The following is a 144,179-nucleotide window of genomic DNA, read 5'->3' on the forward strand; positions in this document are numbered from 1 at the left end:
CTAGTTAAAAAACCAAAACCAAGTTTTACAGGGACCTGAAACCAAAAGATAAGACCAGAAAAAAAAAAACCAAATTTTATAGGGACCTGGAACCTAGAGACTAAACCAACTGGCAAGCAAAAGCCAACAACCAACACACCAGTACCACAACCAACACACTTGTACAGCAGCCAGCACCTCACCGAAAAAGCCAGTGACAACAAGGGAACTTATGATTTTCCTTTTAATTTAGTGTGTTCCTTGCACCGCCATAGGTTCATATCTAAAGGGGGAGCAGAAGGTTTAGTTTTCTTTCTTTTTACCACAATCCAACTGTCCTCCACCTTCGTAGCCTCAACAACCCAAACCCCAAAAGAAATGAAACGATGGAACCCAAGGGAAGCAAAAGCCACAACAATCTCCTTAGAAGAGCTAGAAGACGACTGGCCCCCAAAAAGAGCATCCGATACAGGAGTAGAAGCCAGAGTGGGAATAGGGACCAAATCTAAAGTCCTAACAACTTCCTCTACCACAAGCACCGAATGATCGCCAACAGCAACATCAGGGGGAGAATCACCCACAGGTTCCAGGGGCGCAACCGAAGATTAATTGACCGTATAGTGCTCAAAAGAGGCCCCTGACCACAAAGGTGGTCGCCTTGATTTGGACTTCTTAGCACCACAACGATCTGCAATATGACCTTGTCATGTGACATTTTCTGCAACAAAAAGGGATACCTTCAAAATCTAACATTTGAGTCAAAGAACCCCTCGCAAAATCCAAGCAAATCTCCTCAAGAAGGCCCTTAGAAACATCCAACTCCACAAGAATTCGTGCACACGTTGAATGGAAAATATTCGAAGTGTCAAAATCCACATATAAAAAATCACCAATAGCATTCCCAATAGTTTCAAAAACAGCATCTTGCCATAGATGCATCGAGAGTTTCGAAAGCCAAACCTAGATAGGTAACCTGTTAAAGGATTCAGTAAGTGGATTAAAATCCATATGCCACGGTTTAGCCATAAGTGGATATCTGCCCTACCATGAAAAATTGTTATCACACATAATAGTCTTCCTATCTTTAACAATTTCAAACTTAGCTATAAAGAATCCTTTTGCATTAGGAAAGATGTGGACATTATTGTCTATAATTGGTTCTTAATGCATGAAGATCCAAGCGTGAAGATCAGCAAGAGGGCCAAAAATCCCGAAAGCGAAAAATAGCAGCAAAAGAGGATAGCTCTTCTGTCGTATGGAAGATATCTTCAACTGTTTCTGGGTCTAAAGATACCCTAATATGATTTGAGACACTTACAGGGGACACATCACGACGAGAAGGCCCTAAAGAACCGGCATGAGGGATAGCACCATGCAATCCAACTTCAAAGGCAGCGACGTCTGCAAAAGTACTTCCCCCAAAACTAAGAGACCCTACAGAACCAAGACGAGCACCCAGTGAAGGAGTGAAAGGAGAAGGATGGGTGCCAAAAGCGGACGAGCAAACCCTAGCCCTACCAGAAATGGACGTTGCAAAAGAGGAGTCGACAGCAACAATGGGCAAAGCTCTCCCACCAGCAATACATGCAACCTCATCAGCCGCAAGACGAGAGGCGGGAGCTGCAAATTCAAACGCAAGAGCAGCGGGAGCAAAAGGAGCAGAAGACATCGAGAGAAATATGCAATAAGTTTTTTCCTATGGGTGAAATTGTTATTGTTGGCCCTTGCACAAATATTCAAACCCCAATATATTCCTGCACCAATAGATCTAACAATAACACATACACAAAAAATACACCCCCTGGACGAAACTGTTATGGTTGGCCCTTGCAGGAATATTCAAACCCTGATATGTAGATTAAACAAGGTTGACTGATTATCCAACAAAAGTCTAGAATTTGACGACCACCTCTACCTGTCATATGGAATTTTTTTATGACAAGAGACTTATTTCAAAGCCTTTCATTTTAAGTTTTAAGAAAAAAATTGTCATTTTTTTAGTTTAAAAATATTTTAACAAATCATTTTAAATTTAAACATTTTATAAATAAAATAATAATAAATATAAATTATTAATATATTAAAAATGAATAACTTATCGTTTTCACTCAGTAATATATACAAAAATCTCACTAATAGACGTAAGTTTCTAAATTCATGTATTATTTAGAAGAAGTTTAAATTAATAAAAGTACATAACAAATAAAAAAGAAGCATATATGCTATTATAAATTGTTATTTTAACAAGATTGTAAATTGTTACAAACATTTGATAATTAACATAAAAGCATATATAAATAGAAACCTAGAACTTTTATTATAAGAACATATATAATATTAAATAACATTGTATGATACATATATATTATAAAATCATATATATTCTAACTTACTTCTAAATATTGATGAGTTAATAATAAATTTAATTGTTATATTAGCAACTTTCTAAAAATATAGCCTATCAATTCATACAGTCAAACAATTTTTTAGCATCAAATTCCAAGCTTGATCCAACACTTGTGTTGCCTCGTCCAATAGGGCAGAATTCAACTTTGCTTTTGATAAATCAACATACACGACTTTGTGGACATAGTACCAGCCTAATGAGGTGTAAAAGGCCAATAATAATAAAAAAATGAGCACAAAATATCTTTTCAAAGGTCGCTGGGCAGACTGGGGATCGTTCGATTGTAATAAATAGCTTCTTATGTCCAAATACAAAACGCCTACGGTGTAAATATGCTTGAGAAATGAATTACATCTTCATCTACATAGAAACATGAACGCAACTTCCTAAATTGTCCCAAAAACAAAATAGGAATACAATATGCAATGCAAAATTGTCCCAAAAACAAAATAGGAATACAATATGCAATGCACGATAAAGTATCACGCCACCAAGATATATGTGATGACTAGTGTGATTGATGATGACTGATATGAGCAAGAAAAACAAGTTATCAGATTCGGCTATCGAAAAAAAAGCAACGGTGTTCAAATGTGAACATTATCCTGTCACCAACATCCATGGATGTTTTCGATACAATGTGAGTAAAAGACTATAGGCTAATAGCAATAATCAAGCTACTTTTCATGGCATCAACTTTCAAACTTACAGATAGCAAAACAACTTAAAACGCCAATTAGTTATTAACATTTTCTATCTATTGGTCCAAACAAATATCCACTATGGTTGTGGCGTAGATTTGAACATGTATGTGTCATTTAACGTGGTACTGACTTTATTATTACCACAGCAACTAATAACACCACACATCGTAATATTGTAAACCCCACAATGCAATGCATGTCCAAGATAACTAATTATTGTGTCCAAAAGAACTAATTAATATGTGGCCCATCTTATATTAAAGCAATACTTCAAAAGAAAACATGTTTCATGGTAAAAATCGATAGATACAAACGATCCATCCAAGGAAATTGTTCAACATGTTAAACTTGTTTTTACATCAACTACGAATCAAAAAAGATTCTTAACTACAATGATATAATAAGTTGCAATTCATCTCTCAAATTCGACTCACAAATACATCTTCCCTTATTGCTATATTAAGCATCATTAGATACAAATTACTTTTTCTTAGATTGCATGTGAGAGGTGCAGCATTCTGATTGTTCTTGCATTAGTATCTAATGACATTAAAACAATGTGAACAAACAATGTTGTGTTTGTAGAGAGAAAGAGAGAGTAATGAGCTAAAGAGTAGGACTTGTTAAAATTATAATGAACATTATCAATGATAAATGACAAGCAAAATTTCTAGAATAATTATTAAGATGTATAATTACTCGATTAATAACATCATTATCAGTCTCTTTTGCTAAGGGAGAGGATGTGACTGTCACCTCAACCTGTCTTCAATGTTCAACCATTTCTTGGCTTGCGTTTTTATAACTTGACTCTTCCAAGTGGCACAAAAAATAGTATTTACTATTTAATTATAGTTGTTAGTTTGGAAAAAGAAAATAGAGAGAGTCCAAAGACTGGACAAAGGGGATTTGGTACTCTTTCAGGACAACCAGACAAATAATGAGGTGGTAGCAGGAGTGCCTCTTGGCTCTTCAAAGTGATGCCGACAGTAGTATTTACTATTTAATTTAGTAATTAGTTCTGATAAAAATAGTCAGAGCCTATGGACTGGAAAAGTAAATTTGATACTCTTCCAAGACAACCAAGTGTGAATGAGGTGGTAGCAGAAGTGCCTCTTGTATTAAAAGAGGGCATGGAAAAATTTTAGTGAATAATAAATGAAAAACTGTTCGACCTTCACTTGATAAATTACAACCAAGAATTGACACATTCCTTTTTCACATAAAGCATCATGTGCACTATGTCAAACCTTTTAGAGGAATTCACAATACACAGTTTTCTGTCCACTCATCTCAAGAAACCAAATATTTTCTTTACAATACAAATTCCATCCCAATATTCCTTTGCTTGTCATGTGAGCAAAGATGGCAGCATGTCCACAAGCACTGCTTTTGTAAATTTTCTGCGATTCCATTCTGCCTTCAACAGTAATAAATGCTACATACCTCAGAATCCAAGTCTCCACTGGCTAAAACTTTGTAGCACCAAACTTTCATGTTCAAATGCAACTTAGATGCCTTTACGTTGCTCATCCTTCCCAACATTTGTTTTCTTCTTAGAAACTTTGGATGAGTGCTTTGCTTTACCTTTTCCATTCCCAATATCAGAAGATTTCTGGACAAGAGTAGCACCATAAATCAGTTTAAACAAGATTAGAAATAATTTGCCGGTTGACATAGAGTAGAAGTCAAACCTTTCTTTTACGATTCTTCTGACGCTGTCGTCCTTTATTTCCTTTTCTTGAATTTTTGGCCGACTACAAAATACAAAAGAACAATATACTTAACAGCCAAGCAAAGTGAATCTATGAGGAAAACAAGCTGATACACTAGGATGCATCCAAGTTAAAAAAGAGAAAAACTTACCTCTGCAGAGGCAACCACCCTAGCATGCCTTTCTGCATGAGTTTCAGCATCCTCTTCTATCTCTCCATCACTGTTAAGCATAAGCTTCAGCCTTCCTTCTGCAAATAGCTTTTGGGATCGAGCATGCCTCTACGAGCACCAAGAAAAGAATGAAAAAATGGCAAAAGCTAAAAGAATATATGGCAAAAAACAAATATATTTTTGGCATGGAAAAGGCAAACACATCTATGCATAGACGTAAAACAATCACTAATATGGCAAGAAGTTTACTTGCATCTTTTTTGCTCAGATTAAGTTGTTGCATGGAAAGGTGAAGTTCGTAGAAAATAGCAAAAAAAGCACAACGGAAATTATTATAATCTTTTGTCATTATAATTTTAATAAATATAATCTACAAATGTTTTGACAATACTTTCTTATACAAAAATATGATGGAAAGCAACTAATATATTTCATGTGTTTGTGTGAAGCTATCCTGTTATCAATTCCCAAGATGATCAACTATGAGAGAAACAATACGAACAACACTATATCCCATCACAGTGAAGATTGTGTTGAGCAAAGATGTTGTTTTTCTCTCTGGAACCCTCGCCACTAATCCTCTCTAAATGTAAAGATTCATCAAAACTCACAACCTTGTAACGATGCATCTATTTTTATGGAACAAAATTAATGGTACCATATAATTTAAAAATAAATTTCCAGGGCTTGAAGTGCAGGGAAATTCCAAGAAAATACCAACTACAACATGCAGATGTCTATAAACATCATATCAATTTCAAACATTTTCCAATTTATATACCAAGCAAATTTCCATTTAAGGAAGAAAATGAAACAGCTAATTACTAATTAATCATTATTTGAAATTTTGATTGACAGAAAGGCCGCACTCCTTGTCACTTGTACTTACAAATAACATGTCACTGGACATCCAGAATAATTTCCTCAATTTAACTGTTCAACTGAATCAAACTTCTCTCAGCAGTGTTTCTAACTATTGTTATCAATGATCATATCTAAGGGGTGAGACAGTTACATTTGAAGTGCATCAACTTACTCAAGATGAATCAGAAATCCAGTCTGAACATATGTTCCACAGCATTTTGAGGACAGGGAGACAGCCGGCTATGCGTTTCAGAGATGGCAGTCCAAGGGCCATTTTTAGAGGCCAATAGGAGGTAGTGATATATAAATTTTAATACTATAAATATATGAATTCAGAATACATAGATACATATATACATACACACGCACATACACACACATATAGATAGATAGATAGATAGTAACTGATACAACAATATCAACGTGTGAATAAATCATGGGAGAAGTGGCATTACAGCATAATAAACTTCAATAAAGTAGTATAACAGCACTCTAAAACATCAATTACCATGGTATATATTATGTATCCAAATGTCTCAAACATATACACAAAAGTCCCAAACATCAAATACAATAGTCTAAGAAACTAAGCCTTATTTAGGTTGTGATATTACCTATCGGGATTCAACTGTGTGGATTTTTGGGTCAATGGGGGTTTGGTAGCACATGGTTTATGTAATACCACTTGGTAGTTTTGTGGGAGCTTGTTACTATAAAAGCAACCACAGGGGTAGTTGTTGATAAGTAAGAGACAAAGCGAGACAAGTTGTACCATGTGTGGAGGTTCGAAGCATGGCATGAGATGTATGGATTCATGCTTGTTCACATAGATTGTTTGGTTGTGACTATGGCTTTAAAAGCTTCCATGGTTGTATTGCAATGGTGTTTTACTAAATAATACATGGTGATGGATGTTTTTGGAAGATGGTTTTTCCCCTCAATGAGGATTTCCCAGGGTATATCTTGTGTCACATTTTTGTGGGTATGTTGTCTATTCTCTTGCATGTGGATTTCAAGTGCTTATTTATTTCAAATTTATGGTATGGGTTATGTGGAAATGATAAGTTTTTGGTTGCAAGTTTCCTTACAAAGAAAGGGGAGAAATGCAAGTCTAGCATGAATCTCACTAAATAAGTGTTAAATCATCATTAAATTGAAGTGCTTCCAATTCAAGACACTACACATACATATATACAAGTCCATATAATTGTTCTTTATCCCAAATAAGAATTAAGAAATAATATTTTGTGAATCGATATTAAGCTTAATATTATAGCATGATTACTATCGCACAATGCTTGTCAGCATTATAAATAGTTTACTTCATCACTCTTCCTTGAAGCATGTCAAATATATTTATAGTCTCTTATCTTCCCCCCGATTCAAATTCATTTGACATATAACCAATATGATGAAAATTTTGTCATTGATGTCAAAGCGATCACGGAGATTGATTGTCATTGATGTCAAGTATGAGAGAAAACATATCAAAGAAATGTTATATACATATACTTCAATATAAAGACAGCTAGAGAAGTAATGAATATAAGAAGCAAAAGAAAGGAATTGAAAGATGTTGAACATCAAGGAAACTATTGGCTAAACAAACCATTGTTATGAATGTATTGATTGATTGTTTTTTAAAAGTTAAAGAAAAGAATGCCGTGAACAAGTTGCAGGATATGATATGAGCGTCTAATTCGTATTACATCAGTCAAAGATTTCCAAAAAGACATGGTCTGGTTAATGCTTAGAACAGTAATATTGCTATTAATTTTTCAATCAAAAAGAGATCAAATTAAGTTCCTTGCTGGAGTGACAAGACATATTACAGACTGAACATAGAGTTGAGACAGCAATGAAAAGACAACAGAGCATAAATACTACAATCATATGTCAGCTACCAAATGTGATTCCATGAAAATTCCAAGTCAGCAAATAAAGGAAATCCTTAAAAGGGGTTTGTGTCGAGGGAGCCAGAGCAAGTGAACAACATCTAGATGATTAACGGAAGCAATGATGATCACCTGGACATAGAAGTTAATATTCAGTAACTGATATAACAATGTACAGGGGAAAAATGTTGATGTGGATGTCTGTGTGTGTGTCAAGTAATGAGGATTGAATGTCAGTGAACAAATTATAACAAGTATGCTAAATAGTGTGTATGTGTACAAGGTACAAATACAAATGAAATACTTGTCTTGCGGCAGAGTACTCAACAATAAATGAAAATATTTGAACAACATAATAAAGAGATAAGCTGTGATCAAGCCCGATGAAAGATTATACAAATGAAGGAAGGGACAATGTTAAAGTCAACAGCATTTGAAATTAGAATCACCCAGTCAGTATTTGAGTCGCATAAGACAAAGGATGCGCTACACATATTAAGTAAAATATATGCAAGAGAAAACTGCGAACACATATAACGTCTATGGAAGGATGCAAACTATGTATGATGCATATACAAATTAAATCATTATTATGGCACACAAAGTTGCCATTGAGAATGAACAGAACAATGCTATAATCAGAAATTACCTTAAGTAATAAACTGGAAGAGTCACCATTCGAACCAGAAGTTAACACACAAGTCATGAATACCAGAGTTAATGAAAATTATTTTACAAAGATTAAATTTACGGCAATCATGAACACTGACTGAATAAAGAATTGAGTCAACAGAGTTCAACGGTAATTACAAAATATCAATGAAGATATCGAAACCCAGCCAGCATATTTGATGAAGAATATATTAAGGAGGTGACAGAGCGATATTCAGGGAAGTAATACAAAAATCAGAAAATGGAATAAGACAGCAAATATAAATATTGATAAGAAAAGAAAAAGCTAAATAAAGTTTCTGAAGTGGAAGTCATAGAAGACACAATTTGTCCTACTCCTATTTTGTCTTATTCCAAGAAAATACAGCGATGACAAAAGAAGACGCATTTTAGACGAAACAATTGTATTGATGGTGAAAAGGCATTTTACAGAAAATAATGAAAATCGGAAAAAGGCAAACAGTGTTCCCTATGATTAAAATATCAGTTATCGGCAAGAATCAATATTGTATGCACTAATAATAAACAGAAATAACTAAGAGGTTAAATCGGCCACGTCATCAGAAGAGACAAAAATGATATTGAGGACAGAACAGGGGAAAGGAATCTTCAGCAATAATTAAATAAGTCTGTATGAAGGGATCGATATTAGTCATCTTGTCTTGACTCCAACTCATCGGGAGTTTCTATTGATGAGTTAGCAATGATAATTATTGTCAGCTGAATGAAGTCACACAAGCAGATTAGTGAGATGCAATATATGTATTGTGTTCGATTTATTACAAATAAGCGGTCAATATATAGAATGGTACAATGACAAACATAGAATTAAAGTGTTATTAGAAAATGAAGATCCCTAGTATTGATTAAATTTTGTTAAGAAAGGACGGGACTTTTGATTGTCTAAGGTTATATTTTCTTATATTACCAAGTATATTTATAAGGAATGTTCCAATTGTAAAAGAAGGGAGTAATAAAAAGGGAGTGTAAGAGCAGAGCCGTAGAGAAGATTGTATAAAGAGAACTTCAGTGGTATGTGGATGAGTTAAAAGAATATATATGTGTATATATATTTAGATTTGTCAAAATCTGATATATGTACATATGTATGTTAGAGTTATAAAAGAAAACTTATGTGTAGAATGTATCTTAAAGAATATCTACACCAAGGAACATCAATGAAAAGGATTGCAGACTGGTTGAAGAAAAATATAGAAGAGAAGCATATATATATATTGCAGAAGAGCAGTTGTGCTAAAAGGTATCCATCATTAGTTGAATAAGGAACATTGACAAGGTAGAAGAGAAGTTAGTGTGCAGTGGGTTGGTGCTCACAATTACAGCAGTAGGGGTTGGTGCTTCCAGTAGATTGGAGCCTACGAAATGTGGGAGTTGGAGCTTCCAGTGAGTTGGTGATCATAAACATAGAGGTTGGAGACTCTAGTAGGTCAAAGCCTACAATACATTGTAAAAGAACAAAGTATATATAAAATCATTTATTGTCATGGTTTTCTCCCGCATTGGGTTTCCACGTAAAACTTTGTGTCATTGTGTTCATGTGCATAATTGTTTATTTCAGCATTTGGAAGTTAACTGTTTGGATAAAAGTTTTAAATTGGCAAATTTGTTATTATACTGATTCAACACCCCGCGCCCCCCCCCACCCCCGCTCAGTTTAATCGTATGCTCTTCACAATATATATTTTATAATCTATATTTTTTTCCTTATTGATCCTTCCATGATTGAATGTGCTTAATGGAGTGCCTTCTTATACCTATCAATTAGAAGCGGCGCATCTGTTCATGAATGACAGATGCCACTCTTTGTAAATAGCTGATTAGTCCTCTATCATAATTGCTATCTATCTTAATAGAAAATTGATTTATTTTTCATGTATTCACTGCCAATGATCCTCTTTGATATTTAAATATTATATTTTGTTAATTAAAATTGTCCCTGTTTACATGTTGAGTTGTAAACATCTTCATTAGTTTGTAATGCTGATGGTGCACAACATAACTAATTATGTTGTTCAAATCCTACTCTCAATATCAAGAAACTCTTTTGTGTGCTTCTTTTGTCACGATTCACAACATGCTAGAAAGGTAAATGTCCGAACCTTTATGTGAAGTAGTGTCAATTGAACTAGAAGAAAACAAGGTACAACAAATGCATCTTCTATTCTAGTGATAGATGAAGCATGTTAACTCAGCATTACTGGTATCCAACTCGAAGGAGTAAGCATTCCAATACATTGAGGATACGTGCAGGTTGGCATGAGTATGATTTGTACTAGTTATAAAACCAAACTAATTGCAGCTATGTAATGTGAATATTCCAGGGAGTAACATGGTTGCTCCTGGTTGATTCGCTTAGGACTCGTTTGTTTCCTAGAATTGAGCTAGAATTGCAATTTTCCAAACCAGAATTTCCGAATTCCATGTATATTTTTAAAAATTGAAAATGGAATAGGAATTTTGAAATTCTAATTTTAACCCAAAATGAGCATAAGGATCCTCAACCTATTAAATTTGAAATTGGAATTGGATCTAGAATTGAAATTAGAATTGGAAAACCAATTCATGTCGAATCCTTCTGAAAAAAGGGGTAAAGATCTCATTCGGCACCCTTTCATTACTTGAATATGCAGAGCCGACTTACAGAGCTAAAGTCTATATGGGTAACGAGTGCTTCCTCTTCAATGGACATTTTCTTTGGTGGGTAGTCGTTTATACGAAATACTGACATGCATTTTCAAAGTGAGAATGGTAGAAAGCATCGACATCCAACCCCAAGTTTGCAACAATCATTTTTGTGATTTTCTTTCAAAGATTTGATACAGACAAAGTGTAAGTTGACACTGTTTTGCTGCCAAACAATTTTATTAGAGGGAAATGTACAATAGCTTTGAAGAAAAGGTGAAGTTGAATAACATACCAAAAATTTGAATTCCCATTTCGGAATATCTTTGCATATATATTTGTGCAGTGGAAGCTGGATTTGTTAAGTCTGGAATGTGAAGAACCTCATGATTTTGAGTTCAGTAATAAGTGTTCAAACAATAAGGAGTTCAGATTTTGAGTTCAGTAATAAGTTTTCAATGGACTATGTAGCAAATTCTAGGGTCAGCGGTTAATAATGCTCTCGTAACTTCCAAATGGTCCTAGTGTTTGCATACCATGATTATCTGCTAGGATGACATTGACAAGGGTTTTTGTTAATTTTGGCCTGCACAATTTCTCCTAGGTTGTTGGTATGATTTTGATGTCTACACCAAGACCTACTGACCTACAATGATTTATGCGTGCAATCTTTGCACCCTGCAAATCTTGGTTGGTTGTTTATTTATTCCGATATTTTCCAAATTGTTCCAACTATACCAAAAGATTCATTTGTTGTATCAATGAAGACAACTTCTTTAATACGAGCACTTCTTCTGAAAAATGACCTGTTTCTACATTTTGCTGCTGCTTTATTGCTCTCGTTGTATTCTCAACTATGTTACCATGTTGTTGCTTTGTAGGATGAAAGAAGTTTAATTTGTCGTCTTCATCTGATTCCTTAATTGTTTCCTCATTTATATTCTTTTTGTTTTCGGCAGAAACAATCTGTTGGCAAGTGAGTACCGCAGTTTTGTTTTTCTTGTTTCTTGATTTTCTATTTGCATTTTCTTGACATGTTATATCCTCCTAATATTCTTCTTTAGAAGTATCTTCACTAATCGATGTGTCTAAGGCCACTTATCCAATCTTTGACACCTCACTCCTTGCAAAGATACTTTTCTTATAACTTTGGTCCCTCTACTCAGCCCCTGATGTTCATTGCTGTTAGATTTGGGTAGGGCATTCTGAAAAATGTTGTTGTCCCTCTTGCAATTGTAAATTACAATCTTCATTACTGTGAAATACGCAATTTTTTCTTCTATTTGACCAACATTCTATGGCATAGTGTCTAGGCTTCCTGCATTTGTAGCAACATGTAGCCCCTTTATAATTTAATGACCTATTATCCTCCTAGTATAAGTTAACAGGATCGTGGCCTCTATAGGGGGATAAGAATCCAATTTGTATTGATACAGATCTGAATTTAGTTCAATACGCAGTTCACCAGTTCACTATGCACAGATGCTCAACACAAACACCAAGTCAATAGTAGTGTACCCCAATGATGCACCCCACCCCCCACCAAAATCCCTAGCATCCCTGGAATGCGGATGCACCTAGATCTGGGGGACAACGTCCCAACAACACCACCAAATCATCGTCGTTCCGCCGGAAATGTGGGGACGTTGTGGTGTCCACGAAGGAAACAGGGGAATGCCTAAGGTTCCCTTATCACGACAAATAGATAAAGTGCATTTTAAAAAAAATATTTGCCACGTGGATTCTACCCTTGCCCTAGGGGTATATGGGACCCATCTCTTGTAGTTTGTACTAGTTTTGGTATCATGCTACTCAATGGAGTCATCTTTAAGATTAGATACTCATACTTTTGATATATAATATATAATACTAAATATAACTCTTCCATTTTCTTATTCGACTATGTAAAAATTTATTGTTCAATGTTCAATGTTCAAGTATTTGGTAATTCTAATTTACTATTTTAATGTTTACATCTTTATGTCTTATATTGTTATACATCTTTTCATAAGTAGCATTTAAGTACCGCATGTATAGTATGTAGTATGTACTACATACAGACATTGAGGCCACTCTATCCCCCTATTCTATCATCCCCTCATCCCTCAGGGCAGTGTAACTATGGTCAATAATTGATATTGGTTGTTGATAACTTCATAAATATTATTCGCTATCGACGGAGTCAGCACAAACAAGGTCTTCAAACACATCTTTTGAGACAAATTCCATGATAAAATAAATATTCATGTTGAATTAAATCTTTAAAAACAAGGCATTATCAAAGAACACAGATAAAAAGGGTATATATATATATATCTAGATTTATACATATAGATATACATATCTATATGTATACATATCTATATGTATACATATCTATATGTGTATATACATATGTATATACATATATATAAGGCATTATCAAAGAACATAGATAAAAAGGGTATATATATATATAAGGCATTATCAAAGAACACAAATAAAAAGGGTTTATATATATAAGGCATTATCAAAGAACACAGAGAAAAAGGAAATATTTATATATATAATAAGCTATATTATATTGTGTCAATATTTGCATCATGAGTTTGTGCCGACTCCATTGATGTTTTTAAAACTTATAAATATGGCTTAATATATGTATATTAATATTAATTACAATATATAATTTGATGCATAATTCAAGAAAATGATAGTAATACCTTGGCAATTGGGGTGAAGAGACCACAAGAAGGGATGAACAATGAAGCAAAAGTAAAGGCTACATTGTTAACAATTCATGTGTGTGAAGCAGTTGATGTAAGGAAGCTACATTTGGAAGGAGATTCATCGATCACAATTACAACAATCATGAATGATGCATCTCAAGTATCTTATCCAAATAAATATATCAAGATAAATAGAGTATTACTGAAGGAATTTGAGGATTCAAGAACCACTCATGTTAGGAGAGAAGGTAATTTGGAGGCAAATGTTAAGTCCAAATTGGGAATTCGGTTGGTGGAAGAAAGAAGAGATAAAATTTTGGAGGAATATCGAGATACAGGTGTATGGTTGGATTGGAAGGTAAGTGCATAAGGATAGCGGTGATTGAATGAGCATAGAAATAATGGTGATTGAGGGGCAAAATGTGCAATGGGTAATGATGAAGTCAAATTTCAAACTAAACATGCCAACCTAGCTAAGCATGACGAATTCACTCATTCCTTCCCAAGGCTAATGGATTAATGATAAGTGTATCAATAGGTGATAAGGAGGATAATATGAGTATGATGACAACTTGAGTGTGGGAGTACCAAGAGCATTTATCACTTGATTCAGAGTGTAGAAGGGTCTAGAGGCAAGTAGAAATAGCTAAAGTTGCAAAGAATAAAGATGTGGAGAGGGAAAAACCTAGTTTTCAGTTGAAGCTGTGGTATAGGATGTGGGAAGAATGGAGACTAACTTCTTCCATAAGATGTTGCATTCACAAAGACCCTTTTGCAGAAACATATCCCAACATAAACTAAAGTAGATATTTTATTGTAAGGAAACTAGGTTCATGGAGATTATAAAGAGTTTATTGGGTGCAGTGTTCTTGGAAGTTGATTATCGTTATAGGGTAAACGTGCACATCTCTTCTACAGTAATGGCATGGGTACTGCAACTATGAACATGAGAGGAGACAATGTGGGTCATGAAAGCAATGGTAGAACATGAATGGTTGGGCAGAATGATGCCAATGTTCTCATATGCAAAGTCATAGGTAGGTTTCCAAGTGGTGAAGAAGGGATGGTGGTACCTCATTGACTCTCAAGAGACTTTCCAACATTTTTTAATTTAGAGTATGATTGTGAAGAAAGAATTCAATATAAAAAATGCAAAGAAGAGTTGGATTTTGATAAAGCACTATGTTAGGGAGAAAGAGTTGGAGGAGCAAAGAATTGAAAAGAGAATCATGTGCAAGAAGGTGGTTGGGGAGCAGCCCACAACGAGGCAAGGTGGTAAGAGGCGGGTAATGGAGGGGATGTTCTTTCCTAAAGGTTTATCAATGGTAGCAGAGATCAAGGGCCATTGGAGATGATGATGGTGGGCTTCTCTAATTTGTAGGTACTGAGGTTGGTTGGGATGTTTGTTTATAATATCTATAGTTAATATGGAGTAACTATTGTAGCTTTCCATAGTACATTTACTCCAAATTTGGTGAATGGACATTTTGAAAATTTGCAATGGTTGTTAAGAGCTTGCATGTAATCGGATAAGTTACAATAGCTTGGACATTATGCTATAATAGGTAGTGTAGATACATGTAGCAAACTTGAGTTTTTTTATATGAAACATAAGCAGAGTTTGAATTATTAATAAAATAACATAATTACTGATAAAAAAGCGTTTGGCATCGCTAATTATTATTAGTCAGCCCGCCAGATATAGGAGTAGGTGTTATCTAGTTCATATCAATAATGTGATACTTTTTTCATAGTCACCCTACTCGGCAGCAGAGGTCATCATTAATGAATGAATCCCCTACTAGGCCCTCCTATATTTTTAAAAGTAAAGTTATATATATTTAATTTGTTTTTGTACTAATGAACCCAAAACACATTTCAAATTTTCTTGAACCCACGACCTAGTTCTTCAAACCCGTATCGTAACACAAACCCAAGTCTACAATTAGCTCTTGGTAATTTTGCAAAAGGGTACTTTGTAATGGGTTAGCACTTTTGTTGTTTCTCTATGGTGGTTGACAATATCCAACATCTTGTGTATACAATGGACACTTTGCAACATAGTTCATAGACTTGACTTGAAAGATACTTGGCAAGCCCAAAAAATTTGAACCAGCAAATACTTCAAAAAGGGCTCAAAGATCCAAAAAAAAAAAAAGTTTTTATCAACCTCCATCTAGAAAGAACAAAATGAAATTTGCCCACTAATTCAGTCGTATCCTCCAAACATTTATTCTTGCAAGTACCTGTACCAGGAGAGGAAGAGGAAAACAGAGAAGTTACCACCCGCAAAAGAGGTCCATTGGATTCCGCATTTAAAATGGAGGAAACAGAACTCATTGATCAAGCCATTGCACATTGCCTCTATGCCAATGGTCTTCCTTTCGACTTGGTGAGATCACCATATTGGAAGGAAATGGTGGCAACCATCAAAAAAGCACCAATTGATTACAGTAATCTTGGGTATGAAAAGGTGTACTACTCCATTGCAAAGAGAGAAGACTTTTATAAATAAAGCTCTTCAAACTATTAGAGCTTCTAGGAAAACTTTTGATATATCTATTGTGTCTGATGGATGGAAAGATGCAAGAAACTGGCAATCAATTAATGTGATTGCAATGTCCCCCAAAGGGGCAAAGTTTTTTAGGGTAGTTGATTGTGAAAGAGAAGTGAAAGATTCAAAATTCATTCTAGAATTCTCATTGAGACCATAGGGATGGTGGGTCGTGAGAATGTGTTCCAGGTGGTTGCCTACAAAGCCAAAACTTGTAGGGGTGCAGGTGCTTTGGTTGAGAGTCAGAATGACCATATTTTTTGGACACCATGCACCGTACACTTCCTCAACTTGGTCATGCAACAAATTGGCACCCACATATATTGGGTGAAGCAAATATACCAAAAGGGAGAGGAGATACAAATGTTTGTGATAAACCACCAAATACCACAATCCATATTCAGATCCTTCTCCAAATTGGAGTTTTTGAAGGTAAATTGTAATTAGTAAATTTTGATTATTAATTTAATTTGAATAAATTTTATGTTCATGTTCAATTATCCAATTTTATATAACTTTGCTTAATATTTATTGACATGTTAACTTTCTTAAGTTGTTAAGACCTAATTTGCATCACATACTATTGTTATGAGATGACTTGTCAAGGTGCAAGGGCATTGAGCCAAATGGTTATTTCTAGCCACTGAGGTCTATGGAAGGCTTCAAGTTCAAAGAGAGCCCAAAAGGTCAATGCTTTGGTCTTGGGTGACCATTGGTGGCCTCATGTGCAATTTGTATTGGATTTCATTGAGCGTATCATGACTACGCTACACTTTGCTGATACAAATTCACCTTGCTTGGGGCATGTGTACAATGGCATGGACACCATGGTAGAGAAGGTAAAACTTTCCACACAAACACATGAGAATAACCCCGCACAATGTGAAGCCTTATGCAATAAGGTGGAAGCACTCATTTGTCATCGTTGGGAAAAGATGATCACCCCATTGCACCCTCCTTGCATATGCCTTATCTCCAAGGTGCTATAGCCAGGAATACTTGCTATCCTAGATAGAGTTGCACCATATGCGGATGAAGAATTGCTACTAGGTGCTACAAGGCATTTGCAAGATTTCCAAAACGATGAAATGCACAAAGAGGTGAGGCTAGAATTTGGCGTATTTGCTTCGGGATCAAAACTTACTCCATATGCAATAAAGGACCAAAATGACATGGAAACTATCACGTGGTGGTACATGTATGGTCAACCATACAAGCATCTACAACCTCTTGCAATCAAGATCCTCTCACAAGTTTTTTTTGTTTTTTGTTTACCACTTGTATTTTACAATTTAGTGTTTAGCATTCTTTAATTTTCTTTTCATTTGTATGTTTAATTTTGTGAACACTATCTAGGTTGCAAATTCTTCTGCTGCTAAACACATTTGGAGTACATTCAGTGAAACACAACCGGTTGGGCTCAAATAAAGTTGAAGACTTGTGTAGAATGGTTATCAATGCACAATATATAGGATGGTATAACATGAATTCAGTAGCACCAACAATACATTCATTACTCGTACTAGAATACCAAATGGTGAGGAAATGTTATTACTTTATTGATCACTACAAAATTGAGTACATCATCCATATTCCAAAGTTCTTATATAAAGGTCGATTCGTTGGAAAGCTAACTGATGCATCTCCTCACTTCCTAACTACCCAAACCCCACAAAGCATAACTAGTTCTAATTACAATATTACTTATTACTTACTATATTTATCCCCCCACCCACCAACAAAAAAAAATTGTCTTCCAAATGAGTACCCAACAACTAGAAGAAAATCAGACTTCAAGAAGAGGGTTGGGAAGACAGAGTCCTTGAAGATCTCGTTAAACCATTTTTTGTTTGACCCGAACTCCCTATAAAATCTGCAAAGCATCCATCTTCTTTGCTTCTGCTGCTGTGATTTTGTCTTCCAAGGCAGCTTTAAAAGCCTTGCACTGTTTTGCCAAAGCAGCCTTTTCAATCTTCCACTACTTAGCCAACCGTTGGGCCAAGTTCTTTCTTGGTTGGAACTCTAAGTATGTCCTTCGAAATGCAACTTCCATGTCTGCAAGTGTCTGTATGAGAGGTGGTTGTTCCTGAGCTAGAGGTATAGTGTATTGTTTTATCCATTCTGTAGCTATTTCCTCTTGTTCATACCCACTCTGCTGAAGTAACTCCCAGTCGGTATGATAGCCTTGATGCATAAATGCTACCAATGATTTAGCCGCCCCAGCTATGGCCCCCATTTTCTGATTTTTAGCCTATGTGATCACTTCTTTAGTGAAATGCTCCATAGCTTGTAATTCTTTCAGGAACATTGTAGCTTTGTCTTCGAAGGAAAATGTCTCAATTGGTCCTGCTCTCTGACTCTGTATTTCTGTGGGATCTTCATCCTCTATTTCTAGAGGGGTGGGGAAAGGTGAGAGACCATCCCTTCTTGCTCAAGCAGTTTATCAGCCTCCTCCAAAACTATGTCATCAATCGGCATATGCTCTGCAACTGTAGTGCCTTCTGCCTGCTTCTCCTTTTGAACATCTATTTGGCATGTGGGTTGCACCACCAAAGCAATAGGGTGGACCACTTTTGTACCCTATGGTGTTTGCAACCTCACCTTGTGTGCACACTGTTTCTAGCATCTGAGCTCTATCACCTTAGTGCGGGTTGTTGATCGGATGGAAACAGTTGCATTACTCTAAGAAGGTAAAGTCTAGTGGCCCCACATTGCAAGATTTGTTGCTAGAGTCGGTTGCCTTCCCCCTTCTGTGCATTCGCCTTGTCCCTCTCCAAGGTACGACCGCCTTCACACTCCATCGTATTGGTGCCTCCCTGGGCTCCTTCCTCTGTACGGACACCTTCATCCATCACCTATTAGCTACTGCAGCATCCCCCAGCATACTTAGGTCAGGTTGGTAAATTTGGGCATACTCAAGCACCTCTGTGGGCAATGGTCCTCCTATTGGTGGTAAGAAGGTGATATCCCCAGGCGTGCCTTTCAAGTTTCTGCCTCATGGGAGTCTGAAGATGTGTCTCTACTACTCTCCCCCTCTTCAGAACTATCCTCTCCAACCTCCTCCTATCTTGAACCCTCAATAAATGCTACCTGCACCGCCACTTGTTTTGGTTTCTTTTTTCGAGGTTCTCCTCCACCTACTCCACAGGTGTCCAAGTGCACCCAATATGTCATTGTCGGCTTGTAGGGTTCCACTATGTTTGTCGAAACCAATGTCCCTCTATGCTCAACCGCCAACTAAGTACGAACTGCTTCCAAAAATAAGGCTATGGCACGATGTGGCATGTAAAATGCCTTATGCCTCAATTCCATGAATCCTTGCAATCTTTCTGAGGAATTGTCCACAGTTGTACACCTGTCCCCTATGCAATCCATCAACCACCGGTAACATCCATAGAGCAATATGTAATGTGTGGTTGTCGGCTGTGAGTTTGCTTTTGACCAAATCAACAATGCAATGCCATTCTTCGTTGGCTATGAACACCTTCTTAAGGCCCCTATTGTTCTTCAAAATGCCTTCCCATTCCTACTTCGTGAGATCATTCCTAGACATTAATCCCAACCACTTCTTTTCCTCCATAGTCATTAGGGTTTTTGTCAACCCTTGTCCTTGATAAAAACCTTATTTATTTCCTTGGCAACCTAGGAAATTGTTGGAGTTTGCTACAAATACTGGATCACTAATTTATTGCTTGCTTATCACATCCAACCACCATGGTGTGTAATATGGATTCACTCTTTTATATCAAAGATCAACATTGAAATTATTTTATCTACCTAGGCTTTCTGTAGCGCCTCTTTCAAGGGATGGTCATCTTTCGCATGCTCCCACCAAGTGCGACATTCACTTCCCATGACACTTTCAAAGGTAATATTGGCAGTCATAGTTCTTTCTACACTTTTCAAATACCACTTTTCCCTTTATCCCTTTTTCTCTAAGTATGTCCTTTGAAATGCAACTTCCATGTTTGCAAGTGTCTATATGGCAACCGTAGTTCTTTCTGCTCGGATTTCCCAATCTTAGCTTCACCATTTTGTGGTATTTAAAGGAACCCCAGGTGTCTTTAATTTCGTTCCTACTCCAACAGTTCTTGTGCACATGGCTTGTTTCTACGCTGGGTTTCTCTTGGTGACTCGCCCTTATACCTGTCCACCTTAATCGTACGTTGTTTCTTTCTCCTTGTACAACTCGTACTGTCCTTTGTTTGGTATGTACCTAAACTGCTCGTACCTCCTTATTGGCTAGCCGTAAGGCCACTACCCCCTTACTCTGTACGTCTGACCGTACAATGCCCCTTCCTCCTTTGTGTCATACGATCGATTGGATCCGAGCGTGTACATTGGTTGACTTGTTCTATGCACTGGGTCTGTATGGTTGTACCTTTCATTTTGTATTCGTACGGTTGGGCTCTCTTCCTCTGGTTCGTATGTTTGTTTGTATGGCAGCCCATAAAGCTCTTCCTCCTTGCTAGGACCATACGGAGATGGTGCTCGCTCACAGCCAGACTCGTTCGTGGATGACTTGGTGTCTTCTCCCATGGCTCAATCATGTATGGCCCCTTCGTACCCGTACCTGCCTTCCTTCATACGTTGAATATCCATCTTGTACACTGATTGCCTCCCTCCCTTGTTCGTACCGTACTCATGGTTGATATGTGCTTTTGCATTTAGACAAATAGTTCTCCTCCCTTTTAAGTTGTTTACTTAGGGGGGCCAATAATAGGATTTGATTTTAATATTTCCTCCTTAGCACCTTTTATTATTCCTCCTTTTACCCCTCTATTGTGAACTTCTCTGCTTATGTCCAAGTAGCATGTGGAATGAGTCTCTGTTCTTTTGATATAAAGCTTCAATTTTGATCCATTAACTAGGTCTTTTAAAGGATGATTATCTGATGTCAAAAATTTTATAGCTCCATTTTCTTTTACTTCCATGATTTTGTATGGCCCCAACCATCAAATTTAAATTTTTCTGGCATTATTTCATTTTTTCTGTTGTACTTGAGTACCAATTGCCCAAGTGCAAAATTCATTCTCTTCAAATGTTTATCATGCCAAAATTTTCACCTCCTTTGTGCCACTTCTATTGCCCACCGAGCTAGTGTTCTCGTCTCATCAAGTTTTATTATAGTATTGAACCTTTCCCTTAAACTTTCCACATCTCCCAACCTGTGTTCCACTGTTATTCTCAAACTCGATACTGTATATTCCATAGGCATCACTGCCTCCTACCCATACATCAAATAGAACGGAGTCTGCCCGGTAGTGGCTTTGTAAGTAGTTCTATATGCCCATAAAATAGCAAGGAACCTTTCCTCCCAATCTCCCTTTTCAACTCCACAAGTCTTGTACAAGATTGTCACGAGTATTTTGCTTGTAGACTCTGCCTGACCATTTGCCCTTGGATAGTATGGACTTGAAAAAGAATGAAATTTTTTTTACTCACTTGTCATTGTCCTAATTGCCTAATTTACAAAGTGTGTGCAATGGTATGCCGAAGCTTGTTACAATTTGCTCATAGAGAAATCTGGCGGTACAAAGGGTTGTGTTGTTAGGGAGTGCTCATGCTTCTGCCCATTTTGTGAGGTATTCAGTTGCCAGCACTATGTATCTGCATCTCTGATTGCTACTTGTAGGCAAGGGTCCTACAGAGTCCAACCCCCATTGTTCGAACAATTCTTGTGGTTATGACAAAAACAATGGCATGAAATCTCTTTTTAGGGGTTTTCTAGCTCTCTGGCACATGTCACAGTTCAAAACCCATTCTCGAGCATCTATATACAGTGTGGACCACCAGAGTCTAGCCAACAACACCTTTCTTGTTGTCGCATCCGGCCCCATGTGACCCCCTGCCAACCCTTCATGGGATTCTCTCAGGACTCGTGGAATTTCTTCCTGCATAACACATCTCCTTAATACCCCATTTGGTCCCATCATGTACAATAATCCTTCGATCAACTAGAATGTCCTACTTTTGAGTGCAATCTTTCTCCTCTTTGTTGCTGGCATCTCTCTTGGAAAGGTGGCAGTTAACAAATATTGTCCAATCCTTTCATACCACTAAGGTAGTATGGCAATTTGAAATAGGTCAGCATCAGGAAAATCTTCATTCACTCCGCTGCCAGAGGCTTCTCCTAACTTGGTTCTTGATAACTGATCTATAATTACATGACTTTTTCTTGACTGGACTATGATCTTAAAAGTAAATTCTTGCAAAAGGATTAGCCATCTACTCACTCTCCCTTGAATCACAGGCTTATTCACCAAATACATTAGTGCTTAATGGTCAACAAAAAATGTAAAGGGAGTAGCTAATAAGTAATGTCTAAAAACCTAAATTGTGTAGACCATACCTAATGCCTCCCTTTCAATGGTCATGTAGTTCTGCTCCGCTTTTGATAGTAGCATGCTCACAAAGTACACTGGATGGTCCAACCCTTCCTTCCTAGTTTGTGCCAAAGTGGCACCTATTGCATTATTAGAAGCATCCACATGGACATGGCATTCTTTGCTCCAGTCAGGGTACATGAGAATCGAAGCACCTACCAGCGTATTCTTAGCTCCTAGAAAGCCTTTCCTTGTTCTTGCTACCAGCAAAATCGTTCTCCTTTCCCAGTTAGTTTTTCTACAGGTAAAGATACTTCAGCAAATTCTTTTATAAACCTCCTGTAGTACCCTGAGTGTCCCAAAAACAACTTGACACTAGTTACTTCCAATGGAGCTTCCATGTCTAAAATGACCCTGATCTTGTTGGGGTCTATTTTCAATCCTTCCTTGCATACTGTATGACCAAGAAGTCTACCTTGTGGGACCATAAATCTGCATTTCTTTGGGTTCAAGGCCAGCCTTGCTCTTCGACATTGATCCATGCATTCACTAATGACTTTGAGATGATTCTCCTTTCCACTATAGACCATAGTTACACCGCCTTGGGGGACGGAGGGACAAGGGGACAATTTCCAAGACAAGGGGACAGAGGGGCCTTGATTTGGGGACGGTGGGGGGGCGGCGGTGGGGGGACGGCGGCGGGGGGACAAGAGGGTGGTGGAAGGAGCAGGGGTGTCTATACTATACATATGGTACTTAAAATGCTAGTGATGAAAAGATGTACTGCAATTATACAATATAAGATACTCTATATATCAGCCTTCAGATGTACAAGATACAATTATACAATATAAGATACTCTATATATCAACCTTCAGATCAATAGTATGAGTATCTAGATTCTACTATCTGATAGTGATCAATGATCATATGAGTCCTGACATAAAGATGATTACAATAAGTATCATGTGCCATGAATCATGATATCAAAATAAGTATATAATGCAAACAAAAACTACTAGTCTCCAAGAGTCCAAATCAAAATGTCAAATCAATGAAGGAGACTCCTTGGTGCCCCCCGCACCCCCACACTCGAAGACTTCTTGTCGTCTCGGAGACCTCTCCCCATCTTGGAGACCCCTCGCCATCTCCAGCAGCGGCAGCGCTCTAAGTGGCGCCCCCTGAAACATCGAGACGCCATCCCCCCGTCCCAAGGATGTCCCCGTCTCCAAGACAGCCCAGTTGGGGGGGGGAGGGACACGTCCCCGTGTTACACTGCTGTAGACGGACCAATCATCTAGAAAGGCTCTGAAATTTCCTACCCACATAAATGTAGTCTTTAGATTATCCTCCTCAGCAATACTAATTTGATTATATCCTAAAAATCTGTACAAGGAGTAAATTTTATGGTCGGCTACCTCTTCCAAGATGCCATCCATAAAGGGAATTGGAAAAGGATCTTTTATAGTTACCGTGTTCAAGCCTCTTAAGTCAACACATAGTTGGATTTGGTTACCGCCCCTCTTCAATGATATGACTATAAGAGATACACATTCACTAGTTTGTACTTTGAATATTATCCCGACCTCGAGCATTTTTTGTGATTTCTTCTTGAACTTTGGCTGCATAGTTCGTATCCATTCAATACGGTCGTTTGCACACTGGTCTTGCTCTTGGTACCAGTGGTATCCAATGAACACACAACTCCGGGGGCACTCCTTTCAAGTCCCTATACATCCAAGCAAAGACATCCTTATACTCTAGGTAAATTTTAAAAATTGTCGCCTTCAACACCGAATCCTAGTCATCTCCGATAAGTGTCTCTTTAGGTTGATCCTTTTTACCAAGGTTTATAGTTTGCAAATTGGCCTCCTTATTTTCTACTTTCTCCTCAACTATATGTGTTGGTTTATTGTTGATAATAGTCGTGCCCCTCCCTGTATTCCTTCTAGCCCTCTAGCTATCCTTCCTCTGATTTGACTTCTTGGATTTGCAACTTATTACATTCTGGCTGAAATACTTCATAGTCTCCCATCTACTAGTGAAACATGTCGTTAAGAGAGCTTATCTCATCTTCTGAGCATTCCCCCAGCCGGAACACTCCTCCTTCATCTGGGTCCACCCCTTTTCTATCTTGACCTTCTGACTCAGAGTTTGATGCCAGGTCTTGACTCACGGGCTGGTTCCTTAGGTCTATTGTGTCCTTTCTACTATCTACCTCTATGGACAAATTATTTCTCTTCCAATTATGGGTGGCTTTTGCTGTGACTAGCCATCCTCTTCCTAACAGTGCATCATACGCTTTCTTTTCTACGGTGATCACCACAAAATCCAGAAGGAATTGTTGTGTAACGATTACCACCTTTTGCCCATCAGGGTTCCTATTGGCTTGATTCCATCCTGGTTTGCACCCACTAGTTGGAATGTGGGTGGCCACAGTGTGGATTTCCCTGTTGCCTTCCATGTTTCCTCAAATAAGACATTCATGCCAGATCCTCCATCGGTAATAGTATTCGATAGTTTATACCCCATTATTTCCATTTTGACCACTGTTGGTGTATTTCCTATCCCTATGGTGAATAGGGTGTTGTTCTCCTTTCCAGTTTGTGCTTCCTCTTTCTTCTCCTCTTTATGGGGCAATTAATGCTTACTCGTGTTAATACTACCCATGGTTGAGGTTGTGTTTCAAGTAGATCGGCAATTTTCATTAGAATAGTGGTCTCCAGAACTCGTTTCATGATGTTTGGTATAGGTCGGTCAATAGGAAGTTTATCCGTACTTACCTTCCCTTATGCTGTCATGTTGTCTTGAATGTCTTTTCTCGCTTCATGAAATCTTTCGTTTTCCATAGCAGCATCTGAGTAAACTAGTTTCCTAGATTGCATTCTTGTGATAGCAAAGACTTCTCTTTCTGGTTCTACAATATCCACCATGTTCACCCCTTTTTGCCTAGGGCAATTAGCATCCTCATGATGGCCTAATCCGCACCATTTACACAACATTCCTCCATCCTATCCTCCATTCTGACAATCTCTTGCTAAATGCCTCCATTCATTACATCACCTACATTGGATCACAGGTCTTCCCTTAGAATCATATTGTATTGATCTCCAAGGTGTGTTGTTATTGTTGTTGTTATTGCTATTATTAGTATTCCCTCGTCTATTGTTTATGTAACCTCTAGGTGAGGCTTCTGTATTTGTATTTCATGGAGGGGTGGAGGGTAGTATGGATTGTTCTCCCTGGATGAAGAATACTTGCACGTCCTATGCTTTTAGATTGTAAGGACAGTCTTTGATTGTGTGTCCTAACACCTGACAGATCTCACAAAATGCTTTTCATGCGCATGTCCCTTTTGTATGGCCCTCCTTTTCGTAGTCTATGCACCATAGTTCCCTCCCTTTTCTTTTCTCTTCCTTACTTCCTGCTACCTCCTTCATTAATCTCATCATATTCTTCATCTGGGCTTGGATGGTTTTGGATTCATCCCTACTTTCCTCTGAGCTTTCATTCCCGCTTCCATGCCTCTTGGCCTTGGAGGTTTTGTTCTCACTTTCTATATCCATTACATGAGTACAAGCGTCAATGAAGGATGACAGTGGAACTATTTTCAAATTTTTACTCAGGGACGACGTCAACCCTTCAATAAACCACCTTTTCTTCAATTCATCGGCAATATTGTTGTCAAGCTTTCTATCAATTCCTTCAACCCCCTACTATACACTCCAACAGATTCATTCTTCCCTTGCCTTGTATTTTAGACCTCTGTCACTATTTCATCATCGTCCCAAATAAGTTTGAATTCTTCTTCCAAGGCTGCATGGAGATTATTCCATTATTCTTCTTGCCTGCGTCCAAATTTGTATGCCAATCAATGGTTATACCTCTTAGTGTGGCTGGAAATGCTTTTAGCCATTCATTTGCATCATTCTCTTTGTTTGCTTGTCATATGGTTATGCATGTTTTACAATGACCTGCGAGGTCCTCCGAGTCGTCGCCCGTGAATCTAGGGAGTTTTGTTTTGTCCATTGCCATTCTTCTACTATTTTTCCCTCCTCCCTGAGCGCTCCCTCCTACCGGGATGCTCCTGTTGGCCAAATTTGCCTTCCCGCCAAAATTGCCACATTTGAATTCAAATATTAAACGGTCACCTTCCACCTTTAATATTAAATAACGTTAAAGGGAAATGCGAAATAAATGAAATAAAACCTTATTGTATTTCCCCATTTTCCTGAATTTATTTCCCGACCCCACAACTTTTCGGACCATCAAATCTTGCATAGATCCACGGTGGGCACTTTCCCGCATCATGAAAGTACCCTATCCTTATGCGATGCGGGCAAGCGCCTAGCTGCCACATGGCGTGTGGGTCCTGTTTCTTATAGGCCGCAGCAAAGTGAAGATGTCAGGCTGAGGTGGCAAATGTGTATTGGCATACGACTAGATCTCTACTGGTAGTCGCTTTCCCGCATCCTGTATTTTGTCAAACTTTCTAACAATGCGGGGAAGTGACGTTGTGACATGTGGACATGCGGGTCCGTCTTCTATGTGAGCCACAATGTGACAAGGTGACGAATGGGACTGAGCTGGTGCGCGGGAGGCACTTCATTGGCCAGATTCTGACAATGTGCGCAAAGGGTGGTCCATGTTTCATTCGCCGTCAGATCGATTATGATCTATGGCGGGCACTTTCCCGTAATATGGAAATGAATGAATTTTAATGGATGCGGGAAAGCACCTTGAGGACACGTGTCCTTGTGGGCCCGGTTTAAAAGGAAAGGCGAGCGCAATTGGGAGTTGACATCACAAGAAAAGCTAACACTCTTGTAAGTCGTCGCGGTTAAGTTAAGCTGGCACGATCAATTGACTGATGGGGCAGTCAACTAATGAAGACCTTGGGAGGTGGAGGAAAAATAAAAGGCGATTGGCCCACGTGGTTCATCTTGGTTGCAGGGTTTTGTTTAATTGCCAACCTTGCTGATTTGTAAGCTAGAAACAAAAGAAAATTGGGTTTTCTCGCGTAATTTGATCTTCTGATCGATCCCAACCACTCCAAGTTAATGCTGGGGTTTAAGCGATGCAATGGGCACTCTTCCCACCGTCTGATCATCCATTTTGAGGAGTTTTAGCATTGATTGGCATCGTTTCCATCACTTTAGGGTTTATTCTGGTTAGGGTTTGCATGATTTTCATACTTCCGCAAGTGTACCAAATCAAATTTATTGTTTGGATCATCCTGGTTGTTCTCTGAGCATTTATGGCAGTAGTTGTGGAGTAATTTCAGTTAGAAATGTCTTAGTTATCCCTGGGTTATAAAGGCAGATTTGGTAATCTTTGTAAGGGTTGATCTTTCTTTGATTCTCTAGTATTGCTCCTATGTGTACTACCGTAATTTCTCATGCCTCTGAACTATTGTAACCCCTTGTTGAGTCTCTTTTAGCCATTAACACAATGTGCAAGATTTCTTTGCCTCTGGTTACTGTTTTTGTCTATATTCTACAATTTGCATGATTGTATCTACTTTCGCCATTTGAATAATATTAAGTGAAGTCTCTTCCTATAACATTCTTTTGTTGTCTGATCTACATGTGGTTGTTGGATTAAGCAAAGTCTGAATCTGTATTCTTTGAGGTTACCACTAGTTAACTATGCATTTATGGACAGAGATAAGAACTATGCATTTATGGACAGAGATAAGATCAAACACTACTTTGGTGCGCCGTCCCCTTAGGTTAGAGTAGGTAAATTTCCTTCCATGCATTCTTTCTCTCTTTTCCTCTCCAAGAGTAGTTGGGTGCACCCCGATAGCAAAGGAAGTCGGCGTTCTCTGGAGACTCAACCTCACAGTTCAAGTCCCACAACTTGGAGGTTGTTTCCATGTTTCACAAGGTTGTCCTTAGGTAAAAACTTCGGACAAAGGTAAAAACTTCGGACAAGGGTGCAAACTTTTGTGACAAAAGCTCCCTCTTGTCAGGACGCTCCCTCCTGACGGGCTAGATTCCTAGGTGATAGTCCCAACACTATCTCCTTCTCCTAGGTTGGGATTTTGCTCCTACCAATACTCTCTGCATGCAGGGGGTTTCGGGATTTCTACACCCTGCCTTCCTTCCTAGTGTCTCAAAGATAGCCAAATTGGCTATTCCTTCGATTGTATTTTTGATCAACCCTTCTTGGATTTGGAAGTGGTCCCCTCGTCCCCTTCGATGACAACATCTTTCCTCCTGTTGTTGGAAGCGTAACATCCTCAGGGCGAATTCCTCAATTTCTTCCTCTGGCACCCGCCTCGAATATTTGTTTTAAATCAAGGGCATGAATTGGTTTAGTGTTTATTTACCTTCCTTGAATTATCACGCTCCTCCAGGTCCCATTCCTATGTCCTTTTGGCGAACTATTGGAGCACTTGTTGCCTTATTCGTTCTCTTTTTGTTTCCGCTCTTTCTTCCTCCACATGTACCAAATTTCTTGCCAACAGCCAAGGGATCTGTCCAAGTAGATCGTACACCGTTGGTTGTACCAGAAGGTTGACCCATACAGTGCTCTCCCGCGGGCTTCCCTTTGCACGTACTGGTCGACAAAAACTTCTCAGGTTGCACCAGATTGCCTATCAACTAATCTTCTCTGGTTATTTCCTCCTCTTCACCGACATTGTTCAATACTTGTATACGTGGTAGAACTAATCTTCTCTGATTATTTCCTCCTCTTCACCATCATTGTTCGTTACTTGTATACGTGGTAGGAAAGGTCTTTCCATTACTCTGTCCTACCTCGCCGACGACCTCCAGGTTCAGACTTAGGCAATGGCACCAGAATGTAGAATGGTTATCAATGCACAATATACAGAATGGTATAACATGAATTCAATAGCACCAACAATACATTCATTACTTGTACCAAAATACCAAATGGCAAGGAAATATTATTACCTTATTGATTACCAAAAAACTGAGTACATCATCTATACTCCAAAGTTCTTATATAAGGTCGGTTGGTTGGGAAAACCAACCGATGCATCTCCTCACTTCTTAACTACCCAAACCCCACAAAGCTTAACTAGTTCTGATTACAATATTACTTTATTATGTACTACAACTTGGTTTGATTTCATACCAACTTGCCTCTTTTGTCATGGAAGGAGGATGAATACAAGGAAGCATCAACCAAGCTTTGGGATGTAACCCCTAAACGTGCAAACTTGGATGCAACGTTTTAAGATCTTACTATAATCGCAGATGATGATGATGATGATAACATCATGGCACATGGTGCATCTAGAACAAGTGGAATCATTTTTGGTTCAAATGGTCTCGAACTTGCAGCAATTGGAGATGATGAGAATGTGGATTTTATTGAGAATTCTTATTATTCTAAATCTGATTAGTGAATCTTCAGTCTTGACTCTTAATTAATCAACACTGAATCATGAACTAAGTTTTGATTTTGTAATTCAAATTCCATTGGAATATTGAACATGAGTAATTTACTAATTAGTTATTGAACTTATTTGAATTTGTATATTTGTGTTTGTGAAGTTTGAAGTTAAACCATCAAATATGAAATATCTTGAATCTTGATCAATGGTGAAGTTACATAATATGAAACGATTTATTTTTGTATATTTCTTGCATTTCTTTACATACATATATATATATATATATAAACGCATCCAAAATAATAACAATAAATTGTGCATTCATGAACCTAATTCTCACATCTGCATCAGCAACTTCGAGTTTAATAGCAAAATAAGTGTGAAAAAACACATTTTAACCAGCATTTTACCCAATTTTTTCTTGAGTTTATAAAAATTTGCAAGTTAAACTCGTAAATCACGAAGCAAAAAAAGGAGGTACTTAGTAAGTTAGAGAGTACTCACAGAGTTTGCGAACTATGCCTTACAAGTCCCTTCCCATGCGACATTCTCTAGTCTATTCTCTGTCATTTCCGTATTTCTCAAATGCAAAGCTTTTGAGGGACAATCATCCATCTTATGATCATTTCATGCAAAGTCCATAAAATACTAATTCCATCTTTTGTGGTACCATTTGTAATTCCACCTTTATTGTTGTTGCCCACTTTTTACTTTGTGCCTTGGGGTTATCATTTCTCAAGTGACCTTGCCATGAGAAATAAGAACACTATATATTAGGTTTTTCTATGTTAGATTCTTCTCTCACCATTACATCCTACCACAAAGTGAGTTGTTCTACAGCCAAGTATAGCTTCTCTATTGCCTCACTTTCCCTCTCTTTGTCTACTTTACTTCATGGTGGTGCTTAGATGTGTCAGGCCAAGGTTTCCACAATTATATACCAAATATTCTGCCATCTAATGCTGCCTAGATATCTTTTATTCTAATTTTCTGTCAGTGGTTCCTCCAATTTGCAGGCCACCTCTTTGAATCTTCTACAATATTCTTTTTCTGATTCTCCTTTTCTCTGTACCAAGTCCCTCATCTATGCTACACTCTTTGATGGTATTTCTGGAGTGTTGTAATAGTCTACCAAACACCAAACCCATATCCATTCCCATACCAAAACTTACAAGTTAGCTAGATACAAATACATAAAATCCTTTAAGCATTGGTAATAGATTAATAATTTGCTCCTTTCGAAACTACACTGGAAACCAACACATGGAAGACCGAGAATCATTGCTTAAAAGTTAAAATTCCACATTGAAGGTCCCATCCAAATTAGAAGCCAAAAATGGACGGCTAAGAATTACAATTAAGGACTCTACAATAGATGTGACTTTGGGGATTTGAACTTGAGTCTCCACAATGAGAACCCAATGCTTTAATCCATTCAGTTCAATCTCCTAGAAAAAATCAGAAATCACAAAAAGCAATTATATTAGAACTAACATTCCTGCATTCAAATACAACCAGTGAAAAAAACCTTATATATTGAACAAACCACAAAACCCAACAATCCAACACATAGGGTTTCACACCTGCATGGTTACTTCTTCCCAGGCAAGAGTTTCCATGCAAACTGTGATCTTTAAAAGAAACTTGCGTCAGGCATTCAATTGAAGAAAAAAGATCCATGTCCAATTAGTTTCTATTTTTACCTCACATGTAAACCATGAAAATGATTGAAAAAGGAGATCTCCCCGAGAGACAAAAAAATCATTCTTCAAAATAAAACAGTACATATTAACATTCAAGCTACAAGAGATTAAAAAAACATATACCTTTGAACCAAGGTGCATGTTGATTGAGTCCACAGATAAACAAATAATTCTTGGACAAAGCTTGCATCTGAATACTGATTTGCATTGTATGACACAGTCATCTAAATCCTGCAAGTCACGATCTCTCTCTGTCTCATCTACAGCTTCTGCCCACTGATTAGAATGTTTGCTCTGGGCTGATTCAATAGCTCTGCTAACCCTATCCTTCACCAAATCAATGTTCCTAGTCTTCTTAATCTTGTCTTGAAGCAAACTGGACTCCTTGTTGTCCTCACTTGTCAGTTTACCTAGCCAGTCCAAAAATATAGCATCAGTGTAATTTCTTAATTATGAAATATTTGATGGTTCACAACATTGACACAATTTCTACAAATTGCAATATCCAATTATTGTATAATTGATTTTTTGCAGCAACAATCTCACTAAGTTGCTTCTGCTAAGTTAAGCATAACTGGCTCTGATAATCAACCTTTAAAACATCATAAATGTTAATATTTATGGTAGCCGTGAGAGAGCTCCTTCATACCTATATCAACATCAGGTTTTCTGAGTTTATCTGCTATGCTCTTGGTGGTCATGTCCAGCTCTTGGTTCTCTTAGCGATCACTGTAAATTCATGTCACAGCATGCTTGTATATGAATCAGCTTGTTTATTGTAATTGGAGGCCATTCTCATGCCGCAGGTATACAAAGTTGGGATGTCCCATTTCTTTTATACCATCAATGGTTGCTCTTGTTCTCATGTCTGTTCACCTAAAGTTTGTTATGGCTGTTGTTACACGACACCTTTCCTCTATATGATTGGTTCTCAACATTGATAACAGTGATTAAAAGCCTTTATGGTTATCATAGTTATTGTGGCATGGAATGTTCTGGCATTCCTTCACAACCGTCACCACCAATGCTAAATGAAGTGAATGCGTTGTTGGGGAAGAAAACCGCTTTGGTTTTCTATGTACTGGAAATGTTCGAGTTGAGTGGGCTTCGGGATTCATCATGTTTATTGTGTTCGCCTGCTTCCTTTCATGTTCGTGTGGTGACTCTTTTAATATGATCCAGCTGTTCCTGTTGTGTACAAATTGCATCTATTCATCGTGATTAAAGAGACTTGGGGGGAATAGCATATGGTATGACATGGCATCATGCATGTGCTGACTTGGCACCATGCGTATGATTATGATCTTTGTTAATTTATGATGTTGGTTTATGTCTAGAAAGTGCCGTAGGTTCATTGAGGGCAATGATCGATTCAATTAGGATGCTGTTTGAACTTCAAAACCATTATCCTTTGGCCTCCCGTGGATAACGCTACAGTCTTATCGCGATATGGTTACTTCATCTTACAGAGATTAATCCAGCTCTCAACAACTGTATCTTTGTTCTGTGGCAAATTATTACTGGGCAATGTTGACCTTACACAGAGGATAGTATGACTATATTTTCAGTAATTTTAGAGGATATTCTCAGTAGGTCAGAGATGCAACAGTGAGAGTTGCATTGATATGTGATTGAGAATTTTTATATATGTTCTATGACTTCAGTCTCTTAAGTATAGGTAAATATCTTCTGCTATGTGGATTGCATATATTTTGGATAATCATTCTGTGTTTGATCACTGTATGATCAATTATGTTTGCAAGGAATTCTCAGAGTGAGAAGTGTTTGTGAATAAGGCTTGTTCTTTTTAACTGTTTAACAGTTACAAGCTTGAGAAGATTGTATTTGCTTTGAGAATACGATAAAGGATACATCTTTTCTGGGGCTGTGTTTTCCACCCTTGAGTGGAGGGTTTTCCCAGGATGTCTTTGTCTTCTCTGTTCTCTTGTGTTGTGAGATTCTGTGTTTTTGCATTCTTGCATTCTGGTTCAAAACTTAGCAATAAATGCATAGCTTCACAAATTTATGAAACAAAATAATGGCCAGTAAATGTATTAATGATATATTAACTCAAAGTTAACAAAGATTTCATTGTTATATTCAATTAGAAGAGATATCATACATCAAAACCATCATACACTGGCATAACGAGGATTTTGAGTCGTGACAAAGGATGACACATTGCCCTCAAACTGTTGTTCTATCATCTATAATGGGCTAAGTTACTGATTTGGGTTTGACTTTGGGAACTTGATTCATTGGTTTGGTCAAAAAAAGAATGGGTTGGGTTTATTTTGGATTCATCCATATAATAATCGGTGATACACATATCTGCACAAGTAAATAAGTTCAAAATACACATATAACATCATATATTGTATAATAAACAAAAAACCATAAAAATAAAAATTTATCACAATCTCAACCAGTCAAACTTGAATATCGTGATAAAAATAATACCAAGCATCGACAATCAGCCATCACTGCTCAAGCATTATCATATGGGTCTTCAAAAAAATCATGGCCATCCATATTAAATGATGTAGGTACTCGTAAATTAGAAGAATCGCAAACATTAGCACCGGTACCCGCACTGCACTAACATTAGGAATAGCATTGGCAAAAAAATTTGATCAAAGCATAATAACACATATTGTGCACTAACCATCATCTATCATGGACTAAGTTACTGATTTGGGTTTGGCTTTGGAAACTTGATTCATTGCTTTGGTCAAAAAAAGAATAGGTTGGTTTTATTTTCGATTCATCCATATAATAATCAGCGATATACATATCTGCAGCAGTAAATAAGTTCAAAATACACATATAGCATCATATATTGTATAATAAACAAAAACCATAAAAATAAAATTTATCACAATGTCAACTAGTCAAACTTGAATGTCGTGATAAAAATAATAGTACTTGTTTACCGTATGAGTAAATCGATAAATGCACATAGACAATAGACAAGAACAGCATTACTCCTTTTATTATTCACATATGCCAAAGATATTACATAATGCTTATGATGATGATTACAATGATCTCGGAGGGTGTATATATATTTTCCGAAGAACCTTCCCGAAGGGGTCCGTTGGCTACATAACAAGAACCTTCCCGAAAGGGCCCGTCGCTACATAACAATTACCGACGACATCAACCTATCGGCTACACTATTTACCGACGACATCATCCCTCCAAAAGAAAAAGTTGTCTCCAAACGACAATTACAAAATCTCTGAGATAGATTAACAAAACGAAATACATTAACTGACTAACTACAACAAGATAAATTTGTTTCTGTCACACCACAATGGCGCCAAATGTTTACCATATGGGTAAATCGATAAATGCACACAGACAATAGACAAGAACAGCAATACTCCTTTTACTATTCGCATATGCCAAAGATATTACATAATGCTTATAATGATGATTACAATGATCTCGGAGGGTGTATATATACTTTCTGAAGAACCTTCCCGAAGGGGTCCGTTGGCTACATAACAAGAACCTTCCCAAAGGGGTCCGTCGACTACATAACAAGAACCTTCCCAAAGGGGCCCGTCGACTACATAACAATTACCGACGACATCAACTTGTCGACTACACAATATTTACCAACGACAATACCAAGCATCAACAATCAGCCATCACTGCTCAAGCATTATCATATGGGTTTTCAAGACAATCATGGCCATACATAATAAATGATGTAGGTACTCGTAAATTAGAAGAATCACAAACATTAGCACCCGTACCAGCACCGGCAATAACACTATCAATAGCATTGACAAAAAAACTTGATTAAAGCATAATAATACATATTGTACACTAACCACATCACTGACCCCCCCCCCCACCTTCGAAAATGTAATATCTCGCTAGATTTTTTTTTTTCAAATCTCTCCACAAATAGTTTCCAAAAATATAATAGAGAATTTATGCAAATACACCAGCAATGCCCATCTAAAATTACTCAGAAATGGTTATTGCATTTATAACTTCAGCAATACAATAACAAGGTAAAACATTCAATCTTAAACACAATACCAAGAGTCAGATTGGAAACAATGAAATGCACCAATAACTCTAGATGTTAACTCTGATGTGAATTCACCACGATTGATGTTGAACCGGGTTTGCATCTAATTCACCACATAGAACTTGAAGGCTTTCATCCTCCGGATCTTGAAATGAAGCTGACCTTCACAAAATCAATCAAATCACAAATCCAAGCATCCTAAAAGGAATGAAATCTTCATCTTTTAATGCCCAAACAATGACTCTTCAGCTTCCCTTCCCCAACTCCTTGTCTTCTTGCCAATTTGTCTCTTATTAACCCTCTTTATAATATTATAGTCTTTAATAATTCTGCATTAAGTCCTCCATAAGTCAATTTTAACATATATTCGGGTTAGCCTATTAATACTTTAATGTCCCTAGAAAGGAGAAATTACAGTCCTCTCTCCTTGAGATTGCTTCCCCTCAAGCAAGCATAGGTCCATAGACCAATACCAGGATGCCATATCCATCTACAAGCATCACTATGGCTCATATTGGTAGCTCATAAGTCAGGAAATGTCATTTTGTGGTATTGTAAATAAGAATGCAGGCCCATCTATCAATAAGATCCCTAGATCCCATGTCAACCTAGAGATATTGTTGCTTCCATCTGTTGCGCTACTTTAAACACAACTACATGTCTCAAACAATTAACCCAACACAATACGCTTAATGCAAGGCACTCATCCAGTCAATTCTTGGTTCCCAAATCAACACGTTGAAATGATCTTGGGAGTAAGAATAGATGTCTGATAATTCACTAACCTCCTAAATCAGCCAACTGAACAAGTAGATGCCAAACACACCCCCCGTATGCATGAAAATCAAATCATCTGACCACAAAATATTGCTGCTATAAGATATGCTCACGTTAAGTATGATGCTAAAGATGAGATTATTCTATTGTAAATGGAAGAAATCTATCTCATGTGCATTATCTATCACATAATCTTGTCTCTGTGGATGCCCATACAACTCCATATCCTCTCTAGACAGATTCAAATCTGAAAATAAAATGGTAGGGATAGCAGAACAGCTATTGATAACTGAAGTAGGCATAAAGATAAAATCACCAATCAACAAATAAAAAGTTGTCATATCATAAGAACTCAGTGGCAAGTATATAGTTGAGTGGTTGGAACTGTTATTGCTCAACAAAGCTAACTATAGACTTCTCGATCCACTACAAGAGTTGTCAACCTAATCATCCTCTTTACCAAAGTAATTATCATCACCGAATGAAATTGCAGAATTGGTATCACTTGATTCATCCTCAACATAATGCGGAAACCTTGGTAGCTCAGGATGATGTGAAGGCATACAGCTGTTATAAAAAATTAGTATTTTGAATCTAACTTCTTGCTGGTCCTTTTGTTCATCATTGGCATAATATGTCTTGTTCGAGTAGGGTGAGGTGGGAATGATATGCTCACTTCCATCTTCACAAATAGTGTGGATCCCCTCAACCAATTTTACGGCCTCCTTGGTTTTTGAATTAAGTCCATCTTCCTTGTGAGTGGCTGTCATAAAAGTCTGATTTTCAGCCTTCTCGGTGAATAATGTGCCATACTTGATTGAAGAAAGTGTTCATCTACCTCCCTCACCTTGTCATTCCCAAATTTGATAGCAAGTTCCATATCCAATAAGAGCTGCAAGTAATATGATTTCATCTCCTCGAATGCTTCTTTGATTGTTTGTAATTGTGATTCTCTAAGTCACAAGGTTCGAATTTGAATTCGACAACTGTAAAATTCGGATGAAATTCAGCAAGAATAAAAATTCGGAAAAAAAATCAACATTAAATTTACCTTGTATAAATTTATTTATTTCTAAATATAAGTAATATATCCACAAAATTGTCAAAATAGATTTGTTGTTTCCCAAAACTGCAGATTGGAATCCTACGAGTCTTGCCAACTCAATGCTGGGATATCCAACCAGTTATGGCCAACTTGAAAGAATTGATCAATATGGTCTGAGTTCCCTGCACTTCTAGCTCTGCAAAAACAAGGCGGGTGTACCTTATCCTAAACAAAAGACTTAAGCCCAGGATGCTTATAGCAAATTGGTTAGAATACAATTGCAATGAAAGTTTTCCAAATAGCAAGAATTATAGAAAGCTTTTAACTTGCAAATTATGAATTAATAATAATGAATGAGAAGTTTAAATAAAAGAATAAGTAAATGCAACAAATGAATATATTAATTCTTCGAAGGAAAGAAATGAAACAATTGCCAGCATATGGATTGTGAATTATGAAAAATATAAAGACCAGTGCCTAAGGACGATAGAGTCGATATTATAAGTTTAAAACATAGAACTTTATAAAATTCTACGCACATCAATTATAAACAATTTAGTAATCAAGATGCGACAAATCAAATATATGGACACAATTTTAAAATAGTCTAGAATGTATTTTAACTCCTATGGTTCGAAGACAAACCAGACATAGATTCGGAAATAATTAAATATTTCTCAATATCTATGATGTCTGATTTTAAAATGATGTAATTGATCCTGTCCACTTATCTATCATATAAAATATTTATATTTTTAAAAATAATTATTATAAAAGATGAAACTATTTAACTCTAAGGCTTCATGTAAAATAAAATAAAATAAATATTTCTTACCAATCATGCCGGAAATAAAATTGCACTGGAGACACTCCTTATGGATGATCCATCCAATGCAATTTGACTCCAAAATTGCATATAAATATATTTACTCAATAATCCAGAATTCACGAGCTTAGTTCAACAATTCATTCATATGTCGATGAAAGAATATAAAATATCTAGAGTGCTTATATAGTATGTAAAGTTTTTTTAGAAATTGTATATGAATATGAATTGTCCATATTTGTGTTTTACATCACATATTTATTAGGCAACAAAGGCAACAAGGGGTATCAGTTTCATTTCTAAAAATCGCACCCCTTCATAACATATAACCAATCATTGTTAAATGGTAGCATAACCTTTATATAATTTAATTTAACTTTGTCAAAATATAACCGGCAGTATGTGTTTGTAACTTCCATCATATATGCTTCTATTTCCCTCGCATGAAGTGTCATTTTTATATCTCCTTTTAATTGATAGCTTTGCCTTCCGCTCCATACTGTTTGTATTTTGCATTTGAGCCAGAACTCCTGCTTGTGTTTATTCATACGTGCGAGAGACACAAAGCATCATTAGATACAGATCATCAAATAATGATAGGTAAAAAACCTTGCTTGGGAAGCTTCTACAAGGTACATAAAACTTTCAGAATGGCTTTGAGAGTATTTGCTTGTTGCACTGAATTATTCTTTCACAGATATATGCATAGGTATCTTTCTTGCCATTTAGAAATACATAGCCCCACCTTCATGAGTGCTATCTTGTCCCCATACCAAACGTTTCTGAAATTGGTGGAATGATTTCACGTCAATAAGTCATCTACATATGTTCTACATGTTGTTGGTGCCTTCTTCCTTTTCTACGTTGGCTTTCCCTAAACATTGTGGCTTCAATCAAAGCCATTGTTGGTGGAACGATGGTTATCCGGAAGGGCATTCAACCCCTTAGGAAAGGCTTGAGGATTTGAATTCGATGGAATCTGTGAGACGCATGATTCATGCATCACAGCCATTTCCAATCTACATGCTCGCTAATGGCCTTCACCACTCGTATCCTTTTCGTATGGGCCTGCAGTCCTCATGTATGATGATATTGGAGTAACCACAAAGAATACACACCCATGCTACAATTTTGGAGAGCTTACAATTACTCCTCAAATACAAATCTGGATATCAACATTTGGCTGTGTAACTTCTTAGACCTGTGGCTGTATGTGTTGTATATGCCTCATCATCCTGAAGGTAAACGTCAATGACTCCCTACAACCCATCATGAACAGGTCTTGCAAAACCAGATATAGATTCAGCAAGATTGATAAACTTTGACAGAGGCATGCGTGTATCACGAGCAATTTCTGCCGGGTACCCATCAATAAGTTTTGCAACATTTAATCTTGGCACTATAAGTTGCAGAAGTTGATATTCAGCCTTCAGAGAATCCTATATTTCAGAAGATCTTGTTCTCCTCTTTGTGAAGTCGTAGAATTCATCACTGTCACTTAATTTTCTTGAGAGCTGCAAAGCTGATATTCCTAGTAAATCTAACTATATAACCTGTTCAGCTCATCAATATGAAAGGGTGAAGATGTCATATCATACTTTAATGATCAGACCTGTCGTCTACCATTAAAAATATCACCCAGCTTTGTCTCTAACTACATGAACATCAACATGCCCAGACTCAATAGATATCAGACCTGGGAATAATCTGTAGTTCAGACTTTACATCAGCAATACATTCTTTGTAAAGTCAGAACCATGAAGGAAAAATGAACAGTTAGTCAGTCTTTACACAATAATCATGACCCCTCTTCTCCCTACTACAGAATAACTGTAACTCCACGAATCCTTCCCAGTATAATTACTGTCTTTTTCTGTATACTGATAATATCTGCATCTATATTTGTTGAAATTCTTGCAATCACATTGTGCTCCATTTCAAATCCTTTTACTGTAATAAGCCCATCAAGAGTTGGAAATGCCCCCAGGTTGAGGATGATATTATACTGAAGCACACTGGTGATAACTCTCATGCACCTTTGAGTAAAGTTTTTCCCTGTTTGACATTACAACCTCATGTCTTTATTGATCTATTATTTATCTTCTGCAAGCTTTGTTAAATATGAATGAGATTAAAGATAACCTTATCATTATCTCCGACAATACTTTATAAATGGAGATCCTAAATTTGTAAAAATTTGGGCTCCATCAAGATTGACATTGCTAAATAATTAAACTAAATAACTCAATATTATTTTAAAATAAAATAATATTATAACTAAATAACAATATAATATTAAATATCATAAAATGAATGAAGTTCGGAACGGGTAAAAGTTTGCTCAAATTCGGATTTCAGGGATGAAATTCGACGTATCCTGTGACATAGGTTGTGAACTAGTGACTCCACATGAAAAACCTTGTTGCCTTTCATCACTTTGAGCGTTCCACATAAGTTCTTCCATGAATTTGCAAGTCATTTTCCCTTGTCAACACTTGTACGAAATTTTCTTTCATAACTAATGATTCGTCCATCAAATCTTGCAGCAATAAAGGTTTGTGTTCAAATTCACCTAGGGAGTGAGGGTTGTCACACATCAAATTTTCTGATTTGGCCTCAACTATTGGAGCAATTTCATCATCACCCTTAATTGCTTTTATAGTTGGTATCATGGACTCTTCATGAAGTGTTAATGGAATAGCCTCATGTTCATATATGGATTCATCAAAAGAGCTTTCCTCTCCACTAGTTTGGTCAATAGTAATCAGCAATTCACCAATTAAGAGATTAGAATACCTCAAATTAGTAGGCAATGGTTTCTTCCCATAATATCATCCTCAGCTAGTTGGAGATCAACATCCAGTTTGCGTTAAATTGTATTTGTTCCAGCTTGTGCCTTGTGAATCAAATCTTCACTTATATATGCTTCTATGTTGCGTTGGTTCTTCTTTATTGACTTCACAATGATGATCACATGTCAAAGACTCGTGACATGTAAAGTTGATCTACTTTCTTTTCATTTGGTTCTTACTCATTTCCAGAAATCCTACGACCTATACGCTTCCTAACATTAGCTCATTTTTAGTTATATATTCCTTGAACCTGTCAAGTTTATGTTCAATCAATTCCTCCACAAGCTCATAAGCCATGGGTGAGGTTCTATTCTCCTTCCTCCATATAGCCAACAAATCTGACTGTAGTAGTTTGCATGTGTCATCATCCCCATCTATTGTTAATGAAATGATTGATTTTATGCAAGATCTCACAATGATTGGATGATGTTTCCTAAATTCTCCTAGGAAACATTGAAACAATTGTCAACTCATCTATTCACAACCGAGATCCAACATGAGAATAAAGAAATTGGTTTTCATCATGAGTTCTATGATTTTTGCCTTATTACCAAGGGTAGGATGTTTGACATGATATAGTCCCTCTAGACTGTCCACAATCAATTGCATGACCTCCATCAAGATGCTATCATTATATGGTGTAATAGGAGTTGTAATTCTGACAATTTCACTAAGGCAAGAGGCAACTAGAAGTCTTACAACTTCACTCGGGTGTTCCATGTACCTGTATTGCACTAAAGAAACCATGGAGGGCTGCAAAGCCCAATTCAACAACCTCCAATCAGTTTGTTCCACTTTGGATAAATGTGAATCAGTTCTTCCAATTTTGGAGAAGCATTATCCATAATTTTCATAGATTCCAATTGCAATTGACTGATATACAACCCGTTCCCTATTGCTTCTTCTTTTTGCAAGTTTCTTAATTGTTCACTGTTAAATGTGCCATTAAATTCTTTATAGAACACCTTGTTCTTCAGATTTTCCATTGTCTATGATGTCGCTGATTAAACCCCTGTTCTGAAACTACTTTTTGCCTTGTCTAAAAAAACAGCCACCATTCCTAGGATGCTCTAAGAAGTCACCTTCATTCTAAAATTTATTTGTCCTCCTCCCTTTCAAATCTTTCAACTTTCTAGTGTTTACATGTGACCAACCACCACTGCAAATCTGAATATGTTGATCTGGTAGGAATTCTTAGTTGTAGAGTACTTTCAGAATTAATCATCAGTCTTTAGCTACCATTATGACAAACACTTGTGTTGCACAAATGGTTTTAAATCATTTATTCTCTATTAAAATGAGAAAGATGTTACAAAACTGACCTAGTTATCACTAATTTATAAATGAAATTCCATGTTTTTCCTTGCAAACTGCTTCTCCAGGCATATTAAAGGAACTACTGATTGGTTTGGCAACTCAGTGCAACATATTCTATAGCACGATAACTTCTTTAAATTTAATCTCAGTTGCTTCTGAGAAACCCCTCTCTCACAGTCTTCTTCAGACGGTGGTGCGTTAGCTTACCGTTCCATTTTCATTCCAGAAGGATCGAGTGCTGCACTGTTTATGATGACAGCTCTGAATATTCATGCAACTTCCCAGATTCCTTCCTTCAAATCCTTCAACAGCAACTAACCTTCAAAGTCTGTAAACAACGTACTTTCAGGAAAGATAAATCAAGAGGAATAAACCTGCACTTTTGTTCTTGTTAAAATTCTCATATCTACCACCCGACCGTTTCTTTTCAGCTGCCAATACTCTGCAATTTGTCTTTCCTTGTGCCGTGATACCAGTTGTAATAACCATATGTCTCTCAGCATTAGTTCAGTCTCATGAAGTAAACGGAACTGTTATGCTTATTCTCGTATCAGCTAATGATGGAATTTAACGGCAACACAGTCAATATATCTCCATGTGATCTTAGACTTCAACATTAGCAATGGTAATGTGAAATAAATTATATTTCGCAGCCTGGCAATTGATGACGTCTTTCAGTAAACGCCGTTTCCAAAAATCGCCTCAATCCAGTCTATAGACAACATTGGGAATGATCCAAATCCATTTCCTGTCGATTCTGCAGAACTTCAAGCAGGCAGCCATGCAAAACCTCCCGTGATGTTCGAGAACCAATATTGCAGTGAAGAACCCGTCGAAATAATTCTTCAGTGCCAGTATTACGCGTACCAGAAATGGATAAGTTACGATGGCACTTGACAATGATTTCCAGAGTCGTATAGTTTAATTTGTACAATGATTCCCTGTTCAATCACCAATGGCTTCTCTAATTGCTTTCACAGTAGCTTGATCAGTTGAGCTTGCAAAAAACGACCAGTATTCCTAGAATTTCCCATTCAAACTTCTTTGCATTGCCTCCTATGTCTTTCAGCACGCTTCCAAAACATAAATAATGCAAAGCACTCGACCAATAAGAATGCTTGATGTTGAGTATTTGAGCTTGGCACTATAGTCTTTTAAAATATCAAACAATAAAATATTTCCTTTCGCATTATGCATGGTGAAATATATTCCACTAAAATGTTTCAAAGCCTTCAATGGTTTAACATATGGCCCTCAAATATTTATCCACCTCCAAAGATATCCGTCATGGCACAAATATTATAGTTCAAATCATATCCCTCAAGCATAGCTACACAATATTCATATGCCAAACTAATGTTAGCCGATTGCCATATATGATTAATATATATGGTTGCCAAATACTTAGTTTCCAGATAATCTGATAAACTCTACCAAGGCAAAAAAGTACAAAACGCTCATTTACTAAGGGTTCCAAATTATATATACGACACTTCTCAGCATAGTCCCTCGCAGAAAAGCTTTTTGGCAATCTCAAATGGATAAGCTTCCCTCAAGATGATACCAGCAAGTATGATTAAGAAATACTTCCGTCTTCTTTCTTCTTTACAGAAAATAAATTGCTCGCGCCAACAATATTTTGTATTGATACAAAAATATTTTATTTCTGCACAAATTTGTTTCTAATACAACTTTCTGATAAATTTGTCTCTAATAAGCTTCACAACTTCACAGGCTGGCAGGAAAACCAACTCTAACACCATTGCAATATCCCACTGGATATTTTTTTTCTCAAATTTCTCGACAAATACTTTTCTCAAATATAACAGAGAATCTATGCAAATAAACGAGCTAACCAGCTATGCCCATATAGAAATACTCAGAATTAGTTATTGCATTTATAATTTCAGCAACACAATAACAAGGTAAAATATCCAATCTTAAACACGGTACCAACAATCAGATTGGAAACTATGACATGCATCTATAACTCCAGATGTGAACTCTGACATGAATTCACAACGGTTGATGTTGAAACGGGCTTGCGTCTAATTAACCATGTAGAAACTGAAGGTTTACATCCTCAAGATCCTGAAATGTGTTAGTTTTCCAAGGTTCGTTGCAAATGTACTAAGCACTGCCATAATATTTGGTATGCATTTTCCAAATGGCAGCGACCTCTTATTTAAATTGAGAATAAGCCATGAAGAGACATGTCCCATTCATGAGACATGTCTATTTGTTAATTAGATAATTAATATAATAGAAATTTAATCATTGTTATATATATATATATATATATATATATATATATATATATATATATATATATATATATATTACATTAATTTCTCTAATATAATAAACTTATATCTCATATGTAATTATATCTCATATATAATTATATATAGCCATAGTTTTATCCAACTGAAGCTACCAAACATCAACACTCCCTCTTAGCTAGGGAGGATAAATACAAGACAGATATTACACGCTGGCAATCTTTACGAATGACACATTAAGGAAATCTTTGACCAGAAGATTTCCACTATTTTGATATCACATTTGATATCATGAGTTTTGGCAATCAAAATATCAACATATGATATTCACCAAATACTCTGAGTAATAGTCTCCAAAATATCAACACTTGAAATTCGCCATGTACTCAATAAGGTAATGGTCTACAAAATATCAACATATGATATTCACCATTTTGATATCACATTTGAGTATTGGTCTACATAATATCAACATATGATATCCACCAAATACTCTTTGAGTAATGGCCTCCCGAGTGAGATGCATGATATTCACCAAGTTCTATGAGTAATGGCCTCCACAACATCAATTCGTATGATAGTCACCACGTACTCTATGTAGTGGCCTCTAGAACATCAATTTGCATAACATTCACCATGTACTCAAAAATGTTTATAAGGTATGTGCACACGCATTCTCATAATGCTTACCATATAAGCATCCACCATGTAAAGTATAATCTATCATGATCTGCATAGACATCGTAAGATATCCATCATAATAGAAAATTAAATTATTGTAAGATCGCCACCTTTCAATAAAATCTACAAATACAAGTGACAATCATTTGGAAGTCCTCACTTCCTCATGTACACAAGGTAGGCTAATTAAAATCACATAGTCACGAGATATTCATGAATCCCAATCCTCTTGACTGCTACAATTTATTGATTACTAGAGAATCCATCTCAAAATGGTTTACTCCCTCTGTATCAATATGACCGAGATCACCGAAAGTTGACTAAATCATATCCTCTATCTGCTCTCTCTCTTTCAAAGTTGCCTCTAATGAAATGCCAGGCTCCTTCTAAATCTAGTGTTGATCCTCCTTTTCCTGCAAGAACATTCTCGGAGGAAAAGATCAAGGCAAATAGTTCTTATAGTATATACAAATAAGAGAGAGACTACATCGATTAGTTAAATAGAATTCTCAAGAATAAATAATTAGTTGTACATCAATATCCCTTTATTTAATCTTTCATGCCATTAGACATTAATATTGATAACATAGAGAATCACACCTTCCCTAACTATTCTTAAATTATATTTCTCAATTATGTGCCTCATAAATTTAGATACATACCTTTGATACTTGCACTAACAATAGGAAATCTTAGTCTTACTCCACCCCTTCATATTAGTGATGACCCTACTACACTTCATGAGATAAGCGTATTTGACAGATATTCCACGTATTTATATTTCATTCACTAGCTCCGATGGTCATGTTGACTACATTGTAAGGCCCACATTAGAGTCGGCCTACTTATCCTATTAGTGCCCATGTAATAATGATCATTTCTATGTAAAGTACTTCACTTAGCTGGCGGATGACTAACATGACTCAAATGTTTTAATGAATATCAGCGGTCCTTCATTAATCTTCTCCAATTCTCTGTAGTGATTAGCAGTGATTTGTACAAACTCTTCAGCGTCCCTTCCCTAACCCCTTGTCTTCTTGCCAATCTATTTCTTATTAATCCTCTATATTATATTAAACTGACTTTGATAATTCAATTTTAAAATATATTAGGGCTGGCCTATTAATACTTTGATGTCCCAGAAAACTGGACATTACACAAAACAAAAAAAATCATCTTCCAAACAAAAAGGAAAACAAGTAAGCATCAAGTTACACTAGGGAAGGTTGTCCAATTTGATGACAATTTTGTAAACGAAGACTTATAGGAAAACTTGGAACCATAATTCACAAACTTGGACTTACAGAGTACTTAGCAAATCATATGAGCTTGGTAGGGGTCTAAGAGCACTAGCTGGATAAGGTTCAAGGGCAATGCACCTTGTTGTGAGGTTTTCACACCATCACCCCATTGCAAATGGGTACCCCCTCTTTTCGCTTACTGTTGGCAGAGTAGATTTGCAACAGTTTCGAATTTTGCAAGTCTCTTGGAGTTGAAAGTATTGAGAGCAACTGAGAAATGGCAAATTTGACAAAGTGCACGATGATCAAGTGTCTGAGATTAAGTTAAACATTGGCATTGAGGGCATCAAGGTTTGGTTAAGGATGACTTAGTGTAATTGGCAAAGGTTAGAAATATGTAGTGAAAACTTCAATAAGTTTCCCTTGCCATATCACTTGGTTGAACCCACCCAATCATGAGTCACCTTGCCACATCAACTAGTGAAATTCATCCAGCCATGAGTCACCTTGCAACATCAAGCAGTGGAATCCGCCCACTCAAGTGGCAACCCTTAACACATGAGGCCCTTAATCCCACCATGCCACATCAATTCTCAAACTCAATCTGCCCTATGAGGACTTCAAATTCGGATGGCATTTGACGTTTAGAAATCTGATCTTTAAATTGTTATGCTGAATCGTAAAGTCTGAATTTTGTCTTACCATGTAAATGTGAAAAATCCAACTTTGTCTCTGAGCTTGAAGTTGCCAAGTCAGATTGACACTTGAAAAGAATTTAAGATTTTATTTTGGCATTGGCATCTAATTTCTGAGTTATGCTTGCTTTATTGAGGTTAGAATACACTTGTCTTGACGAACTTTGCAACATCCCTTTGACATTTTCAAATCCAATCTTCCATTTAATCTTGCAAATCGACTAGGTTGAATTGCCACAAGCGTGACTGTCAAACAACTCTTTGCAGCTGATTTCGATTGACACATCAAGCAGTGGAATCCACACTCTCAAGTGGCAAGCCTTGACACATCCAGTGTGGAATCTGTTCACTGATGTGGCAATTTTGCCACATCAGACCTTCAGTTCCGACTTGTGGAAGATAATTTGAGAACTCAATAAAGATGGCCAGCAAACTACCACATAATGCAGATCAACCTTGACTGGAGGGCAAATCATTAAATTCTGAAAGGAAATTATTAAATGTGAAATGAAAACATTTACTTGGGGAGTTGAATATGGATGAAAATTAAATATTGCCATTAAATAAGGTTTGACTTTAATTGAAGGGCCATCAACCCAATATGAAAGGCCACGATTATGGAAAATCATTAAATGCCAAGTATATGCATTTATTAAAGGCAATCAAACGGATAAATGAAATGGATATTATTGAATTGCATATGAAATTCCAAGATGCCCCGACTTTGTGAAAAGAAGCCATGAATTTAATTGTCTTTAACAGAAATCAGGATGAGATTTATTAAAGGTGATCGAACTTACAAAGGAGATTGGTTTTATTAAATCACCAATGAGGGGACCATCAATTTAATCCTGAACCATGGTTTTAATAAGGAGACATCATTTAAAGATTAATGGGGTTCGAATGCAAGTGAAAGGACCAAAAAAATTAATGAAGGGATGCAAAAATTTAGATAACTCACTTTTAATTTAGTTTCTGCTCCCAAGACAAGTCAGCCCGGGTAGAAGACATGCCCCTTGGACTTAGTTGTCATATAAAAAGAGGTCAGATCACTTCATTTCAAACACAAAACAAGTCAAATCAACCATTTGCAAGACAGATCGAGTTTCTAGGAGCACAGATCACTTCTTAAAAATCCAAATTTGGAGACTAATCTGAAATTTCAACATAGCTGGAGTCAAACAAAGGTGATTAAAAAGGACTTGATAAATAAAACACACCTTGTTACTTGCAGACCTGGGTTGGCAATTGGAATTTTGACATACCCGAAGATTGGAATTGAAAGAAGACATTGATAAATCATTAAAATTTGAGCTGCTAACACTTCCGTTTTCAAGGAAATCAGAACATTGGAGGGCTGCGAACCATCAATCTGGGCATGAAATCAGGACTTGAAGTGGCAAATTGCATCAGAATTAGCCTTGTTTACAAAGAAGATTGAAATTCATTAAGCTAAGAGGCTACAATCAGATTTCTGTGAAAAGAAAACAAAGTATTAAATGGATTAAGTTCTTGCAGACCTGAAGGAATGAACACAGAAATTTTGCAAAGGCAGCAAGGTATGTCAATTTTAGTAATTTTTTGTGATGCACTTGAGGCTGTAGATACATAATTTTGATAAAGTTTTCAACCAAGAATCAGAACATAATATGCAAATTTGGACCTGGGTTTCACTTAATCAAAATCCGACTTTCAGAAGTTAAAATTCATTGATACATCCTAGATTTCGAAAGTTTGTTTGCTACTAACCATGTTACAAATTCAAAATGGAAGTCTGAAACATCAAAATCTAATATATGACGGTGTATGGCAGATTGAACACAGTTCAAGCTAATGATGGAAAAATCCAAAGGCAAAGTCCAAAAGAGCTAAAGGATGGAGATGTTTAGGAACATGGAAAGACTGGAAAGAAGTTCAAGCAAAGTACAATATTAAGACTTCATGCACCAGCAAGCTACAAGTTGTCTATCAATCAAACAAGGTGGCTCTAAGTTGACGATCAAGCCAACAAGATGCAAATCCAAGTTTAAGTTCCAGACATTCAAGATGAGCACAAGGTGCATGTACAACATCATGACTAAGTCTACAAGCCAAAGGAAGGAATTATTGCAAACTTGAATTTCCTCTGCAAATCCAAGTTCAATCAGATAATCCAGCTACATGGCACACTTAACCACTTCTACAAGTGCCAAATAAAGGTCAGAACATCAAGAAGAAATCAAGGGTTCAAGAACAAGCAAATTCAATATTGTCAATTCAAGGTGAAGAATTTTAAAGGAGATAGACGAATGCATGAAGATAAAGCAATTTGGGAAGTTTCACCATCACAACTGTTCAAGGTTCAGAAAAGTTAAGTATCAAGAGATATTTTCTCATCATCAAAAGGTATTTATCAAGTATATGAGATAGAGCTAAGGTGGTGCCTACTCATCTTCAACTCTTGGCCCTTGATCTTGAATCGATCTAGGCCACTCATTGTACTGGGAACTACTCTAGAAGGCAAAGTCTTGTCATTTGTAAGCATGAGTGATGCAGAGGGCTTAGGGTCCGATCCAAATACACACCCCTAATTAAGGTTTTAACCTTGAATCATCCAATGATTCTTGTTTTTTGTCTTTCCACCAATCCAAGCCTCGAAGACTCCTCTCCAACTTGCCTCCTACGTATAGTTGGTCTGGTGTAGACCAAATCCCCCTTCTAGGCACTAGTCCTACTAGTCCTTCTCTTCCCTATAACCCTAACCCTCGCTTAGGATCTTCTACTTCCACTACATTGGAGTCTACTGATGATGTAGATACCCTCCACATCATTCCTAACCTCATTCCACACTTCTGGTCACATCCAAACCCAAAGAAAACTCAATTTCTTCTCATAAGCCTAATTAGACCTAAAGGCTACTAGGTCTAGTAACCCTATTTTGCTCCCATTCTCCAAATTCTCCCAAGAAACCACTAAAACAAACTTAGGAATCTAGTAGCTATCTCCTAGCACATCAAGATTCAGATTTCCAAAGCTCCAAGACACCCACAACCCTATTTGCTCTTATGGCCTAGTTTCTAGCCTTGGTTTGAGGCCTCCAGTCTAGTGAGTAAACAAAATTCTCCCAAACTCTTCAAACCTCACCTCAAGCCTCCATTCCCACTTGCATATTCAAACTGACATCCTAGGGCTCCAAGAAAATCCTTTCATTAGCTTTTGCATGATTATGGGTGTGCTCTACAACATCTTTTGTAAAATTGTCCAGGCTCACATACTCCTAGCAGTCAACCTAGGGCATCACTTTTTGGCTTGGAAACTAACCATTAAAATGTAGAACAAAGCAAAAACACTATGTACACATTCTAACCTATCACCCCACCTGGTTTCATGCATTTTCCACAATGGGTGATTAGGTTAGAACAATTTTTCCACAAACAGCCCTGTGAAGATGTTCCTCAGGGTAGTCAACAAGAAAAATCTATAACTTGCAAACCCTAGAACTCCAAAACAAATATGAATATAAAAAAGAACCAGGACAAACTAATCTAACAAAAACATCAACTTGATCTCTTGTACCAATCCGTACTCTGTTGTACTACAGCATTAAACAAAGGAAAACCCTGCATAAATGTCCGTACAATACTTCCACATGTGTAAAACTGATGGTAATTCTTCCAACCCTTCAAAATATGATCTACCCTGCTCATATACCCCAGCATGGGTAGTTACAACCTCCAAAACTACTAAATGCAATTTCTTGCAAAAATTGCAAAAGTTGCTCAAGCAACTTTTGAACAATTTTGCAACTTTGGAGCAACTTTTTGCTCATAAAGCTTTTTGGCCAAATGGGTCCACCTAGGACCATTCTAGGACCCTAGATAGGATACCTAGGACCTATTTAGATAATCAAAGCCCTTAATTATTCACTCCTCATATTTGACTTATTGAGCAACTTTTGAGCAACTAAGACCTAATGAGCAACTTGGCTCTTACATTTGGATGAGTTGCACTCCAAGGACTCCTGGAGATTATTAGTTCCTGCCAAGGCAGGAATACTTATGCATTCATGTCAATGCAAATATGACATTAACACTAACCAATCAAATCAAAGAATTTAAAAGATTATATGAGATTTCAAATGTTTATATCTTTTTCTAATTTTTTATTATCTTATAAATCACATTTTTCATCCATTCTATTGGTCAGTACTATTTTTGGTGGGGGAGAAAATTAATTTTCTTCCACAAAAAATACAAATATTTTCTAACAACTTCATCTTGCATTAATGAATGTATTAATTACAACTTTATCTTTTCCACATTTTTGACAAGTTGATCAGATTTTTTTTTTTCAATCATTTTATCTTCCACCTCACACAACATGTCTAATCAATATTAATTATCGCAATCTATTAAATATTTTTAATTTCTTATTTTAAATGTATTTATTATTAGTTTTACATTGATGTTTATTTTTTACTATTTGATATAACTTGTTTCTAAAACTCCATGTAATGCATAAGTTCAAATTATACTTCTATATATATATATATATATATAACACTAATTTTTTTTTAAAATTAATGTAATTTCAATATGTTATATATTTGTATTCAAATTTCTAATTTTTTTTTTAAATTTTGTTTTTTTAATAAAAGTAGTTAAATTATTACTATTATTTTACTTTTATAAAAATAAATTAAACAATATTTTTTTTAATTATATTTTATAATAGTGTTTGTAATATGTATAATTGATAAGTGTTACAATTTATAAATTATATCATTTATTATTATTAATATTTTTTATTTAAACAATTTATCATTTAGTTTAAATACATTTAAAACTTAAATATATATTTTAATATTAAATTAATAATTATATTTTATATCAAAAAAACATACTAAAGAAATAACCACAAAAAAGAAATAATTCAATTCTAAAAGATATATAAATTATTATAATGTTTTTATAAACTATGTATAAGAATTAAATAGTTATATTTTATTTCTTATATATTACATCATATTTATTCATCAACATCAAATTTATATGTATTACATCTATTTATTATTTACAAATACACATATTAAATTATATAGATATTATTTTATAATTAAAAATTACTTAATTTTATGAAAATTTTGAAAATACAAAACATAAAATAGTAAACCTTCTCTAATTGTGTAAAATTAAACAATTAGTTTTACATATATAATATTTTTATATATCAATACATTTCATTTTTTCTTATAGAAATGTGAGTTTTAATATAAAAATTAAATTCTTAGTTTCATTAATTAAAATATAATATATTTTAATTTTTTATTATAACCATGATTTTATTTTGACTATTTGTTTTATTAAGAAAAATAATTATATTTAATTCTCTCTCACACACAACTTATGTTGTTATCACTCTATTTTACTATTTTATCTCTCTTCCTCTTCCTCCTATATTATCTATCCTTTTTTTTCCTTTGCATATATGTTTATGTTGTTATTGTTGTATACTACTATTTATTTCTATCTATATCTCTATCCTAGTTTTTGTCTAGTGCTAATGGTTAAAAATAGTGTGAGTTCCATTTGATAATCAAGATGAGAATAATACATAGTTGGGGGAGTTATTCCAACTACTTATGGTTCTCTAGTAGCATGCATCATATGCTTAAACATATGATGTAATACTCCAAATGCTTCATCACTTCTTCAAGTTCTATAATTCAAATATTGGTATGGATATCTTTCCTCATTGCACATAATTTAAGTTGTCAAAGTAGAAGGTGCAAATTTGTCTAAAGCATATGTATTGATCGTAGTATGATATTAAGTACTTACTGCTATATTGGGGACTTTGGCCTCTTATTCTTAGGCTTAAATGCCCAAAGATATAATAATACAGCACGAGAACTTAACAAAATATGAGTCATCCTGTCAAATCACAAGTGCATTTCTAGGATGAGAATTTAACAACAAAATATGAGCAATCCTATCAGATCACAAGTGCATTTCTAAGCAAAAATTAATGCATTCACAATGTTAATTTAGATTCTCACTCATCTACACTTCTACAACCATTATGTGTTAGGCAGGAACTATGACGCATTGCATCTCTTGTTTAACACACATACCTAACTAACCTCTAATCACACCAAAAATCAAAATGAGGAAGGTGCCCTGCACCAATGAGACTTGGAGAAATTGTTTCCATAATGTTATCAAAGTAATTGATAATTCATTATGGTCTTCATGGTGGATTACTTGAGTTGCTTTGCGGTATTCTATGGTTTCTACATTTCCACACTTCAAAGTAGATCTTATTTCATGTTCATTAGAAATAGTGTTTAGTTGAATGGAAGATATTTTGGATGCATCTTTGGTGAACTCCCTTAGACCAAACTACTAGCTACTTGTTGATTGTAAGTTTGCCTTGTGTCGTCGAATGGCATATTTATGAGATTTACTTCAATTATTGTTTGCAAATTGATATCTACTAATGAATGGCATTGATGGAACAACAATAGTTTGAAAATCTTACATCTACCTTAAGAGATCACACTAACTTGGATGATATCGATGGCTAAACTAAGTCTACTAGAGTTACGAAGGAATTCATTATATCTCGCATTCAGGGAGTACAATAGATTTCACAAACCTTAACCTTAACAGTTGTTTGGTTGGAAGTGTTGAAGTTTATTGTGCTATATGTTTCTCTCGTGTGTCGCTCACTCATGTCTATGGCAGATAAGGTTATTCGATACTTGAAGAGACTTTCTTTATTCTACCATTTTCAACAAGTGGAGTCATGGTTTTGTGTCGTACCTTATTCTCCCACTGTCGGAAGTTGCTCATGACACTTCCCATTTATTCTCAGCAGAGATTTCATTTTATAACTGTTGGGACTTCCACTTTTGTGTTTCAAACCACCAGGTCTTTTAGACACTTGTGATATTCAGCTCAGGGTGTGAGTTTCTTCATAACAGCAGAAATCAAGTCTGTGTTGTGAATTATTGAGGAGATATCTGTTAGAGACTTTGTATTTATTTATTCAAGCTTCACATGTTCAGTTTGTGTGAAAGATTTGAATATATCAGAGCAATGTAATTGATTTTTCATTCAAATAAACTGCACAAGTTTTGCGGGCTGGGTTGTTTCCCTCGGAGAAAAGGGTTTTTCCCAGGGTCTTATTTGTCCTATCTTGTTAAAATTTTCTTATATCTCTGGTTCAAAATTTAACAGGAAGTAGTTGAAGTACATCATAAGTCCCTTTGTGATACTGGCATATCACATCATTACAACAGAGTGGAAGGCACAATTAAGGAGCCTTGAGGTTGCCTCATTGATCACACAATCCAGGTACATTGTTTAGCATATAAGCTTCCTTATTCAAGAGAGAGTTGGAGATTTGGTATTTCATTTGGAATACTCAGTATTCAATTCTGCATGCTGTTGTGGCATAAAACCCACATCAACACACCTCACAAAGGTCTCAGAGCAATGCCCTTCAAGAGTTTTAAGGCAGCACCCTAGCATGTTCCCTATCACGATATAGCGTGGGATCGAGGGGTGGAGCCACCACCACCAAGCCCAATTAAGACCTTTGAAACCACAAAAAGCATTGTGGTGCACATCAATTTGCTTCACGATAAGTGAAAATTATATTTTTGTATTTAAAATAAGAGAAATGACTTTGTTTTTGTCTTTAAATTGCATTGCAATCCCCATTTTAGAGTTTGGGGGCATGTCTGAATTTTTGGTCAAAGTTGGAAATAAAAAAACAAAAAATCTGATTTTAAAGGCACCAAAATTTGTCACTTAGATGTCAACTCCCCGCCAAATACGTTGCACAAATCCTCAACTGCTCTAGAGGGACCTTGAATGACCCCCAAGGCAGACCCTATCCAAACCTACATTCAAGTTGGACCAAACTGATAACTGGGTGTGCAAGTATCATGTGGGTATCGGTTACATAAAAGAATGGAACGCAATGTTTTCTCAATAAAAATCATTTTTAAACAGTGATTTGGGTTTCTTATTTGCAACACAATGCAGCTTTCCAAACAGCAGCACATTCCCTTTCAGAACATGATCAAGGCTTTTCAGGCATATGGCAGGATTTTTCAATTCACATTTTTCAAGCAAATCTGAAAGCCATCAATTACCTATGTAGCCATAGGCAGAAGCAAACAAAGGTGAGCTTGGGTCTCTTTTCAAAAGGTACCTCATCTCTTAAAGACAAAGAATAAGGTACTTATCTCTCAATTCTGGAATCTATTCTCTATCCTAGAACCTTACGCAAATGCCATATTTTGTTTATATTTTTGTTAGACAGCACTCTTCCTTTCGTATGTGATGAAAAGAAATAAAACTCAAGCTGAAAAAGAAACTGACAACATGAACAAAATCCTAGAAAGACTGAAAATTATTTCAAATGTAAATGACAACTTTGCATACAAGACCTAGGTCAATTGAAAATAGCACCAAACAGAAAGGGAAACAAGTGTTGGTGAACACAAAGTAATGCCAAAGGATAATAACACAGGTTATCCCACACAAATATGGAACAATCAAAAAAATAAACAGTCAGAAAAGAAAATAATTAATGTGCAAGTTCCAAGGTTTAAAAATTTTGTCAAACAAAATCATGTTACAAGTATTTTGAGTGAGGAAGATAGAGACTGGAAAGGGGAATAGGAAGAGATCTAAACTCCCCTGTCACTAACAATTACTTGGTCAGTGTGCAAGCAGTATTAAATGAATGGAATGGAAGCATTATTAAGAGTGAGATAGAATGAATGGAAGCTAGGTAGCAAAAAAATAACTACAAGCTTCATAATATCATAACTACAACGGATTGTTACAGGAACCAGTGGCAATGCTCCACTCCCCTGTCACCAACAATTACTTGGTCAGTGTGCAAGCAGTATTAAATGAATGGAATGGAAGCATTATTAAGAGTGAGATGGAATGAATGGAAGCTAGGTAGCAAAAAAATAACTACAAGCTTCATAATATCATAACTACAACAGATTGTTACAGGAACCAGTGGCAATGCTCCAGGAAGTATTATATGTAGGGAAACATGAATGAAAAATCATGAAACGTAGATTACCAAATCATGTGAGAATCAACAAAAATGGAAATAAACTTGACAGATCCAAAAGTACCAGCAGATGGAACACAATTGCCACAAAAAGAAAATGTTCAAGTCATGGAGCTAAAATAAAGTATTACAAGAAACTATTCAAAGGAGACCAAGAAATCGGCTCAAGAGTGAAAAGTCTCGCAAACAAGGTAGAAGTGGCAAGAATAAAACATCGTGGAACACAAGAAAGAGAACACAAAGCAAGGGGTGAAAGACGAAAGACTATAGTTATCAGAGAGATAAGAGACAGGCAAAACTGAAGGATGATTAATCATAGAAGCAAAAATAAGAAAAATATCAAAAAAATCATCAAATTTTTCAAAATGTTGAGTTTGCCTCCAAAAAGCTCCCGATTTGTGTAAAAATTGTGACTGACAAGCGATTTTGACCATTTTCGCGACTTCTGGACCCTTTTTAAAATTTAATGATGCAAACATATGTGAGCTTAAAAAAATTTGGCCAGATCGAAGTGGTAATGAAAACTTCTTGGTAAAGCATAAGTCAAACATTTTGATTGTCACCACTTGGCATGTGAACAAAGTCCTTTGCTTCATGCAGCCAAGATGCATTAATTAAAAAATTCAACTGAATGGGGTCAGGTTGGGAGCCATCCAAAACTCAACTAAGTCAATCAAGAAGGGAGAACTGCCTGATATGTTGCAATCAGTTCACCAACCTTTGCAGATGCAAACGCAATGACTCCAATTCACAAAATGTGATTCCAACAAAATTCTAGGCATGATTGACAATTACAAAATGTTTTTGTTCAACATGACAGAATTGCTTGTGATGTCATGGGTTTGATGTGCCGCATGGCAACAAGAAAACTCTGAGATATATTTAGAAACTTCTATAATAAAGCTATGATCATGCCATATTTTGATTTTTGTTAACTAATATTATTTCTTTTATAACGAATAGGAATATTTCAAACTTATTTAATTTAATATATAAGTAGTTATATATAATGATCAATTAGTCCTCCTGTTTGCATGCTCCTTCTAGGTTCTGAGAGAAAACCTTCCCGCAAATCAGATATCATCAGAGCCCTTTACAGGTAGTTCTTTGATGATTCTGTCTAAGTTTTGTAATGAGACAATGTAAAACACCTTATCCAATGAAAACAATAACGCACCAATGACAATTCACAGTTGTTGGTACAAGCAATCATATAAACTGCAAATAATAAAAGATTACTAAAAACAGAACAACAATAGCAAAACTGTTTGGTTATTAAAAAAAGTAAACAAGTGCTTCCCTGAGATGATGGCAAAACATAGCACACACCTTCTGCAGCATTTAACTCTTCACCACTGTCTGAGCTATCTTCACTCTGGTATCCAGATTCTAAAAACATAATAAACAAAAAAACCCTTAATACGAGGACCCTCCTGCAGTACTCAAAAAAAATACCAAGCATTGCTACAAGAAGTAAAGATCAAGGAGTTTCAGGATTAGAACCGGTGCAACAAAAGTTTCCAATTAATCATGATTTTCTTATCTGACTACAATTTTCATAATGTTCCCAATTTCACTTTATCGAGTGCCAAGATGAGTGTTCAAAATTCTAGCCAAAGCCTGGGGACTAACATAGGCTACAACATATTTGCATCAATTATCATAGAATACAAAGAAATCACAATAAAATCGTGATTCTGTTTTGCAATTTTCCCAGTAAAAGTTTATGATTTTTCAAATTAATGCTGAGGCCAAATTATTTCCAATTTTCTCCAACTAAATCACCAACAAATTTTCCAGAATGTGATAAATCACAAGTTCTGACTTCGACAGATTTTGACCGGTTTTGTTTTATTTCTATTTTTTTGGAAACCTTCTTCATACTTTTTGCCACTTGGACTTTATTTCCCAATATTCCATTAACCCTCTCCCTACAAAAATTTTTCTGATTAAACAATAATATTTTGGAAAAAAAGAACTTTTATCTTTTGATTTTGTTAATTTATTCCCAAGAACATTTTTTGTTACACAACTATGGCCAGGTATAGTCACTAGCATTATCTTATAAAAGACATGAGTCTGAATTCCTGATTGAAGATAGCTACAAAATCACATTTGTTTCTTCAAAAAGTTTACAATCAAGCAAGTGGACCTATTAATTTCAGCATTACAGATTCATTTTAGTTGACACTTACGTCGAAAAACACTAAATCTTCATCATCAGTTTTAATCAAAAAGCTCATAAAATACAGTAAATAAGCATATATGCATCCCCCACCAGTGCAGAACAGATCCAACAGGTACTGATATTAAGTCAACAAGTAAGCAAGTCACAAAAAATGACCAAGACATTACAAGTTCAATTTTTTTAAGCAATTATAATGCCACATGTCTTGGAGCACCAAGTTGTTTGAATAAAAACTTTATAAAATTAGACAGCTATTAAATTCCTGTCATTGCAATACTTTCATACAAGAAAGCATATCTGAAGAAATGTCAAACATTGAAACAATTGTACAGCTGCATACTAAAGACTTGCAAGTTGCAACAATTTGAAGTTGTCTATTAAATATGCATTCTTGACAGAAACTAGCATACTCTGCTTGAAACACATAAAAAGCTATACTTGGCAGATAAGATAAGATAACATAAGATAATGATATTAATGTCCAACAAAAGGTCTATGGGACTCAAGGATTACATCAAAGAGGCTAACAGCAGCAAGAACACACAAAGGTGTTTGAAAATAAATACAAACAACAACAGAAGAAAGCAAACAAAGAACCAGAGAGGAGGCCAAGAAAGAGACTAGGAGTTCTTTCTGGCGAAAAGAAGTCAGTCACTGAATGATATGTATGCCGATGGGTAAAGGCTTTGATGATATCTTTGCATATTGCATTTTAGCAGAGCATTTTTTGCTTCAAATTTAGTACCCGCAGAAAAAACTTGTCACAAAGCATGCCATTTGTCTCAATTTTCCAGGGAAAGAAAAAATAATAATGTTAGAGATTATTAAATTTTATATTTTTTTCACTATATTCAAACTAGGCAAATCCGTCAGAGATTTTGAATATCAACGTCATCGCATTCTCAAAATAAATATGTATTCTTGGAAGATACTCTGTTGTGGCGAAGTTGTATGTGCATCAAGAACTTTAATGACAGCTGAAATCTCTGTGAACTGATTTTTGTGGGGCATGTGTTTCTTTAAGGTTCCTCCATATCAGTAATTTTACTTATATCTTTCAACTTATTCCATGCCTGTTCCCTCCCACCTTCTAATAGCAAGTCAGACTGTGATAATATCTCCCCAAAAAGTTAGCAAGTATGTGTGTGTGTGCATGTATGTATGTGCACACACATACTTGTAAGGGGTCTTTGCAACCACTAGCCAGCTTCTCGTAAGTTTAATAGCTAAAACTGCCACAACTTTATGAACATAGAACATGCCAAATTTTGGTCAAAATCTGCTTCATAAACAATCTTGGCTTCGGAACAGAAAACACCAACCAATTCCTCTTAACAATTTGCCTTAGGAAGAGTCACGGTGGACCACTTACAGCAAGCAAAGCTTCACACACATCAAAATTGTCTAATTTTAGATCATTATCAACCCAGTCCCCTGGTAACAAGCCCAATAAAAGCTGATACACGCATTTAGAGAAGTCAACCATAGAGGAATGTATTTGCTGTCCAAGAAATGATCACGTTCTCTTAAATAGTTTCATATTCCAACATCCCACTCTGCCACCCATGAGCTGAAAAGCAACGCAAAGGACATTGAGTCAATTCCTTTATCAGTGAGCAAATGTGCCACCCCGGCAAATTCATGGAAGCAATGGGCAAAGAAGATGAATTCAAAATTCTTACAAATAATAATTGCTTCTTCAAATAACTTGCAGAGCTTCAAATTTAGGCAAGAAGCTTTTTGTAAACCTGTAATTCCATTAGTCGAGTGACCTTCAACCAGCAGCTTCTCACAACCTTCTGCCTTTGACAAAACAAGCTTTGTGATCACAACGTCCCATTCAACTTCATTGTTGGTTTTTTCCTATGTTACCCCAAGTTCCCAAGACAAGGAGACTGAGGAACAGGTTTGCGGGATGGTTTTTTTTTCTTATCCGAAGCAAGGGATGGTACACACACACCCACACACACACACATATATATCCAAATCTGAAATTTCAAATATATTCAAGAATTATATGACATTGTAACATTCATCGTAGCAACATAATAACATTTATTAATCCAAAACCATTAATGCAATGATCATTCATCGAATCATCATAGAATATAGCAATAAATGAACAAAATGAGAGTTAAAGTTTCAATTTCATACATTCATAGACATAATTCATTGAAACAGCCAAAGACTTCCAAACAGCAGCAACAACTAAGTCTCAATCTGCCAAAGGCCCAATCTGTTAACAACTTCACATTCTATTTTCTAACAGCGTACTCGGCATATCTCCGATTAAAACTTTAAAAAATCATTTTTTGGTACTAAACAATTGCTCTGCAATATTTATCATGGATACCAGTAAATCCATGAAGTCTTCTACCTCTGAAGATTTGATTAATGGAAAGAGTACTTACTGTGCTAGATATGGCTTTTTAAATCAATCGTTAATCTTAGTTACCGGATTCACCTGGAAATGGCCGGATCCGGACTCGGGTCCGATTCGGATCCAGATCCACGTATGGATCCGTGAGGATCCAAGCAGCATTCGTAATCCTGCCTGTGGATCCATAAGGATCCGCAGGCCGGATCCACAGGCAGGATTACGAATCCTGCCCGGATCCTCGAGGATCCGCGCGCGGATCCGCGTGAATCCGCGGCAATGATAGGAGGAACTTGCAAAAACATGGGCCCATTATCATTTTTTAATGTTTTTTTTTTGCCCTAAAGGCCCTAAACCCTAAAAACGACCCTCTAAATCACAATGCAAGTTCATTTGCTCTCTATTTTGCTCTCTATTTTGCTCTCTCATTTTGCTCTCTCATACTTGCTAGTTTGAAGTGAAGTGCTTGGATTCGAAGGAGATCGGTTGTGGAGCTTCAAATACCTTGCAAGAAGTGTTTAAGGTATGCATTTCAACCATATTCTTGAATTCTTTCATAGATTATTGATTTATTTTTAGTTTTCCAAATTTTCAAGTTTTTGTGCAAGTGTGAAGCATGGTTTTCTTTCACTTTTTTTTTCTAGATTGCAAGAATAGAACAATGAGTAGTCAAGGCTTAGTGGGTGGGGGTGGGGCTGCATCACCAAGCTTCAAAATTGATAAGGGGTCTCCTTTATGGAGACACACAACAAGAGTTGCACAATGTCCTGGGGGTGGGGCATACATATGGAAATCTAATTTTTGCAACATACAACACAGAAGCTCCTATTCCCGAGTGAAACTACATTTTTTGGGCCCTGCGGGTGAAGGAATTCACATGTGTCAAGGTAGTGATAAGAAGGGATTACCAGCTGCACAAATAGCAGCATTAGCAAAAGAGCAAGATGATGCTGATAGAGCAGTTGCAAAAGCAAAATGTGGTGCTTCCAAAAAAACAAATATACCAACACCATCATCTGATCAAACAAACACAAGAACACATCCTTTTTTGCCTATGCCAACTACAAATGATGAAGATGAAGACCCATCTCCACTCACCCGCAAGAGAAGCCCACTAGATAGGGCATTCCAAATTGAAAAGAGAGACATTGCTGATCACAAAATTGGACGTTGTTTAATTGCAAATGGTGTTTCATTTAATTTTGCTAGATCACCTTATTTTAGGGAGATGGTGGAAGCAATAAATGATGCACCCCATGGTTACAAACCGCCTGGTTATGAGAAGTTGCGCACTACCATATTACATGATGAGAGGAGAAATGTAGAGGCTCAACTTCAACCAATAAGAGATTTTTGGGTTCAATCGGGTGTGTCTATTATTTCGGATGGTTGGAAAGATTGTAGAAACCGTCCATTGATCAATGTTATTGCTGTATGCCCTAAGGGGGCAATGTTCTTGAAGGCAGTTGATTGTGAAGGGCAAGTGAAAGATGCATAATTTATTTCACGCATTCTCATTGATGCCATAGAGTCAGTGGGTCCTGATAATGTTGTCCAAGTGGTCACGGACAATGCAAAAGTTTGCAGGGCTGCAGGGATAATTGTAGAGTCTAGATATGATCATATCTTTTGGACACCATGCACCGTCCACTCTCTCAATTTAGTGATGAAAGCAATTGGCACCGAAATAGATTGGGTGAAAAGGATATATGAGGAAGCTGAAGAGATTCAAATGTTTGTGACAAATCACCACATGTCACAAGCAATTTTTAGGAGTTTCTCGGACTTGGAGTTATTGAAGGTAAATTTTTATATTTAATATATAATTGAATATTATTGGATTCCACAATTATTAATTTTTGTTGTTGTTTACATTAACATGTTTTAATTTTTAAATGTTTTACTAACTTGAGTTTAACATGTTCTTAGGTTGCTAAAACCCGCTTTGCCTCTCACACAATCGTCTTGAGACGACTTGTGAAGGTAAAAGAAGCATTGAAGCATATGGTCATTAGCCCCCAATGGGGCATTTGGAAGAATTCCAATACAGCAAGGGCTTTAAATGTGAGAAGAATGATACTAGATGAGGATTGGTGGGGTCTTGTGAGTTATGTGTTGAAAATCACCGATCCAATAATAGCAATGCTTCGCTTCGCAAATAGTGATGAGCCATGCCTTGGGGATATTTATGATTCCATGGATAGTATGCTGGAAAAAATTAAAATGGTAAGTTTTACGCTCTTTTACAACAATTTTTTATTTGAGAGATATCTAGATTCTAAAGTTTAAATTGACATATTCAATAATTATAATTATTATTCATATTTCATATCTTAGGTCATACAGAGGAGGGAGAATGATCCTGAGGACACCCTTTACAAGAAGGTGGAAAAAATTGTTCATCATCGATGGAACAAGATGACCACACCTTTGCACCTCCTTGCATATGCTCTATCCCCGAGGTACTGTAGTTCTTATCAAATGTTTGAGCTTATTTTATCCAATGTTTGTGCTATTGATATTTGATAGTGTTCAATTGTCTTTTGTTATCCCCAGGTACTATAGTGCAAATGTACTTCGCCTTCCAGGTAGAGTGCCACCATTTAGAGATGCAGAGGTTGCAGATGGGTATAAGAGGGCACTAGCTAAGATATTCCAAGATCCAGAGATTGGAGCAATTGTGAGGAGTGAATTTGCTGCTTTCAACTCAAGTGAGGATTTCGACCCTATTGCCATAGCAAACCAAAGCAGGATGGGTGCCATCAAATGGTGGTACCTTCATGGGCAAGCCTTCACATACCTCCAACCTCTTGCCATAAAGGTCCTATCCCAAGTAAGTTTGTAAAATTAAGCTTAAGGTTAACATTCTCAATTCCTTGAATTTGTTATTTAATTTATTTATCTTGATTGTTGTATTGATAATTTTTAATTTCTCTTTAGGTTGCCAGCTCTTCTGCCACTGAGCAGAATTGGAGTACTTACTCCTTTATCCACTCAATCAAACGCAACTGGTTGGCTCCAAAAAAATCAGAAGACCTTGTGTTCATTCACAACAATTTGCGCTTGTTGTCACGGAAGGACCCTAAGTACAAGAAGGGGTCCGAAAAGCTTTGGGATGTAGCACCCAAGACTCTTGATTTAGATATGACCATCCGGGATCTTGCTAGATCCACTTTGATTGATGTGGATGATGAGGAGGAGGATTATGAGTTAACAATCCCCTCTACTACTAGTGGTTTGGGTTCCTCTACTGATACAGATGCAGCACTTGCAGCTCACCAGTACCCCTCTGATGCGGATTTTCTTGAAAATCCATTTGATGATTAAATAAAAAACTTTAGTGTTGACTCTTGACTCTTTTATGAGTAAATCATGTTATAAACTTTAAGTTTAATAATCTATATTTTGAATGTTACAAACTTTCACTTTCAGTAATTCAATGTGAATGTGTTGATTTTCTTTATAATCGTGAAAATAGATTAATTATCAATGTCATTGATCAAGTATACTAGATTCATAGATGCATACTAGAATCATAGATTCATACTATGAAATGATTTATTTTTAGAATTATGTATCTTATTTTTTAATATATATAATGGTATCCTCCACGAATCATAATTGGGAAAAAAAAAAATCCCAAATCCACGGATCCCGAATCGGATTCGTGTCACGAATCGGCAACTAAGTCGTTAATAAATATTAATCACTCAGGCCAAACAATGAAACCCTGCAAATATCAATACACTCAGGCTAGTATACGCTGTTAAATTTTATAGCTTCATATGAAATTATGAGGAGTTCTGATATATTTAATCTTGTAGTCATGCTTTCACAGAGATTAAATTATTTACTCTAATGATTCTATTAGTGTAGAACTCTCTGCATCTAACAGTCTTGTTGCAATAACCTTCAAACAGATGGCAGTTTGTTTTTATTTATTTTTCAGACTAACCGCTTCTCACATGGAAGTATTCCTACTCGCATTAATGTCATCTCCAAGTAAAGTCAAATGGCATGTTCACTCACGATATGAGAAGCAAAGAGTTTTTGTTATCCCTTCCACCGCGCAGGCTTCAAAGAACGTTTCTTTTGAGCTCGTGTGTCAAAGATTTTTGCGTTGATACCTCAAGACATGTGTCAGTTGCTCAGCAAATATGTGCGTTGGTATATCGCATGTGAGGGAAAGAACAGTCAAAGTGATTGGGATTAATATTATTCCTACATCTACTCATAGAGTTCGCTTGTGTATGCATTCAAGATAGCAAACGCACTTCTGCGTCTTGTTTTGTGGAAATCAATAACGTCCATCTTGAGTTTAGCATTGATCGTTGTTATGTTATCCGGTCAATTGGAACAGTCCCTTCTTTGGCTGTATATGATCAATTGGCTTTATTACTCGTAAGTTATATATTTGGGTACTTTGTTGTAAGGGGTTTTATAACATGGTATGCTGGAGATGAACTTTTGTATTATGTACATCTCTGATGAGCATCGATAGATGTTGAAAGACATTTTACTAATTCTGTAATTATTTATTGTTCTCAATAAAATTTGCAGGTTTGCTCTGGCTGGGTAGTTTCGCTCTCTTCAAGGGATTTTCCCAGGATATAGCTCTTGCAGTGTTTAATTTCTTGATTTTTAGTTCAAGTTTTAACATTGTATCAGAGCTAGGCTCGCATCTTCAAGCTTGAACCAGATTCTCTCTTTTGTGTATAGCCTGCAAGTTTACTATTGTTCAATATGGTAATGGTCTTAAGGTTGAAGATTGACTCGAGGGAGCCTCAAACTTTGTATCCTCGAAGTCTAGGATTTTATTAATCCTTGAAGAAAATGATCTCATTGACTATGTGTAATCTGAAGTCACTAAGCTAGCTGATGATGCAGCAAAGGCAACCTGGAAGAAGAACAAAATCATGGCAAAAAGGATCATTATTGATTCTATGAAAGATCCTTTAGTACCTGCAATATCTAAATTGAAATCAGCTAAGGAAATGTATGACTACCTTCACAAATTGTATTAGATTATAAATACTAGCAGGGCCTTGGCTCTCCTCATGTAGCTTCTTCGTATCAAAATGAGCAAAGGAGACTCCATCAGTTCTTTCTTCCTGAAAATTTCAGAGTTAAAAGATCAATTGGATACGACTAGAGAATCTATTAATGACAAAAATCTTGTTATGTTGGCCATGAATGGTCTCCCACACTCTTGGGAATCACTCATTCAAGGTATCAGTGGTAGAAGCGAGTTTCCAAATTTTGATAGACTAAGATCTGATTGTATTCAAGAAGAATGCAGAATAGAGGCCAGAGAAACTTCTCGAAAATCTCATAATGGGGAGGATCAAGTCCTTACTACTCATACTTCCAAGAAAAGAGAAAAGAAAAGGAATTTTAGGAGCTTTGATGATAATTATTCGTTCTCTTCTACTTCTGATTTTAAAAGGAAAAGAGACATTTCCAAAGTGAAATGTTTCAGATGTAATAAATATGGCCATTATGCTAGAAAGTGTACTGTGAGTCTTAATCATCAAGTGGTTGCATCTGATGGAAAGAGTCATCTTCTTTCAAGGACTCCAACAATTATCCAGAAGGATTTCTTTTCATTTTAGCCTTGTCCATTAATGTTCCAGCAGATTGCAATACTTGGTTGATAGATGGTGGTACTTCACGTCACATTTCAGGCTATAAACAACATCTCTCAAATTTGGAAGAAACGGATTCTCACTTGCAAGTTATCATTGGAGATGATGCTTCCTACTCCATTAAAGGGGTTAATAACACTTCGTTCAAGTTAAGCTCTGTATAACTCTTCATCTTAGCAATGTTTTATTCATCCCTGGTATCAAGAGAAATATAATTTCTATTTCAGCCTTGGAGGATAAAGGTTTTAATGTTGCTTTCACTAATGGAAAAGTGGTTGCCTAGAAGAAAAATCCTGATTTTAACTCAGCTCAAGTGATTGGAGTTCGCCATGAAAGTCTCTACAAACTTTCAGTAAATCCAATTCAAGTTTTAAATCATGATGCTTCCAATAATAATTTGTTGTGGCATAAAAGGTTTGGTCGTCTCAACTTCACATCTCTCTCTACTATGGATATGTTGGTTGTAGGTCTTCCTAAACTTAGTGTTGCTCATGATGGCATTTGCAATGGACATGCATTGGGTAAATTTTCTATGGGTCCTTTTCATTCAAGCAAAAGTAGAGCTAAGCATGTCTTAGAAAGTTTTAAGGAATTTAAAGCTCTTGTTGAAAACATCACCAAGAAGAAAATCAAGACTCTCTAATCTGACAATGGGGGTAAATTTATTTCTTGTGCATTTCAATCCTTTTGTGTTGAAGCAAGAATTTAAGAGGGAGTTTTGTATTCCTTAAAATCCTCAACAGAACGGTGTTGCTGAAAGGAAAAACAGAGCCATAGTTGAGGCTGCTTAAGCCATGATTCATGATCAAAGGTTACAGATTTTTCTTTGGGCTGAAGCTTGCCGGACAGTAGTGTATGTTCAAAATAGGAGTCCTCACAAAGTTCTGAATAACATGACTCCAGATGAAGCCTTTTTTGGTTCCAAACCTGATGTAAATCATCTTTAAGTATTTGGTTGTTCAATTTACATTCATGTTCCCAAAGATGAAAGATTAAAATTAGAACTATTGGGAAAGAAGGGAATTCTTTTTTTGGATATAGTGAATCTTCTAAGGCTTGTAGAATTTACATTCCAGGTCAAAAGATGATTGAGTTAAGCAGAGATGTCTCCTTTGAAGAAAATTCGGTATGTCGAAGATCTATTGAACCTTCTTCAAATATTGATATGGAAGCTCCAGAAATTAGATAAAAGATCAAAATTAGAACTATTGGGAAAGAAGGGAATTCTTTTTTTGGATGTAGTGAATCTTCTAAGGCTTATAGAATTTACATTTTGAGTCAAAAGATGATTGAGTTAAGCAGAGATGTCTCCTTTGAAGAAAATTTTGCATGTCAAAGATCCATTGAACCTTCTTCAAATATTGATATGGTAGCTCCAGAAATCTCTCACGATCTTCCTCTTGCTGCTCCCTCTTCTCCTAACCACTCTGAGAGGGAGGATTCTCCTGATGAGTGTCCTAATAAACTTCAGCTTGATTCATATGCTTGTCCTAGTGTTCCGTTGAATGAAAAGAAAAGACCCTTGTAGGCTAGAAATATTGTGCAAGATGCTGAAAAAACTTCAGCTCTGTGAGGAACTTTTATAGAAAGTAAAAAGCCTCAGAAATTTGATGGCTATGTTGCTTTAATGCGTAATATCATTGACTCTGAACCTTCTTGCTTTGATTCAGCTATAGGACAAGAAGTTTGGAAAGATGTCATGTGGGACGAGTATGATTCAATCATGAAAAATGATGTATGGAAGACTGTTCCCCATCCAAAAGGTAAATCAGTTCTCTTCTAAGTGGTTTTACAAAATTAAGAATGTTGCTGATGGGAGTATGGAGAAATTCAACGCTAGATTTGTAGCAAGGGGCTTCTCTCAAAAGGAAGAAATAGATTATGATGGGACTTTTGTTCCTGTCGCTATATACACTTCTATTAGAACTATAATTACTATTGCAGTTGTTAAAAGATGGAAACTACACCAAATGGATGTCAAGACAGCTTTTCTTAATGGTGTCATTAATGAAGAAGTTTATGTAGAACAGCCTAAAGGATTCATAATTCATGACAAAGATAGTCATGTTTGCAAGATGAAAAAGGCATTGAATGGTCTTAAGCAAGCTCCTTGGGCTTGGTATGATCATATTGATGGATATCTTTTGACCCTGGGATTTATTTAAAATGAAGCTGATCCGAATATCTATCTCAAAAGGTATAATAACCTCATACTGATCTTAGTTCTTTATGTTGATGATCTCTTTATTACTGGTGATGATGAGTTGATAGACAAATGTAAGAAAGACCTGACTTCTTAATTTGAAATGAAAGATCTTGGATTAATGCATTGCTTTCTTGGATTGGAATTTTGGCAAAAGTCCAATGAGATTATTCTCAACAAAGGCAAGTATGTTGTAGACATTCTTAGAAGATTTGAATGTTTGATTGCAAACCAAATGTGACTCTTATGGAAGCAAATTTGAAAAGACTTCAAGAAGTTGCTGCTAATTCAGATTTGATTGATTGCACTTTCTATAGACAGCTGATTGGTTCTCTCATGTACCTTGTCAATACTAGGCCTGATGCTATGCAGTTACACCTTGAGTTGGTTTATGTGTGAGCCAAGAAAATTTCATCTCATCGCTGCTAAACACATTCTTAGATATGTCTGTGGCACTCTAAAGTATGGATTTAGGTTTTCTTGCACTAATGATCTTCAGCTTCATGGTTTTTCTGATTCAGATTGGGCTGGATGCATTATGGACAGAAGAAGTACAAAAGGTTTTTGTTTCAGCCTTGGGTTTACTATGATTCTTGGTGCAGTAGGAAGCAAAAGTGTGCTGCTCAAAGCACAGCTGAGGCTGAAGATGTGGCTGCTTGTACAGCAGCTCGAGAAGTAGTATGGCTTCGTAAGCTACTCAAAGGATTATTTGGAGAATCCTTGCTTTTGTGATAATAAGAACTAAAGCAAAGCTGAGGCTGAACATGCGGCTGCTTGTACAGCAGCTCGAGAAGTAGTATGGCTTCGTAAGCTACTCAGAGGATTATTTGGAGAATCCTTGAACTCTACCACAATCTTTTGTGATAATAAGAACTGTATCAAAATTTCTATTAATCCTGTCTTCCATGACAAGTCCAAACACAGAAATCAAATTTCATTACTTGAGAGACATGGTGCTTCAAAAGGTTGTGGAGCTGCAATATATCAGCACAGATGAGCAAACTGTTGATATTCTCACCAAGCCTTTGTCCAAGGTGAAATTTCCTTATTTTAGAAACAAGCTAGGTATGATCAACTTTGAGACTTAAATGGAACTATGTCCTGTTTTGTTATGCCTATTTCTATTTGTGTGATAAATAAGGTTGTAAGAATCAGCTATGATAAGTCTTTCACTCTGGGAGTGATCATCATGTGGAATGAATCCATAATGACATCACATGGAGAAAATCCATGATGGGAGTTGGATGTCATGTTGAGTTACTCAATGACAGCACATGGAGATCATCCGTGATTAAAGGCTTAGTCGAGATTCACTAGTTTATCATGATGAGTGATTCCATGATTACTAATTGTGAATAAACTCTACCATTTTATACTCTTGAGTGTTTCTATGATTATGAGTAAACTGTTATTGTGTGCATGTTGAATGGGCTCACGAATATTTAGTCAATTTTATATTTGCTAAGATAGTGTTAAATTTTATAGCTTCATATGAAATTATGAGGAGTTCTGATATTTAATCTTATAGTCATGCTTTCACAGAGATTAAATTATTAACTCTAATGATTCTACTGGTGTAGAACTCTCTGCATATAACAGTCGTGTTGCAATAACCTTCAAACAAGTGGTAGTTTGTTTTTATTTATTTTGCAGACTAACCGCTGCTCATGTGGAAGTATTCAAACTCACATTAACGACGTCTCCAAGTAAAGTCAAACGGCATGTTCACTCACAATATGGGAAGCAAAGAGTTCTGTTATCCCTTCCACCACTCGGACTTCAAAGAATGTTTATTTTCAGCTCGTGTGTTAAAGATTTTTGCATTAATACCTCGAGACATGTGTCGTTTTCTCAGCGAATATGTGCATTGGCATATCGTGTGCAAGGGAAAGAACAGTCAAAGTGATTGGGATTCATATTATTCCTATGTGTATTCATAGAGTTCATGTGTGAATACGTTCAAGATAGCAAATGCACTTCTGCGTCTTGTTTTGTGGAAATCAATAACCTCTGTCTTGAGTTTAGCATTGATCGTTGTTATGTTATTTGATCAATTGGAACAGTCCCTTTTTTGGTTGTATATGATCAATTGGCTTTATTACTCTTCAGTTATATATTTGAGTACTTTGTTGTAAGGGATTTTCTACCATGGTATGCTGGAGAAGAATTTTTGTACCATGTATATCTCTGATGAGCATCGATGGATGTTGAAAGACATTTTATAAGTTCTGTAATTATTTATTATTCTCAATAAAATTTGCAGGTTTTCTCAGTCTGGGTTGTTTCCTTCTCTTTGGGGGGTTTTTCCCAGGATGTATCTCTTGCAATGTTTGATTTCTTGTGTTCTGGTTCTACTTTTAACATACGCAACCCTGCAAAGTGCAAACCCAAGTTACTCACAATGAAACACCCACTCACATGACAGCGAACCAGGTCAATAGGGAAGAAATAAATTTTTACAAGACAACGAAATAATAGAATACCTTAGGCTTAGATTAGTCGAAGCAAATAACAACATGAACGCATATTTTAATAATATTTAAACATTTTAGGGTTCTGTTGAGGTCCACGCCCAATTGAAAAAATTTGCAAATATTTTAAAAATGTTTTTTTTGCCTACTGCTGCCAAAACCGGCTGACAGTTCCCGAGACAGATGAGGACAGTCAACAGTTTCCTAAAATTATGTTGGCCATTTCTGAGTTCCCAGGACAATTTCTGAATATTTTGCATGACCAAGAATGCCTTGGATATGTTTTCGGTCGTCCCCAAGTCCGCAAAACAATTCCCATTTCCAGTACTTGGGTATTTAGGGTGGACACGAGTTTTCAAGTAACATTGGTTTTTTTCACCCAAAATGAAGGAGTCTCCTTTCACAAAATTACTAAAGTGTCAGGGCTTCCTATATCCACCCCCACAAAGCCAAGGTTTCTGCATGAAATCCTTTAGAAGAGGCAACTATTTTTCCTATTTTGCAAGTTCTCATCTACTAACCAACAATGCACATTTTCTGTTGAATGGCTTATTGGTCAGGGTTTTTCAGGTATCAATATCAGTTTTCAATTTAATTTCAAAGGCTTTCTGTATTAACCTTTCATTTTTGGGGGCAGGAGGGGGTGCAGGCGGCGGCAAAGGGAGCATACAGCTCAAGCTTTTTTTTATGTGACCACATGTACAAATGATCTTTTACACCTTGATGTGTGGTTGAGTTTGCCTTCGATGGGGTCAATGGAATCTCGAATGTGATTGAGTAGAGTTGGTACTTGGGATATACATCGAAGGCAAGCTCAACCGCACATCAAGGTGTAAAAGATCATTTGTTCATGTGGTCACAAAAAAAGGTAAGCTTTAGCTATGATATCTTTAATAATATTTATATAATTTATTATTTAATGGTCAATATTGTAACTTGGGTAAATATTAGATAGTTTCTAATTTACAATTGTTTATTTATAGAAACATCGTCCTCAAAATCTTTTGAATGAACGTTTGATCATTCCATTTATTCATGCATTATCTTACTAGAACTTGTTATCAAAGCGGCTATAAACTTTTTTGAATAATTTTCAAGATTTCTTCGTTGAAATTTTTTCAGTTAAAATTTTAGAAAAGTTATTTTTACTTCCATTTTGTCTACCTTTCATGGAAGGATTTCTCGTGTTTGCAAAGCTTTGAGTGGGCATTTCTGGTTTTCCTAAACCCATTCAAAACCTTTCTGAGACCATTTTTCTTGAGAGCCATGCGATTTCTGTGTTTGCACTCACACAATCTTCTGCTCATAATTTCCCTCCGCATTTGCTTGCATTTTTGCATCAGCTTGAGTCTGAGGACTCATTTTTGTCTGCAAACTTCATTTTTGCAGATGTTTTTTTCTTCTACAAAGCACGTGTTACATAAAGGTCGATTTTTTTGCTACGGTTCAAAATTTCTGTGTGTGACAGGATTCTTGTGTGTATGAGATCTGGACTATTGGGAAGGATCTCCATGAGATGTCAGGTAAGAGTAGTGTGTTCTTCCTGAAGAACTAGCTATTTTCAATCATTATGGATGAGTCTATGTCCTTACAAGAGCATCTGACAAAGATTAAGGACATTCAAGATCAGGTAAAGGCCACTGGACGAAAAACAGAGGAAGAGTATATGGTAGTAATAACCTTGAGGAGTCTACCACATTCCTTTGAATGCTGCATTGAAACATTCAACATTACCCCAACTGATGATGACTTGAAGTTTTGAGACTTGTGCACCGAACTTTTGTAGGAAGACTGTTAGAAACAACAGGTTGGTACTAATGCAACTTCATCCTCCTTAGAACAAGCCTTTGCAACCAAATCCTTTCACAAGGATAAAAGAAAACCTCAATCAGCTCAATGGAATGGCTCTAGTTAGCCTCAAGATAACTCGAAGAAGAAAAAAGCTCAACGTAACTAGTGCCACAAATCTGCTCACTTGATAAAGGACTGTCAGAATCAGATTGCTTCTTAACAGCAGAAGTAGGGAGGGTCTCAAGACTCTCAACCTAAGGCCAATATCGCCAAGCACTTAAAGCATTAAGAATTTGCATTATATGATTTTAGAATGAAACACCCTGCAGAGCTTGTGATGCTTCTACTTGGTGTGCAAAGTTTGGTGCTTCCCGACACTTCACTCATTAACATGATTGGTTCACTGACTTCTCACCTTTCACTAAATCAGTCATTTTTTTAGGAGAAGAGTATATTGTTGTTGGCCAGGGCAATGTGCAGATGCAATCTAGTGGGAGGAATTTTATTTTCCTCAATACATACTATATTCTAAGTATAGGACTTAAACCTTCTCTCAGTGAGCCATATGTGACATTCTCCTCAGCTTGATGCAGTATTAAGTTCACATAAGTGTTCAAATTTTGATCATGTGACTCACACTATTGTGGTTGTTGGCATCAAGGATCATGGGTTGAACAAATTTGTTGATTCAGGTGATACTTTTGAGCATGCCTTTACAGCTAAATCATCTTCCATCAATAGTCTTTGGCATGAGCAATATGGCCAGCTGAACATTCACCATCTTGACCAGCTTGTTTGAAGGATCTAGTTGTTGGATTTTAACCAAGAAATTAGATAAACAGCAATAACAACTAACCAAAAAAGATGCAAGAGACACAGAAATATCCTAGGAAAACACTTCAAGAATGAAGGAAACAACCTAGTCACACACAACAAAAGATCATTTTATTGATAATGAAATTTTAAGTGTACAATGCCTTTCGTTAGATGAGATATATATAATACAAGAGAGACTCTTCCCTTTACAACGAGAGGCTTCTTGAAATTCCTAACAATAACACTCTTTATTACAAATACAACTCTTCGTATTTCTATGCCTTAATGCATGTTGAATGACATGTCTTAATATTTAAAATTACAATTTTATCATAAATGTTCTCTTCTACTGCAAGTGTCTATAACAATAATAATGCCCATATTACTAGATAAAGATCTCTATTGTGGCTACAATTTCCAACACTCCCTCTTAAGCTGGAGAGAGATCTTTAGCTGAACAGTTACACAAAGCTGCAACCAAAATGTCAATAATAAAATCTAAACACATGGATCCTCTAAAATTCATGGAATTACTCAACATGAAAACCCTGCAAGAAACACAACTAGCTTTCATCATGATATTGTCATGGAATCTCTCAACATGATATTAAGGGAAAAATTTACTCATTGATAGACCTGTAACAATTACTCATAATCATGGAATCGCTCAACATCATAATCAACTTTCATCAAGGATTCACTCAACATGATGTTGTCATGGAATCTCTCAACATGACAAGTTAGTAAGGTTTACAACCAACATTTTATCACGGACTCTCAATGTGATACAATCATGGACTCTCTCAACACGACTTCCAACTCCCATAATGGAATCTCTCAACGTGATGTCATCATGGACTCTCTCAATGTAATGTTCACTCCCAAAGTGAAAGGGTTATCAAGTTGACTTTATAATTATCATGAATAAGAATTCATAATCAACAAAAAATGCAATCACAGCTAAGACTCATTTCCATCAAGAGTCAGAAAAACCTATTATAAATGGAAATCATAGCTGAAACTCTTTTCCAACACAAGTCTCAAAATCTATAATACCAAAATATTAACAATATGTATAAAAATGATGGAGATTCCAAAACACTCCCTCTCAACAACCACAATATGATAGTTGATGATACCTCCCTCTAAGACTAGACATCTCCCTCTGAATCACATGCTCCCTCTGCATGCAAATATAAATTATCAATTCAATTTAGTAAGCAATGCCCTCGTGCAACCTACATAATCTCTCATTATTCAGGATGCACCCTACAATCAAGGGAGATTAATAACATTAACCCATAATAGAAGTCAATAACTAGTATGAGCAACCAAAGCAATAATAAATCCTAAATAATGCAAAATTATGTAATAAAAACTTATGTCATAAGAATGACACCACAGCAATCTCATGGGTTTGGTGTAATCTCCCAATGTACTCATCAGAGCCAAAAGACTCGATATAGTAAATAAGAGTTTTCTTATAACAGCCAGCCCATTTAATGCAATAATCTCCTCTAAATTGGCAAAGAGAGAAAGCCCGACCACTTGAGGCAAAACTTAAAACTTTCATTGCAACACGACAAACATTATCATTTTTCATAGAGCTTCAATCATCAACGCACAGATACAAGAAGGAAACAAAAATGGAGATTCATCGATTGCAAGATCAAGTCCGATGACCTAGGATACTCCCACAAAAACATGTCTTCAAGAAGACTGTTATGTTCAACAATTATGGGGTGCACGATCACGTGGCATGGTACGCACAAGTAGAACATCAAACTTTCTAAAGGTGAAATCTACAACGGTCCCAAAGAACGCAAAGAGTGTGGGTTTTGTTCCTCCTCTTTCCAAAGCTTCTTGTTCTCATACCCATTGTTGCTCCGTCTTGCAACACATGGTAGTAAGGATGATTACAAGTTTTAGCAGAACGATAATAGATTCTTCAGCATGAGACACATGCACACATTAATAGTTTTAGTTGAATGCTTAAAACAATTCTAGACAATCACAATGATAATGACAATATTATTTAACAGTGTTTTTCTTAGTTGCCAATGCGTAAAAAGAATCCAATTCGGGCACGTGAATCGGATCCATGGATTCGAGATTTTTTCCCCATTATTGTTCGTGGAGGATTTGTGTGTATATATATAAATATAAATATATATTAATATATACTAAAAAATAAGAGAAATATACATAATTATAAAACTAAATCATTTCATGGTATGAATCTATGATTCTAATATGGATATATGAATCTAGTATACTTGATAATTGATTTATTTTCACTATTATAAAGAAAATCAACACATTCACATTGAATTACTGAATTACAAAATGAAATTATAATCCTTAAGGATCCTCAAGATGTGGATTGAATCCTTGAGGATCCTGGCAGGATCCTTCATTTTGCCTGTAGATCCTCAAGCTGTAGCTTGGATCCTTGAGGGTTCGGGCAGGATCCTTGGTTCTGCCTATGGATCCGTTAGGATCCACAGGCCGTAGATCCACAAGCAGAATCAAGGATCCTGCTCGGATCCTCAAGGATCAAAGCACGAATCCAAATCCGGATCGGATCTGGCCTGTCTAGGACGAATTCGGCAACTAAGGTTTTCTTCACTTTTTTTTTTAAATAAATCAAGCTGAATAATCACAAGGCAGATTGAACAACCAAAATACTAACAAAACATTACAAGAAAAGACAAGACAAAGAACCGACGACATTCAAAAAAACTACCAAGCATAGATACATCAGCAATAAATCGTACCTAAAATTCAATGTCTTGAAGACATGCCCATGTAAGAGAAATAAGAACCAATGACGATACACAAGACAAAGGTCACAACAACATGAAGATACGAAACTTACACACTACAGAAAAGAAAAAATCCCATGAAAACTTCCAGCAATCCATTGCAACTCTTGCAATAGATGCTATAGAAGACCAAATCACAAAAAATACTAAAGTCTTACATATGATCAATTCTATCCTCAATAAAGAAATCTAGAACCAAAATATATACTTACAACCTAAAGATAAAACCACTGCCTCCATCAAGCACAATATAAGAATACAAGCCTCACTTCAAACAAAGAACAAGGAATGATACACCAATCCAAAAAAATGATCAAAACGAGATTACCAGAAGATGTTGAGAAAGATTGCAGACTTGGTAGTAAGGGCATTCATGATCCTCTGCAATAGACATGATCCTACGCACTCCTGCTGACAAGTTTCGTATGAAAGAATGAACAACATATTTCTTTGTAATCATGCCAGTGATCTTCGTATCAAAATGATCGGACAGCAAGAGCTCCTTCATGTGATGAAATGATTGCCGATAGATTCCTCTGGCCTATAGAACCACCGCACTCGAATCCTAACATGGCAATTGTTGCACGCTTTGCTTCCAAATTTTTCACTTACGCTATGAAAGGCAGGTTTTCGGGATCCTAAGCGCACATGAGCACGATATCCCCTACTTTGCCACAATTCAAATGAGGGTCCTCTCAGGAAAGATATCCATTGAGATGCGGATGAGAAATTCGAGCAAGAAAAATTTTAACTGTCGTAGGCAATCTCACTAGTTACAAAATGCCAATCCTTCTATCTTCTCCTTCTCTCTCAAAACCGACGTGGAATATCATCTCCCAAAAGAAAAACTGTCCTAGACTCATCATTTCGACTATTGAAAAATAAATATAGGCAACCAATGCATTGAAAGATTCAAGATTGCATAGAACCTTCGACTTCCCACATAAATGTACAATTAAACATCCAAAGTATTGTTGTAGAGAAAATAAATAAATCCTCAACATATATCACTGTATAGAGACATTTAAATTCTTCTCAAGACGTGATAGTAAACTGAGGAAATAAAGCCTACACCCCACATTTCAATACTCAAAAATATGGGCAAGAATAACAGAAGCTGCAAGACTCCTTTATTTGTTGTTATCTAAACTTGGCTCTGACACCAAGTTGGATTTTAACCTAGAAGTCAAATAAACAGCAATAACAAATAACCAGAAAAGATGCAAGAGACACACAGAAATATCCTGGGAAAAACCTTCGAGAATGAAGAGAAAAACCAAGCCACACACAACAAAAGATCATTTTATTGATAATGAAATTTTAAGTGTACAATACCTTTTGCTAGATGAGATATATATAACACAAAAGAGACTCTTCACTTTACAATGGAAGGTCTTTAGAAATTCCTAACAATAACTCTTTATTACAAATACAACTCTTTGTATTTACATGCCTTAACACATGTTGAATGACACGTCTTAACATTTAAAAGTACAATTTTATCATAAATGTCCTCTTCAATTGAAGGTGTCTATAACGATAATAACGTCCACATTACTAGACAAAGATCTCTATCACAGCTACAATTTCCAACACTAGTTCTTGGCTTACTTGAGATTTAGAATCAGCACTGTTGAGTTTGTGGAGCTTTTCAAGTTGGGAAGCAACACAACATTCAAGAATAGTGACTCATGGCGAACCTCAAACGAATTGTAGTGGTTCACGTTGATATATGCGGTCCAATGAATAAATCTATTACTAATGTCAAGTATCAATTTCTTTTTGTAGGTGAAAGTAGTAGTAAAATGTGGGTGTACTTTCTTAGGCAAAAATCCGATGTGTACATTGTATTTCAAAAGTCTAAGGCCTCCATAGAAAAAGAGTCAAGTTGCCCCACACTCATCTAATGCTTTGTCTAAATTATATGATACAAGTGGCATCAGACGCTAGTTAACCACACCTTACACTCAACAAAACAACATTCTTGAACATCAAAACCACACTATAAGAGGAATGAATAGGTCAATGATGGAACATAGGAGTATTCTTAACAAATTTTGGGCGGAAGTAGTTCACTGCAGTCTATCTTTTTAATCAATCTCCCACACAAGTTGTTACGGAGAAGAGTCCTAAGGAAGCCTAAGATGGTTGCAAACCTAGGATTAGTCATCTAAAAGTCTTTGACTCTTTAACATAGGTTTGGATTCTACATGCCAAGCACTCCAAATTGGATTCCAAAAAAAACAAAACTTATGTTCACGGAGTACAGTAACAACCATGAGGCTTACCGACAAATTGCTATAGACACCGATTGGCTTATCTTCAGTCGTGACGTTGTCTTTGATGAAGAATGAGGACCATATTCAGCTTTCCTCAGTTGCGTCGAAATTTAAGGATTGTCTTATCTTCAGCCGTGACGTTGTCTTTGATGAAGAATGAGTACCATTTTCAGTTTTCCTCATTTGCGTCGAAATTTAAGGACTACCCTTTTAAGGCTACCGATTTGGGTGCCCATCTTCCATTTCGTTCAGCTAATGAAAGGGTTGATGTAAACTCTAAACTTAATGATGCACTACTTGAATTTCCTCTAGATGATGCTCCTCCTATTGAACCTATTCCAAATCTTGTTCCAATTATTCATCCTACATCTGAAGTTGGTTCTTCTTCCATTCGGCCAAAATGGTGGGCTAAAACTATCAATGATCTTTGTCCTGATGAGCTCATCGAGAGTGGATCTTCAGAAAACAAGAGCAACCAGCAAACTACAATTGACTTTTCTCTCGAGGGAAACATTCATAGTATTTTTTAGACTCAAACATATACTGAGGCTAAAGATATTCTTGAGTGGGAAAAGGCTATGGAAGTCGAACACCATAGTCTTTTGAAGAATAACACTTGGGTTCTTTTTTATCTCCCTCCTAGGAAGAAACCCATTAGATGCAAATGGATGTATAAAGTCAAGGGCAAAGTTAACAAAACCCTTGACAAGTACAAAGCTCGCCTTGTTGCTAGAGGGTTTTCACAAAATGAAGGCATTAACTATTAGGAGACTTTTGCTCCTAAAGCTAAAATAAGTACGATACGGCTTATTCTTCCCTTAGCAACTTAGTTTGGTTCGAAAGTCCATCAGATGGATGTTAGGAGTGTCTTCTGCAACAATGAGTTGCAAGAAGTCTACATGATGCAGCCCTTTAGCTTCAAGGTTGTTGGAAAAGAACGAAAGCACTCTATGGCTTGGAACAAATTCCTTGAGCTTGGTACATCAGAATTGAAAAGTACCTTACAAATAATGGCTTTAAGAGGAGTCCATCTTATTCTAATTTGCATGTCAGAAACACTAGCAGTGATCTTCTTCTACATCTTCCTGTCTATGTTGATTACCTGATTATGATTGGTAGTTCAGCACTTTCAATCGATCATATGAGTTTGTGTTAATCCTTTGACATGACAAACTTAGGACTTTTGCACTATTGTTTGGGTGCTGAAGCTTGGCAAATTGAAGGTAGTATCTTCTTATCTCATCCTAGGTATATTTGTGATCTATTGGCCAAATTTTGGATGCAAGACTGCAAACTTGAATCCAAACTTATGGAGAAAGGGATGAAGCTAACAGCCAAATCAGATTCACCTGTGGTAAATGAATCAGCATTCACACAATTGGTGTAATATCCCCTCTAATAATAATAATTTAATTAAACTAGCTAATTTATTGATAAATCTATATAATAGAAAAATAAACAATATTGGTATTAAACTAAACTAATAATTAAATATTATCAGTTAACATTAATAATTATTAATTGATTAGATATGAAATATTAAATCTATATTTATTAGTTGCTTAAATTTCATATTATTAAATAACAACAAACATAATAACAAACAAATATATATGAAACACAAACATATATAATAATAAATAACAAACTAGAAAATGTCATTTATAAAAAGCTAATATTTGGATTAATGGGAAAGTTATTAACGACACCCACTCAAAAGTCACATCCCTTGAAAAAAAACATAGGGATGGTATTTAACTAACATTATGGCATGCAAGAAAGCATAGAATGAAAAGAACAAAACAAAAATACAAGCACCCCGTATAAATAGGAATGGAAAGAGGGAAAAGTTTAATAAAGAAATGCATAAATAAGAGGAAGTCCATCAAATAAGGAGTGAAGAGAAATAATAGCCAAAATTATAGGAGTAAAAGATGGAAGGTATGTGATAAAAAGGTAAGTGTATTTTATTAATTAGAAACGTTTTCTTTGTTTTTTATTTGTGAAATAAGTTTTTGATATATCTCTTTCTTGATATTATTATTTATATCTATGAACATATTCATTTATGGAAGTTTACAAAATATATATTTTTTATCTTAATAATATTTGGAAAATGGGTTTTAATTCAAGGAGTGATAATTAAATATTTGATACTATTATAGTAATTACTTGGTTATAAGATATCAATATAATTTCTTATAAGATAAATAAATAAATTTAGATTAGATTATTAATATCAAGGATTAATGATTGATTATTATATAAATTGTAGTGGGTTTGATAGACAAACCTAGTAGACCTTAATGATACTCTCTTCAATGAGATGGCTAACTAATCGAGGGTCATCCTATGAAGCACAGAGGGTCTCCACAGAGGATTGTAAAGCTAGACTTGAAAGATAGTTTCAAGAATGAAGGCTGAATAATCGAGGACCATTCCTTAGGACACAGGGGATCCTCCCAGAGGATTAGGAAGCCTGATTGAAGGAATCCTTAAGGATGTGTAGTATTAATGGAACCTCTAGATATAAATCATTTGAATTAAATTTAATATTTTATTACCATTCACCCCCCCCTCGCCTCCTTTCGTTCGCTTTTTCACCCCTTCCCACATTTATGAGGCTATCAGATCCATGAAATGTAGTAGAGCTACTGATGAGGAAGGTTTTCAGGCTGAGCTTTTCAAGTTCGGCGCCTCAGTTCTGGGTCCCTCTCTCTCTATTCTTTTTAATAGAGTGATTCACACTGGGTTTCTGGCTTCCTGGTCTAGGCACTTGATTCATCCCATTCACAAGACTGATCCGAGGAACTACAGAACCATCATGATTGGGCACACTTTTGCCAAACTGTATGCTACTGCTCTTAATACTATGCTATCAGCGGAGCTCGACAGGATTGGTTGTAGGGCTAGAGGACAGGCAGGCTTTCGGACGAATTATCAGACTATGGACGACATCTTCACGCTACAGGCTATTATTGAGGAGGCCAGACACAGATCGGAAAAGGTATACTGTTGCTTTGTTGATTTTCGCAAAGCTTTTGATTCTGTTCCTAGGGTGGCTCTGTTTGAGAGACTTAGGGAGATCGGTATTTCCGAGATGCTACATATTGCTATTATGAGATTATATGAGACTGTGGTCGGCAGATTTCGGACTCCTGTTGGCTTCTCAGATCCGATCCATTGTACTATTGGGGTTAAGCAGGGTTGTCCTCTATCTCCTACTTTATTTGGGTTATATATTGATGAGCTGGAGGACTTCCTCTTGGAGTCTTCGCTCCCAGGTGACGATTGTTATCTTCATCAGGTTTTGATCTCGATCCTTCTCTTTGCGGATGATATTGTTCTCCTTGCTTCCTCTCCTGACAGGTTACAGAGACTTCTTGATAGATTGGCTTTATTTTGTGATCAGAGATAGCTGGTGGTTAACTTGGGTAAGACTCGGATCATGGTCTTTAATTGTTTAAAGACCTCTCATCTTCACTTCACATTTCGGGCCCAAGAGATTGAGATTACTTCATCCTATTTGTATCTAGGTGTTATGTTTTCCGGACCACGTTTTAGCATGAGACCTGCTATTCAGCCCAAAGTGAATAAGGGCATGGGTTCTCTTGCTTTGCTTGAGAAACAGTGCTTCAGACATCATTTTCAGGATACCTCGTCTAAGCTATCTCTCCTAGATTCTCTTGTTCGACCGACTGTTCTTTATGGTTCTATGGTTTGGGGTCCTTCTCTCCTTAGCTCTGATTGGGCCTCGATTGAGCGGGTCCAAACTTTGTTCTTGCGGCGCATTATCAGATGTCATAGATCTACTCCTCATGGTATCATTCTTGCTGAGTTTGGGGCTCATCCTTTCAAACTTGCGACCATTTTTGACTTAGTTTGGTTTCTTCGTCGCCCTCGTGGGTTTGCTGATATGGTTGGAGACCGTGATTGTTACTCCTATTTAGCTTATTGCTCTTCGATTTCCATGGCGGCTGCTGAGTCTGGTGCTCGTGCGCGGTGTTGGTATGCACAAGTCTCTTCTTTGCTGAGTTCGATTGGGATTGATATTGATCGTCTCCCCCCTTTTCAGTTTTCTTTGGATGCCCCTGCTCATCTTCTCCCTTCTCGGCAGGAGTTGAATGAGCATGTTCGTCTTGATATTTATAGATGTTACATTACTGCTACCTGATATAACCCTCCTGGTGGATTACGCCCACGGATGTCGTTTTATGCGACACAGTTTTTGGAGATCTCAAATGGGATTATTGCCCGACCTAGCTATCTTTCACAGCGCTGGTCTCATGCCCTGCGGATCTCTTTAGGTTCTTTCAGAGTTGGTTCCCACTGTCTTCGGGCTCAATTGGATCATCATATTCACAGGGAGGAGCGGACTTGTTCATTCTGTTCTTTAGGGGAGGTGGAGGATGAGGCTCACTTTCTTTTTCGATGCCCTATTTATTATGAGATCAGAGGGAGGTTCTTTTGTTTGTTCAGAGAGTGCTTCTCTCTCTATGATTTCTTCAGCTATTATGATCAGAGATGCCTTGCACTGTATCTGCGTGAGGCCACTATGCTCCGGGATAACATGATTTAGACTCTACTTCCACACCGGCACTCATCTACTCAGCTCATTACTGCCTTTTTTACACCTTTGTGTGGTGTGAAAAGGCCCTCTAGCTCTATTCGGCCTAGTGATCTTTCTAGATGCGTCAAATCCCGTTCTGCTTATAGGCACCAGCGACACTCTTCTGGGATAGGTCGGAGACAGTGTAGTACCTCTACACATCGACACGTGTATCATTCTATGACTGATTTCTTCTCACCCAAGAAAGACTCCTAGTGCTTTCTGTTGCTTGTATTTGTTTTTTGTTGTTGCTTTTCTTCGGACACCTTTGTGTGCTCCTGCTGGCTTCAGCCCTGCTTTGTTGTAACCTTTCAGTCCCATAGACCTCTTTTTGGTCTTTTGTTGGACATTAATATCATTATCTTATCTTATCTTATCTTATCTTATGTTGTTAATATTTTATCTAGGTTTAACTTGTCCTAAGGAGTGGGGACATTACAATTGGTGGCTAGTTTCATCTACCAAACTACTACATTCAACACTTCATGACAATCCCCAAGGCTGATCATTAGGTAGCACAAAAGTATGGATTGTATTATGTGATGGGCACTTTCGATTTAGGTTTTTTGTATAACAAAAGTCACAATCCTAAACTTATTGGTTTTATAGACCCAAATTGGGCAAGTTCAATTGAGACAAGAAATCAACATCCAGGAATGTTTTCAATTTGGGATCTTGTGTAATAACATGGACTAGCAAGAAGCAATAAATAGTAACTCTTTCCTCGATACTATCAAGGAACGGTGAAGGCAGCTTGTGAGGTGGTTTGGCTTCAGAGGGTGCTTTTAGAAATGCAGATGTCTCAAGCAAATCCTACTCCCCTTTACTATGACAATCAAGGGAAGCTACTCTGACAATCAAGGGATGCTCAAACAAGACAAGAATTCGGTCTTCCACAAGAAAACCAAGCATGTTGACCTTCATTGTCATTTCATTTGGCAGTTGGTTGAAGACGAATCAATAAAGTTGCTATGTGTTCCAAATGTGGATCAAACAGTAGATATTCTCACTAAGAATTTGAGCTTGAAAGCTTGTGAAGTCCTAGGGGCAACTTGGTGTAGTTGATAGATTGACCGTTGAGGGAGGGTATTAGAATAATATCTTTCATAGTGTCTATGTTATTTATTATTTAGTGGTCAACATTGTAACTGATGTAAATATTAGATAGCTTATAATTTACAATTGTTGCTTTATAGAGACATCGTCCTTGTAACCCTTTAAATGATCTTTTGATCATTTTATTTATTCATTCATTATTTTACCATGATAGGCTAGGCATCACTTAAAGTTGCCTAAAAAGATGCCCAACTTAAAATAGCTCAAGTTCCATTTAAGTTGCATCAAAAGATGTGCACTCAACTTCAAGTTCAGAATTATAACTAGCCAAGGACTCCATAACTTACCCAATGATGTTCTACTCTTCCTCTTGAATGATAAAAGGAAAGGACAATCAATTGTTACTAAATGCCTCACTTTGAGTTGGGGTCATTACAAACAATAAATGTCAAAAAAAATATAATACTAATGTCTACCAAAAATCAATATAATCAGTATAATCAACAACCATAAGAAGATACACATATACAATAACACCAGATATGTTAACTAGGGAAATCCTTGATCAGAGGGAAAACCCCGGTAGGGATGGTACCCACAAAATGATGTACTAATATAAATATTCCTTGTAAGAGGATGGATTCTGTTAGGAGCCAATGAAATATATTCAGTACATATCAGTCCCTGTTAGGAGACTTTGAATCCTCGTGAGGAGATTCCAACCCTGTTAGAAGTTGTGTCAACCCTATTCAGAGTTGTAGAAGGCAGAAGGACCCACTATCCAAACAACTTCAGCGACAAGACCACTAAACTCACTATCCAACTGGCCTCTATATTATTCCTTTTAGAATAATAGAAATGCAACTGATCTCAACAACTTGAACTCTTGCTCTGTCCTCTTATTGTGCCAATACCGCACCAAATACTTCTCAGATCTCAATACCAGATCTCCAACTTCGTATCACAATAATCCTTTTGATCGCTTACTCGCATTTACCAATCTTCACGAATTCAATACAATTCACTTCCAACTCATACTTCATCACAAGGAAAATAACTTTCCTTTATATCATGTCCTCAAAATAATTCATTGAGTTGGCCTTGAGGCTTTCCCAATTATAATTATAATAGGACCTCAATAAGATAATACAATTCATTACATCTTTTCATAATTACAAAATATTGTTGGCTTACAATCTCCACAACTTCTCACACGTGCGACCTTGAACTTTGCGCCCTTGCTAACGTCATCATCAGACTGTCTTCTATCTTTGTCTAACTTTGCTTATCCAAATTCTATCTCTGTTAGGAGATATAATCCAATTACTAGAAATGGCTTCTCAGATACTCTGTCTGCACTGTCTTTTGTAAATCATTAATAACTCTCACATGTCTTTGACTTTTTGCATGCACACCTATCTACGTCATCAAGACACATTGTAGAACATGTCCTTAACTGCGCTTGACCTCATCATCAATAATTGATTCATACGACCTCGTTCTTTGTCTGCTACTCTATTAATCTTCTAAGTATGTTCACATCAATGACAAACAAAGTCATGAATGCAACACACAGTCATGCTAATTGTCTCTCTACTGCTCCAGCAATTCTAGAATATTCCCCCATAGGAATACCATTAGCATTCATGCTAACATATCGAGCAATAGGGCTGAATGTTTCTTCATAATCAATTCAAGCCTTCTAAGAGAACCCTCTGGCTACGAATATGTCTTTGTATTTTTCAATACTACCATCTGTTGCCTGTTTGATTTTGAATAGCCATTTAGAGGAGACAACTGATTTGTTCTTGGATATGTTGGTTCCCAAAACCGCTGATTAGAAATCCAAGAGCTTGCCACTTCTCCGATAGGACTTCTCAATCAATTCTGGCCAATGAACGGGAATACTTCTTGATTCCCCTACACTTCAAGCTCCGCCACACCCAGGCGGGTAAACCATCACCTCAAACGCTGATTATCTGGTTCAAGGCTTTTCTAGAGCGAATTTAAGCTTTGGAGTTCTTTGACTGGCAAGGTCCTCGAACTCGATCAAAATGAAACTGAATATTGGATAATGGTTGAATGTTTTGTATAATTGTATAATAATTAATTTGATGCTTGTAGGAAGGAAGTTATAGATTTCCTTACTTCAATAATAGAAAGACTAGTGCCTCTGCTCATTCGGGCAATAGAGTCAACTTTAGTGAATTTTCACATACAACTTTATAAAGTTCTTATGCACTTAAACTGCCAACAATTAAATAATCAAGATGCGACAGACCAAATATTACGCAATCTTAAATTAGTCCAGATTGAATTTTAACTCCTCTGGCAGGGAGACGAACTAGACATAGATACGAAAACAATTTAATATTTCACGATATCTATAATGATCGAATTTAAAATGCTAAATGACCATGTCTACTTATCTGACATTTAAATTGTATACAGAATTCGAAAAAAAGGTAATTATAAAGGACGAACCATCTGCAGTTTAAATCTCCACACCTTTAATAATAAACAAAGAACATTTTATTTTATTATTAAAATAAAATAATAGAATTTACATTATAAAGTCATATTAAACTCCTTATCCCTCCATACAATAATAAATATAAAATACTTTCTGTTAGAGTAAATAATTAATTATTTATTCTATTTACTTAAGCTTACTTAGGTTAATGCATTTATTTAATATTTAGTATTTAATGCATGTAGTGATGAGTTGTTGACAACACGAGAGTTTGTTCCCTTCTAGCATATTCCACCTTTTTGTGAAAGTGTGCTTGGTTGTCAACCTTATCTTCTACCTCTTTCCAGCTTGTTCTACAAGTTTGAGGCCTTTATAAGCGGTCTCTCTCTCATTGTAAACACATCGCATTCTCATTGTAAATACAATTTCATTGTTTTGCATTATTTCTCTCTCATGTCCATTTAGGGTTTTTTCCAAGCTCCACCTCTTCCTTCTTGGTTTCCCTTCAACAAATTATTTTGCATGTAGGTGATCTTGGCGACTGCGGAGTTGGATTTCATCAACTCCTACACTTTCTCCCCAGAATATGAATGCCTACGAATATGTCCTGTTCTAAAATGAAATAACTCTCCTTTATATCTTTATTTGATGAAGGAAATGACTTTTCAAGATGAACCGCCATGTCTTTAGTTTTAATTAACTACATACCTTTATTTTTGTTTATTGTTTTTCTTATCAGGGATGGTAATTAAAATACTTTCTTTCATAACATAATCTAAAGTGGGTCTTTGTCTTTTATCGTTCTTTACATTGGTTATGACCTAGACTTCGATTCTTTCTGAAATGCATATATATCGTAACTATTACCAAAGCATACTTTCCACATTGTGTAGCTTGGCTTTAGAAACTTGTATTTGAATTACACTTTCATAGTTTTGTAATATACTTGGCAGGCATTACTTTTATTAAGATGAAGACCTGACAGGACTCCTGTTTCCGCTAGGATTGACGCTTATGAAACTGCTAGGGCTTTAACTGATTGTCGTCCTTTGTGAAATTTCAATCTATCCACCGAATAATATTCAAGCAATATAAGTGTTCAAATATTCCTCTATACTGTCGTTTGAAGCAGTGCTCTCGATATGTAACTTCTCCATGAATTATATTCCCGTGTAGTGCATGCCTTCTACAAATATTGAACACCTGCAAAGTATTTTGAATCAACCTGCCATATGATGTCCACAAACATCTTATACGATTAGATCGGAAGTCTTGAAGGCAGGGCGTGACTATCTTTCGGCCATGCATCATGGCCTCTATTTTGCTTGCTATCGAAAACCCATCAAAGTCATTGTTTCATATATTTTGTTGTTGATGCTTTTACCTCCAGCACACACCTTCGTTGACATGGGTTATATGTATATCCTCTCGTTTTATTTGAAAGTTATGAGTGAACATTGGAAATTCTTCAAGGAGATTATAGTGAAGAATTTTGAAAGAGAACTGTAGACGAACGTTTGAATTGATCAGAGATCTTTGGATTGAATACCTTGAATTGGAAACAACAATAAAGACTCTTATAACCAGTAATGAGCTTTTGCACTCTTTTATTTAGGAATTACAATATCAAAACAGTGAGTCCTATACAAAATAGATTCTGACTAGTGACATCAATATGGGCAATAAAAGTCTTGTTTCTGTGATATCCCTGTTCTCTTTGATTTCCTGTATAGTTTCTGAATTACAGCAGCACTATTTTACTCTATAACAATGATTTTTTCTCAAATGTTTACCTAGCTCAAGCACATCATCGAAAAGATAGATGCATTATCTGTTTTTTGTAGAGATGTTGAATCTTCCTAAAACAATAAATATAGCCAATAGCCCTATCGCAATCCAATGTATGTTACCCAATCCTTTCCATAAATCAGCCACCATTGATGTGTATGCATTTGTGGTTATATCTTTGACTATGACATTTTGCCATTTGTGATTATATTTTCATCTCCAACAATATAAATGGAGGCCCTGATTTTTGCCAAAAAATAGGACTCCATCAGGGTATAGGCACAATGTCCCAGACATCATTTTTTATATGGATTGATATTCCTCAATCATAGCATCTTTTCGGGCTTGAAATCTTAGGGCTTCTTCAACATTTGATGGTTTTGATTTGATGGGCTCACTTATAAGCATAACATAGCATGAGTGGTTTCTTGTTTTCTTACTTTCCCTGAAGATTTCTTTAAGGACTACATAATTTCTTCGATCTTCCTTGCCCATAGTGGCCTTTTCCTGTTGAGTGTGAGGCTTGAGCATTTTCAAGATTAGATGATGTGGCTCCATGATCTTCTGAAAAATTCTCCCTTTCAACCTTAATAGTAGAACTTTCATCTAATTCTGAATTTAGTTCATCATTTGATTCTTCTATATTTTTCTTTGAGGTTTTATATACAACATTTTCTTCAAACTTAACATCTTTGCTGATTACAATTGATCTTTGTCTTGGCACATATACCCTATAGGCTTTGGAAGACTCACTATAACCAACAAGGATACCTTTCTTTCCGGAGGGTTCTAATTTAGACCTCTTTTCTTTGGGAACATGGATATATACAGGGCAACCAAAGATTCTTAAGAGAATTAGATCTAGTTTGTTCTCGGTGAAGACTTCTTCAAGTGTTATGTTCTCTAGGATTGAATGAGAGCATTTGTTTTAAATGTACACTGCTATATTTGAGGTTTCATCCCAAAATGTTATGTGAAGATTTTGATTGTGCATCATGGCTTTGGCTGCTTCAATAGTGGTTTTGTTTTTCATTTTTGCTACTCCATTCCATTGAGGATTATAAGGTACAAAAAATTTTGCTACTCCCTCTTAATACCAAGGGAGGTGCAAAATTCTTTACAATTTTCATAAATGTATTCACCCCCATTATCTGATCTCCGAGTTTTTCTTTTCTTTTCAATTGATTTTCGACTAAGGCTTTAAACTTTTTGAATTTCAATAATACTTCATTTGATTCTTTAAGCTTTAGAAAGTAAGTCTAGGTTTTTATGGAATAATTATCAACAAAAATGACATAATAAAAGAATCCCCCTACGGAAGGTACTAACATTGGGCCACACAAATCAGTGTGAATAAGTTCAAGTACTATCTTTTATTTATGTTCACTACGAGGAAAAAATCCTTTAGAGTTCTTCCCTAGGGCGCATCCCTTACATGTTGCAACTTTTTCAGATTTTAGATTACGTAAGCTTGTGACAATCTTTTCTATAAAGGGTAGAGCACGAAAATGGAGGAGTACTAGCCCTCTGTGCCAAATTTCATTAGTTTTTGAAACTTCATGATTTAGTGCTAGGTTTTGAGAATTACAAAGTTTGTATATGCTTCCATCTCTAAATCCTACGGTGATTGCATTCTTGATATTAGCATTCTTAGGCCAAGATAGGACTTTATCTTCCTAAAATGCGACACAATATCCATGGTCTACTAGACCAAAGATGGAGACTAAATTCCTCTTTATCCCTAGTACAAACTATACATCTTTTAGTTGCAGGGTAACTCTAGTTTTCAATTGTATTGTATAGGTCTCAATTCCTTTCACTGGATAAGTGGAGTTATCCCCTATTGTGACTTCCTTAGTTGAATGTCCTTCAAAGGTTTCAAACTAGTCTCTAAATCCAATAATGTGTCTAGAAGCTCCACTATCAATTATCCATGTATTCTTGTTAGTGTTTAGTTCACTCGATAAGGCTAAGAAGGCTTCCTTGACTTTAGCTATAGAGACATGGGTTTTCTTTCTTTCTAGGAAATACATGTGAGTTTGTCCAGATTTATCACACTTGTAGCATTGTATTTTAGACAAATCTCTTTTTTTGTAGGTTTGATTATTCTTCCCCCTTTTTTTGTTTGAAATGTCTTTTTTTTTAAATTGTTTGTGTTTGTATGTAGGGCTTGAACTTCCTCCTCTTTATTTGGAGTGATCCCTCTTGTAATTAATCTTGTTTCTTCGTGAGTGCAATCATTCTTAAGCTGATCAAATTTTGGTAGAATAGGCCATGCACTAATACCTTGAATAAAGGACTCCCAAGTAGTTGGTAACCCTTTAAGGGCTATTAATGATAATTCCAGATCATCTACATTATTTCCAATAGTTGAAAGTTGATCTTTCAATTCTGAAATTCTCATGAAATAAGATGTAATTGTTTCTCCTTTATTCATCTTGATATGCAAAAATTGTTGTTTCAAGGTAAGCAGCTTGCTTGTATTATTCATCTCGTATGTATTTTGAATAGCCATGAACATATCATCAGCAGTTCTTAATTTTGATATAACTGGAAGGGCACAATCCTTTACAGCATCAATAATAATTTTCATGGCTTTATTGTTATGTATTTTCCATATTGTTTTATCTGGTTCATTATCAGGCATCGATTTGTTTTCTTCTACATATGATTCTAATTCAAGTTCTTGAAGGATGATCATTATCCGTATTCTCAATGATACAAAGTTTGATGCACCTTTGAGTCTGTCGTTAAGTCTGACACCATTCACCATGATTTCTCTTTTGAATAGATTTTGTGTAAATCTTAAATTTGAGAGGTATTTTCACTATCTTGTTTAAACTCTATCAGTTAGGCTCTAATACCATGTGAAGGAATATAGATCACAGATAGGCTTTAACAGTAAACTTATTGTTTCAATTTAATCAGATAGGATGATAATACTATTACAGAAAAATATTACTTTAGTATATTCAATACTATAGATGCAAAAGACTTGAGACAAATATATAACCACAAATATTGCTGATTGTACTTTTCATGAACTTGTGAATGATGATTTCCAAAGCTGGCAATATCAATCAATATATATAAGCAATCCAAAAGTCTTACCCACGTAGAAGTATGACTCTACGTGGCTTATGCCATGTAGGGGCATGACTCTACGTGACTTATGCTACGTAGGGGCATGTCCCTATGTGGATAATAATCCAAGTTAATGTTCATTAACTAATCTCTTAACCACCCCGATCAAGGGTAGGCAGGCCCAATAACACAAGTGCCTTATTTAACGTGGAGCATATTGCCACAGGGATATGTAGACCCGATCTGTCAAGAACAAATTATACATGGGTTGCAGATTATGTTACATGGACTATTAACTTCATACAATGTCGTTCAGATTATATCGATTAACAGGAGTCATTACTAAACACAAATAGATATGCGATCAATTGAAATTTTATTTTGACACACTTAACTTGCATGTGTGTGTGTATGTCAATCAGACTTCAAGATCCAACTGATGCTATATCTTGAACACGTCAAAGGATAGTTCTCCTCTTGCACGCTCAATCTGACCATCACTTTCATTTGCTTGAGATCGTTGGGACTAGTCTGATCCTCAACTGACTTCATTACACACATGCTCCTATTTTGCCTCTCTGAGCGGACATACTCCCTCTCTGTGACTTCATTACACAAAGAACACTGCAACAGATCTTGCCACACCTCTAATGTGTTTGATACCTTATCACTTTGTCCCTCAAACATCTTTACCTTCTTCCGATCCTCTTATATATTCAGAGAAATCGTTTCTTTGGGCGTGTACCTTCTCAACTGAAAATTTCAATAATGTTTCAAGACTAATTGAACCCGCTAAAGAGACACCTAATCATTTAAAAGACGACAGGCTTGCCTAGAAACATGCAAAAGAACAATATCACCTATATATTTCTTAAAAACAAAGGCACTGAAACGAAAAATGGACAATAAGAGTAAAGAAAGATATAAGAAAACGTATATGTCCAATCTGACAATGCAAAAGACATGAATATTTTTTTAATTGGTCAATACATAGGCGACAAGTCTTGTCTGACTGAATAACGGGGCCTCAGAAGAACTTTGATGATTTCCTTCACAACTATGTCTTCCCGCACATCACAGGGAACAAACGAATACAAAAGAATGACTGTGATTCTCCTAATCACCTGGGTAAACCGAATATCCTATTTTTTATTCGACAAATCAAGATGTGCAAAGTGCCTAAATTAACCATCTAGGAACACACGAGTGCAGAGTACAGAGTACTAACCCTCTTCTTGCACAAGATGGATGATGAATCAGAAACCGTCAAATGTGATTATTGTCGTGATCTTTATGATTCACCCAGTAAAGGTAAATTGTTAATGTCCCCTATCTTGACATGAACAACACTTGCAGGTGTAAATATGAATAAGCATGATGTCTTTTCTGAATTTGAAATAAAACGCCACCAAAGAGTGATGAACCTCCACAAAGAAGAAAACTTTCAGAGCCCATATGATAACAATACTAGTCGAGAGATCAAGAGATTTGATTCCAAGGAAAATAAGCATATTTCCCAATCGTCTAAGCCTGAGAGCAATTTTGGAGACTTCAACAAAGCTTAGATTTGGCGTGATATGACTAGGGGATTATTCAAACAGTATCCTCAATTACTTACTCCGAAGAATCTACAGAATCTTTGTGTCGCTTTCATTCACCAATATTACTTGACAAAAATCTACAGGGACTATCACATTTGAAGGATCAAATAAGCATACATCAGCATGCAAGGCAAAGACTAGTGCCTAAATTGAAGCTACAAATCCAGTGTACAACTCAGAGCACTCAAAATTGTTTCCCAGCAAAAAAAAAAAATGGACCTAGCTCTGATACCATGTTAAAATTTGAGCCTCAGAAAATAACTAATAAACAACAATATAACCCTTCTAATATTTAAGGGAAAAAGCCACACAACAAACTATCACTTTATTGATAATAAAATGTTCAAGTGTACAATGTCCTTCACTTGATGCAATATATATAACAATAGGAGAGACTCTTCACATTACAATCAAAGGTCTCTTGAGTTTCCCAAAATATGACTTTATTTTCAAATACAACTCTTTGTATTTCCTTTCCTCAATGCATGTTGTATGACATGTGTCTTAAAATTTAACATTACATTTTATCATAAATGTCCTTTTCAGAGCTGAAGGTAACCGTAACGATAGTAACTATTAGAGATAAAGATCTCTAATGCACCTACAATCTCCAACAAAAGGAACCTACAATGAAGCAAGTTGGGAAATTGTGATCACAAATCTTGCTTTGTCAAAGGCAGAAGGTTGTCAAAAACTGCTGATTGAGGGTCAATTGACCAATGAAATTAGTGGATTACAAAAGCTTAATGTCCACCTTTGAAGCTCTACAAGTTATTGAAAAAGCAATTATTATTTGTAAAGAAATTGAATCCATCTTTGTTGCCCATTAATTCCATGAATGTACTAGGGTGGCACATCTGCTCACTCATGAAGCAATCAACTCAATGTCCTTTATGTTACTTTTCAGCTCATGAGTGGAAGAGTGGGATGGCTTGATTGGATCACACTATGATCATTTCTTGGACGCCTAACACACTCCTCTTTGGTTGACATCCCCAAAGGTGAGTACCAGCTTTCATTAGGCTTTTTACCAGTGGATTGGGTTGATAATTGATAATGATTTAAAAAAAGTGTGACAATTTTGTTGTGTGTGAAGCTTTGTTAGTTGTAAATGGTCCACCCTCACTCTTCCTAAGGCAAATTGCTTAGAGGAATTCCTTGGTGTTTTCTGTTTTGAAGCCAAGATTATTTATGAAGCAATTCAAACCAAAAATTTGTTCTATATCTACAGTGTTCCAGCAAATTTAGCTATTAGGCATACAAGAAGCTTGCTAGTGGTTGCAAAGACCCCTTCCAATGAGGTCAACTTTCCAAATCCCATCTGCTGAAAACCTTTCAGTCCAAATCTTGTGCTTCTTAATCTAGTCAAAAGCACCTTAGGTGAAGAGGGTCTCATGCATTATGGAACTTTATGGTTCCATGCTACCATTGTTGCAAAAAAAAATTGAAAAGCTCAAACATGACTTATTCTGAAGAAATTTGGGGATGGTCGAAGCTTCTGCTTCACCTGTCTGAGAATGTGACACTGACAAGAGATTATTTAATGGAGAATGCAATGGAAGAACGAGTCTAGGGTGGAGAATTGGCCGTGACCTGTACTGGCATTGATGAGGCTAAATTAGCAGCCATTAAGGCAGATTAAGGCGAATGCAAGCAATCAGAATGATACTGACACCTTAATAGCTTATGCCACGATTCATCTTGTAGTTAAGTTTCTGTTGGCTTTTCAAAACAACAGCAACCTAGATGTCACTAACTAGTGCTTATACCTATGTCAAATTTTGGGTAATTTGTTACATAGTTCCTCCAAATGGTTTGAAATCATTTGGGGAATTGAGTTTTAGGGTTTAAGGCAGCATTCTAAGAGTCATAAACTAAAACTAAGACTACATTGTGGCAGCTCAGGGTTCAAACAGCTATTCTTTAATGGTGATGATGAAAATGGGAATGAAGTTAGAGTTAAGCTCTTGGGTATCTTGGAGATTCCATAGTTCAGTTCTTTGTCTGGTCATAATTTGCTGATTGCTTTGTCTGGTTGTTTACTTCTGCTTTGGGCTTACTAGACCCATGCATCAGTTGTTCATACAGGCTTAATATCTGTATCTGCATTGAGTTTTTTTCCCCTTATGCTAATTTTCTTTGCTGAGACCCCTAGACCCCTATTGATCCCTCCTACTATTATCTATAAAAATCTATCCAACAATTAATAGAGTATTATTTTTCTTTCAAAATCCTTCGTTTTTGCTTCTAAAGTTTTCATTTTCCTTAACCTCTTCTTAGATTCTCATTTTCCCTTAAAAAGAATCCCTTTTCCTTAACCCCTTCCTATACTCCAATTCTACCTATAAAATCTATTACATTAAACCCTAATATTATATATTAAAGAATATTCCTATGAAAAACACAACATTTTATAGAAGAACAAAACATGTCGAGCGGCAGCGGTGGAAAGGAATCAAGCAGGAAAGGAAATTTCAAACATGCGGGATCTGCGCCAGGCTTGGGATCTGCGTCTATAGGTGACTCCACAGATCCAGGGGATGCTGATGATGGAGGTACGCTAGAGGACCCAGGTGGAGGTGGGATTTTGGAGGACTTGGGTGGAGGGCCCAAACCCATTAAAAAATGGTTGAGCCTTTTTGGAGTTTGACCCACTGGCAAATCTTGCTTTCCCCCAGTTAAAGATACGTTTGCAAGAGATAAAGGTAAGTTTTCTATTGAAATCCCTGACTAGATCATTGATAAAAACATTTCGAGCATGAATTCTACTCTGGTTGGTCAATTTATTGGGGCTAGACCTAACATTGACAATGTAAGGAGTTTTGTGCGGAAGAAATGGAGTCTGTAAAGTCAAGTTGATGTCTCTGCAATGGCTAAAGGGTGTCTCTCATTTTGTTTTTCCTGTGATGAGGACAAACGAGAGATTCTTTGTTGCAGCCCTTGGGTGATGGAGAGGCATACCTTAGTCCTCCAGAAATGGTCTCCTAATCTCTATGCTATGGATGACTCTGCTATTCAAGTCTCGGTGTGGGTTCATTTACCCAGCCTCCCCCTCGAGTTCTGGGTGGAAGATGTGTTTCAAGGGATCGCCCAAACCTTTGGTGAGCTTCTTTCTTTAGATCCAGTTACGGTTTCTAGGAAAAGGATGAGCTATGCCAGATTCTATGTTGGAGTAACTCAAGGAGTGGATATGCTTGAATCGATCTCGTTAAAATCCAAATTGGGTATATGGGATCAACGCATTGAGTTTGAGTCTTTCCCCTTTGTTTGCTTTCATTGTAAAAAAGCTGGGCATTGGGCTAAAAAATGCCCCTCTGAGAGAGAAATCCGAGATGGATAAAAAAGTATGGCAGCGGAAGGTGGTGGCAAGGGATGCTGGACCTCTGGTTTGCGGAGGGGTTACTCTAGATGGGAACACTACTTCTAAGGATCTGAGCAAGGATGCAGGGTCTGCTAAGGCTATTGGAGTACCTGCCAAGATCATGGATGCTGGTGTCTTGTTGGCTAGCAATTCTGTGAAGGATTCTTCTGAGGTTTTCGAGAAAGGTACTGAGACTCGGGTTTCTCCAAATGGGAACACTTCTTCCTAGGATCTGAGTAAGGATGCAAGGACTGCTAAGGCTATCGGAGAATCTGCCATGTTCGTGGATGCTGGTGTTTTGCAAGCTGGCCATTCAGTGAATGGATTCTTCTGTCAACCCTCTTGGGCAGGTTCCTGTGGAAGTCTTGGAGAAAGACCAGGAGTGTCTTGTACAGCAACAGCACTGTGACAATCTGGAGATGACCCTAGTTGGTCAAGATGTTTCAACTATGAATGGTGGGAATCATTCTTTTGTGGCAGCCCATATGGTTCCGACTTCTCCTTTAGACTCCCCTATGAAGGTTATGGCTAAGAAAGGAAATTTTGTCAGTGGAGAAGTTGAGGACTTGTCTCTTGTTGAGGAAGATCAGTGGGAGGAGGATGTTTCTAATGCTGAATGGTCCACAGTTGGGAAAAAAAAACAACAAAGGAAAATACAAAAACAGGAAGAATGAAGGGGAGAAGGCAAAGCAGGTACCTCCTAAGCCTATGAAGAGAGGCCCTAAGCCAAAAGGGGACATGAATTGCTCAGAAGATAAGCCTCTTGGAATATCTCGTAGTCATGGGGATGTTGGTTCCTCCCTTTCACCAGTTGGCAGACCTTCTAACCAGCAGAGGAGAATAGCTGAGACCATCAGAAGCATAGCAGATGATAGTCAGAGAACTATTTTGGAAACAAAAAAAAATTATAAACCATGAAGATTATCTCATGGAATATTCAAGGGTTAAACAACCCTCATAAACAAGACATTTTCAAGAATTTGATCAGAGATAATAGGCCGGATATTTTGGTGATTCAAGAAACCAAAATGCTCAAAGAAAAGGTGGAGAATCTCCCAATGTTTCAGTGTGGGAAGATTATTGGGAATGACTCGGTAGGAGCTTTAGGAGGTTTGGCTGTTTTTTTGTCTAGTAGGTGGATTCAAGGGGAAATCATCTCTCAAAACTCTAATTTTATGAATGTTAGATTCATCAATTCCAAAGATAATTTTTGTTGGATCCTCACAAATGTTTACGCTCCTAATACTCAATGGGGTAGGAAGGCATTATGGACTGAAATTTCAAATCAGAGGAAATCTTTTGAGGACAATTGGATTGTTATTGGGGATTTCAATACTCCGCTTAAAGAACACGAAAAATGGGGAGGGAGCCAAACCCTGCTGGATAACAGGATTGACTTAATGGAGTTTATTGATCAGCACACTCTTCATGATATTGATTTACATGGTATTGAGTACACCTAGACAAACAGAAGGGCGGGTAATGATCTTATTCAGGTCAGATTGGATCGTGCTCTCATCAGTATTGACTGGCTCCTTGCTTATAAATGTAACCTTAGTGCTCAAGTTAGGGTGGGTTCTGATCATTACCCTATCTTTTTGGTTGCTGACAAGATTAATTATCATAAGAACTTCCCTTTCAGATTTGAAAAAATGTGGACCCATCATCCGGGTTTGGAGACCCTTATCATGGATTGGTGGGACATTCAAGTTGATGGTACAGCAATGTTCAGAGTTGCTGCAAAACTAAAGAATGTCAAGAAAAAGATTAAAATTTGGAACAAAAATACTTTTGGTAATATCTTTGAGAATAAAAATAAGATTATTGAGGAGCTTAAAGATATTCAAGAAAAGATTCAAATGGAGGGTTATGTAACCTTTTCAAGGGAAGAAGAAAGTGGTAAAATGGTTGAATTGCATGATATTATAGCCAAAGAGGAAACGTTTTGGAGGCAGCGCTCTAGAAAGGTCTTCCTTAAGGAAGGTGATCGTAACACTAAGTTTTTCCATGTGTCAACTCTCAAGCACAAGATGGCTAACAAAATTTGCAGACTTAAAACGGATGAGGGATCTACGGAAGATGAAGAGACTATAAAAAGGGAGGCCGTGGGCTTCTTCAAATCTCGGTTGCAAGAATCCAATTTGGATCTGGACAAACAGGATTCTTTTCTTGAATGCATCCCTTCTTGTGTCTTTGCGGACCAAAATTCTTTTCTCACCTCTATTCCCTCGAATGTTGAGATTTCTCAGGCTATCTTTTCTTTTGAAGGAGACAAAGCTCCTGGTCCAAATGGTTTCCCGCTCTTTTTCTTTCATAAGTACTAGCATATTATTGGATTGGATGTTTGCAACGGGGTGAAGGAATTTTTTGGTTCCAGGAATATCCTTAAAGAGTTGAATGGCACATTCCTTGCTCTCATTCCTAAAAAGCTGGGAGCTGATAGTATGGACTTGTTCAGACCCATCAGTTTGTGTAACTCTTTTTACAAGATTATTTCCAAGGTTCTTACGCTAAGAACCATGACTCTTTTGCCTCACATTATTTCTAGATAGCAGAATGGGTTTGTTCCAGGCAGGCAGATTGTGGATTCCATTATTACAGTGCACGAAAATATCCACTCCCTTTCGGTTTCCAAGAAGGAAGGTTTATTGCTAAAGCTTGATCTTTCTAAAGCCTATGACAGAGTGGATTGGCATTTTCTCCTCTGGGTTTTGGAAGCTTTTGGCTTCAGTAAGAGATTTTGTGATCTCATTTTTATGCTGGTGTCGTCAGCTTCTTTCTCTGTGCTCATGAATGGTTCTCCTTCCTCTTTCTTCAAGGCTTCTAGGGGTTTAAGACAACGTGACCCTATTTCCCCTATTCTTTTTATTATTTTAGTTGAGTGTTTGGGAAAATTTATAGATGGTTTGGTTCTTAAAGGTGACTTTGTGGGTCTTTATCCTTCCTCCTCGGCTTTAGTCTGCTCCCATCAACAATTTGTTGATGATTCTATTGTTATGGGAGAAGCTTCGGTGAAGAATGCTAGGATTTTGAAGAAGGCTTTGGTGGATTATGGCTTAGCTACTGGTCAACTTATTAACTGGAATAAGAGTCTGATTTACTTCATGAATGTTAATTGAAGATTAAAAATATTATTGGCTGTGAGATTGGCTCCTTTCCAGGCTCCTATTTGGGTTTACCTATGGGTTTATCCCCTCCTAACAGCATCTGGCATTCTTTGATAGATAAAATTCACTCGAAACTTGAAGGTTGGAAAGGATCTTTACTCAGTCAAGCTAGTAAGGTGGTTGTTCTTAAATCTATCTTGCAAAGTGCCTCGCTGTATGCTTTGAGTCTTTTCAAAATTCCTAGAAAATTTGCCCTTGCTATTGAAAAGATTCAAAAAACTTTTTTATGGACGGGTATGGAGAATAAAAAAAGATTCCCTCTTATTGCTCAAGAAAATGTTTGCATGCCATATAAGAAGGGAGGTCTTGGGCTACGTAGAGTTTCTTCCATGAATGATTTCTTAACGGCTAAACTGTTATGGAGATGGCATAATGAGGATGGGGAGTGGAAGAATATCTGGAATGATAAATACAACTTTGATAACCTTGACCTCTACCATTACCTTAATAGTAATGTGGCTCAAGGGGGGTCAATGATCTGGAAAAATTCTCAGCAGCTCAAAAACATCATAAGAAAAGGGATAAAATGGAAGGTCGGAAATCAAAGGAGAGTTCTTTTTTGGGAAGATGTTTGGTTTTTGGATCACCCCCTATGTGATGACCCAAGATGGAACAGGTATATGGACTTGTGTAAGACCCAGTTTGGTTCTCTTGTGGCTGACTATTGGATAGACAATGGATGGGTGGATCTTTTTAGACTTGACCCCAATTTGGCTGAACTCAGAAAGAGCCTTAATGCCTTTTTCTTAAATCAAAAGGAGGATGAACTTGTATGGGAAAAAGAACCTAATGGTGTTTTTTTCTATTGCCTCTGCCTATGTTGATTCTTTTGATAACCATGATGAACCTTGTTGGGCTAAAGCGTGGATGAAGGGTATGACACCCAAGGTTAACATTTTCTTTTGGAGCTTGTTGCAAAACAAAGTACTTACTCTGGATAACCTTAAAAAGCGTGGGATTGTTATTATTAATAGATGTGTACTTTGTAAGAATGATGGGGAATCTGTTGATCATATTACCTTACATTGCCCTTTTTTTGTGAAGATTTGGGATTCTATATTTCATCTATTAAAGGTTGAATGGGTTTTCCCTTCCAATCTTCAGCTCTTCTTTAATAGTTGGAAGGCTCCTTCAAAAAATTCCTTGATTGGTAAACCGTGGGATTTCATACTGTCGTATGTTGCTTGAGGTATCTGGAAAGAACGTAATGATAGAATCTTCAGAGATGTTGAATCCAGCCCGGTTCAGGTCTTCCATAAAATAAAGACTCTTTTGATTGAGAACATTAAAAATATAGCCTCAAATCAGCAACCTTGTAATGATTGGGAATCTATTGTTCTTCTCAATTGGAATTTGAAGGCTGAGATTTTGGGTGACTAGAGGCTCAATCCTAGGGAACAAGCTAGTTGGGATTGCCCTCCTGATGATTGGTAAAAGATTAACTTTGACGGAGCTTCGAAAGGTAACCCCCGAATTGCAGGATGTCGTATTGTGATAAGGAATTCCAAAGGGGACAATGTTGGAAGCTTAGCTATTCCAATTGGTACCCAAACAAATCACGTTGTTGAAGCCTCGACTGCTCTCCATGGTCTTCTGTATGCAAAAAAGTTGAACTTGAAAAGGATCTGGTTAGAAGGGGATTCACTCAACATTATTAATTGTCTGAATAAAAAAACTACACCTTCATGGACAATTAGTAATATAATTTATGAGTCTATTCAAATCATTAATTATTTTGAATTATGTGTTATTTCCCATAACTTCAGAGAGGCTAATGGGACGGCTGACTGGGCATTGAATGTGGCATGTAAAAATGATCAAATTATTATTTGGGATACTCATGACCCCTTACCGCTTGAGGCTCGACTTCTTTTCCATAATGATAAATGGAGGTCATCTCAAAAGGTTTTCTAATAATGAATATGTCAGTACGGGAGTATGATACTGAGGTATGTGACCATGGGTTTTGTGCTTTAATTCCCAATGATTTATGTAAAATCTCACACGGATTCTAGGTCTATTTCGCCCTGGTGTTGTTCGCTGTCATTTGTGAGGCCCTCTTTACTTGGGAGTTGCAGACGAAGTTCTTTATGATTTTTCGTGTTTTGCAAATGGGAGATAAGAGGAGACGAGTTGAACCAGGAAGTTGCATGGAGTGGATGAAGAAGGAAGAGGTGTGGGAGATTTTGAGAAGGGGTAATTTCACTGGGTTTATGGAGAGATTGAATGGAGGCAATCCAGCCATCACGCAACAATTTCTCAAAACCTGGAAAGAGGGCTTGATTATGGTGGGTAACCAGCACGTGGAGATCACAAAGGAGGTGATTGTTGAGGCTATGGGCCTGGAGCTTGAGGGTCTCAATTTCTACAGGGAGCGAAAGTTATCTGACAAAGCTGTGGATGATTTTGTGGACTCTGAGATTGAGAAGGCTCGCCTGGTTAAAATTGGTAAGTCTTTCATCAACCCGGCTTCAATATCTCGCCCATGGCGGTTCGTCATGTTTGTTATCATGGAATATTTAACGTTGGATGGGAGATTTACCAAATGTTATGGTTACCACTTCATGCTGGCCAACCATTTTAGGCGTAATGTGAAAATTAACTTCCCCTAATATCTGAAGCAGTCTCTCACTATCTCTATCCAAGCTTTACAAAAAGACCCAAATGGTGAACATGTCTGCCATGAGGGTCTAATGGTGCTTATTTTGAATACTTTAAAGGCCAAAAGAATAGTGAGGAGCAGGGGTCGAATTAAGGATGCTGACTATGAAACGGAAGGGAGTGCCCAGGAGAAGGGTTATGACTCCGAAACCCAAAATGAGGCTGATGGGGATGAGGTTTATGTGGTTAAGGGAACTGGCAACAGATCTAAGAAGAAAAGGAGAGCCGCGGGTCACTCTAACTCTAAAAAGGAGAGTGATTTTGTGGAGGATCTGCTAAGGGTTTATAAGAAGAAGTCTATATAAAGGGGAAGAGGGTTAAGGATAGTCCAAGGAAGAGGGCTTCGTCCCCTTCTGATGATGATGATACCCTAGCCCGATGCTTGGAAAAGAAAAGATACCCGTCCAAGTGCCCTGATAAGGAGTTAGGAGTTAAAGGGGAGTCGAGTGATGAGGACTCCCAGAAACAAGGGATTCACGAGGGTTGGGAGAATAGACATGAAGGTACCCCTAAGCCTGTGAAAGGGATGCATCGTAACCTAGGTGCTATACTGAAAGAAATTATTCAAACACTTGGCAATGACATGCAGGAACTTGGGAAGGTTGTCATGCATGTTAGTAAAACTGCTCGTGGTGAGCATACCCTCGGCCAACATATTGACAGGCTCATGGATGTGGTTGGCAACGCTGAGGATGTTAAAAATCTTATGCAGAAGATTCTGCAACTGGAGGCTAAGAACAGGGCTATTGACAGAGACTTCAATGCGAATCAGCAGAAGGTAACTATGATGGAAGCCAAGATGTGCAACCTTGAGAAGTTAATTAAGCAAATGGCTGACAATGTGTCTACCTTGTTGAAGAAACTGGACATGGATAAAGGCCAAGACTCTCCTCCGTTGGTTGATAGCCAAGGTCCCAGCAAACACACTAGGGCCCATTCTAAAAAGACTGATGATACAGCCAAGAAGGATGAGGTGAAGGCTATGGCGGAAAACATGCAGATGCTAGCTGATCAGGCTCTGGACCTGATTAACGCCACGTAGTTGGTTCTTTTCTGTCTTTTGTGCTGTCCTTTTGCTTTCCTAGTGCTGTTTCTTTGCTGCTTTTTTCAGCAGTTCTGTCTGTGACCTCTTGTGTTTCTTTTTGAAGGTCTATCTTGCTTTTGTTCCTAAATGATCTATCTTTTCTGAGACTGTCCTTTTGTAATAAGGTTTCGGGTCCTTCAAACCTGTTTTTACTTAATCAAAACATTGCTAACCTTATTGGTTAATCTACAGTTTAATACTCATTTTAAACAACTGATTGACTTGAAATGATTACACATTTTACATTTTATTAATAATAAGTTAATAACCCTTACTAAACCAGCCTTTTATTTAAAACCAACTATTAATTCTTTGCCAATTTAACTCTTTAAGGTATATTTAAAACATAAATAAAGGTCTGTGTTTCTTTGCCGAACATTGTTTCCTCAAGATGAGTGAGCTATGCATTCAGTACAATGGATTAAAGCTTAAATAGCTTCTATGCAGTTTATTCAAAAAGGTTTTGATCGCAATTAGCTAAACCACTGCAAAAAAATAAATCGTGAAGAAAAATGGTTTCTCAATTTTGAAACTCGTTTGCAAAAACCAAAAGCACTAAACTGTTCCATTTACCAAAGCTTAAGACTACTTATGTAAAGATGGTAGCTCAAATCTCACAATTGATACAAAGTTACAAACTGTGCATGAGTTCCATCGATCAAGGCCCAAAAAATAAATCTAAGATATCTTGGAGCTGAATAAATTTGCTTGCACGATGACATCAAGTTTGCAGGAAACCGACAAGCTTATGGAAGCCTTTTACATGGGATACATAAATCAAAACATATCCTGGTATCCAAGCTTGATCTAGGTATTAACATGAATTTATGTACACAGTACATCAAAAACATTATATAATTATTTTCTTTTTTTCTAGGGCCAAGCACTAACGTTGAAGCCAAAAATTAGAATATGAATCATTTTCTTGAATTTGCGCAGTTACTTAAATTGCATACCAACCTTTAAGTGAATTATAATTTTCCTAAATTTTAGCACTGATATTTAATGTATAAATATTTCCTTATTATAATCCACTGGCTTATTCTCTGCAGCCTATATGTATTATTTTATTTGGATAATACATTCTTCTCTTTTTTTGTGACCTTGTTTCTTGCACTTTTTGCCCATGTAAGCACAATTTGCAACCAATGCCATCTCGTAAGAGAAACAGATGGCTGGATTTTTTCATGCCTTCACTAATTCGGCTAGCATTCTTCTAGCAACCTGCGAATTACTGTGCCTGCAGAGTCATGCGCATTGCACACAAGTACTGTCATCTCTTAGAAAAGTTAATATATATACACGCGTTTTTTTTTCTTTCTACATGGTCCTTTTAGGTTCTTAGGAAATACACATTTGACCTAGGGTAGATCTTCTAGAGACGCAAGTACCACCAAGCCCTTAAAGCATAATCCTTTGTGGTTGTCTGACCTTTTTGTAGTTTAGAGTTATAAAAATTATTAGTCTGGTAAAAATAATTAATCCATTAACAAGAATACATTTGTTAGTACAAGAAAACATACAATCTGCAAATAAATTTTAATTTGGAAACAAAACAGCACACGAATTTCTAAAACAAAAACTGACATTCTGCATATTAAGAAAATCTTTGTCTGAGACAACAGCAAAACATGGATGGCACCTTCTGCATCATTGAACTCATCAGCACCATCTAAGCTATCCTCGCTTTGATATCCAGATTCTGCAGGTATAACAAATGAAAGACTCAATAAGAGCACACTTATCACAAACCCAAATTATCTGAGAATGCTGTTCTTAACGTTACCGTAAACAGTGATGAACAAGAAGCTATGCAGCATTGTCAAATGGTTAAACACATTGATACCAAAATCCATGCAATCTTAGTAATATTGTCATTTTTACCCTTATCAGAATCCTAGATAAGCCTGCAAACTACTTGCATAAATCCCGTGGACTGATTTCATGAATATTCAGTCCACAATCTACAAACATCCAATGCCAAAAAAATTGATACTCGGAGGTAGAGCAACCAAATTTCCCAGTGGGGATTCCATATTCAAGTTCTCGCTGGCTTCATGTCTTACAACATGATTGACACAGCAAAGATTGGAATTTCAATAGTAAAGCAAGGAAACAAAAAAAATAACTACTCAAAATCATTCATTGAACACAGAACTTCACTATCAATCATATTTGAAATTGTCTGCAAGCTGTGATTAGAGGGACTTTCTTTGATATAATTTTAAATGCTCCTCAGAAGGTAGGAAAGGTAGTTTTATTCAGAAAAGTGGCTTAACTTCAGATAGAAGATGGAGACAAAAATAAAACAAAGAATAAAAACATATACTTGAGACAGAATTGTTTAGAGAAGGATGCAATGGCTTCCATTTCAAAGGCTGAAAGAATAATGTTTGTGCAGCCAGACGTGCCGTCTCTCATTATGTAATGAAGTGGTATGTATTTATTTCCTTTGTGATTTATTTTGTAGTGCAGGGTTATGTACATTGTACTAAGAACAACTGCATCAGAACTATAGCCCGGTAAAAATTCACAGCATTATTTGAATATCACACAAAGCACGGGTTAAAAATCTCGAAAGGAAACAGATTTTGAAAATCCAAATGACTGATTTCATACAATTGTAAATTGAGGGAAGCGAACCTTCAACATTGGCGTTGGAGATTCTATCCACTTAGGCTCGTCACATACAAACTATACAACTTCACTTTCAAAACACACAATTGAGCAAATGAAAGTGAATGAAGGCATAGTCCATAGGTATAGAAAACTAGAATCCCAATATTATTATCCAGAACCCTTAAAAACCGGCAAAATCCATATTCAATGGCACCAAGGGAAAACCCAGATGACTCTTTACCGCTGAATTTCAATGAAATATCATGTCTTCTCGCATTAAAAAATGATTGAAAAAGCTGCGGAATCACCCGAAAAGAATGGAGGTAGGTAATTACCTGGAGATGCTTCTAATGGTACTTCTACTTCTTCTTCATCTTCCTCCTCTTCTTCTTCGTGATGAATATCAGTGTCAGCATCTGATGAAGATGAAGAGTCGTCAGAAGCGCCATCATTATCAGCGTGTTCTGCTCTGTAAAACTGTCGCTTGATCATTTTTGCTTCAGTTCATGCAAATTGTTCGTCGCAGTATTGGGCGGCAAAGATACAAGATTGAGAGTAAAAGCGGTCGGTCGTGTTAGGGCTAGATATTAGTAGCTTCCCCCGAAATGCTGGATGCCAAACTACGAGGTTGTGTGCTGAATACCCACATTGCAAGTCATAGTTCAAAGAAATATTTTGATGTGACTTTATCCATTTAAAGTTTATTATGATCTGATCAGTCACTGCGACTCATTCTAACGTATGTGGAAAAGTAGGCTAGTACCATGGGCAGTTGTCCTTTGCTGAGATGAAACAAGGGGCGCGTTTGCTAGAGTTCCTGCCCGCCTTTATGCTTTTATGGTGACTGAAATAGTATTGCATGAAGAGGAAATTAAATTAGTTACAATTTTTAGAAAAATTTGAACATTTCAATCATATAATTGAAAAAAAAGAAAATATAGATTTTTAGATAGAAATGAAAGAAAATATAAATTTATAGATAGAAATGAAGTATATAAAGAGAGAGCTAAAGGAGAAAATGATATGTTATTATAAGGAGAAGTAAAGGTAGAATAATAGAGAGAGTTGAAGAGAATTTGAAAAATATTTATTATTTTATTATTTTAAGAAATATATAAATAACAGTAAAAATTATATTATATGAATGAACTACTCATTTCTACCAATTCAATTATAAGTTGAAATATTTTTTTTTTAAATTATTCTTATTTTTTAAATTGTTGATTACTTAAGTCAAAGTACCAAAATATGTAGTAAGTTTGAGGAATGATGTTAATAGTATAAAAAAATTGAGCAAAATTGTAAAATAGCAATTACTAAAACATAGTGTAAATTTTTTTTTAAATAATATTTTACAATTGTCAAAAATAGACATCAATGCAAAATTAATAAGAAATATATATAAAGTAAGAAATAAAAAACATTTACCTTTATATTTGAATTTGGTAACTTAAAAAAATAAAATTTTACAAATTACAAAAATAAACATCAATGTAAAACTAATATTAAATATATTTAAAATATAAAATATAAAATATTTAACTCTATATTTGATCAAAATATCTAAATTATACAACTTAAAAAACATTTAACTCTATAAATTCATATGACTTCTTCATAAACTATATTGAATAATAAATATATTTAAAATAAGAAATATATAACATTTAACTCTATATTTGATTAAAATATCTATATTTGAACTTGGTAAGAAAAATAAGAGACGCAATGCGTTATAGTTCATGTCTAACGCATAATGGTTGTAGAGGTGTAGATGACTGAGAATCTAAATTAACATTATGAATGCGTTAATTTTTTCCTAGAAATGCACTTGTGATCTGATAGGATTGTTCATATTTTATTGTTAATTTCTCGTCCTAAAAATGTGCTTGTGATCTAATAGGATGACTCATATTTTGTTGTTAAGTTCTCGTTCTATATTATTATATCTTTGGGCATTTAAACCGAAGAATAAGAGGCCAAAGTCCCCAATATGGCGTTAAATACTTAATATCATACTACAATCAATCCATATGCTTTAGATAAATTTGCATCTTCTACATTGACAACTTAAATTATGTGCAATGAGATAAGATATCCATACCAATATTTGAATTATAGAACTTGAAAAGGTGATGAAACATTTGGAGTATCACATTATATGTTTAAGCATACCATCCGTGCTACTAGAGAACTATAAGTAGTTGGAATAACTTCCCCCAACTATGTATTATTCTCATCTTGATTATCAAATGGAACTCACACTATTTTTAATCATTAGCACTGGACAAAAACTATGATAGAAATATAAATAGAGATAAATAATAGTATACGACAATAACAACATAAACATATATGCAGAAGAAAAAAAGGATAGATAATATAGAGGAGGAAGAGGAAGAGAGGAAAAATGGTAAGATAAGAGTGATACCAACATAAGTAGTGTGAGAGAGAGAGAGAGAGAATTAAATATAATTATTTTTCTTCATAAAACAAATAGTCAAAATAAAATCATGGTTATACTAAAAATTAAAATATATAATATTTTAATTAATGAAACTAAGAATTTAATTTTTATATTAAAACTCACATTTCTATAAGAAAAAATGAAATGTATTGAAATATTAAAAAAAAATTATAAGTAAAACTAATTGTTTAATTTTACACAATTAGAGAAGGTTTACTATTTAATGTTTTGTATTTTTAAATTCTTCATAAAATTAAGTAATTTTTAATTATGAAATAATATCTATATAATTTAATATATACATTTGTAAATAATAAATAGATGTAATGCATATAAATTTGATGTTGATGAATAAATATGATGTAATAAATAAGAAATAAAATATAACTATTTAATTTTAATACATAGTTTATAAAAACCTAATAATAAGTTGTATATCTTTTAGAATTGAATTATTTCTATTTGATGGTTATTTCTTTAGTATGTTTTTGATATAAAATATAATTATTAATTTAATATTAAAATGTATATTTAAGTTTTAAATGTATTTAAACTAAATGATAAATTGTTTAAATAAAAAATATTAATAATAATAAATAATATAATTTAAAAATTATAATACTTATCAATTATACATATTACAAACACTATTATAAAATATAATTAAAAAATAATATTGTTTAATTTATTTTTATAAAAGTAAAATTATAGTAATAATTTAACTGTTTTTATTAAAAAAGCAAAGTTTAAAAAAAATTAGAAATTCAAATACAAAGATATAACATATTGAAATTATATTAAAAAGACACACACACACACACACACACACACATATATATATATATATGATTTGAACTTATGCATTACATGAAGTTTTAGGAACAAGTTATATCAAATAGTCAAAAATAAACATCAATGTAAAACTAATAATAAATATATTTAAAATAAGAAATTAAGAATATTTAATAGATTGTGATAATTAATATTGATTAGACATGTTGTGTGAGGTGGAATATAAAATGATTGAAAAAATAAAATCTTATCAACTTGTCACAAATGTGGAAAAGATAAAGTTATAATTAATACATTCATTAATGTAAGATGAAGTTGTTAGAAAATATTTGTATTTTTTGTTGAAGAAAATTAATTTTCTCCTCCACCAAAAATAGTATGGACCAATAGAATGGATGAAAAACATGATTTTTAAAATAATGAAAAATTAGAAAAAGATATAAACATTTGAAATCTCATATAATCTTTTAAATTCTTAGATTTGATGGGTTAATGTTAATGTCATGTTTGGATTGACATAAATACATAAGTATTCCTCCTTGGCAGATCTAATAGATAGTAATAATTAAGATTGATTAGACATTCATTTGTGAGGTAGAAAATAAAATGATTATTTTTTAAAAAGTTAATGCACTTGTGACAAATGTGGAAAAGATAAAATTGTAATTAATGCATTCATTAATACATGATAGAGATGTTAGAAAATATTTCTATTTTTGTTGGAGAAAATTGATTTTTTTCATTGCCAAAAATAGAATTGTCCAATAGAATGAATGAAAAATGTGATTTATAAAATAATAAAAAATTAGAAAAAGATACAAAGATTTGAAGTTTCTTTTAATCTTTAGATCCTATGAATTGATTGGTCAGTTAAATTGAAAAATTGAATTGAATGAAAACAATAGTATCTGCCAAAGGCAGGAGCTAATAAGTCGCTTGACTTCACATGCATTAGTAGCAACTAGGTGCTTGAGTTCGTGTTCTCGAAGCAAATGAAGTTTAAAAAATTGAGTTCTTCAAGGAGATAATGAAAAAGAATGTTATAAATTCCATACTATACCAAGAGTATATCTTCAATTCAAAAGGGTCATCTAAGCTCAATAGACAACTGGGAAGAAAGAGTATGATATATAAATTTATCTTTAATTAAAATTTGATCATTCAAAATGAAATTAAGATTTCCATGAAAAAACTTCTTCAAGTCCACGGATTTTTTAACTATTATTACACATAGCCAATATTAATACTTAGAAAGTATATCTTAACAAATAATACTCCTATTATTATTAAAGTCTTGAACTTGCTTTAGATTTTGGAAATTTGATTTTTGACTTAGATTTAGATTCAATGTTTGAATTGGGTTAAGACAAAAATTTAAAAGAAATTTGCAATTTGAAAATTCAAAAAAATAAAATATTTTTAAAGATTCAAAACTTCTTTCATGCATCATTTAAAAAATTAATACTAAAGACATAAAGATTAAGATATAAAGACATAAAGATTAAGATAAATAGAAGTTGCTTTTACATTTGTAAATGTTTACATTGATGACATAAATATAAATGTGATTCTTTTAAGGAAATAAGCTTAACTAAAGAATACATTAGAAATATCAGTGTTATTGTTTGGTATGCTTAAAAATCAAGACAAAACACACCAATAGTTTTTTTTTTCGAAAGGACTTAACTATGTGATTAAATCCTAACGTAGCAACTAAGGTCATTAAACTTAGGTTCAATGTTCATAACTGATTTAATAAGCTTGATTAGGTTTTTGAACTATAATTAGCACAATAAGAACACAAATAAAAAACAATGTGAGATTTAATAGGTTGACTAAAATTCTTAATTCAAAGATATCACTTTTAAATAATAATTTTAATAATGTTAATAACATTCTCAGGTTTAAGTAAAATACCCTTAAATCTAATCCCCTTGATAACCCACTATAACTTAAAGACGAACCACAATAATTAACTTTATTTAAATATCAACTTTAACATGTTTTAAATTCACTAATCAAGTTGTTAAATTAAAAGTTGTGTTTATAATATAATTATATTAAATTTAACTTTATAGAACATAAAATGTTTTAATGCCCAATAATAAAGTTAAATGACAAACTACTACGTTAGTGTAAATCAAAAAATATTTTTAAATAGCAGTGACTTCAATTTTTAAATCTAAGTATAATCACATTAATAACTATCGTGAAGGAATTTTGTATTGGTGATGCTTTGAGGTTGCTTGCGCACTTTTAGGTACCGTTCGAGGTTGTTTGCTAGGCTCCAATGACATTCACAATCTTGTTATGTAGGTCCCCATTAACAAAAATGATATAGATGGTGCTTAGCTTCTAGATTAAATTGTGTTGAGATTTTTACCATCAACATTTCAAATCACACTATGTGATCCATCATCAAGATGAGATAGCAAGAGATGTAAAACAATGTAAGTTGCAGATTTTGCATGGACTCACAAGATAAAGGGACCAAGAAAAGAGGGATTGCATACACCCCAAAATTAGAAAAATACAAATAATACAAATGGTGTAAAAGACTAAACAAGAAAGCACCAAGACCAAAGAGAACCAAGAACAATAATTAAAAAGAAATGTTAGAGAAGCAATTAATAAAACCTAAAAAAATGCATAATGGAAAGGGGAGGGGAGGGGATCAAACACGAGATAAGAGGAAATAAAAAACTAAAAAATGTATCTAAAGATTATGTGCAGGCCAAAAACATCCTATATGTGCAAATACAAAAAAATCTATTAATAAATGTGTGCATGTAAATAATGTCATTTATTGCACAAACCTATAAGTGAACACACACCTACAAATATATGTGTGTGTGTGTACATGTGTATATATATGTGTATGTGCATGCGTATTCCTAAATAAATATAAATATTTGGATGTATATATATATATATATATATATATATATATATATATATATATATATATATATATATATATATATATATATATATATATATATATGAACATGTGTGTATATAATTGCATACATATATGTACATGTGCATGTATCTAAGTATGTGTGTGTGTGTGTGTGTGTATACACACACAAATAAATATTTATATATTTACATACATGCATATATATATACACACATAAATATTTATATATTTATATATCATATGTATTTAGATACATGCATATGTACATGTATGTATGTAATTATATACACACATTTTCATACATGTATATATATATATATATATATATTTATATATATTTATATATATGTAGGAAGATACATACACATGTATAGACATATGTACACATAAGTACACACACACACACATGTTCGTAGGTGTATGTTCATTGATAGGTTTGTGCAATATAGGAAGTTTTTGGCATGCACATATTTTATTGATACATTTTTATGTATTTGCATGTATAGGACATTTTTGGCCTGCACATATTTTTTAGATACCTTTTTGAGTTTTTTATTTCCTCTTAGATGCATTTTATTAGGTTTTATTTATTGTTTTTCTAACATTTCTTTTTTATTATTGTTCTTGGTTCTCCTTGGTCTTGGTGCTTTCTTATTTAGTATTTTACCCTATTTTTATTATTTTTATTTTTTAAGTTTTGGGCTGTGTGTAATCCCTCTTTTCTTGGTCCCTTTATCTTGTGAGTCTGTGCAAAATTTGCAACTTACATTGTCTCTCATATTGATGATAGATCACGTAGTGTGATTTGAAACCTTGATAGTAAAAATCTCAACACAATCTAATCTAGAAGCCAAGAGCCATAACTATCATGCATTGTGAAAATCTAATCTCATTAAAAAATGATATAGTCAGGGTAGAGGCATGGATGTTGTTGAAGGCACACCTAGAAAAATGATGTATTGCCCTGCCCGAAGATCCTTGGAAACAAGGATGAAATACAAGCCAGAATAAAAAAAAAATTAACACAAGTGTAAATGCACATGTCAGCAACATACACGGATTAGAAAGATCGCAATGGAAGACTAAACCACCATCCCGGCAACCAACGAATCTCCAAACACCACTACTGATCAAAAAGACCGAAAATGAAAGATGCATAATTGAATTCGAATCGAACACATCCCGAATTCAAAATGCAACACCTTAGGGTTGAAGAACACTGAAGAGAGTATCTAAATCAACTCCCAAAAAGTTTGGATCAAGTCGAAAAGTGCTTGCTACCTGCCCGCATAGGTTTTCTTACAAAACCCAAGTGATACTTTAATACAACACTAGAAAGTATCGCGCTACATTCCTAAAGGAGGGTGATACTTCTCTCGAAGGCGTACGATACTTTAAGGGTGTTGTACAACAATTCTCAGAAGGAGGTACGATACTGGAAAGTATCGTACGATATTTCTCCAAGAGGTGTGCGATAGAATCAAGGGACGCACGATACAATTTGTGTGGGTGTGCGATACATTTTTGTGTCACACCATGCTGATAAATGCTTGCCTCGAAAACTCAAGAAATACTTAAGGAGAACACAAAAGGAGAAAAATAGAGAATAAAACCTCCACACTGGGGAGTATCGGATCGACATTTCGAGGCAAGAACACTCGAACCGAATAAGGAAATACGAAAAGAACAACATCTAACCATCTAACAAATATGAGTAAAAGTACAGAAGGAACATCGTTGTGTACTAAAGTAACATCACAATAACTAAAATAACATCACAATGAACAAAATGACCAAACTAAGCACGCGGTTCCTCCCAACCATCAATGATGTCATAAGACCATCGTGGTCCCTAGCCATCCCTCGCGCATAACATCCCAAGCCACCGATCAGATCATCGATATTGTCATAATAGGGACATCACTACTAAAATATGTTAAAATAAAAAACATAAGGAAATCTAACATGCTAGTAGTAAAGTAGAAGATAATCTTACAAAGTAGATAACATCACTTACCACATGCTAATCATCATAATAAGGAATGTGTTAAACTAACATTATCTAAACATGATAAATAACATCCCAATGAAATCATAAATCATAAGAAGCATACTCTATAACTCGAAGTACCAAGTGAACACATCTAGCAATGGTCGCACTTGAATAATAGATCATCCCTGTACACTGGTCCCTAGCAGTGGTGAAGGTAGCTACACCTCCCAACCACGTGGTACTCGTAGGTCCACACCCGCCGTGCTGATGGAGATAATGATCCAACCACAAACACGTAAAACAACATCCATGGCTAACACACACGCTAAGCAGTATGATGACTAAATCCAAGATATAGACAATGCATAAACTACATGTCCTGGTTAGACATCTCAATGGGCTACTAAGTAGGGATTGACATCATGGAGAGTCACTTGGCATTGAAAAGCATAAGCTCAGATTGTGCGGATTCAGCATCCCTCAATGGAATGGCTCGGCACAAGCATTTTATTATCTTTAGTTTTATTACCATCCAATATTTTTTTTAGTTATCGCTTAATTAAAAAAACTTCTTCAGTCAAACAAGAAATGGACACCAGAATGCATGACAGAAGCCCGCTCGATATGCTACCCTACCCTACCCATGCTCATCCAACGATGAGTGCCCATAGGCATGCAAATTCCCAACCCAACCCCAATGATCATAATTTTGGTATACCACGGAAGGTTGAGACCCAAAAGTCCTTCGACAATCATACGTGTACGTACTCGTGTGTGGCGCACCACCATCATGAAGATCATAACACAACGACTAGATGAGAACACAAACATAAAGTCACTCAACCGAAACAGACTCGAGAGGACAGAAACAGACTCGGGAGGACAGAGCAACACGAATCCATAAAGTGCAAAAGTGGTTCGATAGATATCCAAACGGATCATCCAAGTCCACGACCCACATTGTGGCAAGGAAACTTGAGAAAACATGGTGGCACACAAAACGAGGCAAAAAACTCCAAATTTTGGAAAATTTTTAAAATTAAAACCCATTTGGCCTTTAGGTGCAAAAACACCAAAAATCCAAAAATAATTGAAATCGGACACCGTATGCAAAAACAACCAGCATAATGGCTCAAAAACCCAAACCCCCATTTCAAAAATAGGGAAAACATTCATACCTAACCAACTAGGCAGAACTAGCAAATAAAAATGGAGGGGAACACTAGTTCACAGCCTCCTAACACATTGCTACAAGAAACGGAAGCTGAAATGGAGCAAAAATAATAAAATGGAAAGGCCCTACCTAACAGCAAAAAGGGCAAAATTTGAAACCCGCAGAATAAAAGAAATCACCCACCAAATCTACTGAAAGTGACGACAAAGCATAAACTCCTCAAGCCAAATCCAACAAGATTGACCTCGCAAAAAATCTACGCTCACACCTCCCATAACAAACATAACAAGAATCCTTCAAAAGAGGATTTCTAAAATAGCTCTCAAATTTCTTATTCTAAAAAATGAGAAGTGAATAATGAATTCACTTTTCCAATACTTATTCACTTTTCAAGTGAATAGTTGATTATAGTAAAAAGCAAGTTGGAGTAGCTAAACTCTGAATCGACCCAAATGAAAACAGGTTATTATCCGTAATGGCAATTCACCTAAGGCAAAGCTACCATAAATTAAATCTAAAAATATTTAAAACTCGAAAACCCAAAATCACAGAAAATCACTTAACACTTTCGCGATAGAGCGAACCTCAGACACGCTCACATGTCTAATCACATAATGTAGATGAGTTCAGATTTACTAATCACCGAAAGGTTTTAATTTAAAATAGCTAAATAAGGATGCAACGACCATACAAGGACGACATTGGTAAAATATGACTGGCTGAATCACTAACTCCATGTGTCACTGCCAAGGATATAATTCCTACACACTGAGATACACGATCAAGTGCAATTGCATATAATATAATAGCTAAAGCAATTAATGCATTTAAATACATAGTTAATCCATTTACACCACTCACATTCACACAAAGCATAAAGAACAAGAATGAAGTAAATGACCATAGCGTAAGAATCCATCTCATAACATAATCAACAAATATGTCCAATAAACCATATAACCAAATATCATCATAGATCTACTGTCATCTCAAAATAGTATCAACATGCAAATATGATAAACTGAACAACATAGCAGTATAGCATCTATGGTACCGAACCAAAGTATAACATCTGACCCTTGGGTCATCATAAGGTACAAAATAAGAGTATCAAGTATCTCTCGAAACAAAATAGACAAGGTATAGACTGCTAACATGAGAAGCACTACATCCTCCCCCACTAGCATAGGCTTACTCCTATAAGCCAACAAAAAGGTAGGGGTACAATCCCCTCAGTCATGTGGCATCTTCCCAAGTTGTAGAGATCTCATCGCTCGGGTCCCATTGGACCCTTACCTGCTCTATGTCTTGACCTCATAAGGTCAACCTCCACAACTGTAGGATATGAATGGGCTCCAAAGTAAGTTGCCCATCTGCTACTTGCAAAGCATCCCAATCAAGAACATGGGTCACATCTAGAATATACTATCGCAAAACAGAAACATGAAAAACATCATGGATGCGCGATAGGCTAGGTGGCAATGCTAGTCGATAAGCAACAGGACCAATCCTCTCGAGGATCTCAAAAGGTTTGACAAAACGTGGTGCCAACTTAGAGCCTTTCCCATAATGGATGGGGCTCTTCCTCAGACGCACTCACAAAAATACCCTATCACCAACATAAAAGTGACGATCCAACTTATGGGCATCTCCATACTTCTTCTACCTATCCTAAGCAGTAACCAAATGCTCCCTAATGTGAACAACCTGTTGCTCTATATCCTAAAGCATCTCTGGACCCAAAAGAACTCGGACCTCTAAATGATCCCAACTCAAAGGGGTACGACACATGTGGTTTATCGTACAAGGCCTAAAAAGGTGACATGCCAAGAGAACTATGATACTCGTTGTTGTATGCAAACTCCACCAGATACAAATAGTCCTCCCACTTCACTTTCCTATCCATAACATACATGCAAAGCATATCTTCTAGAACCCGATTCACTCTCTCAATCTAACCATCGGTCTCTGAGTGATAAGCCAAACTAAAATTGAGCTACGCACCCAAAGCATGCTAGAGAGACATCCACAGTGCAGAAGTAAACACTGGATCTCTATCCGAAATGATCTGACGAGGAATCCCATGCAAACGAACAATATCTACCAAGAAAACATACACTACCGAAGAAGCTATGTAGAATGCTCTCATGGGTGAAAAATGTGCTACCTTGGACAACTTGTCCACTGTCACCATGATACAATCATGTCTCTACAATGACATAGGCAATCCTGTGATAAAATCAATAGATATTGTATCCCACTTCCACTTTGGAATGGTATGTGGCTACAAAAGACCCACCGGATGCTGATGCTCTGCCTTCACTCTCTAGCACTCAAGGCATCTAGCAACAAAATCAACAACATTGCACCTCATCCCTACCTAGAAGTACAGTTGTTTGAGATCAACATGCATCTTCTTAACACCAAGATGTGTGGAATACAGTGTATGATGCGCTTCAGACAAAACCAAGGTACAAAGATCACCTAATGCGGGTACATAGATACGCCCCATGTGACGTAGTAGTCCATCAGACTCAAGTAAATAATCGAAAAATCTCCCCTCAAGGGTACGTCCAAACTCGATGTCTGCCCTCACCTCCTGATACCAAGTGTCACTAGGCAAAGCCTCCAAGATACGGCCTCGCAAATCCACTCCCAATGACAACATTGATACCTCATGTCACCTTCTGCTCAAAGTATCTGCAACAACATTCTCCTTCCCTTTAATGTAATGAACGTCAAAGACATACTCACACAAGAACTCCATCCAACAACCCTATCATGCATTTAGGTTTGGCTGAGCAAAGATACATTATAAGCTCCTATGATCACTATGCAACTCAAACCTGTGCCCCAAAAGAAAATGCCTCCAATGGACAAGAGCATGCACTATGGCCGCAAGTTCCAAATCATGAGTGGGGTATTTAAGCTCATGGTCCTTGATTTTTCTAGACTCATATGCAATCACTCAACCATCTTGCATCAACATCGCACCCATGCCTTCCAAAGAAGCATCTGTACAAACCATGAAATCACCTACAGGATTAGGCACTGCAAGGACTGGTGCACTGGTCAAACACTCCTTAAGAGCACTAAATGTTGCCTCACACTAGTCTAACCAAACAAACTTTTTCCCTTTACTCTAAAGAGAAGTGATGGTAGTAACTAACCAATCCCATGAAACTACAAACTTCTAAGACATTAGTGGGTGCTGGCCAATCCATGATAGCACAAATCTTCTTTGGATCCACAGCAATTTCATCGCCAATGATGATGTGTCCCAAATACTTCACCTCTAACTGGAAGAACCCACATCTACTCAAGTTTCCATACAACTGATGGTCTCTCAAGCACTGCAATACCTGGTGTAAATGGACTTCATGCTCCTCACAGTCTTTGAATAGATCAATGTCATCTAGGAATACAATGACACACTGATCGAGGTAAGTGTGAAATACACCATTCATCAAACTCATAAATATTGATGGCACATTGGTTAACCCAAAGGATACAACTGTGAACTCATAATGCCCATACCATGTACGAAAAGTTGTTTGATGAATATCAGCTTCTTGGATGCGAAGCTGATGGTATCCCAACTTTAGATCAATCTTTGAGAACACTCCTGCTCCCTTCATCTGATCGAACAAGTCATCTATTCTCGGCAAAGGATAACGATTCTTCACTGTCACCTTATTCAACTACGTGTAATCAATGCACAAATGCAAAGAACCATCCTTCTTCTTCACGAAGATGACTAGTGCACCCCACGGGGATACACTAGGATGAATATGGCCCTTGGCCAACAATTTCTCCAACTACAATATGAGCTCACTCAACTCCTAAGTAGTCATGCAGTACGGAGCTTGTGAAATCAGCTCCACTCCTAGTACAAGATCTTTTTGAAAATCAATGTCATGCTACGGTGGCATACCTAGAATCTCTTCAGGAAACACATCGACATACTCATGAAGGAGTGGGTGATCATTGAGAGTTATCGTACAGCTCTCGGCTTCCTCAAGATCACTGAGAGACACAAGAAACAACTGGCAACCTTTCCGCACACTCCGCTTTAGCTGATTAGCTGAGATCATACGAAGCGAGATTGGTCTCTGAACTCCTAAAAGTTCCACCTTCCCACCTATGTCATCAACACATTGTACCACCTTACGATGGCAATCAATATTTGCCTGATGGGTGGCTAACCAATCCATGCCCAACACAATGTCATACGATCCTAGAGGTAGAATTCATAGGTCCACTGTGGTGGTGAAGGTTCCTAAATTCAAACTACAATCTCCGACCAACGAGTCAATAGCCACCTTAGAACCCATGGCTAACTCAACCCACCACCTATCAATCTAACACATTGCCACTAGCCCACATCGTTGAACAAGAGATGGTGAAAGGAAAGAGTCAGAAGCACCAGAGTCAAACAAAATTGAAGTTGAAATACCATGCAACGTACCTATAGCCTCGATTACCATACCTTGATGCTCAGCTTGACGGTTGTCAACCACCACAAAGTCTCTGTGATTCCTACCCGCATCTCCTATAGTAGGCTCAGATCTCGCTACGCCCTTACCAGGTCCTATGGATGGTTTGATGGAACAATCAAAAGATTTATGGCCTGGCTGGCCACAAGAATAGCAGTTTCTTGAAAAGTTGGGACCTATCCCACGGCCACCCTTAGTAGCACTAAGGTAAGGTGCATTACCTCTGCTGGAATTTCGCTGAACACTTTGAGGAGGATGATCCTGCTGAGATTTCTATCCTCGCTGCTGGTTACCTCCTTTCTTACCTGAGGTATCTGAATTTTGTCCATCCTTAGGCCATTTTCCTTTATTCCTCTTACGATTGCGGCCACCATAACCATCTTGAGAGGGTGATGATTAGGCTCGACCCTTCCTAGAATATTAAGAAGTCTGAACATCTTGTCCCAAATTCTGAGCATTTTGGTACTGAGAACCAAATTTACCATTGTACCCCTTAGCCACATTGCTCTCAATGATCCTTGCCTTCTCAATGGTAAGAGCAAGTGTCCTCAGTTGATGAGCGCGAACATAACCAATGATGGAATCTTTGAGGCCCCTAACAAAATGTTGGGTGATGAGTGCATCATCATGCATGTAGCTCGAATATTATTTTAAACCAAGGAACTTCTTCTCATACTGATCAACTGTCATAAAGCCCTGCTTAAACTCATGGAATTCATCAATGCGAGCTTCTTGATACTGTGGTGACAGAAACTTCTCTCTGAACCTTTCTTCGAAAATCTCCTAGGTGAGATCTGCAACATTGATACCAAGCCTTTCACTCTCTCCATCCCACCAAATGGAACCATGTTCCCATAGCTGTGTGATCACACAATGGGCCTTTATGTTGCTCCCATAAGGTAATAATGAGAAACAATGCCCCATATCAAGTAACCAGGTCTCAGCCTTGAGTCCTATTCCTTGGCCATCAAACTCTGGTGGTTTGGACCTCTAAAGTTTCTTCATCATCTCAATTTGCATGAGATCAAAATCATCCTTGCCATGGCCCCTCCATCAGTGCCTTCTTTCACCGAGTGGTGTACGAGAACATTCATGTTCATGCTCATGTTCCTCCTCCCTATGCTCTGAACGATGGGACTCTCAATGATGAGATCCCTCTTCCTGCTCCTAATCATCCTGGTGCTCCTCAACATGAGGGCCTATTCGAGCAAGAATTTCTTGGAGCACTGGCATTAATGCCCCCCCAAGAGATTCTGATTAGCATTGTTATCCTATTCTCTCTCTCTCTCTTTCCTGATGTTCCTCTTCATGGTGTTCATTTCCACGGTTACCACTACGGGTACCCCTACAACCACCAAGTTTACGTGCAAGAGGCGTCACTATAGGAATAAAAAGATAAGGTCAGAACAATCAGATCAGAAGCATAAAAGTAAAAACATAAACAGACAAGATTGCAAATAATAAATCATAACATAGCAATACACAACATCAAACAAAACCATAGTGGAAGCATAACACAGAGATCCCAATGTTGCAACATGGGCTCTGATACTAGATGTAATGCCCTGCCTGGACAACCTTGGAAACAAGGATGAAATATAAGCCAGAATAATTTTTTTTAACACAAGTGTAAATTCACATGTCAGCAACATACACGGATCACAAAAATTGCAACAAAAGACTGAACCACCATATCGGCAACCAACGAATCTCCAAATGTCAGTACTGACCAAAAAGACTGAAAACGAAAGATGCATAACTAAATTTGAATCGAACACACCCTGAATTTAAAATGTGACACAATAGGGTTGAAAAACACCAAAGAGGGTATCCAAATCAACTCCCAAAAAGTTTGGATCAAGCTTAAAAGTGTCTGTTGCCCGCCCACATAGACTTTTTTACAAAACCCAGGCGATACTTTAATACAACACTGGAAAGTATTGCGTGACATTCCTAAAGAAGGAGGGCGACACTTTCAAGGACTAGGTGATACTTCTCTTGAAGGTGTACGGTAATTTAAGGGTATCGTACGACAATTCTCAAAAGGAGGTATGATACTAGAAAGTATCATACAATATTTCTCCAAGAGGTGTGTGATAGAATCAAGGGACACATGATACAATTTCTATGGGCGTGCGATACATTTTTGTGTCATACCATGCTGATAAATGGTCACCCAGGAAACTCCAGAAACACTTAAGGAGAACACAAGAGGAGAAAAATAGAGAATAAAACCTCCACACAGGGGAGTACCAGATCCACATTTTGAGGCAAGAACGCTTGAACCGAATAAGGAAATAAAAAAAGAACAACATCTAACCATCTAACAAATAAGAGTAAAAGTATAGAAGGAACATCGCAGTGTACTAAAGTAACATCGCAATAACTGAAATAACATCTCAATGAACAAAATAACCAAACTAAGCACGTGGTTCCTCCCGACTGTCAATGGTGTCATAAGACGATCGTGGGCCCTAGCCATCCCTCGCGCATAACGTCCCAAGCCACTGATCAGATCATCGATACTGTCGTAATAGGGATGTCACTACTAAAACGTGTTAAAATCAAAAGCATAAGGAAATCTAACATGCTAGTAGTAAAGCAGAAGATAATCCTACAAAGTAGATAACATCACCTACCACATGATAATCATCATAATAAGAAATGTGTTAAACTAACATTATCTAAACATGATAAACAACATCCTAATGAAAGCATAAATCACAAGAAGCATACTCCAGAACTCGAAGTACCAAATGAACACATCCAGCAACGGTTGCGCTAGAATAATAGACTGTCTCTGTACACCGGTCCCTAGTAGTGGTGAAAGTAGCTACACCTCCCAACCATGTGGTATCCGTAGGTCCACACCCACCGTGTTGATGGAGATAATGATCCAACCACAAACACGCAAAACGACATCCATGGCTAACACACACGCCAAGTAGTATGATGATTGAATCCAAGATATAGACAATGCATAAATTATAGGTCTTGGTTAGACATCTCAATGGGCTACTAAGTAGGGACTGACATCATGGAGAGTCACTTGGCATCGAAAGGCCCAAGCTCGGATCATGCAGATTCAGCATCCCTCAATGGAATGGCTCGACACAAGCATTTTATTATCTTTAGTTTTATTACCACCCAATCTAACAAATAAGAGTAAAAGTATAGAAGGAACATCGCAGTGTACTAAAGTAACATCGCAATAACTGAAATAACATCGCAATGAACAAAATAACCAAACTAAGCACGTAGTTCCTCCCAATTGTCAATGGTGTCATAAGACGATCGTGGGCCCTAGCCATCCCCCGCGCATAACATCCCAGGCCACTGATCAAATCATCAATACTGTCATAATAGGGACGTCACTACTAAAACATGTTAAAATCAAAAGCATAAGGAAATCTAACATGTTAGTAGTAAAGCAGAAGATAATCCTACAAAGTAGATAACATCACCTACCACATGATAATCATCATAATAAGAAATGCGTTAAACTAACATTATCTAAACATGATAAACAACATCCTAATGAAAGCATAAATCACAAGAAGCATACTCCAGAACTCGAAGTACCAAATGAACACATCCAGCAACGATCGCACTAGAACAGTAGACCATCTCTATACACCGGTCCCTAGCAGTGGTGAAAGTAGCTACACCTCCCAACTATGTGGTATCCGTAGGTCCACACCCACCATGTTGATGGAGATAATGATCCAACCACAAACATGCAAAATGACATCCATGGCTAACACATTCGCCAAGCAGTATGATGACTGAATCCAAGATATAGACAATGCATAAATTATAGGTCTTGGTTAAACATCTCAATGGGCTACTAAGTAGGGACTGACATTATGGAGAGTCACTTGGCATCAAAAGGCCCAAGCTCGAATCATGCAGATTCTGCATCCCTCAACGGAATGGCTCGACACGAGCATTTTATTATCTTTAGTTATCACTTAATTAAAAAAACTTCTTCAGTCAAATGGGAAATGGACACCAGAATGCATGATAGAAGCCCCCTCCATATGCTACCCTACCCTACCCATGCTCATCCAATGATGAGTGCCTGTAGGCATGCAAATTCCCAACCCAACCCCAATGATCATAATTTCGGTATACCATGGAAGGTTGAGACCCACAAGTCCTCTGAAAATCGTACGTGTACGTACTCATGTGTGGCACACCACCATCACGAAGATCATAACACAACGACTAGATGAGAATACAAACATAAAGTCACTCAACCGAAACAGACTCAGGAGGACGGATGCAACACACATCCCAAAGCAACATAAAGTGCAAAAGTGGTATGACGGATATCTAAACAGATCATCCAGGTCCATGACCCACATTGTGCCAAGAAAACCTGAGAAAATAGGGCAGCACACAAAATGAGGCAACAACCCCAAATTTTGGAAAAATTTCAAAATTAAAACCCATTTGGCCTTTCGGTGCAAAAACCTCGAAAATCAAAAAATAATTGAAATCAAACACTGTATGCAAAAAAGGCTAGCATAATGGCTCAAAAACCCAAACCCTCATTTCAAAAACAGGGAAAACATTCATACTCGACCAACCAAGCAAAACTAGCAAACAGAAACGGAGGGGAACACTAGTTCACAGCCTCCTAACATATTGCTACAAGAAACAAAAGCTGAAATAGAGTGAAAACAATAAAACGAAAAGGCCCTAGCTGACAGCAAAAAGGGCAGAATTTGAAACCCGTAGAATAAAATAAATCACCTGCCAAATCTGCTAAAAGTGACGGCAAAGCATAAACTCATCGAGCCAGATCCAATGGGACAAACCCACGCTCACAACTCCCAGAACAAACAGAACAAGAATCCTTAAAAAGAGGATTTCTAAAATAGCTCTCAAATTTCTAATTCTAAAAAGTGAGAATTGAATAATTAATTCACTTTTCCAATACTTATTCACTTTTCAAGTGAATAGTTGATTATGGCAAACAACCAGCTAAAGTAGCTAAACTCCAAATCGACCCAAATGAAAACAGGTTATTATTTGTAATGGAAATTCAACTAAGGTAAAACTACTAGAAATTAAATCCAAAATGATTTAAAATCCGAAAACTCAAAATCACAAAAAATCACTTAACACTTTTGTGACAGAGCGAACCTCTAAATACACAGACACGCTCACAAGTCTAATCACATAATGCAAATGAGTTTGGATTTACTAATCACCGAAAGGTTCTAATTTAAAATAGCTAAATAAGGATATGTCGACCATACAGGGACAACATTGGTAAAATATGACTAGCTGAATCACTAACTCCATGTGCCATTGTCGGGGATATAGTTCCTATACACTAAGATACACGATCAAGTGCAATTGCATATAATATAATAGCCAAAGTAATTAATGCATTTAAATACATAGTTAATCCATTTACACCACTCACATTCGCATAAAGCATAAATAACAAGAATGAAATAAATGACCATAGCATAAGAATCCATCTCATAACATAATCAACAAATATGTCCAATAAACCATATAACCAAATATCATCATAGATATAATCTCATCTCAAAATAGCATAAACATGCAAATATGATAAATTGAACAACATAGCAATATAGCATCTATGGTATTGAACCAAAGTATAACATCTGACCCTCGGGTCATCATAAGGTACAAAATAAGAGTATCAAGTATCTCTTGAAACAAAATAAACAAGGTACAGACTACTAACACAAGAGGCACTACAAATGATGGTTTATGTTTTCGAAGGGTTGGTCCTTACATGTAGGCGAAGAGAGGCAAAATGTTTTTGATGAGGATCTCATTATACAGAGCTAGAATGAGGATCATGGCATCCATGGGGGCATTCTTAAGGGCAAACGATCACATTTGTAAACTATTGGCTTTCATCCTTCTAAAGATGGAGATGGAAAGCTCCTCCCTCTTTACTTAATAAATAAATAAATCTCTATTACTGACCAAAAAAATTATTTATAACAAAAATTATTTTCTATTCATATTAATTATCTTATTCTAATATTATAGTACTCCAACTAAATTTAAATATTTTTAATAAAACACACACTAAAATTATTTACCCTATTCACCTAAATAAAAATTCCCTCCTCCAATTCGAACTACAAAGATCAAATCACAACCTTAATAATTTTTAAAGGTTTTAAAAAATCCCTTTTTATTATTATCTACCAACAACAACATGTTGAATTAAAAATTCTAAAAGTCACTTTGAAATAGAAACTTAAAAGTAAAAAAGTCCAAGTTTAAGTAAAGAAGTAAAGTACAATTAGAATTTTATTTTTTAATGAATAAGCCTTTACTATTAATTTAAAATATTAAAGTGCATATTTACTAAACAAATTTAGAAGATACACAATCACCCTACAAGAGTCCCACAACCATGGGCCAAAAGGCTAAAACTTTATTCATAAAAATAAAAACCACCTCTTGCAACAAAAATTGTAGAAGTTGAGGGAAGTGGGTCATAACTAACATCTTTTTTACCCCATCCATCATTGGGGTCCATAGGTGGGTTGACAAGACATCACCCCATCATCTGTAGCATTGTTTTCTTTCTTTTTATCCTCCTTAGTATTGGGAGGCAAAATAGACAAGGCTAGATAAGGGAATGACATTTGGATGAGGTGGCTTCAGGCCATGAAAAGCCACCCACCAGGGGTAGTCCAACCCATAGTACAAACAACAAGAGCAATAGGAGCAATAGGGGACCAACCAGAGTTACATCATGGTGGAGAAGCTAAGTTGTATTACAATGGAAAATTCAAGCAGTGATGCCAACCATCATTCCCAATGCCACAAGAGCGTCGGGGAGCCTGGGACTAAGGAGTCCAGGAACAATGTGTGGAGGAATTGCATCCAAAATGATGGCCAAGGGCTAGAGTATGATCGAATTTTTTTTTTTAAAAATCTAGAAGCACTTTGGCCACTGTACATGGGGCATTACTCTAATGGCTCAAAAGCTCCTACAGATGGCCACCTCAAGTGTCACCTTGTTAGCTTGTACTTATATATGCATTGCCACATTATTGCATATATATGTTAGAAATTTGTTCAACACTCCCCTCGAGATTTGTGACAAGGGCTTAACTACTTTCCGTGTACTATAAGTCAAGTAGTTGTATCAAGCATTGATAGGTCAATCTTTTGGTGCAACAACAACCCCACTCTAACAAGTGGTATTAGAGCTTGGTCACAAGTTTGAATCCTCGGACCCTTGGGTAAAACTAAGGGGGAGATTGTTAGAAATTTGTTCAGAGCTCCCCTCAAGATTTGTAACAAGAGTTTAACTACCTCATGTGTACTATAAGTTGAGTAGTTGTATCAGGCATTAATAGTTCGGTCTTTTGGTGCAATGGAAATCCCACTCTAACAATATAAGCTTTAGTATACATAGAAACATTTATATCAAGAAAGTTGTAAGTGAAAAGAATAATATTTCTATCTTTCCAAAGAGTAAATAGAAACTCCATCCTAAAAGCATGTCAAAACTGAGTGTATTTGAAGGGGATTCTAGGTAAATCACCTAGCAAAATCATATGCCAAGAAAAAGACTTAGGCTAAAATGGTTTGAAAAAATCATGAATCTAAATCCAATACTATTGAGCTCTTCGATAAAAGTGGAAAATATGAAGAAAGGTCTCTTGTTGCCCACAAAAGGGAGACCTGGGATTAGAGACCTCCAGATGCTTGAGTTGAGGAGCTAGGGGCAAGACTTGGAAAATAACACACCAAGTAAAGTGTGCAATATTTGGCTCAGTAATGGCTATCCAAATAGTGTAAAATATTTGTCTCCAATTTTTCTAAAGATTGCAAGTGTCATTACTAGTTGAGGATGTCGAGCATTGGAAAATGTGGCACCAACCAAAGGTATCCCATCTTGGTATTATAACTAGCAAGAGGAGTGCACAAATACCATTTTCAATCCTTCCACCACAACTTAACAAGTTAACACCCAACTTGTGAAGCATGTGAGGAGGCAAGGCAAAACCCAACAAGTCAAAAGTTTATCGATCTAGGCAAGATAGATAAAATTGAAATTGCATGTCTTCCCACATTCTGAGGCTCATGGTAGCTCCAAAGAACAAAACTTTATGTGTTTTGATGTCATGTTTATAAAAACACTGAGCACTAACACCCTAAACCTTAGCAAGTAGGACCCCTTGCACAAAAAATAGGGAGGCCACCAAATATTATATTGGTTCATATAAAGCCCATCATGAAACCCATCATTAACCCAATGAAGCAACAATTTGATGGCTTCCCAAGCTCTCCAAAGTCTTTTGACAATAAAAGTGCCCTAGATTTGAACTGACCTTGTCATGATGAGAAGGATTTGAAAATCAATCCCCTTCTAGGTCGATCTGTTAATAGGGAAAAAATGTAGAAATGAAATGCCTGAGAAGAATTTTCCAGACCTCATTCTTAGTTAGGGCATGCATGACTCACTTGTCACATAAATCGATTCCCTATTTCTGTGTGGAAAGAAGGCTCAAGCCTCCAGACTCCTTGGGAAGGCAATAATACTCCCAAGTGACTCTATCAAACCCATGATGATCAACTTTAGAAGCCTAGAGGAAATCCTAAAGGATCTTCTCCAACTTCATGTATAAGGATTTTTAAGGAGCCCAACAAGAAGAATAGTACATGTAGTGGCAACTAGAACTTCGTAAAAAACCTGCAACTTGCCAGCCAAGGAAAGCAACTTGGTAATCCAATATTCAAGTTTCTTTTCAATCTTGGTGAGAATCACATTCCATAAATCAATAGGTGAATATTTGAATCCAATGAGGATGTCCAAAAAGTAGAAGACTTCTCTGTGTTGAATCCATTTCTAGCCATAATAAGAAATCCAAGGAGAAGTAAGAAGAAAAGACTTCCTATAGCAAAAACTCTTATGTCATTGAATGGTTGAACTAGAGGTAAGATAAAAAGTGTCAAGGCATTCAAGAGCATTGGAGACATTTTCTTCATCTTCAATGAGGGTGAGAAAGGAATCATTAGAAAAATGATCATTGACAAGTTGGGTAGGTGACTCGAGTAGGGAAATTCTTCTAATAATACTACAAGAGACAGCAGTAGCAAGGCTAAGCATCACACTTTTTGTGAGAAAATGCTCACCATCAATGACCTCAAGGAAGTCATATTATGCATGATGGATGACAAGGCTCCTAAGTGTGATGAATTTTCATGTGAATTTTACAAAGCCTTTTGCGATTCTATTGGCCCCGAGTTGCATATGGTCTACCTAGAAGCATTTCATTTCAAATGTCTTGGCATTATCATCAACAAAGGAAACATTAAATTGATACCTAAAGAAAGAGATCCTAAAGATATTTGTAATTGTATACCAATCACCTTGCCTCTCAAATTTTTCCATGTCTTGCCTCTGATTATGAGAAGACTTGATTCATTAAGTCTAGGTATATTCTAGACAACATTGTTGTGGTTTGGGAAGGAATGGAGTGGGCTAGGAAGTCCAAACAACAAGCTATCTTCCTTAAGATTGATTTTGCCAAGGCTTATGACCATATTGAATGATCCTTCATCCTTGTAATGCTTAAAGCCCTTGGCTTTTGTCCCACCTTCATCTGGTTAGCTTAGATGCTTTTTAGGGATGCATTTTCTTGTATAACCATTAATAGTAGACAGTTCAAAGCTTTTGGCCTTTTCAGATCCCTCTGTCAGGGTTGCCCTCTAACCTCAACTCTCTTTGTGCTCACTACTAAAATGAAAAAAAAAATCCTTCTTCTAATTACAACAACCCTAATTAGGGTTATCTTCTTTACAAGGCCATATCTTATTTGAAAACAAACTTTCTTTTCTTTTCTTTCTTCCTTTTCCTTATCCTAATTCAAATTTAGGCTTACGATTGAAATCTAAACAATCTCATTTACTTATTTTGTTTCTCTTTCTCTTTCTTTCACCTTCAACCTTTCTCTCATTTCTTGTTATTTTTTCTCCTATGTTGTAGGTTGAAGGAGATGAAGGTATTTTTTTCTTGCAGGTCAAAGTGGTGATGCCTTGCATTTTGTGTTGTGCGATTTCATTCATATATATATATATATATATATATATATATATATATATATATATATATATATATATATATATATATATATATATATATATATATATATATATATATATATATATATATATATATATATATATATATATATATATATATAGACACACACACACACACATATTGTGTTAAAAAAATTCATGTTTAATCCCTCATTATGGTGCAAGTTGTCATTATCTTTACATATTTTATCTCCTTTTTAATTTTCGCAGTGCACTTTGTTTGAATCAATTGTTTTTGTTTTTCAAAAACATTAAAAACTTTGGGAGGAGGCTTCGCCCCCCCCCCCACCTTGCTCATGGCTGGGTCGCCACCCACCTATCATTTGGGTTCCACGACAAGAGTTTCGTTTATGGCAACCTTCACAATCCATATCATATGTTGTAGCTATGACGAGTGGCACAATAGTGTCAACATATCATGGAAATCCCACGACAAGGGGTTAGGGCTTAGCCCCCCCAAGCACACTCCCCCACCCTCGCCCCCCATACATACATACATACATACATACATACATACATACATACATACATACATATATATATAAACATCAGTGTTAAAAAATAGACAATAGTGGTTACAATTATAATTATATATACACACACATACACATACAACATATATATGCATGTACATACATATGTATGTATATGTGTATATATAGGTAAATGTATATATATCAAAAAAAATAAAAAATCTTTTTGTAAAAAATGAATAATAAATATTTATTTATAATGTTTAATCTAATCTAATATATGTGTTGGTGTAATTAAATATTTATTAATTACACATACTTAAGCTTACATAGGATAATGCATTGCATAGTAGTTTTTCATTGAAACACCTAGGAGTTTGCACCTCAATTAAGCATATGGTGTAGGATAATTCCACTCTAGGTGGTATAGTTGTGATCTCATTCCACTATAGTGCACATATTACATTATCATCCTCATCATTGCACATATTTCATTGTGTAATGGAGGATGATCCACCTTTTAGGTGATAGTTTATCTTCTCCCTATCATTGACTCTTATCACCTTTCCTACACAAGGAGGCCTATTATGTACATTTTAATTAATTATTGAGATGTTCAATCAAGTCCATTATAAATAATATCATTCTTGCATCTTAATGCAATTGTACTCTAACATGGTACTAGAGCTCTCAAGGTTTGAAGACCTCTTCTCAAGAAGTACAATCTTAGCTTGACCTCATTATGGGTGCATATTTAATTATTGAGATGTTCAATCAAGTCCATTATAAATAATATCATTCTTGCATCTTAATGTAGTTGTACTCTAACATGGTACTAGAGCTCTCAAGGTTTGAAGACCTCTTCTCAAGAAGTACAATCTTAGCTTGACCTCATTATAGGTGCATATTTTGTGATTTGAACATGACACTCTAACATGGTACTAGAGCTCTCAAGGTTCGAAGACCTCTTCTCGAGAAGTACAATCTTAGCTTGACCTCATTGTAGGTGCATATTTTGTGATTTGAACACCACCATTCTATCAGGGAGGTTGTTTCAGTTAGCATCGACTATAATCTCGCCTATATTCAGTGATAATAAAAACCAACACAATTTTTTGTTTGGCAGACCGAGCCATATAGCCTAATCTACTAAAGCTCTACACTATTAAATTGGTGGTGCTTTCTTTAAGGCTTCTTTGTTGTCCATTTAATATAAAGTGTTATATCAACAAAGTGGTAATGTGGGACTAAAAGTGTTGTAGTGTCCTTGCATTTGCACATAATGGGAACCCCTAAGTGCCAACAAGATTGGTTCCAATAAGATTTTGACCACATACACCATTTTTGTAGTGCTTCATCCATTCGGCTCAATTAGTTGTCTTATATTCAAACTGGTGGTAATATGCGATATTAGATCATATCACTGCACACAATAGTCCACCATGCCTTGATCTAGTTCCAAGCACAAGGTCCTCATCCACAATAACAATGTCTGCAAAAAAGACTGATCAAGCACACAAGTTGGCCTATTGGTTTATACATTGTCACAACCCATCTTTCCACAAACTGAATAAATCCGAATTCTTTTTCCACCTAGATTTTGTTAAAAATTTAATCCTTTATAAAAGAATTTGATTAGTTTCTTAATACCCCTATGAACAAGAAACGGTTAAGAAATCCTAGTGGTTAATTATTATAACCATATAATAACCGAGATGGGCAGAATCATCTAGTACATGGGGCAACCAATATTGCCCATCTGATGCTCTTCCTAGGTCATTCTTTTTTAGGTTTTTGGGCAATTGCGCTGACATTTATTATGGTTGTTCCTTTGGCTCATTTCCATGGATATGTAGGTGATGAAACTCTCATGCTCGCTCTTGTTTACTTTGCATTCTTTCTCACTGGCTACTACATTAGGTTACTCAAGCATGGAAATGATTTAAATAAAAAGTGAGTAGATTATACATTTTAAAAGCAGCCTTGGAAAACCATTAGTGTTCCCAAAATTTCCCAAATTAGTTTTATGTTGGGTGTCGTTGGGGTCCATTTGGCTGTCATAAATGAGACTTCGAGTATTGCAATAAGGGGGCTTGTTGTGGATTGTGCTCTTGCCGATGATAACATTGCAGTACTATGCAGTTTTTGGGTTCTGAAGTTTACTAATGGGGTAAATGCGTAAGGCTACACTTTGAAAGCTAAAAGCATAAAGATTGGTGGTGAAATTTGGTTAGAGTAGTGTCATCGATGAAGTAATAGAAAAGAGATTGGGGAAGGAAAAAATACACTAAATTGGAGATGGCTATTGGAAAGGGCTGGCAAGAAAGGAAGCTTGGGAGATCGTGCTTCAACTAGGTCAACACCAGGTTCTTCTATTTCTAGATTTTGGAAATTTTTGAATACATTTCTTTGTTTCAATACAACGTTATATGAAATGGGAATGAAGTTCTTGTTGATTGTTGATAAATTTCCTAAAATATGGTTTAAGCATACTTGAAAAAAGAATTGTTCTTTTCTAAAGTTTGAATGCATGTTGGCCCCTATCTTTGTTAGAGTAAATTCTTGCTATTCAGAAGGGAAAATGAACTATGGTTATGGCTTAACTTATATAGCCAAAACATCCTATTGAATTATTCGTGGTTTTGATGTATTTTGTGGATGAACACCTTGTAAAAGAAAATCATAGCTGTTGGATTTCATTCCAATAAATGATATTTCAGTCAATATGATTTATGGCATTTTTGTAGATAACTTATATAGCCAAAACATCCCATTATATTATTCATGTTTTTGATGCATTTTGTGGATGAACGCCTTGTAAAAGAAAACCATAGCCATTGGATTTCATCCCAATAAAGGATATTTTAGTCAATACAATAGATGGCATTTTTGTAGATGGTTCAAAAGGATTGCCTAAAGTAAGACTTGTACCTCAGAGGCCATCATGTCTTAATGAAGATTTGTATAAAATGAACCAATAAAAGATGAAATATAGATGCGTAAGAAATTAAATATGAACTAAGACTAGAGAAATCAATTGGTATCTCTAATATCTCCAATTAGCAACATGTGATGTGTGACCAACTTTCCAATTATATGTCTTGCTCATATTGAATTTGGCTGAGATGATCTGTGATGTGACCAGGGATGTAATCCATCCACATAGAGGGTTGAGGCCATATCTTTTTCTTAACTTCTTTGAAACAACGGTGAACTCAATTTACAAGATTGCATAACTTCCAATATGAGATTCAAGCAATGAACTTGCTTTGAAAATAAAACACATCAATCAAATCTAATAACTACTTTTGGGATTAAAAATTGAACTATTGTGAAATTTACCCATTGATGTCTACTAATGGAGATAGATATAAATTTTCCACTTATTTAAACAACCTTTTCAAATACTTCTTAATTTGAGTATTGTTTCTAATTGATGGCAAGATAAATTCAAATCTACTGGGAAAGTGAAGAAATATTGGTTTATTTTATGCTTGGAATTGTGTTATTCTCTTAGGACTATTAGTAGGAATAATGTCTATGTGTCTAAATATTTCCATGGAAATTTGATTGTATATGCTTCATATAGATATATCTAATTGTACATGTATATCCATGGCAACGACTAGTTGGATCATGCTTAATGATATTCATTATTTTCTTTATGAATAAACAGGGTACATGTTGCATGAAATATTTGAATTAATGTTGTTCATTACAAGGAATGTAATGTCATGACTGATATGAACTAGCATTGTGCTTCCTCATGATAAGTCAAATAAGAGTAATATGAACCCCCTGTTCATCATTGTTATGTATAATGTTATAGACAAACTTGGATGACAACTTGAAGAGTTGAGTTTAAGAAAACATTTGTGTGATTTATTTAACTTTACTTTAGAAATCACTTGCATTAATGCATATGCAATGATAGTGCATGTGAATGGAATATCTTCTAGTTATTAGAAAATAATTGTTATTTGTTGCAAGATATTATGTCGTATTTTGATTAAGTGCTAGTCTTGCATATAAATATTGTTCAGACTGTTGTTAACTTCAGTGTGATGAATGTTCAACCTTACTCACTTGGTAGATGTGATAGGATTTGTATGCTTATTAGAAAAATATATAAGCATGGCATAGAAGAATCGTCCTTATCAGTGTGCATCTTGAAAGACCATCACAAGTGTTCTTGTGTGATAAGGATAGTGTATTGGAATTGTATTAATTAGCTGATAAAGCATGATCTTATGAAGGAAATGTACGAATGTTTTATAATTGTTGTATAATTCACTCATGTTTTAGAAGGATAGTTTTAAGCTTATATTGTGGTGGAATGAAACCTTCTTTTGTCTATTAAGAGATAAGAAATTAACTTTGTAAAAATCATAGATATAGTTATTGAATGATGCACATGGTAGATATTGAACAATTTATATTCATATGCTAATGACATTTTTTGTTGCTTAAATAATACCTTGTGAGATGAACTCTTGAAATGATGGATTCTAAGGTGCTTGATATTGAGCATGAAATTGATTATATACACAATTCCATTACCTCCCTTAGTTTTACTCATTTAGTCTTCCTCGTTGTTGGATTGGGTATCTTTCACATCAGGAAAGATTTGGGGGAAGCTTAAAAACTTCATGGTAGGGTGGTAAAGCACTCCTACAATATTCTTGCCCTTGTGTTCTGAGACAGGTTTTGGAGCTCCTTTACAATTTGGTCATCTTGTTCAAACTGTCTCGCTATTTTGGTATCTAGTATTTGGTATTTGGTATCTAGTACATGTATTTCTTTCAAATTTGCTAATCACTAAAAACTAATGTTGACTGATCAATATTCAAATGCCTTTGACTCACTTTGACTTCCACATTTTATGGAGATCATTGATGTAGCATTGGTTTTGCAGGGGCAGTCTTTACATGCATCTTGACCTAGAAAGTCAATCTAGTTGTCCATCCATCATTGGCACAAATAGAGATCTCCATCCCTCGTCCAATCTTCTTGTAGACAGATTGATAGACTCCATATCTGCCACATTTGCCCCCATAAGTCCATTGAGCTCTCTCACCAAATAGGTGAACTAGGAGAAAGTCACAATCCATGTGTTTACTCCTCCAAAATGCATCATAGGCAAAGGGATAAACTTGGCACCGAGAAGCATCAATTCCCAAACTGACAGTTTGTTCAAAAGTTCAGTTATCTCAGTCAACTTGAGTTTGATAAATAGGTACAATCCATGTGATTCTTATAGATCCAACAAATCTATGATTCTTGGTACTGCACATGTGAGATTGGCACCTTCATAACCATGAGCAACTTTATCATTGCAATAAGAGGTGCAAATTGACAGTTTAACCCGCACTCTAACAAGATCCTCCAACTGTCACCATGATGATATAACAAAGGCTAAGATTGGGAGCCTAGACCAATCATCTGTAGTCCCACGAGCTTGACCCCTATAGTAGCACCCCAATCTCTTCCTGCTATGAGATCATATATAGTTTGCACATAATTGGTGACTATGTCTCATGCCCATCTGCAACCTATGGTCTATTCCTGACCTTAACTGGGTGGTTATTTTTCCACATTATCTTGATATCTCCCTGTCATTTGCATAGTCAGATAAGATCCAATCAACAGGTGTGCTTTTTGCCACAACATCCATTTCATTGCCATAAATTTGACACTCATTTGGATGTCAACAAGGGTAGGAGGATATTTTTGTTGCGACAGTCATACAACCACCAATTTTGGTCTCAGGGTTTGTTGATGTCATCAGACTGGTTTTCACATCTACCTTCACCATTGGAGTTTTTAGCTTTGCAACCTAACTTCAAACCCCCATGTCTTGCTCATTTTTAATCCTTTTTCTGAGCAATATTTTTTGTTTTTGGGTAGAATTTCTTGAAGTTTTTAGTGGTGGTATGATTTTTTCATTTTGGTAGCCAATTTGATCATAATTTTTAGGTATTCATGATTGTTCGTATCTAATCCTATATTTGGCACCTTCTAGAGCTTCAATTGGGCAAATATGGTAACATTTTTAGGTGCAATTGTTTTTGAAAGTGCATGATTTTTTGTCTAGTTTCTAGATTTACAATCATATTTCAGTGATTTGGAGTGGACACATCATTTTCATAAATAGGTCATTTTGAGCTACATTTGTACTTGGTCAATACTTGGATTTCAGCTTTTTGACTTGTATCACTAATTTGAAGGAGTTATTAGTTGATTTCAATCGTTCTTTGGTTTCATGATGATTTTTCAAAGGTTCTAATGCTCACCCCATATAACTATCATAAGTGGAAAAAAGAAGTTTCTAATTAGTTGTTGAGTATTTGGTTGCTTAGAATTATTCTTGGATAGGATCTAGAACTAGCTATAGGTGTTGCATGAAGGAGAAATGGTTTGATTGAAGGGATAAAGCACTTGGATCTCTTAGATCTACCATCTCTCGTTACTTGTTAGATCAAGTTGCATCTTGCGCACATCCTCATGATGCTTGGTCAACATTGGAAGGAATCTTTGGTAAACTTGGTAGAACGAGAAAATTCAAATAATAGAATGAGCTTATAGGTCTAGATCCTTGTGATTTTGACAATATTCAAGACTATTTCTCTAAGTTCAATTCTATTAGATTTGTGCTTTCTAATTGTGGCATTACAAAAGATGATAAACAATTGATATTATCAATTCTTTCGTAACTAGACCCTAAATATTCAGTTTTTGTTTCCACATTCTATGATATTGTGTTTTCTCTTGGTCATAGAGATCAAATGCTTTCTCTTGATGAATTTTCAACTCATATCACAAGAGAACAAGCAAAGTTAGCACACATGGGTCAATTGAAACCTTCAAAGCATCAAGCATTGGTTGCAAATGAATCCACTCCAAAGGCTTCTGAGGGAAAAGGAAAGAAGAAACACAAGGATCCTAAGCAACATGACAAAGGTGATGAATCTCCTTCACAACATAAGTTTGGATCCAAGTCCTCTTCAAGGGAGGAATCATCTAGAAGTAAGATAGAGAAATGTGCATATTGTAAAAAACTAGGACATGATGAGCATAAATGTTTTCATAAGAAGATTTATAAGCTCACTCACATTCTTGAAAAGAACAATATTAGGTTTTCCTCATCAATGTCCACTACTTCTACGTATCAAGCAACTTTTACATCTAAGGCATCATTCAAAGTAAAGGACAAGCACTCATTGCTTCCATACAACTTGAGTAGGTAAATGGCTTCTTGATTTAGGTACATTACATCATATGACATCTTTTATGGGTATGTTTTCTTCTATTCAACCTTGTACTTCTCTACATATATTGATGGGTAACAATACATATATGAAGATTTGTGGTAAAGTTTTTATTCCCATAGAAGAGGGGACATTTAATGATAGTCTTTGTGTACCATCCTTGACCACTAATCGCCTTTCCATTTACCAAATTACTCATGGGCACAAGGTAAAATTGTCGAGTTCACTCTTGATAATGTCTACATTAGGGACATGGTGATTAGAGATGTCAAAGCTATGGGAGTTGTCGATCATGCATCACACTTGTATTCTTTTTCACAATTTGTTGTTGATGATGATAATATTCATGATGTACTCACCCCTATACCAAAGGTGGATTTTGTAAGTGGGGAGAACTTTGGACACTTGCATCATTGTGTTCTTGAGATAAGTTTTTGTGATCCTACTCCTCCACCCACTAGGATAATCATAGTGATTTTGGTCTTGCAATGTGGGATGACTACTTGGATGACATTTCAACTTTGCTTGTTGAGTCTCATCTTGCAGATTTCAAAGACATATTTGAGGGGGTTTCTCTACTCTTTGCGATAGCATTGTTGTTGGATATACTTCTTCACCTTCTTTGGAGATTAGATTTCCCAACTCTTCAACTTCACTCAGTTTGTCACATCTCATAGGTCAATTGGATGGTGGGATAGAAACTTTCAACTTGGAGACATATTTTTAGTCTTTAGAGATGCATACTTGGAGATCTTCTTCCTCATTCTTTCATTTTTACATGGATTAGCTTCTTCATCATTAGATGTATTCATTTCTTCCCAAGGGGAGACATGTTACTTATAAAAAATAGATTGTATTTTGTTTGTAGGTATACTTCATCATGTCTCCGATCATCCTTCCTATGAGGGGGCATTTTTCTCTCTTTCTTCACTTTATGAGAGATTTTTTCATGTATTGAATTGCGTATTGTACATGGATACCTAAAATGGCTTAGTAGCCAAGACCCATCTTGTATTGTGAGTTTAAGTGCATTCACCTAAGTTGCACTTATGGGGGGATGTTGGTGTAATCAAATATTTACTAACTACACTTACTTAATCTTACTTAGGATAATGCATTGCATGGTAGTTTCTCATTGAGACACCTAAGAGTTTTCACCTCAATTAAGCACATGGTGTAGGAGAATTTTACTCTAGGTTGTGTAGTTGTTATCTCATTCCACCTTTCGTGCATATCACATTATCATCCTTATCATTGCATAATGGAGGATGATCCACCTTGTGTAGGTAATAACTTATCCTCTCTTTATCATTTTCCCTTATTGCCTTTCCTAGATAAGGAGGCCTATTATGTAAATTTTAATTAATCAATGGGATATTCAATCATGTCTATTATAAATTATACCATTCTTATATCTTAATGCTATTGTATTATCAATCTCTTGTACAAGTTATCTTGGTCTTTCATTTGATCCAGGGGGTGTTATAGAGTCACCTAAAAGTATAACAATATGTATTCAAAAAAAGTATGGTTTAAGTTAATGAAAGATCAACCCCATAGCTCCCAAGAATCACCTACATGCACACACCTGTCATAGAAAGAGAGAAGCAAAAGCTATAGAGGTTGGAATTCCGAGATTCACATATGAGACATTCTTAATTAGAAAAAAGAGAGTTTGATATTATCAAAAGTGAATGAATTTTTAATTACAAATAGAGATCGCCCTTATAAAGGAGATCAAAACCCTAACATGTAACTAAACTAGGTTATATGATATTAATTACTAAATATAATAATAATTACATGCCTAAATTCTAGCTTAAGTAAACTAGAGATAATAAGTGACTTAATAATTAAATCAATATGATTTAATTAATAAGAAAAAAAAATTATTACTCTAACACCCCCCTTAAGATAAACTTAGGGAGTAGCTAAACACCTAGAAACTACTATTGAAAGTAAATGTGGGTCTCAACAACAAGGATTGATGAGGTACCCAAGCACAACCAAATCTCTAAAAAGAGGAGAAATAAAGAAAACCACATGGGAAAAACCCTACTCTAAAAAGAGATAGGAATAATGTTGAAAAGAACTAGTGAAGGACTGAATAAGTCTCCAAACTAGGGAATGTCCCAAAAGATAGGAACAAAAGATGATCATGAAGAACACCACTAAAGCACGTAGGAGTTGCAAAGCTCTGTCAAAAGTAACTGCCGATATGAAGAACCTCCACTAAAATAGAACCTGACTAGGTAGAGAAGACTATAATCTACATCGAATCAGAAGGCACACAAAGGCAAACAATTGAACTCGAAGATACAGATGACGTGAAACACTAGAGCCTGAAGAGTTGATCTATCGAGTATGGAAGGTTGCAACCTAAGTAGAAATGAAAAGAAGAGTGTCTATATGGTAAATTATCCATCTCATCAAAATGAATAAGTACCCAACCACTACATCCACCTAGTACATAGGAAAAAATACTCAATACATAGCTCACTCCATTGAACCAAGGAAGCATGAGAAACAATAGAAGACCCCCCCCCCCCCCCCCCCCCCTAATGTAGACAAGGGTGAAGTGATATGCAATTGGAAAAGTGGGCCAATAGATCTGCATGTCAAGGAACCACGATCAAGATGCACAAAATAATACATATGTGTGTACTGAGGTGATGAATCTGAGACACATCATGAGGCTAATGTCATAGAAGGGAAACTCATTGGACAAAGGAAGATGACAAACAAAGGCAAAACATCAACCCCCCATGGCACTTTTAATCAGAGTAGTGCATGAACAATAAGGCACAAGATATGGTGAATATGAGGAAATACAATAATTTGCATGAGTGTCCTCAAATGACACTTCTTGAATCAGAAGGCAAAACAAGGTAAAACAACTAAAACAAAAATGAAGATTGAATATGACATTTTATCTCAACGTGTTTGCAAGAATGCATACAAATGATGTCTAAATAGACCAAAAGAGACATAAGGCTAAAATAATAGATATTACAACCCATAACAAATCATTTGAAGCAACAAAATCGATCCCCAGACCTGAAACAACCAAGATATCCATCATAATGAAAAAATGCCAAAGATTGGATATAATGTGCCTAAAGTAGAATCTTGAAAAACAACCAACATCATTGGAAAGAGCTCAGAAAGACCTTTACAATAATATATAGGTTTCCCAAATCAGAGATTAAATGCTTAAGATATGTCTCTAGGAGTGCAAAAAGGAACCCTTATCTTTGACAGAAGAAAAAGCCATAAAAAAACATCAAAATTGAAAAATTACCTATAGCATTGAGATGGGCTTGGAACCAACTTTCTGATGATATCTCATTTTCAGAAAATAGAGTCCATATGCCTGAGATATGAGAAAAACATAGAAGATAGGTCAAATAGGGCCAGAAGGGCAAACATGAACATTGATGCAATGCTAACATCAACAAGTGACGAGCATACATTTTTTGATCAAATAGTCATCAAGGCAACAAAAAAAACCATAAAAATGACCCCTAATGTCGAAAAAAGAACATCTAGTATGCCAGAAAAAACAATTTGTAAGAAAACAAAGGGTCAATGTTGGAAGAAACGAATCTGGTGGCCAATATTTAAGCATGCACATTCCCAAAAAACTAGTGTGGGCATATTGAAATCAGTGGTCAATTTCTATAAATGGAAATCGTAATAAAATCCACAAATTTCCAAACTACATCAAACTGGCAATAAAGACAGGACCACCACGGACTCCATAGAAACCACCTCCATATTCTAAGAAACCACCATACATGCCGACAAAAATCATGATAGAGAAGCCTTCTTGTATGGTAAAAAAGCCAAAACAAAAAAATACAAGCCCTTTTTCATAAGCCGCCTTTATCCTGAGAAACCAGTAATAAATATCTTCAAAATACTTATAACAAAGTGAAAATATGCTTAAGGAAGCCTGAAAACTATAGGATAGACGCACTCACATCTTTTTAAAAGAAATGTTGTATAGTCTTCAAAGTAGGGTTTGTGACTGTTGATGTGGACAAATTCATTACCACCAACTTCCTTTCAAGAAAATGAAACCACCCAATGTATGGGTTGAAAAGGAATGCATCCATTAGAGGAGGTGAGTTGACTATGAGAATTTGTACATGCCATGTGGCCTTGGTACCTTATGCTCCACATCCAAAAGCACGTGGGAACGAGCCCAAAAAGAGGGCCATTCCAAAGAACACGCATGAGAAGGACTATGAATGTGACGAGGGCTAGAGATGCCTAATAAACAAGCGAACTTTTTATTTAAAAAAAATTAAACCTCATAAAAAATGCACTCAAAACATAAAATTATCAATAAATGTACCAATATGGACGTCAAAACCATGCATCGGGGATTTGACAAGAGGCGACGGACCTGCAGAGCTTGGGAATGCAAAAGTCCCATACTTAATCATGGGTGTAAAAATTGCCATGAAAATTCAAGTCCGCCCTTGAAATCATGGGTGTAATAGGCATGATCACCAAAACAAAGACATGCATGGCTTGGCACGGGAATTGTAGATCTCTAAAATGAAACCCCAAACTCCAAACAAAGTGCAGTTGGAAAGAATATTGTAAAAAACCACTACTATCCCTTAGCAAAATGCCAATCACAAGCCTTGTGCAAGGAATGATGCCAGGAAAAGTCCCCAAGCTCCACCATTATCACTCATAACCATTTGTGGAGGCAAAACTGCCTGTACTGGAAAATAAAAATGCCCAACCACCAAAATCGATGGTCTTAAAAGAAAAATCGCCAATGAATTTCATACCACCATATTTAATGGCAAAACAAATGCCATTCAACATCAAATCAAAAATATTGATGTGGATTCCAATAGGGTGGTGTAGGCGCAAACAAAGGCGCGCATGGATTCTCCTCTAAACTATGCACAAATTTTGAAGTTGATGTTAGTGGTTGACAATGATTGGACTCCATACACCAAACCATCCGCTTAATTTGACATCTCCTTTATTAGTAAAAATACATGCACGTCAGAACTTAGGGCCCGTTTGGTTGCAAGCATAGGAATAGAGAATTAGAATGGAAATTTAGAATAGGAATAGAAATGGAGAATGGGAATGATAAAGACCAATCCCATTCTTGTTTGGTTCGCATAGTATTTGATTCGGAATATGTTACTCTTTTGTTTGTTTGTACAAAATTGGAATTAGAATACAGTTAAGTTTATATTTTAATATATTTTATTTATTTTAATATATTATTATATTAGGTTAATTATTTCAATTTATTGTAAAGAGAATTTTTTTAAAATCTATTTTATTTAATGAAATTAATAAGAAATCATTATTTTTAATATTTTTAAAATTGAATAGATATAATCATAAAAATGTTATACACAATAATATACTCGTCAAATTAGTAAAATTTGCTCATTTCTTAAGTTTGGTAAATTTATTTTTGTTAATATTTATTAAATGAATATACAATAATATACTTGTCAAATTAGTAAAATTTACTCATTTCATAAGTTTGGTAAAATTATTTTTTTAACATTTTTTAAATGAATAGATATAAACATAAAAATGTTATACACAATAATACACTAGTCAAATTAGTAAAATTTGCTCATTTCTTAAGTTTCATAAATTTATTTTTGTTAACATTTATTAAATGAATACACAATAATATACTTGTCAAATTAGTAAAATTTACTCATTTCATAAGTTCGGTAAAATTATTTTTTAAAACATTTTTTAAATGAATAGATATAAACACAAAAAATGTTATACACAATAATATACTCGTCAAAT

The 144,179-nt window shown here is 36.0% G+C and overlaps 2 protein-coding genes across 2 annotated transcripts; one reads left to right on the forward strand and one right to left on the reverse strand.

The window, feature by feature from the left end:
- Positions 1–4,054: 4,054 nt before the first annotated feature.
- Positions 4,055–107,321, reverse strand: LOC149572771 (uncharacterized). The gene is made up of 7 exons (XM_089813843.1): positions 106,993–107,321; positions 105,681–105,740; positions 57,889–57,948; positions 31,835–32,121; positions 4,957–5,085; positions 4,785–4,847; positions 4,055–4,705 (listed from the first exon to the last, which is right to left on the reverse strand). The coding sequence occupies exons 1-7, from the start codon at positions 107,147–107,149 to the stop codon at positions 4,601–4,603; spliced, it is 861 nt and encodes a 286-aa protein (XP_089669969.1). The 5' UTR covers positions 107,150–107,321; the 3' UTR covers positions 4,055–4,600.
- Positions 63,198–65,738, forward strand: LOC149572772 (uncharacterized). The gene is made up of 5 exons (XM_089812298.1): positions 63,198–63,350; positions 63,462–63,586; positions 63,681–63,880; positions 65,386–65,525; positions 65,685–65,738. The coding sequence occupies exons 1-5, from the start codon at positions 63,198–63,200 to the stop codon at positions 65,736–65,738; spliced, it is 672 nt and encodes a 223-aa protein (XP_089668424.1).
- Positions 107,322–144,179: the final 36,858 nt, after the last annotated feature.

Source organism: Cupressus sempervirens, chromosome 2 (assembly GCF_028749045.1).
Source record: "Cupressus sempervirens isolate cs-2001-9-10 chromosome 2, ASM2874904v1, whole genome shotgun sequence".
Lineage (NCBI taxonomy): Eukaryota > Viridiplantae > Streptophyta > Pinopsida > Cupressales > Cupressaceae > Cupressus > Cupressus sempervirens.

Bases quoted from the DNA above. Each gene is read 5' to 3' on its own strand.
- LOC149572772 (XM_089812298.1), top strand. From the start codon at position 63,198: ATGATACTAGATGAGGATTGGTGGGGTCTTGTGAGTTATGTGTTGAAA. The intron at 63,587-63,680 runs GTACTGTAGTTC...TGTTATCCCCAG, and splicing joins GCATATGCTCTATCCCCGAG to GTACTATAGTGCAAATGTAC. The intron at 65,526-65,684 runs GTAAGTTATATA...TAAAATTTGCAG, and splicing joins ATCAATTGGCTTTATTACTC to GTTTGCTCTGGCTGGGTAGT.
- LOC149572771 (XM_089813843.1), bottom strand. From the start codon at position 107,149: ATGATCAAGCGACAGTTTTACAGAGCAGAACACGCTGATAATGATGGC. The intron at 105,741-106,992 runs GTAATTACCTAC...TTATACCTGCAG, and splicing joins ACCATTAGAAGCATCTCCAG to AATCTGGATATCAAAGCGAG. The intron at 32,122-57,888 runs GTGTGTGCTATG...TGGACTGGCTAG, and splicing joins AGAGTTAAATGCTGCAGAAG to GTAAACTGACAAGTGAGGAC.